This window comes from Muntiacus reevesi, chromosome 1, assembly GCF_963930625.1.
Source record: "Muntiacus reevesi chromosome 1, mMunRee1.1, whole genome shotgun sequence".
NCBI classification, from domain to species: domain Eukaryota; kingdom Metazoa; phylum Chordata; class Mammalia; order Artiodactyla; family Cervidae; genus Muntiacus; species Muntiacus reevesi.
The window spans coordinates 230051144-230195322 of NC_089249.1; the positions used below are offsets into that span (position 1 = coordinate 230051144).

General features: G+C 40.2%; 9 protein-coding genes and 2 pseudogenes across 9 annotated transcripts; 10 read left to right on the forward strand and 1 right to left on the reverse strand.

Annotated features, from left to right (window-relative positions):
• Nucleotides 1-5071: 5071 nt before the first annotated feature.
• On the forward strand, nt 5072-10767 carry LOC136158303 (protocadherin beta-5-like; annotated as a pseudogene).
• A 9015-nt stretch (nt 10768-19782) lies between these two features.
• LOC136156203 (protocadherin beta-6-like) lies at nt 19783-30553 on the forward strand. Its single transcript, XM_065918727.1, has 2 exons — nt 19783-21414; nt 29045-30553. Exons 1-2 carry the CDS (start codon nt 19960-19962, stop codon nt 29981-29983), a joined length of 2394 nt encoding a protein of 797 aa, XP_065774799.1. The 5' UTR covers nt 19783-19959; the 3' UTR covers nt 29984-30553.
• An 18797-nt stretch (nt 30554-49350) lies between these two features.
• On the forward strand, nt 49351-54234 carry PCDHB7 (protocadherin beta 7). Its single transcript, XM_065918728.1, has one exon. It carries the CDS (start codon nt 49546-49548, stop codon nt 51934-51936), a length of 2391 nt encoding a protein of 796 aa, XP_065774800.1. The 5' UTR covers nt 49351-49545; the 3' UTR covers nt 51937-54234.
• A 408-nt stretch (nt 54235-54642) lies between these two features.
• PCDHB8 (protocadherin beta 8) lies at nt 54643-61081 on the forward strand. The gene is made up of 2 exons (XM_065918732.1): nt 54643-57178; nt 60966-61081. Exon 1 carries the CDS (start codon nt 54812-54814, stop codon nt 57176-57178), a length of 2367 nt encoding a protein of 788 aa, XP_065774804.1. The 5' UTR covers nt 54643-54811; the 3' UTR covers nt 60966-61081.
• Nucleotides 61082-61107: 26 nt separating this feature from the next.
• On the forward strand, nt 61108-63763 carry PCDHB16 (protocadherin beta 16). Its single transcript, XM_065918731.1, has one exon. The coding sequence runs from the start codon at nt 61354-61356 to the stop codon at nt 63742-63744; it is 2391 nt and encodes a 796-aa protein (XP_065774803.1). The 5' UTR covers nt 61108-61353; the 3' UTR covers nt 63745-63763.
• A 2026-nt stretch (nt 63764-65789) lies between these two features.
• Nucleotides 65790-75276, forward strand: LOC136156205 (protocadherin beta-10-like). The gene has a single exon (XM_065918729.1). The coding sequence runs from the start codon at nt 65799-65801 to the stop codon at nt 68196-68198; it is 2400 nt and encodes a 799-aa protein (XP_065774801.1). The 5' UTR covers nt 65790-65798; the 3' UTR covers nt 68199-75276.
• Nucleotides 75277-75445: 169 nt separating this feature from the next.
• LOC136156208 (protocadherin beta-12-like) lies at nt 75446-78647 on the forward strand. Its single transcript, XM_065918733.1, has one exon. It carries the CDS (start codon nt 75488-75490, stop codon nt 78086-78088), a length of 2601 nt encoding a protein of 866 aa, XP_065774805.1. The 5' UTR covers nt 75446-75487; the 3' UTR covers nt 78089-78647.
• A 7966-nt stretch (nt 78648-86613) lies between these two features.
• On the forward strand, nt 86614-90215 carry LOC136156210 (protocadherin beta-14). Its single transcript, XM_065918734.1, has one exon. The coding sequence runs from the start codon at nt 86773-86775 to the stop codon at nt 89170-89172; it is 2400 nt and encodes a 799-aa protein (XP_065774806.1). The 5' UTR covers nt 86614-86772; the 3' UTR covers nt 89173-90215.
• A 5889-nt stretch (nt 90216-96104) lies between these two features.
• Nucleotides 96105-101276, forward strand: LOC136156211 (protocadherin beta-18-like). The gene has a single exon (XM_065918735.1). It carries the CDS (start codon nt 96677-96679, stop codon nt 99062-99064), a length of 2388 nt encoding a protein of 795 aa, XP_065774807.1. The 5' UTR covers nt 96105-96676; the 3' UTR covers nt 99065-101276.
• A 385-nt stretch (nt 101277-101661) lies between these two features.
• LOC136156212 (protocadherin beta-15-like) lies at nt 101662-108862 on the forward strand. Its single transcript, XM_065918736.1, has one exon. The coding sequence runs from the start codon at nt 101873-101875 to the stop codon at nt 104261-104263; it is 2391 nt and encodes a 796-aa protein (XP_065774808.1). The 5' UTR covers nt 101662-101872; the 3' UTR covers nt 104264-108862.
• A 17370-nt stretch (nt 108863-126232) lies between these two features.
• Nucleotides 126233-126774, reverse strand: LOC136158311 (small ribosomal subunit protein uS2B-like; annotated as a pseudogene).
• Nucleotides 126775-144179: the final 17405 nt, after the last annotated feature.

The window sequence follows — 144179 nt, forward strand, 5'->3', positions numbered from 1 at the left end:
GTGTATGCCAGGAAAGCCCAACTTGTATAATCACCCAAATGAGACTGGCCAAATAAACACTCAGAACCCACGTTTATGAATTTATATGAGTAAATTTATGAATTACTTTGTGTATTTTACCTTATAAATTGCTGTGTGTATTCATAAAACATAGATCATTCCTTACCAGTTGGGAATCACTATCAGACTCTAGTATAGAACAGGTTAACATTTTAAAATTCAGTGATTATAATTTAATAGTAAATATAATCCAGATAATTTCCACAAAATGAATACCTTATGAAAAATTGGACAATTCTTTTCTGCAAAAGAAAAACAGAGAATGGAGGCCAAATAACTGGATAATAATACCCATTTCAATCACAGTTTCTCAAGTACTTCTATTATATTTTGACATTTTTTACAATTCCTTTGTTGTTTTTATGCACAGTATATACTGAGTCTAGTACATGCTGTTTTGGAGGCAGACATTTTACTGAAGGCAATATAACCCACATCACTTTAAGACCTTGTATTTCTTACTGGATTTCTCTAGTGGCTCAGCAGTAAAGAACCCACCTGCCAATGCAGGAGATGAGGGTTTGATCCCTGGGTCCAGAAGATACCCTGGAAAAGGAAATGGCAACCCACTCCAGTATTGCCTGAGAAATCCCATAGACAGAGGAGCCTGGTGGGCTACAGTCCATGGTGTTGCAAAAGAGTGGGACACAGCAAATAACATTTCTTCCTATTAAAATTACAAAATATAGATTTTAAAGTTTTATTTGGTAGAATTCTGTTTCCAGATAAGATGGATTATTTAAACCTGCTTTAAATTCAGAAATTATCAGTTTGAAGCAACAGACTGCAGATGATATATAAAGAACTGAAGGGGCTAAGATTCCTGAAAAGGAAAATCCTTGGAGCTGTGAACTGACTCCAACAGTCAATTTGCCCTAAAGAAGTTTGCAAAGTTTAAGAAAAGGCCAGGGATAAAGTAACTTCAACAGTCTTTGGCAAACTGGATGATTCAAACTCATGGCCAGTTTCCCCCATCATGATATTTGTCAAATTATGGGACATTCCAGGAAAGAAGACCAAAATATTAAGTGGAAAATTACTGAAAAGCTGAGTGAAATTTTAATAGTCTTAATACATGAGATTGCGGTTTGTGATCTGCCATCTGAGAGACTCTAGAGAATACAGAGTTCCAAACTGAAAATTCTGGAGGGCCAGGTACTTACTAGGACTGGAAAGAATCTTGACTAAGCACAGTGCCTGTTTTGAATTAAGGCAATTTGATTAGACATGTTTCTATCAATCTAAAGGGGATTCCCAGTGGCACTAGTGGTAAAGAGCCCGCCTACCAGTGCAGGAGACTTAAAAGACTCTGGTTCAGTCCCTGGGTTGGGAAGATCCCCTGGAGGAGGGTTTAGCAACCCACTCCAGAATTCTTGCCTGGAGAATCCCATGGACAGAGGAGCCTACCGGGCTACAGTCCATAGAGTCTCAAAGAGTCAGATGTGACTGAAGCTACTCAGCACACACTGTCAAGCTAACAAAGGAAAAGATGGACTCTTTCTGGAAGAATATAATATCATCAGGACTCTGGAGGAGAGCTTTTTACATTAATAATCAACATTTGATAAAAATTATAAGGCATACATACAAAAAAATTGGTTGACATGAATAAAACCTAGAGGAAAAAACAGACATATGGATGATCTACAGATAAAATAGATACCAGAATTTACTGACAATGATGTTAAAATAAATATAACTAATATGTTAAAATAAGGAATGTAGAAAATAGGTAAAGAGAATTTCACCACAGAATGAAATAAAATAGAAAAATAATTCGGGGACTGAAAAATATAATACTGAAATTTTAGTAATATTAAATATTAGATTGTATAATGGCATAGTTGTCATAAAAAATTATAGGATTAGTGAATGCAAGACAGGTCAATATTAAATATCCAAATAGAAGCACTGAGGAATAAAATAATTTAAAATACAGGTAAGAACATTTAGTTACATGTAGACCATAATGAAAAACTCCAACACATACATGATTGTAATCCTGGAAGGACTAGGAATGGGGAATAAGGAATGTGTAAAGAAATGATGACCAATAATGGTGAAAAAATTTACCCCTCAAGATGTTCAGTGAACCTAATTAGAAGAATAAAAAACTGCACATCTAGAAATATCACAGGAAGACTGCTAAAATCAAAGAGAAAATCTTAAAAGCAATCACATGAAAATGACATTGCTTTTAAAGGAATAACAGTAAGATGGAGAGCTGACCATCAAGAAGCCAAAAGACAAAGGAATGATGTCTTTTGAGTCCTGAAAAAAATTAGCTACCAGACTAGAATTCTATCACCAGAAAACACATCTTGCAAAAATGAAGTTCTAAAACAAACGAAAACTGAAAGAATCAATCAGTCCCATCTGCACAAAAATAAATACTTTTGGTGGATTCAATAGGAAGAAGGAAAACAATCCTGGAGGAATCACAGATTTGTAGGAAGAAATGAACAAGAATAACGGTAACTATAAATTGTTATTTATTGATTAATAAAGGTAGAAATAATAGTTTCTTAAAGGATTTAAAGTATATAAAAATTTTAATTCATGATAATGATGTAAAAGGCAGGTGATATAAACAGAGTTAAGGATTTCTAAGGTTCTAAACATTATCATGAGAGTAGTAAACTGAAATAATTTGTATTAGATGCTTGTAAATTAAAGATGCATGTTGTAATCTTTAGAATAATCATAAGAGTAATTTTAAAATGAATTTAAGGAAAAATAAGAACTATCTAAATTATCCAAAAGAAGAAAACAACTTTAAGAGCAAATAGAAAAAAAATATAGATGGTAAATATAAATGGATAGATATCAAATATTACATTAATTGCTATTGGATTAAATAATGCAGTTAAAGAACCAAACTTGTCAGAATACATTTAAGAAAAATTCAGCTATATGCTGTCACATACCTTTGTGTGTGTATTATCACAGAAAGGTTCAAAGTTTTAAAAATAGAAAAAGATACAAACATTAACCAAACTAATCAAGTGTAGATGTACTCACATAAAGGAGCCTTTTTAAGGAAAGATGCATTATTACAGATAAGGATAGATATTTCATAATGATAAATGGGTAAAATATACCAAAAATATGTCAGTTATAAGACTAAATATATCCCCGTAAGAAAACTACAAAATATAAAAAGTTAAATTGAAAGAACATAAGAAACAGACAAATCCAGTCATAGGGGAGGATGTATTAACAATTAACTCAACCACTGATAGAAGACACACAAAAACAGAATATTAAAAATCTGAACACCACAATAATCATATTTGAATAAACTGACATACATAGTACATGGGAAAGTACATGTTCTTTTTATATGCATATGGCATATATCAAAATTATCCATATTCTAGGTCATAAAGCAATTCTCTAAAATTTTTTAAAGAAATGAAGTTAGAAACAAAAATTTATCCAGAAATCCCCAAATGCTTCAAGAGGAAATAATATAATCCATGAGTCCAAAGAAGAAATTGCAGAAGAAATTTCCATATATTTTGAACTGGGTGAAAATTAAGATATGATATATCAAAACAGAATTTACAGAGAAGTTTCAAAACTTTAAATGAACATGTTAGATATAAAAGGTTAAAAAACAATAAGTTTTCATCTGAAGAAGTTAGAAAAAGAACAAATAAAGAAGGAAAAAATAATGCATGTATTATATATATAAACATAAATACAATGCTGATAAATATACAACCAAGAAGGGCTTCCCTGGCAGCTCAGTGGTGAAGAATCCATTTGCCAATGCCAGAGACACCGGTTCAATCCCTGGTCCAGGAAGATCCCACATGCCATGGGGCAACTAAGCCCATGTGCCACAACTATTGAGTTTGTGCTCTAGAGCCCAGGGAGCCACAACTACTGAAGCCCACAGGTCCTAGAACCTATGCTCTTCAACAAGAGAAGCTGCCACAATGAGAAGCTTGTGTCTGCAACTAGAAAGTAGTCCCCACTTGTAGCAACTGGAGAAAAGCCCATGCAGCAACAAAGACCCAGTACAGCCAAAACTAAATAAATAAAATTATTTTTTAAAGTATATAACCAAGAAGATTAACAAAACTTAAAGTTGGTTCTATGTCATGATTAATGGAATTAAAGACTCTTACTAAGATGAATTTTGAAAAGAAAGAAAACATTGATCACAAATATCAGGGATGAAAAAAGGAACATCATTACCAATCCTACAGACATTAAAAAATAAAAAAGAATATTATGAACAACCATATGCCAATAAATGTGTCGATTTATGTAAAATGGAAAACATCTTTTAAATACACAATTTACTAAAACTGAAACAAGAAGAAATCTGATTAGTTCTATTAAGTAAATTAAACTTGTTATTAAAAACCTTGCCACTTCAGTTCACACTAGTGAATTCTCCTAAACACTCATGGAACAACTAATACGAACTTATACAAAATCTTTTGGAAGATAGAAAAAACAGGAAATACTTCCCAGATTATTTGGGTACCAGAATGACTTAAGTGAATTATGACATCCAAATCTGAATAGGACATCATAAGGAAGGAAAATTAGAGACCAATCTCTATTAAAAACACAGATGGAAAAATTCTAAACAAAATATCAACAAATAAAATTCAGAAATATATAAAAGAGAAATAATAAAGTATGAGAAAACTTATTCAGGGAATATAAATCAATTTAAAATCTATCAATATAATTCATCACATTAATAGATAAAGAAGAAAAATCATATGATTACCTCAGTGAATACAGAAAAAAATAACGATAAAATTCAGCACACATGATTGTTAGCAGACTGAAAACAGAAGGGAACTTTCAGAAAGTATTTAAAAATTTACAATAAACATTATACTTAATGGAAAATTATTTAAAACTTTTCTTCAGTGATCAAGAATAAGACAAAAATGCCCGCTTATACTATTTCATTTCAGTGTTTTTCTGCAGGTTCTAAGCAGTGGAATAAAGCAAAGAAAAAAATGCACAGTAATTGGAAGGGATGAAGTAAGAGGTCTTTGTAAAAAAATGACAATGGGGCTTCCCTGGTCGCTCAGAGGTAAAGAATCCACCTGCCAATGCAGGAGACACAGTTTTGACCCCTGATCTGGGAGGATCCCACATGCCTCAGAGCAACTAAGCCTGTGCGCCACAGCTACTGAGCCTGTGCTGTACAGCCGGGGAGTAGCTCACCTACCCAAGCCAGACTGCCCTGGAGCCCATGCTCTGCAAGGAGAGAAGCCATCACAATGAGAAGCCCACTCACGCAATTAGAAAGTAGCCCCTGACTGAGGCAACTAGGGAAAGACCTCGCAGCAATGAAGACCCAGAACCACCAACTAAATAAATAAATATGGTTATTTTTTTTTATGACATGATTGTATGCATTAAGAATAATAAAGATTCCAGACTGTTAGGATTAATAAATGAAGTTAGTAATGCCACTGGATATAAGGTCTACATGCAAATAATAATTGTATTCCTATATAGCAACAAAACCCAGAAAATGAAGAATTTCAAGTTATCATTTACAAGTTTCAGAAATAGCAAACATCTAGAAACAAATCTAACAATATCCATAAAACTTATACACTGAAAAATATAAAATATTATTGAGAAAAGTTAAGTATCTGAATAAACAGAGGGATATATAATGTTCCAATACTGGAAGACTCAATACTGGGAATATGTCAATTCTTCCCAATCTATAAATGCAGTTAAATCCTAAACAAAACTTTAGCATGTTTCTTTGTGAAAGGTAACAAGATGAATCTAAAGTTTATATGAAGACTTCCCTGGTGGTCCAGTGGTTAAGGTACCATGCTCCCAATGCAGGGGGCCTGAGTTCAATCCCTGGCCAGGGAACTATTAATAGATCCCACATGCTGCAACTAAAACTCCACATGCCACAACTAAGACCAGGCACAGCCAAATAAAAATACTAAAAAGATAATAAAAATAAAGTTTATAGGGAAATACAAAAGGACAATAATAACTAAAACAATTTTAAAGAATAAAACTTGAAGACTTACCAATCAGATAATAAAACCTATTATGAAGTATAGTAATTAAGAAGACAATATGGTACTGCAGGACTTCCCTGGGTGGTACAGTGGATAAGACTTCACATGCCAACTCAGGGGACATGGGTTCGATCCCTGGTCAGGGAAGATTCTGCATGCTGTGGAGTAACTCGACTGCCATAACTACTTACTCCATGCTCCAGAGCCCATGAGCCTCAACTACTGAGCCCACGTGCTGCAATTACTGAAGCCCATGCACCTAGAGCCTGTGCTCTGCAACAAGAGAAGCCACTGCAATGAGAAGCCCGTCCACGGCAACAAAGAGTAGCCACCACTCCCCCCAACTAGAGAAAAGCCTGCATGCAGCAACAGAGACCCAGTGCAACCAGAAATTAATTAAAAACTCATGTATCTGTATAATGAATTATTACTTAAAAAGCAATATGGTATTGCAGGATAAACAAAGAGAAAAATGGGGGGAAAAACTACAGAACTATGGACCCCTGATTTATGAAGAAATGATACATCAGAAAATAATTGGGAATGCAGCTTCTTTTCAATAGGTGGTGTGGTCATTTGGATATTTATATGAAAAAAAGCAATTTGACCCTAACCTCATTAACATGAAAAAATCAATTTCAGGAGGATTACAGCCCCATGGACTGAGGATCCTGGTAGGCTACAGTCCATGGGGTCACAAAGAGTCAGACAGGACTGAGCGACTTCACTTCACTTCACAGTTTAAATGGGAAAAGTAAAGTAACTTATTTTTCAGAAGCACCATACAACAATACTTTCATGACTTTGGTATGCAAAGATTTAAAGAAAATACAAAAACTTCAAACCATAAATAAAAAATATTGGAAAATTAGACTAAAAAGAAGTTTTGTTTTTCAAAGATATCTCAAGAAAGTTAAAATGCTAGCCATAGATTGGGAGAGAATATTTGTAATACCTACTTCTAAAAAAGTACTTATACCAAGAATATATAAGGAACTTCTAAAGATCAATAAGAAAAAGGGCAAATACCTTAAATAGAAAAACAGACAAAAGACTTATGCAGTTCACAAGGATATACCCTAATGAAAATAACCATGTGAAAAACGTGCTTTATTTAAGGAATCATCAGAGAACCACTAATTAAAATTACAATGACATAAAATAAAAACAAAAATACAATGTAACATCACACACTTCTATCAGAGTGTTTAAAATTAAAAGATAATATCAAATGTTGACAAGGATATGAAGCAACTGGAACTCTCTTTGCTAGTTTTCATAAAACCAGAGTTGAAAACTATTTTGCAATATCTATTAAAGCTGAAACAAAAAGATAAATAGACGTCTAACTCCTAGGAATATTAAATATAAATGAACACACAGACACCAAAAGACAAGAATGTTTGTAGCAGGACTACTCAATATATACACAAACTGTAAAACCCTAATGTCCATCAACTGCAGAATAAATAAAAAATGGTGGTACAATAGAATATCAAAGCAATGAGAATAAAACAATGTGTAACATGAATTTTACAAAGGCAAGATTGAGTGAAAAAAGGCAAACATACTCTGTAACTCCATTTGTGTAAGTTAAAAAAAAAAGAAACTATGATACGATGAGACACACAAGATACTATAAGTCAGGAGAGTGCTTACCTTTATCTATCAGGGGAAGATTAGTGACCAACAATAACAAGAGGGGGCTTTTATGGTTTTTGTTAACATTTCAGTTTTACTTTACATTTGCTTATGAATGTGTTCACTTCCTGAACTTTTTTGAGTTGTACACTCATGATTATGTCCTTCCCTGATATATTTTAAACTTTTATAATAGTGTAAGATTCTAAACATCTATTATTACTTATTTCTTAATCAATTAAGGATCCTATAAGGGAAAGTTTCTTCTTGTGCTCAAAAAGCACTTTCTGAGGAATACTAGGGTTTTAGTTTGTCCTTAAAAGTATTCTTTCACTGGAAGTTAACCTAGCACATGTTTTTTAAGAACGTCCAATAACTAAGAACTGGGTATACAATTGGGAACAATTCTGTGACTTCAAATATGTTGACTGTATATATATATGAAATGAAACAGCAAATACTATATGCAATAGTATATAATGACGCCTGGTGGCGCTGCAGGCTAGAAGTATAAATGGAGAGATTTGTGACTGCCCGGGAAGCCATTAAACTGGGAATCAGACTCCGATGCTTTCTAAAAGAAAGAAGCATTTTACATAAGATCTAGGCGTGGAGGACTCCAGAAAAGGGCATCGTCCTAGTGCAAGCCAGTCAGAGAGATTTAGGCGAGCTTATTTAACCAGATCACCTGGGTTGACTGTATATCGGGAGTTGAAGAAACTGCACCTTCTTGAACCGGGTTTGGACAATGGAGACCGCGCCAGCAAAACGCTACGGAAAAGGCAAGTTCTCTTTCTTGCTATATTGCTCCTCTTCTGGGAGGCTGGCTCTGAAAAAATTAGGTATTCCATGCCAGAAGAAACAAAAAGTGGTTCTTCTGTGGCCAACCTGGCAAAAGTCAGGGTGGGGGAACTAGCCACGTGGGGCGCGCGAATCCATTACAAAGGAAACAAACAGCTCTTGCAGCTGGATTTAACGACCGGCAATTTGCTGCTGCATAGAAAACTAGGAAGTGCGGGGCGACAGATCCTTGTATACTGCATTTCCAACTATTACTGGAAAACCCGGTGCAGATTATTCAAGCTGATCTGCATCGCACAGATATAAATGACCATTCCCCAGAGTTCCTAGAGAGAAATGCTCTTAAAAATCCCCGAGAGCGTCCAGACAGGGACTGTTTCCTTTGAAAATAGATCAGGACTTTGGCATAGGTAGCAACACGGTTCAAAACTACACAGTCAGCCCCAAATCCCATTTTATGTTGTCACTCATCATCGTGGAGATGGCAGAAAATACCCAGAGCTGGTGCTGACAAAGCACTGGACCAGGAGAAGGAGCCTGAGCTGTTAAACCCTCACCGCGCTGGATGGTGGGGCTCCGCCCAGGTCTGGGACCACTACTGTCCGCATCGAAGTCGTGGACATTAACGACAATGCCCCCAGAGTTTTTACGGTCCGTCTATGAGGTACAGATTCCAGAGAACAGCCCCCTAAACTCCTTAGTTGTCGCTGTCTCTGCCCGAGATGCAGATGCAGGAACACATGGGAAAGTAGCCTATGCTCTATTCCAAGGAGATGAAGTTACTCAACCATTTGTAATAGACGAAATAACAGGAGAAATTGGTCTGAAAAGGGCATTGGATTTCGAGGTAACTCGGTTTTATAACGTGGAGCTTGCAGACACAGACGGCAGGGGCCTTTCAGGAAAATGCACTGTAGCCAAAGAAGTGGTGAATGTGAACGACGACGCCCCCGAACTGACCATGTCGAGACTCATCAGCTCTATCCCAGAAAACTCCCCAGAGACTGTGGTGGCCGTTTTCAGTGTTTCTGATCCAGATTCCGGGGACAACGGTAAGATGGTTTCCTCCATTCAGAATGATCTACCCTTTCTCTTGAAACCTACGTTCAAAAACTTTTACACCCTGTTGACAAACCGCTAGACAGAGGAAAGAGCCGGGTACATCATCACCACCACGGTCACTGACATGGGAACTCCCAGACTGAAAGCCGAGCACAACATAACCGTGCTGGTGTCCGACGTCAACGACAACGCCCCCGCCTTCACCCAGACCTCCTACACCCTGTGGGTCCGCGAGAACAACAGCCCCGCCCTGCACATCGGCAGCGTCAGCGCCACAGACACAGACGCGGGCGCCAACGCCCAGGTCACCTACTCGCTGCTGCCGCCGCCCGACCCGCCCCTGCCCCTCGCCTCCCTCGTGTCCATCAACCCCGACAACGGCCACCTCTTCGCCCTCACGTCCCTGGACTACGAGGCCCTGCGGGCCTTCGAGTTCCGCGTGGGCGCCGCCGACCGCGGCTCGCCCGCGCTCAGCAGCCAGGCGCTGGTGCGCGTGCTCGTGGAGGACGCCAACGACAACGCGCCCTTCGTGCTCTACCCGCTGCAGAACGCCTCGGCGCCCTGCACCGAGCTGGTGCCCAGGGCGGCCGAGCCCGGCTACCTGGTGACCAAGGTGGTGGCGGTGGACGGCGACGCGGGCCAGAACGCCTGGCTGTCGTACCAGCTGCTCAAGGCCACGGAGCCCTGGCTGTTCGGCGTGTGGGCGCACAACGGCGAGGTGCGCACGGCGCGCCTGCTGAGCGAGCGCGACGCGCCCAAGCAGCGGCTGGTGGTGCTGGTCAAGGACAACGGCCAGCCGCCGCTGTCGGCCAGCGTCACGCTGCACGTGCTGCTGGTGGACGGCTTCTCGCAGCCCTACCTGCCGCTCCCGGAAGCGGAAGCGGCGGCCGCGGCGCCGGCCGACCCGCTCACCGTCTACCTGGTGGTGGCCTTGGCGTCGGTGTCGTCGCTCTTCCTCTTCTCGGTGCTGGTGTTCGTGGCGGCGCGGCTGTGCAGGAGGGGCGGGGCGGGCTCGGCGGGTCGCTGCCCGGTGCCCGAGGGCCACCTGGTGGACGTCAGCGGCACGGGGACCCTGTCCCAGAGCTACCAGTACGAGGTGTGCTTGACCGGATGCTCGGGATTCGGTTCAGTTCAGTCGCTCAGTCCTGTCCGACTCTTTGCGACCCCATGAATCGCAGCACGCCAGGCCTCCCTGTCCATCACCAACTCCCGGAGTTTACTCAAACTCATGTCCATCGAGTCGGTGATTCCATCCAGCCATCTCATCTTCTGTCGTCCCCTTCTCCTGCCCCCAATCCCTCCCAGCATCAGGGTCTTATCCTCGGGATTAAGTGAGTTGAAATTGTTAAAGCCGATTCTCCCCAACTTCCCGCCCCAGGATGCTGTTGAATAGAGGAAAATTTTCAGAATAGCTTTGGTTCCAATTAGGGATCTCATCAGGATTCGAGGTATTTGTCATTTATCTGTAATTCCCCAGATGCAAAATTTGAGAACTTCATGGAGAAAAATCGCACATTCAGGTATAGGATTGATTTCCCTTTTACAATGAATTGGTCCAATTTTGGAAAACTCAGTTCGAGTCTTAAGTGTTTTTGTTTTAGCCTGCCATTCCAAATCCTTGCATGCTGTTGATTTTCCTGAAATTTTTGCTTTCTTTTGGTAATTTTTGCAACAAAAAATATTGTTTTCTCTACATTCATTTTGCTTCATCACACTCAAAGTTTATTTGATGCTAAATAACAAAAATTTTAAATGTTTACATAACATTTATTTTCAAAGGAATATATGCATATAAATATGGAAGAAAGCATGATGAAAACCAACACTCTTCTGTTTACACTCCCTAGCTCTCATCCTACTGGAAAATAATTTTTAATGCATATTTCCATGGAATTATTACATACAGAAAAATGGACAAATCCTTAATACAGCTCACTGTATTTTCAGAAAATGAACATAACTTGATAACAGCATCTTGAAGAAATGAAACATTATTAGCATCCCAAGTGCTACACAAATTACCCCTTAAAATCACTGTCACTTCAAACGTAACAGATAACTCAATACCCAATGCTATAGCTGTTTTGCCTGTTTTGAATTTATATAAATGAAATAGTAGTGTGTGAACTGTTTTGCATCTGGTGTCTTTAACTCAGCACTATGTTTATGACATTTATCCATAATACTGTTTTTAATTTTAGTTCTTCATTCTTGTTACTGTATAGTATTCTACTGTGAATATTTCACAATTTATAACCCATCCTACTGTATGTGGATATTTGGGTTGGTGTAAGGTTTGGCTGTTTGAATAATACTGCTATAAACATTCTCATACATATCCTTCAGCAGACATGTATGTGCATTTCTGTTCTGTATATACCTAAGGTGGAGTTGCTGCTCATTCAGTAAGTGCATGTCCACTTTTAGTAGATATTTCCAAATAGTTTTTCAAAGTGGTTGTACTCGTTTACATTGACTGCTATCAGCAGCATATGGATGTACCAGTTCCTCAACATTCTTGCCAACATCTGGTATTATCTGTTTTTTATTTTATCCCTCTGGAAAGCACTTTTAAACCTTTATCTTCTAGCTTTTTAAATACTTTCTTCTCACTAAAGAATATGCTTGTAACTTTTTCATAAACTTAAATTTCACTCTATTGTTGTTGGTATCCTATACACTTTAAATTTCCCTCATCCATATAGTTATCTCATTATTTTCTCTGCTCAAACTGAAACCTCCACTTATTCCACTAACAACAGTTTATTATTTTCTTGTATGAAAGAAACTAATAGAATTATTATTTTTCCTTTTGTTTCTCCCTTACACTTTCAAACCTCTCAAAAATGAGTTTTTACTTCTATATAGTCAGGATTAATGGTACTTTTTACTCTTTGACAATAGTTAAAGAGTTTCTTGTTTTGTTTATAGATGTTTTAAAACCTGAAAAGCAGTATTACAAATTTATCTTTAATGACCACATAAATTATGAATGCTCTGCAGCTAAAGATCACCAGGAACACATTTATCAGAACAAAGTTGTGTTTACTGACTTATAATGAGGGAGACTGCACACCATGGAGAACCATTGATAATGCACGTAATAGCATCCTACCAAGGAGTTAGAGGATCTGGGCTTAGGTGATTTGGGGTAGGGCTCAAGGAAATCTCCTTTCCTTTTTTAAAAATTCCATCTCTTTGCTACAGTATACACCCTCAAGTGGCTTTTTAAAAGAAGGTACACAAATACAGACTTTCTGTATCTCTGCATGTCTGAAAATGCAGTTTTCACTTCTGCTTCATTGCATACATATACATTCAATATACATTCTAACAATTCATGTCTTGTCATATCTGAGATTATTTTATCTCTAGTATTATTTCCTTAATAGTTGTATTCCTAGCTTATTTTTTCTGAGGCTTGAGCTTGTTGGATATTGAACAATTTAAATCATTTCTCTATGTTTCTTATATTTCTCCTATATATCTTTGGTTTTCCTTCTATATCATCATTTAACATCTTTCAGTCACCTTGAGTATTTTTATGAAATTTTCAATTTTAATGGAGTATTTAAATCCCTAGCTATTTTCTTATTATCTGATTGTGTCTTTTCCATAGTAGCACTTGGAATTTTCAGTTTGTTTTATTTCCAAAATGATCTGTTTCCTGGAGTTCCCATTTCTTTTTTTGTGTGTTTCTGTGTAATTTTTGGTTTTCTTAAGTCTGGTGAGAGAGGTGTTCATATGTAAGAAAAAGAATTGAGTATCTGATGGGTACAATTGCTGTTTTGCTAGGTCTTATCAGCTTTTATGTGATAATGTAGTCTGCACCCAAGTTTCTGTCCTGAGTGGATTTTCTGACAAGGTGCTCCACGTGAGGCAGTGCAGAGCCAGGTTTATAAAATATCAGACTTTAAGAAGCATTGTGATGAATGGGCCAAGAACTCTTTTCAGGACGTGGCCCTGCAAGTGTTAGGATATAAAAATTTTATGCTGGGATTCCTAAAGTCTTCACTAAAATATTCTAGTGTTCTCCAAAAAAATTCCTTTTTATTTCTTAAGAAATGAGACTTAATGTTTTTGAAAGAAGGTCTGGAGGAAGACTGCTGCTGCTGCTGCTGCTAAGTCTCTTCAGTCATGTCTGACTCTCTGCAGAGGAAGGCTAATAATTATTAAAATTATATGTTACATTTTTCATATTACATACTTTCTATGTACTTTACTGTTTTCTAAATTCTGTACACATATCTCATTTACTCGTTTAAATAATGGTACAATTGGTAAACCAAGTTTAGAGATGAACAAACTGAACAGAGTTAAAGTAACTTGCCCAAGGCTACCTAGCTAATAAGTAGTGGAATCAGGATTTGACTCCAGGCAGCCTGACCCCAAAGACATTGCTTTTTTGTCTTTACTTTAAAAATTTTGAAATCTATTAAACATTCCCAAAAATGTACACAATGTATATGTGCAATTTAAAAATAATAAAATGTTCATCATCTACTTAAGAATTAGAACAATGCCAAGATGTTGGAAATCCTGTGTGCCTGCACCATAACATCTTCCACTTGCATTAAAATCAACCACTATCCTGCATTTTTATTAATTACTTGTTATTCTTTGTAGTTGTATCAGAAATGCATATATTGCTAAATAATACATTGTTTGATCTTGTCTGTCTTTGATGTGTCTTTGATTTGTGTTTGATCTTGTCTGTCTTTGCAATTTATGTAAATGGAATGATATAGTATGGACATCTGTGGGCTTGCTTTTCTCATTCATTAGGGTATTGAACTCATCAGTGTTAAATGCAATTCATTCATTTACACCGCTCTACAGTATCCCATTATATAAATACACCCTCACCTTTACATTTATTTTATTGTAGATTTTTGGGTTGCCCCAAGAATTTGGCTATCATAACAATACTGATATAAGCATTCTTGAATATATCTCCTCATGCACTTGGGCAAGAGTTCCTTTTGGGTACAGGCACATCTAGGAAGGTCCTACCCAGGTCACAGCAAGAACTGGAATGATATCAAACTAAGTAAAATAGACTATTAAAAGATGCCAACACTGAGATGAAAAAAATGTTGGAGATATCTGACAAAGATTTTTAAATGGATGATGAAAAACGCCTCAATAAGCAACATTAAACATGCTTGAAATAAAAGAAAAATATTCTCAGAAATGTAAGGTTGTAACAAGGAAATAAAAGATACATAAAGAGCTACCAATGAAAATTTTAGAGATTAAAAATACAATTATTGAAGAACTCAGTGGACAAGCTTAACAACAGGAAGACAAAGAATCAATGAACTTGAAGATACAACAATAGCATTTACCCAATTTGAGCAAAAGAGAGAAAACATACTAAAAAATTAACAGAGCCTCAGAGACCTATTGGACAATAACAAGAGACCTAACTTTTGTGTCATTGGAATCCCAGAAGGAGAGAAGACCTTCCACATTTGGCAAAAGATAGAGATCCACAGCTTTAGAAAGCCAAACAAATCCAAAACAAGATTAAAAAATACATCTGAGGAGATATAGTCAAATTTCTGAAAACTGAAGAGAAGGGAAAAGTCTGAAAAGCAGTGACAGATAAATGACACATTATACATAGAGCAATAACAATCTGAATGAGAGTAGATTTCTCATCAGAAACCAAGAAAGTCAGAAGAAAATGGTACAGTATTTTCCAAGTGATAAAAAGAACAATTAACCCAGAATTCTACATGCAGTGAAAATACCCTTCTGGAATAAAATTTGTTGCCATAAGGCCTACACTATTAAAAATGGCTAAAGTGAGCTCTCCAAACAGAAAGGAATCAATGATAAAAGGAATCTTGGGACATCAGGAAAGAAGAACACAGTAAACAAAAGTATGGGTAAACACCATAGACTTTCCTTCTCTTTAGAATTTAGTTTTCTAAATTGTGTTTGATGGTTGAATCCAAAATTATAACACTGTCTATGTTCAAAATTTCTATACAGGAAATATTTAAGACAATTATAAATGGGGAACAGTAAATGTACGTAATGGTACGTAAGTTTTCCACCCTTGCATATGTAAAATGACAACCAGTAAACCCTGAAGGAAATGGTAACCCACTCAAGTATTCTTGACTGGAAAATCCTATGGACAGAGGAGCCTGGTAGGCCACAGTCCATGGGGTTGCCAAGAGTCGGACACAACTGAGCCACTTCATTTCACTTCAAACCCTGACAAGTTACGTGTGGGCCAACTCCTATAAAAACTATGCAAAAGGACACACTAAAACCCACCATAGATAAAGTAGAACTCTAAAAACTGTTCTAATAAACCACAGGAAGGCAGGAAAACTAAAATGGAGACAGAAAAGACAGACAAATAGAAAACAACAAAAAAATAAAACTATAGACTTAAGCTTTACTATATCAGTAATTACATTAAATGTAAATGTTTTGAACACACCAATTAAAACAGATGACCAGAATGGGTTTTCAAAAATGGACCAACCATATGCTAGCTATAAGAAACTTCACTCCAGATATAAAGACACAGGCAGATTGAAAGTAAAAAGAAAAATATGCAAGGAAAATGACCAGAGGGAGAGTAGAACATTATATAATGATAAAGACAATCCTAAATATATATATACCAAACAACAGAGATGAATAACATGTTAAGCAAAAACTGACAGAACTGAAAGGAGAAACAGATCCATACTTAAAGCTAGAGATTTAAAACCCTCTCTGAACCCTATTTCAACTCATGGAACAACTAGACAGAAAATCACAAGAATACAGAAGAACTCAACCAACAACCAACATATTTATAGAACATCCAACAATTCCAGAATGCACATTTTTCTCAGATGCTCAGAGATCATATAGAACACAGACCACATAAATAAGCCTAATACAAACATCAACCAATTTTTAAAACTGAAATCATACAGCATGGGTTTTCCAACTACAATGGACTCAAACTAAAAATAACAGTAAAATAACAGGAAAATCTTCAAATACTTGGATACTAAACAATACACTTCTAATTAATCCATGGGTCGATGACAAAGTCACAAGGGAAATTTTTCAAATATATTAAAGTGAACTGGAAACATAAAAACAACATATCAAAATTTATAAGACATAGTTAAAGTGGTGCAGAGTTTATAGTACAAAATGCATATATTAGAAAAGAGGAAAAGTCTCAATCATCTAAGCTCCTACCTCAAGCATGTAGGAAAATAAGGGGAAAATAAACCCACAGCAAGCAGGAGGTAGGAATATATATTACATATATAATATATATATATTTGTTTATATATATATATATACAAATGAAATTCAACACAAAAAAATTAGTGAAATAAAGAGCTGGTTTTTTAATAAAATTGATAAAATTGGCAAATAAATAGCAATGCTGGCAAAGACTTTTTTCAATGATTTCAGTTTCAAATGTGTTTAGCATCAAATTGTTTATATTTTCAAACTTTCCTGCAGCATGTATCCCATCCCATCAGTTGAAAGGTTTCCCTAAGTTATTGGCTTATATATCATCTCTATCTTTTCCCTGAATATTGTGTTTTCCTTACATGTAACTAAATTTAGAAAGATTTCCAAGAGTTTTAATTCATCCTTGAAGTTTAGTCTTTATCTTCCATTTTTAATAAAGTTTAAAACTTTAAATTTTATAACAGAATGAAAGACAAATGTATGGCATATAAATGGAAATCAGCAATGAAATGGTTATAAGTTAACTAAATAAAATTAAGTTTAATATACATGCAATGTTTCATCAGTTAAATTATTATTTCAATTCACTGGTAATAATCCAGCTAAATTAATCTTGAAAGGTAACTTCCAGTTAGCATGCATGAGCAAAAAGAGCATGGTGCATGGTGATTTTTTATATTGTTTAGCCTTCCGTGTCCAGAGGAGACCAAGATTGTGCCATCTAGTTATTAAAATTAACCTGAAAAATACTGATATAATTAATACAATTCCCAGTGAATCACAGAAATGTTCTTTATCTTGAGAGAAATGTGGGTTACACAGATGGATCCATTTGTTAAAAATGCTACAGTTAAGATTGGTACATTTCAATTTGTGTAAACATGACATTAAGAAAAGAACTATGCAAAACTGAACATTGACTGGGAGGCGTAAAACGGAGGAAAAGGTAGAGATGAAACAAGACAGAACGTTGTGAAGTTGGGAGATGTGTACGTGAAAGTTTATGCTGTTTACTTTGCATATGTTGAACTTTGTCCATGATAAAAAATTTTTAAATGAATTAGTCCTTGTGAGACAGGTTTATAAAAGCAAAGTCAATTCAACTCTACTTTAGCAAATCCAAGCAACTGAGAAGCATTTTCCTGAAGGAGTCTAATGCAATCCACTTTCCAAAAAGGGAGTTTCTTCACATACCCAACTGACATCTCTTTGGGTTACATTAAGATATTACCTTCTTTCTATTATAGCAACCAGTGCTCTCACAGACACTTCAATGATCTAATTTGATTTTTATACATACTGTACTATTAATAAGTGAAATCTGTTTTAAAATGAAAATAATTTAATAAGCTGTATTTGAGGATGCCTGCAGGCAAAGAGAGTGAATAAAGAACTCTGTGGATGCCAGAGATGGCTTTAAGTTGGAATCAGAACTCAGAATGTCCACTGAAAGGAGAAAGCATTTAGGACTGAGCTACAAATAATTTTGTTTCAGAGAAGAAGCTAAACCCATCCAAGATGTTTCTGATTGTTATTTCATTATTCAAATGCTCAGGGGAGTTTGTTTTCAGCAACATTTACCAAGTGAACAATGGAGGCTGGTGACAGTGATCTTAATTTTATCTTTCTGGGTATATAGAGTTGCTTTTCAACTGTAAAATGATTTCATTTGTTCAGAATTTAGATTTTATTTAGCTTTATTTTAGCTAGAGTTGAAGTATTTTGAAAAATATCCTCATTTTTAACCTTCCATCATTCACTCCTTACCTGAAGTGAATTTTGCTTGAATTCAAATCATTTCACCTCTACATAAATACAAAATCATTCTGAAGCAAATTATGTTTGGTATTTTTGTATGCTTACATATGCACTGATCCATTTATTGCATTCTCAGGAAATATATATTTTCCAGTTCATCTGAGCAGAAATTGGTGAGATAGGAATGAACATAGTCATAATGAACTATCTCTGAATTTCAGGGTATCCACTCAAATATAATCCACCTTTCACACTACATTATTTGGTCTGTATTTATAGGACCAAGTGTTATCCTTGTTGTGAAAGAATGGTAGAGGTGATTCTTGAATGTTTGTTTTCTACATTGCATTATGCCCTTATAACAGGGTAAATACATTTGCACTTTGATTAATTAATACACACAGCAGGGAAATTTGACCAAAAAGTTACAATAAAATGAACAACCCTGATAAAATCATGGCCATGTCTACCAATACAAAAATGAAATGGATTCCTAAAATGCTTACTTATGATACATACCAGATTACTCCTGGTCCTTCTTTTAAATAATTAAATTTGATTTGATACTTTTATAATACCTATTTCTTGGCCTCAATTTTCCTAGCCTAAGTGTTCCCTTTATTGTGCAAGTGTGACCACAAAACAATGGTAAGTATGTTGTTCATTCCATTTTATTAGTCATATAGTTTAGAGAAATAAGTGTTTAAGATTGATCTTGCTAACCAACTTTTACATTTTGTATAGTGTGTCAGTGGGACAATAGTATACTTGTCAGATTCAGAAATTACACTGCTCCTCAGAGATAAACTGCACTACCAATGAATAAAAGTTGGTTATAGGAAGTTTACATTACCTGAGGGAATGACTCTGAAATGTGTTAGTATGTATCAGAATCCTTAAAGAGAAAGATTGACTTACAGATTTGTTAGTACAGCCAGAAGGCCAGAAAATTCTATTCAAGTTATGAAAAAGAAAAAAATTCCAAGACTCCCAGATAAGTCTTTATGCACGTGATTCACTGACTGCAGCCTGAGAAACTCAGCGTTTTCCTTAAAACCTTTATAAAGTATACATTTTGGATGTGGTGTTGACCTGCAGCACCCCCACGAAGTTACTCATTTGAACGCATGGTGGCAGTGCAGGCTAAGAGTGGATAAAAACTCTGCAGACTCGGTGGACTCCATTTCAGAGAAGCCGAAGAAAAAAATATAGAACTCATTTACAGGTAAAGCTAAGACAGAAGTGTTCGGGGTGCATTCGCTGCCAGACGAGTTATAGGAACGAATTTGAAATTCCGGAGCAGACATTTTGAAGGGTTAACAGTGGACATACTGATTGGGACTGGAAAAAGATTTTTCCTCTGGAACCAGACATAACAATGGAAATGGTGCAAACGAAACTACCTCAGAAGAAAAGGCAAGTGATGATCTTCATTACATTGATTCTTTCGTGGGAGGCAGGTTCAGAATCGATTCGGTATTCTGTACTGGAAGAGACAGAAAGTGGCACGTTTGTGGCCAACCTGGCAAAAGACCTGGGACTCAGGATGGGAGAGCTGGCTTCCCGGGGCGCCCGAGTTGTTTTTAAGGGGAATAGACAGCATTTGCGGCTTGATCTAGACACCGGTGATTTGCTGCTGAATGATAAACTGGACCGGGAGGAGCTGTGCGGCTCCACTGAGCCCTGCGTGCTACCCTTCCAAGTGTTATTGGAAAATCCCTTTCGGTTATTTCAGGCTGCCTTGGTAATTAGTGATATAAATGACCATGCCCCAGAGTTCCCTGCTAGAGAAATGCAACTAAAAATATCAGAAATTACTATACCAGGTAAAGTATTTCCTTTAAAAATGGCACAAGATTTAGACGCTGGTAGCAACAGCCTTCAGAGCTACATAATCAGCTCCAACCCTCACTTCCACATTCTCACTAGAAACCGTAAGGACGGGAGGAAGTCCCCGGAGCTGGTACTGGACAAAGCGTTGGATCGTGAGGAGCAGCCCGAACTCAGGCTAACCCTCACAGCGCTGGATGGCGGGTCTCCGCCTCGGTCTGGGACCACAGACATTCAGATCCTGGTCTTGGATATCAATGACAACGCCCCCGAGTTTGCTCAGGAGTTCTATGAGGCTCAAGTCCCTGAAAATAGCTCCCTGGGCTCTCTGGTTATCAGTGTCTCAGCGAGAGATTTAGATGCAGGATCATTTGGAGAGGTATCTTACGCCCTATTTCAAGTCGATGACGTTAACGAACCCTTCGAAATTAACGCAAATACAGGAGAAATTCGACTAAAAAAGAAATTGGATTTTGAAGAATTTCAATCGTATCAGGTGGATATCGAGGCTACAGACGGTGGGGGGCTATCAGGAAAATGCTCTGTAGTCATCAAGGTCCTGGATGTGAATGACAATGCTCCCCAATTGACTATGTCCTCACTGACAAGCCCCATCCCTGAAAACCTGCCAGAGATCCTAGTGGCAGTTTTCAGTGTATCAGATGCTGATTCTGGCCATAACCAACAGGTTATCTGTTCTATAGACGACAATCTCCCCTTTGTTTTAAGACCATCAGTTGAGAATTTCTACACCTTGGTAACAGAAGGCGCACTGGACAGAGAGGAAAGAGCCGAGTACAACATCACCATCACGGTCACTGACATGGGAACTCCCAGACTGAAAACCCAGCACAACATAACCGTGCTGGTGTCCGACGTCAACGACAACGCCCCTGCCTTCACCCAGACCTCCTACACCCTGTGGGTCCGCGAGAACAACAGCCCCGCCCTGCACATCGGCAGCGTCAGCGCCACAGACACAGACGCGGGCGCCAACGCCCAGGTCACCTACTCGCTGCTGCCTCCGCCCGACCCGCACCTGTCCCTCGCCTCCCTCGTGTCCATCAACCCCGACAACGGCCACCTCTTCGCACTCACGTCCCTGGACTACGAGGCCCTGCGAGCCTTCGAGTTCCGCGTGGGCGCCGCCGACCGCGGCTCGCCCGCGCTCAGCAGCCAGGCGCTGGTGCGCGTGCTCGTGGAGGACGCCAACGACAACGCGCCCTTCGTGCTCTACCCGCTGCAGAACGCCTCGGCGCCCTGCACCGAGCTGGTGCCCAGGGCGGCCGAGCCCGGCTACCTGGTGACCAAGGTGGTGGCGGTGGACGGCGACGCGGGCCAGAACGCCTGGCTGTCGTACCAGCTGCTCAAGGCCACGGAGCCCGGGCTGTTCGGCGTGTGGGCGCACAACGGCGAGGTGCGCACGGCGCGCCTGCTGAGCGAGCGCGACGCGCCCAAGCAGCGGCTGGTGGTGCTGGTCAAGGACAACGGCGAGCCGCCGCTGTCGGCCAGCGTCACGCTGCACGTGCTGCTGGTGGACGGCTTCTCGCAGCCCTACCTGCCGCCCCCGGAAGCGGAAGCGGCGGCCGCGGCGCCGGCCGACCCGCTCACCGTCTACCTGGTGGTGGCCTTGGCGTCGGTGTCGTCGCTCTTCCTCTTCTCGGTGCTGGTGTTCGTGGCGGCGCGGCTGTGCAGGAGGGGCGGGGCGGGCTCGGCGGGTCGCTGCCCGGTGCCCGAGGGCCACTTCCCGGGCCACCTGGTGGACGTCAGCGGCACGGGGACCCTGTCCCAGAGCTACCAGTACGAGGTGTGTCTGACGGGAGACCAGAGAACTGGTGAGTTCAAATTCCTGAAGCCAATATTCCCTAACCTCTTGGTTCAGGACACTGAGAGAGAAATCAAGGAAAGTCCCAACTGTAGAAACAGCTTTGTATTCAGTTAAATGTTGTATTTGGTTAAGTGAGCCTCTCCTTAATTTTGGCAAACCTAATTCCCATTGCAATACCTTTCTCTTAAGAAGTTGTACTGTTGTACAAATATATCTATCTATATAGATAGATAGATACATACATATATAGGGCTTCCCTGGTGACTCAGTGGTAAAGAATCTGCCCACAATGTTGGAGATCCAGGTTCGATCCCTGGGTCAGGAAGATCCCCTGGAGAGAGAAATGGCAACCCAATCCTGTATATTGGCCTGGAGAATTTCATGGACAGAGGAACCTGGCAGGCTACAGTTCATGGGATCACAGAGTCGGACAGGACTGAGTGATTAACACACACACACACACACACACACACACACACACACACACATATATATACATATGTATATATATATATTCCAAAGCTATGCATGTCTCTGTGCTAATTGGATTTAGCATTTTTCGTTGTACTGGATATTGAGTATGTATTTTCTCCATATTTGACCTTCTCTTGGTGATTAATCTTTCCATAACTATAAATTACTCAAGGAGTATAAGAAGAAATTCTATTTATATATAAATCAACTTCTTAGTTTATGTCTTTTCAATGAAACATTTTAAAGCTCCTGTGTAATCTTGCATTTCTGTATGTTTTTGGTGCTTTTCTTTATCATACAGCTTTCTATTTGCAAGCTAGTGTTTGAAATTCTTTGTAACTATCTAGACTGTTCTTATTGACTATTCTACAAAGCTATGGCCCCTGAATAGCCATGAGCATATCTTAGCATACTTGTTTTCCCAAAACTGTACATAAACATGCACTTTATTAAAGTAATCATACACTACAATTTTGGCCATATCCCATTGTGAGCACCAATATGCTAGAGATTTATCTCTCTTATTTGTCTGCTACTTACCTAGCACACTGCAATTGCTACATACTCACTAATATTAACATAAAATTATTCTAATAACAATTTTAAAAAATCTTATATAATTTGGCATTACTTCACTGAATAAAACTAAGTCACTGCTTTTTAAATTATTTTTTTAAAACACAGAACCTTTAATGCACTCTAAATCATTTCAAAGGACTCAAGAGGTAGAGAGCATCATATACTGCCTTGTCCTTTTGCCCTATAACTAGAAGCTCAGATGTAGTTTAGTGTATGTGCTTTTCTTGGTTTCCCTGAAGTTTCTCTGCACCTGCAAAAGGGTAAGAATTTCTTCTGAGGTTTGGTTATTCTGTTCTAGTCTGGTTATTGAGTGATAATAGATTTTCACTTTGTTATTCTGCAGACATAGACAATCTTTATCAACAAAACAGTGATCTATTTTTTATGTCCAAGTTATCTTCTTTTGTTCTTCTATGTAGCTTTCAGGCGTTTTGCAAAGTAGTTTTTTAAATTATGCTAAACTTTCATTAGTAAGAAATAAACTTTTTTTCCTTTAAGACAACAAGAATAGAAATATAAACTAAGATAAGAAATAAACTCATCTGGCATTGCAATTGCTTTATATTGTGTTCATTAAACCAAGGAAGCCATGTGATTTCCAACTAAAGTTATAGGGATATCACTATAAGGCCACTTATATCTATTAAAGAGCTTGCTTTATAAGTTTCAAGTATCACTCTACAGGAATTTAATTATTTGCATCTTTCCCTGAATTATATTTTTTCTAAGGATGTAATGAAAAAATGAAAATTACTCTGAAAGTTATCATTGAACATATCTTTTCACCTTCATCCAATCTAATACTTGAAATTAGAAAGTGATAAGTGAGAACAAAATTAAACAAATGACATAAATATTGTATTTAACTTTAATGATGCCTCCATTTACTGTTAGATATTTAAGTGAAATAGTTTAATGTATGATGACAAGAAATCTGATTAAAGTTCTCACCACTGTATCTATTTCACCACTATATCTCAACATTATGAAAAAAGTTCATGTTTTTGTTTATGCCAGGAAAGTCCAATTTGTATAATTACCTAAATAAGTCTGGGCAAATAAACACTGAGAACCCACCTTTATTAACTTATATATGTTTTTTTAAATTACTTTGTGTATTAACTGTGTATTCATAAAGTATGGATCATTGCTTACTAACTGGAGATCACTACCAGACTTTGGTGTAGACCTCATCAACACTTTATTTTTTTTCTCATCAACACTTTAAAATTCAATTAGAATTTAGTAGTAAATATGATCCAGCTAACTTCCACAAAATGAATATCTCATGAAAAACAGGCCAGTTCTATTGTTGCAAAATAAAAATAGAAAATGGGAGCCAAATATCTGGATAATAATACCCATTTCAATCACTTTCTCGAATGTATTATATATGCTCATTTTTAACAATTCCTCTTTCATTGTTTTTTAATGCAAAGTATATAATATGTTTAGGGCTTCCCAGGTGGCAATAGTGGTAAAGAATTCACCTGCCAATGCAGGAGATGCAAGTTCAATCCCTGGGTCACGAAGATCCCCTGGAGAAGGGAATGGTAACCCACTCCAGTATTCTTGCCTGGAGAATCCCATGGACAGAGGAGCCTGGTGGGCCACAGTGCACAGGGTCGCAAAAAGTCTGACACGACTGGTATCAGAAGTGACCTAGCACACACAGTGTGTTTAACATATGCTGTTTTGGGGATGGAAATTCTACTTAAGTCCACACGGCCCACATCACCTTTCAGAATTCCTCTTCCTTATGGCCAAAAGTTACAAAATACAGATTTTAAGTAGTCTCGGATTTTAAGTTTTGCACATATTTGATTGTATTCTGTTTCAAGTTAGAAGGATTATTTAACAGCAGAAGACAACTTTTTTTTCTTCTTTCACTTTCAAACAACTGTAAAACTTGGTTAAAATTCAGAAATTACTAGTTTGAAGAAACAGTAGATCATATACAAAGAACTGAAGGGGCTGAGTAAGCTTCCTGAAAAGGAAACTTCTTGAGACAGCTCTGAACTGACTCCTACAGCCAGTTTGCCCTGAGGAAATCTGCAAAAGCCTAAGAACAGTGCGGGAAACCCAGGTTCGATTTCTGGGTCGGGAAGATCCCTTGGAGAAGGAAATGGCAACCCCCTCCAGTATTCTTGCCTGGAAAATCCCATGGATGGAGGAGCCTGCAGGCTACATACAGTCCATGGGGTCACAATGAGACGGACCCTACAGAGTGACTTCATTTAAGAACAGACAAAAGTCTTCTGCTCCTGCCACGGATAGAGTAACTTCATATGCCTATGGCAAATTGGAGGCTAGTTCCCCTCTCAGAATACTTGTCAAATTCAGGGACATTCCAGTTGGAAGATTCAGTGTTGGCAATATGCCAGTTCTCCTCAATCTACTGATGCAATAAAATCCTAAAGAAAACTTCAGCAGATTTCTTTGTGAAACTGACAAGCTGAATCTAAAATTTATATGGAAATAGAGAATACTAACCAAAGCAATCTTGAAAAAAAAAAACTAAAGGACTTAATTATCAGATAATAAAACCTATTATAAAGTATAGAAATTAAGACAATTAGGTATTGCAGGATAAACAAGAAAAATTGAAAAGAAGAGCCTTGAACATAACTATGGTCATCTGATTTATGAAAAAAAATGACAGCTCAGAAATAGTGGAGAATGGAACTTTTTTCAGTAGATGGTGCAGAGGCATTTGGATATTTTTATGAAAAAAATAATCTGATCCTAACCTCATTCATATTAAAAAGTTTAATTTCACGAGAATTATAGCTATAAATGTAAAAAGTAATTGATTTTTTGAAAACACCACACAACAGTATTTTCATGACTTTGCTGTATGCAAAGAATTAAAGAGAATACAAAAAAATCAAACCATAAATGAAAAATATTGAAAATTAGACTAAATTAAAATTTGAAGGTTTTGTTCTTCAGAGATACCTTGAGAGTTAAAGTGCAAGCATTAGAATCAGAGAAGATACCTGCAATACATACTTCTGAAAAAGTACTTAAGTCCAGAATATATAAGGAACTTCTAAAGATCAGTAATGAAAAAAAGGCAAATGTCCTAACAAGAACAGTAGACAAGAGACTTATGTACTTCACAAGAATGTACTCTAATAAAAATAAACAAGTGAAAATGGACTCAATTAATCTTCAGGGGAATCCTAATTAAAGTTACAATATGACATCACCACACACTCACCAAAATGGTTAAAAGACAATATCAAATGATGACAAGGATTTGGAGCAACTGGAACTCTCACTCTTCATTGGTTTTGGTAAAACCACATTAGAAAACTATTTTGCAATATCTAATAAAGCTAAATACATGTGCACATCTTAACCCATAACTGTGTAACTCCTAGGAATTTATTGAACATAAATGCACACACAGACAGCAAAAATATTCATAGCAGCAGTACTCAAAATATCCCTAAACTGGAAAATACCAATGTCCAACAACTGGAGAATAGAAAAACAAATCATTGTACAATAGAGTAATACAAAGCAATGAGATAAGTTAGAACAGTATGGAAGGGGTGGACTTTACAAACATATGAATAATATTGTATAACTCCATTTGTGTGAAAGCTTAACAACAAGAACCAGAAAAAAAAAAAAAAACCCACACTATAATAATAGAAATCAGAAGAGTTTTACCTTTACAGGGTAATGACCAGAAATGACAGGAGGGGGTTTCTAGGGTTTTGGTACATTTTAGTTTCAATTTAGGTTCAGCTTACCAGTGTGTTCACTTCCTGAAACATTGAGTTGTACACATATGATTTGTGCCCTTTTCTGATGTATATTTATAGAAAACAATTTTGCAAAATTGTAAACTTACCATTATTATTAATTTCTTGAACATAATCAAATAAGAATCCCACAAGAGAAAGTTTGAGTACTCAAAAGGTGTTTTATGAGGAATACTGATACATCATTTTAGTTTGTTCTGAAAAGTATTATTTCACTGGAAATTAACTTAGTAAATGCTTATTCAGAACCTGCAGTAACTAAAAACTGGAAATACAGAATCAATCGGGAGCATTTCTACTTAAAAGGAAACTGGTATAAACCAAGTTAAAGCTTCGAATGAAATGGCCAATACTATATGCAATAGTAAATAATGACGCCTAGTGGCGCTACAAGTTAGGAGTATGAATGAAGGGATCTGTGACTGCCCCGAAGTCATTAAAGTGGGAATCAGAACCCCTCGTGCTTTCTAAAAGAAGGAAGCAATTTACATAGGATCTAGGGGCAGAGATCTCTGAGAAGGGCATCATCCTAGCGCAAGTCACTAGGTCAAATTCCATTTAACGAACTCATCTGGATTGATTGTATATCGAGTTGAAGAAACTACCTTCTTGCACCGGGTCTGGACAATGAAATTAGGTATTCCATGCCAGAAGAAACAAAAAGTGGGTCTTTTGTGGCCCACCTGGCAAAAGACCTGGGTCTCAGGGTAGGGGAACTAGCCAATCGGGGGCTCGCGAATCCATTACAAAGGAAACAAACAGCTCTTGCAGCTGGATATAAAGGCCGGGAATTTGCTTATATATGAAAAACTAGACCGGGAGTGTTGTGCCAGAAAACAGATCCCTGTATACTGCATTTCCAACTATTACTGGAAAACCCGGTGCAGATTATTCAAGCTGATCTGCATCGCACAGATATAAATGACCATTCCCCAGAGTTCCTAGAGAGAGAAATGCTCCTAAAAATCCCCCAGAGCGTCCAGACAGGGATTGTGTTTCCTTTGAAAATAGCTCAGGACTTTGACACAGGTAGCCACACGGTTCAAAACTACACAGTCAGCCCCAAATCCCATTTTCATGTTGTCACTCATCATCGTGGAGATGGCAGAAAATACCCAGAGCTGGTGCTGACAAAGCACTGGACCAGGAGAAGCAGTCTGAGCTGTTTAACCCTCACCGCGCTGGATGGTGGGGCTCCGCCCAGGTCTGGGACCACTACTGTCCGCATCGAAGTCGTGGACATTAACGACAATGCCCCCAGAGTTTTTACGGTCCGTCTATGAGGTACAGATTCCAGAGAACAGCCCCCTAAACTCCTTAGTTGTCGCTGTCTCTGCCCGAGATGCAGATGCAGGAACACATGGGAAAGTAGCCTATGCTCTATTCCAAGGAGATGAAGTTACTCAACCATTTGTAATAGACGAAATAACAGGAGAAATTGGTCTGAAAAGGGCATTGGATTTCGAGGCAACTCGGTTTTATAACGTGGAGCTTGCAGCCACAGACGGCAGGGGCCTTTCAGGAAAATGCACTGTAACCATAGAAGTGGTGAATGTGAACGACGACGCCCCCGAACTGACCATGTCGAGACTCACCAGCTCTATCCCAGAAAACTCCCCAGAGACTGTGGTGGCCGTTTTCAGTGTTTCTGATCCAGATTCCGGGGACAACGGTAAGATGGTTTCCTCCATTCAGAATGATCTCCCCTTTCTCTTGAAACCCACGTTCAAAAACTTTTACACCCTGGTGACAGAGAGAAAAGAGCCTGGTACATAACCACCACCACGGTCACTGACATGGGAACCCCCAGACTGAAAACCCAGCACAACATAACCGTGCTGGTGTCCGACGTCAACGACAACGCCCCCGCCTTCACCCAGACCTCCTACACCCTGTGGGTCCGCGAGAACAACAGCCCCGCCCTGCACATCGGCAGCGTCAGCGCCACAGACACAGACGCGGGCGCCAACGCCCAGGTCACCTACTCGCTGCTGCCGCCGCCCGACCCGCACCTGCCCCTCGCCTCCCTCGTGTCCATCAACCCCGACAACGGCCACCTCTTCGCCCTCACGTCCCTGGACTACGAGGCCCTGCGAGCCTTCGAGTTCCGCGTGGGCGCCGCCGACCGCGGCTCGCCCGCGCTCAGCAGCCAGGCGCTGGTGCGCGTGCTCGTGGAGGACGCCAACGACAACGCGCCCTTCGTGCTCTACCCGCTGCAGAACGCCTCGGCGCCCTGCACCGAGCTGGTGCCCAGGGCGGCCGAGCCCGGCTACCTGGTGACCAAGGTGGTGGCGGTGGACGGCGACGCGGGCCAGAACGCCTGGCTGTCGTACCAGCTGCTCAAGGCCACGGAGCCCGGGCTGTTCGGCGTGTGGGCGCACAACGGCGAGGTGCGCACGGCGCGCCTGCTGAGCGAGCGCGACGCGCCCAAGCAGCGGCTGGTGGTGCTGGTCAAGGACAACGGCGAGCCGCCGCTGTCGGCCAGCGTCACGCTGCACGTGCTGCTGGTGGACGGCTTCTCGCAGCCCTACCTGCCGCCCCCGGAAGCGGAAGCGGCGGCCGCGGCGCCGGCCGACCCGCTCACCGTCTACCTGGTGGTGGCCTTGGCGTCGGTGTCGTCGCTCTTCCTCTTCTCGGTGCTGGTGTTCGTGGCGGCGCGGCTGTGCAGGAGGGGCGGGGCGGGCTCGGCGGGTCGCTGCCCGGTGCCCGAGGGCCACTTCCCGGGCCACCTGGTGGACGTCAGCGGCACGGGGACCCTGTCCCAGAGCTACCAGTACGAGGTGTGTCTGACGGGAGGAACTGCGTCCGGCGAATTCAGGTTTCTCAAACCTATTGTCCCCAGCCTCATGAGTGAAGTAGCTGGTATGGACACCGCGGAAAACGCTAACTTGAGAAATCCTTTGGGATTCAATTAGGAATCTCACTTGACAATATGATCAATGATCATATTCACTATTAATTTCCAACCCTTTCATTAACATGAAGAGCTTACATATTCACACATTCGTTAAGTATTGTCCTATGTATAGTTTGAAGTGTTTTACATTCCGAATCTCTAGGTGGTTTTTATTGTTGCTCTTTTGTTGGCTTTTATAAGCTCTTAACATTTTGCATGGGAGATCAAACATTTAGCAGAGAAATGGTGTTTCTCAAGTTTTGGAGGGTCAGATTTTTCTAAGTCACAAGTGTTTTCAGGTTCCTGATTGTTGAGCTTGTTCGTTGATATCTTGCTATAATTAAGAGAATTGTGTTTTACGATTATTATCGCATGTCTATTATAAATGATGGCTTTTAGTTTTAAAAATTTTCACTTATGCGAAAAATTGTGTGACCTTGTAAATTTCTGGAGTTCTGTAGTGTTGTTTCAAAAACACCATTGTCTTTCCTCAAATGAACTAATATTTTATCTGAATGCTTTTTGAGTATTTTCTTTCAAAATTGGTATCATTTAATTAGACCATCTACTATAATTTTAAAGGATTTAATCCCAGTTAAGTAGAAAAAAGTTGGTAGAGTTATGATTTGTTTTTCATAATAAATGACTTTTAGTATGAAAATGATTTTTTTAAAATAATAATTTTAACATTTAATAAGAATAAAAAGGAAAGAAAATTAACATGATTCTCCCACTCAGAAATAATTTTCAACATCACCGTAAAACATTTCCACTATCAGATTTTACTTGAATAAAAACAAAATAATATGAAACTACAGAACTTGCTTATGCTTAAATAATCCCTACAAGGTTAACAAACACATGTGTGATGCACATTAAAATATTAGCATCACTTAACTGCCCTCTTATGAGTGAGAAAATAGGGACTTCCTTGGTGACCCACTGGCTAAGTCTCCAAGTTCCCAAAGCAGGCACCCTGGGTTCAGTCCCTGGCCAGGGAACTAGATCCCTAATCCTGGCATCCCATCATTCCACATGCTGCAACTAAGACACAGGTAAAGTCTGCATGTTAGTACTAAGACTCAACACAGCTAAATAAGTAAGTAAACTTAAGAACATAGCAAATATATAGAGTTATCAATGTTTATAACATTTACAATGTGTTTTTTTCTCCTTTGAGATTCTGATTTTGTTTCTTTTGGATATATACCCAGAAGTGGTATTGCTGGATCATATGGTTCTGTTTACTTTTAATTTTTAAAATTAGTGTTTTTTCCAAGTGCTGTGGACTCAGTTGTGTCTTCCCAAGATCATACATTGAAGCCCTAACCCTCAATGTAATGGAAATTGGAGCTGGGCCTTTGGGGGATAATTAGGTTTGGATACTGTCAGGAGGGCAGGGATCCTCTTCATGAGATTAATGCCCTCCGAAGAGACACCAGAGAACTTGCTCTTTTTCTCATGTGAGGGCACACTGAGGTGGCCATCTGCAAGCCAAGATGAAAGATCTCATCAGAATCTAACCTGCCAACACCTAGAGCTCAGACTTCCAGCCTCCAGAACTGTAAGAAATAAGTTTCTGTTGCTTAATCCACACAGTCTATGGTATTTTTTATGGCAGGTTGAAAGCTGCCCAAACCCTGGAAGGGACCTAAGTCAATGAATTTGTTGTTGTTTTAGTTGCTAAGTCATGTCACACTTTTTTGTGATCCCACTGGACTATATAGTCCACCAGGTTCCTTTGTCCATGGCATGTCCAACGCAAGAATACTGGAGTGAGTTGCCATTTCCTTCTCCATACAATGTGTTTTAAAAAGATGATGTTTATCATTGTTTAGGCATTTTATGTTTTAAATATTTAATTTGTCATACAACGCTTCAGTTTTTCCAAGTGTACTCATGTCTGACTGCCCAGAGATAATGACTTCTGAGATTTTTAACTGTTTTTTTTTCCCATATTTGTTCCATGTTTCTAAATAATATGCTGAAAAAATGCTTTTTCTCAATTTAAGTTTTAGATATTATCCATTTACTTCTAAGGAGCACACACACAAACTTGAACACTTCTACCCCATCCTCTCTGATAACAATGTCATAATCTGTTTAAGTAGTTACATAAATATCACTTAGACCTGAACCTCATGTTGCTGATATTTTTCTTTTCTTTACTCTTAAGTTTATAATTGTCTCACTTTCCACTTACTTTTCTAAGTCTATACTTTGAAGTTATGCCCATACTTTGTAAAGTCTAAAGCACCTCGTTATATTATTAAGTGCTTAAAAAACACTTCTCAGTTCCATTTTTTCCCACGGAGCCATCCTGGATCCACCTAGGCTTGTACTCAGTTGTACACTATTTGTTCTCTAGTCCTACTCCATGGCTGGCAGTTTGGGACTTGTGCTATACTTTTCATCCTAGGAAATTCTTTTCTCTCTCTCCTGAGTTTGATTTCATTTTCTGCATTTTTATGACTTCCTCTTTATTGGTTTATTTCTCTACATTCCTGAAAAATATTTGGTGATAAAGTTATTGAGAACTTGAACATCTGAAAATTTTCGATGCGGTAAAATCAAATGATTTACTGATTTCAGTGAATGTGGAATTACAGCTTAGGAATTATTTGCTGCTAGCATTTTGAAGGCATTCCTTTGTTTTCTAATCTCTTGTGTTGAGGAATTCATTTTCATTACCCGTTTTTTCCTAAGATCTGTTTTTTCTAGATCCCTGGTTCTCAGCTGGGGCAGTCTTGCCACCCAGCAACACTCGGTAATACATGGAAACATTTCTCATTGGCACCATTGGAGGAGATGGTGCTACTGGCATCTAGTTGGTAAGAGGCCAGGGATGTTGCTAAACATTCTACCATGCGTGGGACAGGCCCCTGCACATAAGGAATTATGTGGCCCCCAAGTGCCAATAGTACTGAGGCTAAGAAAGCTTGTTAAAGATGAAATTAGGTCATTATATATTACCTCCATTTTTATAGAATTTCTTAACTATGTAGTGTCATAGTGTAAGAATTTTGTCATTTATTGTGATAATTCTTCAGTGAGATTTGTCAATCTTGTGACATATATTCTTTAGACTAGGACTGGATTTGGGATGTGTGTGTGTGTGATTTTAAAAATTATTTCCTCTACTCAGTGTCCTTGTTTACTGGTTCTCTAACTACTTCTAGTTATATAGTGACATCCTTGGTTGATATTCAGTTTTTCTCAATGTTTCTCTATTTACTGCCTTTTGTCTTCATTTCCCTGGATTCTAACAATTTTCTCAACCTTCTTATTCAGTTTTTTTAATTTATTTATTTTAATTGGAGGCTAATTACTTTACAATATTGTGGTAGTTTTTACCATACATTGACATGAATCAGCCAAGGGTGTACATGTGTCCCCCATCCTGAACCCCCCTCCCACCTCCCTCCCCATCCCATCCCTCAGGGTTGTCCCGGTGCACTGGCTTTGAGTACCTTGTTTCATGCATCCAATGTGGACTGGTGATCTGCTTCACATATGGTAATATACATGTTTCAAAGCTATTCTCTCAGATCATCCCACCCTCGCCTTCTCCCACAGAGTCCAAAAGTCTGTTCTTTATATCTGTGTCTCTTTTGCTGTCTCGCATATAGGGTTATTGTTACCATATTTCTAAATTCCATATATATGTGTGTTAATATACTGTATTGGTGTTTTTCTTTCTGACTTACTTTATTCTGTTTAATAGGCTCCAGTTTCATCCACCTCATTAGAACTGATTCAAATGTGTTCTTTTTAATAGCTGAGTAATATTCCATTGTGTATATGTACCACGGCTTTCTTATCCATTCGTCTGCCAGTGGACATCTAGGTTGCTTCCATGTCCTAGCTATTGTAAACAGTGCTGCAATGAACACTGGGGTATACATGTCTCTTTCAATTCTGATTTCCTTGGTGTGTATGCCCAGCAGTGGGATTGCTGGGTCATATGGCAGTTCTATTTCCACTTTTTAAAGGAATCTCTACACTGTTTTCCATAGTGGCTGTACTAGTTTTCATTTCCACCAACAGTGTAAGAGGGTTCCCTTTTCTCTGCCCCCCTCCAGCATTTGTTGTTTGTAGACTTTTTGATAGCAGCCATTCTGAGCAGCATCTCAACCTATTTTTTAACCCTTCAGATTGAGTTTTGTTGTTTTTATTCAGTCACTCAGGACTGTCTGACTCTTTGCAACACCAAGGACTGCAGCATGCCAAGCTTCCCTGTCCTTCACCGTCTCCCAGAGCTTGCTCAAACTCATACCCATTGAGTTGGTAATGCCATCCAACGATCTCGTCCTCTGTCACCCCTTCTCTTCTTGCCTTCAATTTTTCGCAGCATCAGGATCTTTTCCAGTGAGTCAGCTCTTTGCATTAGGTAGCCAAAGTATTGGAACTTCAGCATTAGTCCTTCCAATGATCATTCAGAGTTGATTTCCTTTAGGATTGACAGGTTCGATCTCCTTGCAGTCCAAGGGACTCTCAAGAGGCTTCTCCGACACCACAGTTCAAAAGCATCAGTTCTTTGGTGATCAGCCTTCTTTATGGTACAACTCTCACACCAGTACAGGAGTACTGGAAAAACCATAGCTTTCACTAGACGGATCTTTGGTGGCAAAGTAATGTCTCTGCTTTTTAAATATGCTATCTAGGTTAGTTAGTCATAGTTCTTCTTCCAAGGAGCAAGCATCTTATAATTTCATGGCTGCAGTCACCATCTGAAGTGATTCTGGAGGCCAATAAAATAAAGTCTGTCATGGTTTTCATCATTTCCCCATCTATTTGCCATGAAATGATGGGACCAGATGCCATGATCTTAGTTTCCTGAATGTTGAGTTATAAGCCAGCTTTTTCACTCTCTTCTTTCACTTTCATCAAGAGGCTCTTTAGTTCCTCTTCACTTTCTGCCAAAGGGTGGTATCATCTGCTTGTCTGAGGTTATTGATATTTCTCCCAGCAATCTGAAATCCAGCTTGTGCTTCATCCAGTCCAGCATTTCACATGATGTACTCTGCATATGTTAAATAAGCAGGGTGACAATATACAGCCTTGACATACTCCTTTCCCAATTTGGAACCAGTCCATTGTTCCATGTCCTGTTCTAACTGTTGTTTCTTGACCTGCACACAGATTTCTCAGGAGGCAGGAAAGGGGATCTGGTTTTCCCATCTCTAAGAATTTCCCACAGTTTGCTATGATCCACACAGTCAAAGGCTTTAGCATAGTCAATAAAGCAGAAATAGATGTTTTTCTGAAATTCTCTTGCTTTTCCTATGATCCAACAGATGTTGGCAATTTGACCTCCGGTCCATCTGCCTTCTCTAAATCCAGCTTGAACATCTGGAAGTTCTCGGCTCACATACTGTTGAAGCCTTGTTTGGAGAATTTTGAGCATTACTTTGCTAGTGTGTGAGATGAGTGCAACTGTGCAATAGTTGGAACATTTTTGGCACTGCCTTTCTTTCAGACTGGAATGAAAACTGACCTCTTCAGTCCTGTAGCCACTGCTGAGTTTTCCAAATTTACTGGCATATTGAGTGCAGCACTTTCACAGCATCATCTTTCAGGATTTGAAATATCTCAACTGGAATTCCATCACCTCCACTAACTTTGTAGTGATGCTTCCTAAGACCCACTTGACTTCACACTCCAGGATGTCTGGCTCTAGGTGAGTGATCACACCATTGTGGTTATCTGGGTCATTAAGATCTTTTTTTATAGTTCTGTATATTCTTGCCACCTCTTCTTAATATCTTATGCTTCGGTTAGGTCCATACCGTTTCTGTCTTTTATTGTGCCCATCTTTGCATGAAATGTTTCCTTGGTATCTCTCATTTTCTTGAAGAGATCTCTAGCCTTTCCCATTCTATTATTTTCCTCTATTTCTTTGCATCAATCACTTAGGAAGGCTGTCTTATCTCTCTTTGCTATTCTTTGGAACTCTGCATTCAGATGGGTATATCTTTCCATTTCTCCTTTGCCTTTAGCTTCTCTTCTTTTCTCAGCTATTTGTAAGCCCTCCTCAGACAACCATTTTGCCTTTTTGCATTTCTTTTTCTTGGGGAGGTCTTGATCACTGCCTCCTGTGCTGTGTCACGAACCTCCGTCCATAGTTCTTCAGGTACTCTGTCTATGAGAGCTAATCCCTTGAAGCTATTTGTCACTTTCACTGTATAATCATAAGGGATTTGATTTAGGTCATACCTGAATGGTCTAGTGGTTTTCCCTACTGTATTCAATTTAAGTCTGAATTTGGCAGTAAGGAGTTTATGATCTGAGCCACAGTCAGCTCTCGGTCCTGTTTTTGCTTACTATATTTTAATGAATCCAAATTTATTTATGATTCCTTTGGTTGCTTATGTTTTTGGTATCATGCCTAAGAAATCATTGCCTAATCGAAGGCCATGAAGATTTACACCTATGTTTTCTTGTATGAGTATTATAGTTTTAGCCCTTACATTTAGGCCTTTATCCATCAGTGGCAGCCTTTTATTGTATCACACAGACTTGGTCTTTTCTTATATCTCTGAAGATATTAATTTTAGGTTTTAAAATTTTATCTTCTGATCCTAGCATTTCATTTTTCCTTAGAATTATTAATACTTTTGTCTTCTTTGTCTTTGGTCTCTACCCTCATTTTAGAGACTCTCCTTTATATGTATTATGCTGCTCGACTGTTTTTTTTCATGAGACACTAAAAAGCTGATTAAGCATGGTATGTTTGGGTGGGACTAATTGAGTGGTTGATCTCATCTTAGGATAATGAAATAGAAAATGACATTTGGCTTGGGGAACAAAAGTTAATATTTGTAAATCTCTTTTCTTGGGCCTATGTTATTTTCCACAGAAAAATTCAACAAAAAGGGTGGTAGTGGTGGAAGATGTTATAAAGATAGCACTCAGCACTAAGAGCTCCTTGGTTGGAACTGGGGTCCTAATCAGTATGTAGAATTTCTTTAATTCTCTTCTCAATAAGGTCTCAGCCCTACCCTTGGTGTGCTAGCATCCCTCGGTCCAGCCAAGTCTATAAAACATCTACAAATAGTGTACCTCCCATTTTCTGCCACTGAGAGAAAAGGGAAGGCACCTTTCTTCAGTGATTGGGGAAGGAATTCTCACATACAAGTAGTCTTTATACAGATTTTCAGCCACTGTTGTTTTCAGCGTTTCCTTGGACCCTCAATATGAATCATTACTTTGGCTGGATTTGATTTTTTTCTTACAAATCCTACCCACCTGCAGCTGTACCCCCACTTTCTACTCTTACTTGGCAACAGAAAAAAACTGAAATCTGTCCATAACGAATTGTCTGTATACTTGGCATCTTCCAAAATTTTTAGTGACTTTTCTCCCCTGCTCTTTACTCTTCTCCTATTCTTTTTGTCTTCATAGGTTCATTTATGTTAAACCTTTGCTCTCTATTGCTTAAATGAAGTTTCAAGGGTGAATTGAGATAAACTGGTATGTTCAAACTGGAATGAAATGCAGTGCTTACGGTCAGTTATTTTATCCAGCTTCCTCAGTCCTGAATTATTTATGTTGCATCAGTTCTTGATTTGCTGGATTTCATCAGGTATAATCCTTTAAAGAAGAGTTTACAGGTGCTGTATTTCTTGAATTATCATATGCTTGAGAAGTATTATTTAGCTGGGTATAGAGTTAAATCCCAAAGAAAGGCAATGCCAAAAATGTTCAAGGTCCTGTACAATTGCACTCATATCACACACTAGCAAAGTAATGCTCAAAATTCTCCAAGTGAGGCTTCAACGGTATGTGAACCAAGAACTTCCAGATGTTCAAGCTGGATTTAGAGATGGCAGAGGAACCAGAGATCAAATTGCCAACATCCATGGGATCATAAGAAAAGCAAGAGACTTTCAGGAAAACATTTATTTCTGCTTTATTGACTATGCCAAAGCTTTTGTGTGGATCATAGCAAACTGTGGAAAATTCTTAAAGAGATGGGAAAACCAGATCCCCTTTTCTGCCTCCTGAGAAATCTGTGTGCAGGTCAAGAAACAACAGTTAGAACAGGACATGGAACAATGGACTGGTTCCAAATTGAGAAAGGTGTATGTCAAGGCTATATATTATCACCCTGCTTATTTAATTTATATGCAGAGTACATCATGTGAAATGCCAGGTTGGATGAAGCACAAGCTGGATTCCAGATTGCTGGGAGAAATATCAATAACCTCAAACATGCAGATGATACCACCCTTATGGCAGAAAGTGAAGAGGAACTAAGGAGCCTCCTGATGAAAGTCAAAGAGGAGAGTGAAAAAGTTGGCCTAAAACTCAACATTCAGAAAACTAAGATCATGGCATCCAGTCCCATCATTTCATGGCAAATAGATGGGAAACAATGGAAACAGTGAGAAACTTTATTTTCTTGGTTTCCAAAATCACTGCAGATGGTGACTGCAGCCATGAAATTAAAAGACACTTGCTCCTTGGAAGAAAAGCTATGATGACAGTGAACCTAGACAGCATATTAAAAAGCAGAGACATTACTTTGCTGACAAAGGTCCATGTAATCAATGCCAAGGTTTTTCCAGTAGTCATGTATGGATGTCCATAAAGAAATTTGGGTGCTGAAGAATTGATGCTTTTGAACTGTAGTGTTGTAGAAGACTCTTGGGAGTCCCTTGGATTGCAAGGAGATCAAACCAGTCAATCCTAAAGGAAATCAGTCCTGAATATTCATTTGAAAAGACCCTGATGATGGGTAAGATTAAAGGCAGGAGGAGACGGGGATGACAGAGGATGGGATGGTTGGATGGCATCACCAACTCGATGGACATGAGTTTGAGCAAGCTCTGGAAGTTGGTGATGGACAGGAATGCCTGGCGTACTGCAGTATATGGGCTTGCAAAGAGTCAGATATGACTGAGCGAGTAAACTGAATATTCTTCAGTCAACTTTCTTTTCTTCAGAGATTTCTCGATACCAAATATTACATTAACCCTATCATCAAAGTTTCTCAGTTTATCTAGAAATTAACTGAACACATCTTTAAGTAGTTTTTTTTTTGTAAGCACTTGTGAGTGTTAGTGCAGTCTTTTAGAAATTCTTTCCTGTTTTCCACATTGTTATCTTTGTACTAGAACAGCTTGGCTAGGTATAATATTATTGAGCCATAATTTGTTTCTCTCAGAAGCCTCCAGAATTTCCATCGTGTTCTGGTATAAATGCTGATGAGGAGTCTGAAGGCTCTTTTCTTCACCTTTAGATAACTTGCTTTCTATCCTTGAAATTAACTATCTTTATCAGATTATGTCCTAATTTGGATAATTTTTGTACTACCTTCGCTGAAACTTGGGGACCCTTTCAATCTGTTTCAACCCGTTCCATGCAGATACTTTCAAGTATGTCACTTATTTGTATATGGTAAGTATAAATGGTTTTAAAATCAGATGGTTCCTACATCTGAAGTTTGTATGGGTCTTTTTCTGCTGTATTGTTTCTGATTCTTCTTATTCATTTTGTCTTTGTTTCTTTGTGTGAATTATATGGTTGGCTGCCACTAAAAATTTATTTATAGGGTATTCCTCATAGCCTTGTTTGCACGTTCCATCTTTCAAAATTAATTTTCATTTGTTCCAGCCAGGACAGAAACACTATAAATAAGGGACTGTCACAAACCAAGTTATGCCTTAACATTTCTTACAACTCAACCTATAGATTTGAAATACAAACACATGAGGCCCAATTTGTAGCTACAATTTCCAGGCATGTTTTCTTTTTTCTTCTGCTCTACTTAACACCAGAGAGCCTATAGAAGAAGCAAGTTTAGATTTTTTTGGCATTTACACTGTAGTTATATTGTGGACCTGGTGGGGTCACTTGAAATAGGAAATATCTTCAAATAACACTGCTGCCTATTTGGCTTGCCCTGAGACTTGATTTATATTTCTTTGATTTTACATTGCTTCAAATCAAAGCCCAAAGGAAAATGTTTTCAAATGCCCTGAGAGAATAATAAGTTTTGTTGTTTTGATATACTGTTTACAGGTGCCTTTATTACATGCATCCATCAAAAATGACTGTTTTCACCTCTTTAATATTTTTAATGAATTTTTTTCTTTTTTTTTTTTTTCTTTTGGCCAGACTGTGTGGTTTGCAGGATCTTAGTTCCCTGACCAGGGATTCAACCTTGGGCCCTCAGCAGTGGATGCAGAGGGTCCTAACTACTGGACCAGCAGGGAATTTCCTAAAGTAATTTTTTAAAAGCCTTGTCCATCACTTCTTATTGTTTTCCATAGGAGGGTCATCTGAATCATCTATACCATCAGTTTCAGGAATAAAAAGCTCTGCCTAATGTCTTTTCAATTTGAAGATTCAATTTTTCCATCATTTCAATGACATATTAGGCTAATTTTTATTCCATTGTATCCAGTATTCCATTCATTGCATATTCTGCCCAGTCAAATCAATGATCTCCCTTCCCCACTAAATTATCTCCTCATGAAGAGAGCTCTTTTTTTCTATTGTGTTTAGAAAAATACCTACTGAAGTAAATATGGATGAATAAGTATTGAGTAAATTAATGAATGTCAATCTATCATACCATCTAACTTTATAAACTTAAAAACTATAATAAAATATTATAGTTCTTTTTATAAAATACTTATATACTATTTATACTACTTGATGCTTGCGTCATTCACCTAACTATATATCATTTAGAATATGTGAGCCAGGGACTTCCCTGGCGGCCTAGTATTTAAGGCTTTGTCCTTCCACTAGAGAGGGCATGGGTTCCATCTGTGGTCAGGGAACTAAGATCCTATATGCCGTGCAGAGCAGTCAAAAAAATGTAAGCCAATTATCTTTTAAAATATATGTGATGTTGAGCCTTATTTATACACAGATAATGAAACTTTAAAACTAATTTTTATCTATTGTGTTGCACGTGAGGGAAGAAAGTGTTTTATGATTCACTTTTAGACCATGCTCTGTTTTGTAGAAATATAGACATGAAATTTATTAAACATTTTCATTCCTAGTCTCTCAAGAGTGCACTCATAATTTTTTATTCTTCCCTACTCTTTTTTTCCCTTTATTTTTATTATTCTTCCCTATTCTTAAACCAAGATGTGTTAGCTTTAGAAATAGTTCCATAACTGATTAATGACTTTATATTTTGCATCTTTTCCTTTACAAACTAATTAAGAAGCTCCTATCCATTATAATTTGAGTGAAGGTATAAAAGTGAATTATTCCAAGTTCAAAACAAAAACAAAACAAAAAACCAGAAACCACTCTATGTACATCTAACTAAAGTAAAAAAAGATATTTGATAGATGGAATTACTTGCTTACAAAATCAGAACTGGACAAGCAGAAGTGCAAGTCAGCAATGAATTCCTGGTTTTGAAGGCATGCTACCATTACTGCCTAACTTCTGCTATTGCTTCTATCCAAACTGTTACTCCCACAAAGGCCTCTCCTCTCCCACCTCTAAAACTGACTACACAGCTGAACTGTAGATTTGCTGACTACACAGCAGAACATGTCTGGCTGCCACAGTGGCCTCCAGTTCCCCATGAAACTGATGACTGGGCAAAGAAACACTGACTTGGCTGCAAGCACTCATATCTTTCTGATCTATTGGCTAACAGCAGTGACTGTGGGAAGATGACCTTTGCCTGTCTTCAAAGCTCATGTGAAGGCATTTCACTGGTAAATCCTAGTATACATCCAGAATAATAATTCAAAGGAGTCTGTGAAATGGAGTTTTAAGCTTTGCAGACCCTAAATGTTTTTTTAAGTTAATAAAAGGAAGTAGGAATGGATGAGATGCCAATAACACACTAGGGGAATATTATTGGTTCAAAGGATCTTCTCCCAGAAATTGAATTTATTACTTCATTGCTACAGGGGCTAAGCTTTCAGCGGAACAAGAATTTTTTTTGGCTACAAAAACACACCACCAATATGGAGGATTACAATCAAATGCTCCTCTAAAAACCAAGCCAATCAGGCAATTTATTTGACCCTATCTCCTCCTAGTGGGTAGTGAGGGCTACAGGTGTTGTCTGAGTGGGTGTGACAGACTACTAATTTCACCCAAATGTGTGTTCTCCTATTATCAATAGATGTCTCATTTTTAGCTGCCCATGAGGACATGTGGGCTACACATTATACTTGTTAACTTCTGTTGTGACTGGGGATGGTCTTGTAACTAAGTTATGGCCAGTGAGACATGAGCACAAGTGCCATGGAATACTTCATAGAAGTAGTCTTTAAAAAAAAAAAAAAGGCACAGCTTTCCCTTTCTCCTGTTGGCAAGTCTGCATGGCAGTGTAATAGCTGGATATTAGATAGCTATCTTGGACTGTGAGTTAAAGGTCATGTCCTGAAGATGACAAAGCAACAAATGGAATGGGACGGGGTCCCAGATATCATGGAATGCATTTAAGCCACTAGCCTTATTTCCTGAGAGAAAAATAAAATTCTGTTTTGTGTAAGAATTGTTATTATGGGTTTTTCTATTTTTTCAGGCAAAAATTATATAGAACACCTATATATAGAAATTATTTAGCACATAATTCTAGTTGATACAGTAAGCTTTTAAAATAAAATGAATAGAGAAAACTGTGAGTGAGGTATGCATTTCTTAGAAATCAAGGTTTATTGGAAAGAAATAGGCAAAGCAAACAACTCAGGATTCAAGAAAAACAATTAAAAAATAAAATAAATGGAATTTATGAATATAAAAACAAATTAAGTAGAATAAAAACCGTATAAGATTTAATCAGTTAAACACAAGTCTATGTCTCTGAAAAATTCAAGGGATTTTGAGATAAATTGGTAGATTGGATATGTACCTTTAATTTGGCTTTCTCTAAGAATCCAGCTGAGCTACTTAAAATCCTATGATGCTTTCAAACTGTGGTGCTGGAAATGACTCTTGAGAGTCCCTTAGACAGCAAGGAGATCAAACCAATTAATCTAAAAGAAATCAACCCTGAATATTCATTGGAAGGACTGATGCTAAACCTCCAATACTTTGGCCACCTGACGCAAGGAGCCGGCTTACTGGAAAAGACCCCAAGGCTGGGGAAGATTGAGGGCAGGAGGAGAAGGGGGCGACAGAGGATGAGATGACTCAATAGACATGAGTTTGAGGATACTCCAGATCATGAAGGACCAGCAAGCCTGGCATGGTACAATCCATGGGGTTGCAAAGAATCAGACATGACTTAGTGAACAACAATAAAAATGCACTTACACAAAAGTGAAGAGATATTTTTAAAAATATAAACCTACAGGTATGGAGAGAATAAGACAGAAGACAGCAGAAAAAAAATCTTAGTAGCTGGAAAGCAGATGGATAACTTAGTAGAAGTGATAAACCAACTACCAGTCCTGAAGTGGGAAAAGCTGAGAACCAATTGTGCTTATACTACAGGATTTTCAGAAGTATCAAAACTGTCAGTCCTAGATACTCTGGAAATGATGACAGGGTTCCAAATAAGGAGAACTGTGTTAAAATTACCTCAGAATTATTTAAATCTCTAGTGGTCAGATCACTTTTTTCTACTCCAGTCACTCAGTAACCTGCTTTCCTGTCCCTACCATAAGTCTGGAGTCTTGTTTTCTAATGAGTCAAGGAAAAGAGCGTCACTATATTAGAGGGTCCATGGTCAAAGCTGAGAGCAGGGGTAATATGGACAGTGAAAATAGGGGACCAGCTAAACAGTGAATGCTGGTTGATAAAATGCTATTCTAGTCACTGGGACCACTTATAAATATTTCAGTTCTCCTCTCAGACACATGGTAGAATTGCACTTCTATTTTACATAGACATACATGTGTCTATGTAATTTCATTTGGCCAATAAATTGGGAGAAGTGACATGTATTACTTTTGGGTTGGAGCTTTAGGAGACAGTGCATGATCTAATGCATTTATTTTGCCCACTATAGTGATTATGAAACCTTTGTAAAGAAAGGAGTCTCCAGAAGCCTGGGTTCCTTACTGACAGCTGTGAGGAGGATCCCATGCTGAACTGTATGGGATGTGCAGTGTGAGAAAGAAATCAACCTTAATTGTGTTAAACCATTGAGATTTTCAGTAATCGTTTAGTACTGAAGTATAACTAACCTATCCTGAATAATATAGACTTATACTCCTCTTTCCCATCCAATCTTTTACTTTTCCAATCTATACCTTTTTCTCCTGAGTAGATTTTTAAAGATTTGGGGAATCTGACTAGTCCAAGTGAAAAGACCTAATTACACTGACTAAAGACCTAAAAACACTGTTGTGGATTTCTCCAACAACTCCTCGTTCACCTTAGAGTAATAATCAAAATGGACAAGCCCTGGTAACATGTGCTCTAAGCTATCATTGAGCTCTTTAATCTCCCAGACTAAATCAAGAACAGACACCTGAAGGAGACTCCCAAAGAAAGTTTCCTAAAAGGAATACAAAAGTAAAAGCAGTATGGCATAAGGAATAGATCTTAATTTTATCTATTTCCAAATAGTTGTATAATTGATTTTTTTTTAAAAAAGACCTAAAAAAACTAAAAAAAAAAAACCTACCATATGTGAAACAGATGTACCTGTCCAAGTTCGATGCATGAAACAGGGTACTCAAAGCCAGGGCACTGGGACAACCCAGAGGGATGGGATAGGGAGGGGGTGGGAGGGGGGTTCGGGATGGGGTGGAGGGGTGTTGCGGGGTTGGGGGGGCAATGATGACACATGTACACCTGTGGCTGATTCATGTCAGTGTATGGCAAAAACCATCATAATATTGTAAAGTAATTAGTCTCCAATTAAAATAAATAGACTAATTTTTAAAGAAACCTTTATTAAAACTATTTTTCTCAGTGGGAAACCAAGGCAAAGCAAAAAAAAGATAAACTGGAGAAAATAGGAAGTTTCTAAAAGCTGGAGGAAATTAGTTTCATCAACTGTCCTGTATAATGGATAAAAATAAGCTCAAGCCAAGATACATCAGCATTTAATTTAAAAAGCTTGGGACAATGATAAAATGCTACAGTAAGAACTAAAAATATAGGTATCATATAGAAAATATAAAATAAAATTCACTTTAGACTTCTTAACAAAGACAGTGGGTTAGGGAGCTCATGGGCATAATATTTCAAATTTCTGAAGAAAAATTATTTTCAACCTAAAACTCTATAATCAGTCAATTTTACACTGAAGTTTGAGAGTAAAATAAAGATAATTTAATACACTCAAGGTCACAATAAAATTTAACTTTCATATACCCTTCTCTGGAAACTACTGGAAGGTAAATATCAAAATGAGAGTAATCTAAGAGAGAGGAAGTCAGGAGAAAGAGAAAAGATATGATCCAAAGCAGAACAAGTGAAATGAGTCTCCATATAATGTTGAAGGATGATCCCAGGATGACTCTCATCTCCAGTACAGTGAACAACCAGTCCAGTTTATAGCTCTATGACTCAAGAGGCAGACATTTCACAGGATATCATCAGCAAGTCCCCTGACATATCTTCAATCATATGAAACAATTGGAGGATATGATCTCTTAAAGCTACAGAATAAACCAAAAAAGAGGAAGAATAAAATCCTTGAAATAGGAAACCCAATCAGAAAAAAAGGAAAAGAGAATGACAGCAAAGGAAAGTTCCAGGATGAGAGCTGCGAAGCAAATGTAGAGAAAAACCACTCAATTTGAAGGAGAATTGATAGCTCAGGAGATAAGGCAATGACCACATGGAAAGTTGTACTGAGAGGCAACTGGAAGTGTAAGAAGAATAGATGACATATCTAAAGAAAACCAAGTAAATGAAAACACAGGTAATCTTTAACTTCAAGGAATAAAAAGTAAAATAAAAAGATATGGGTACACAATGCTCCCAATGATGCTGCAAATGAAAGAAGGCATGAAAGGGCCTCAGAGATGTACAAGAGATAAAATCTAATCCAACCTAAAAAGGAGTCAACTGATAATGTCTAAAGCCAATTAATCAAAGTATAGTAGAATATAAATTAAAGGAAGAAGAGACAAAGAGTTGAAAATGGTTGCTTATTGCTATAGTAATCAAAACAGTATGGTATTGGCAGAAAAACAGACACACAGATCAATGGAACAAAATTGAGAGCCCAGAAATAAACCCACACATATATTAACAATTAATCAGACAAAAGGGCAAAGAACAGAAAATGGAGAAAGGATAGTCTTGTCAGTAAGTGGTGTTGGTAAAACTGAATAGCCAAATGCAAAATGATGAAACTAGGCCACTATCTTACACCATATATAAATATCAAGTCAAAATGAATTAAAGGCTTAAGTATAAGACCTGAAGCCATAAAAACTCTCACTAGAAAATATAGGTGATATGCTTTTCAATACTGTCTTACTAATTTCTTTCTGAATATGTCTCTTAAGACAAGTGAAACAAAGCAAAAATAAGCAAATGATACTACATCAAACTAAAATGCTTCTGCACAGCAAAGGAAACCATCAACAAAAGGATAATCTATAGAATGGGAGAAGATATTTGCAAATCATATATCCAGTAACGGGTTAACATCCAATATATATAAAGAACTCATACAACTCAACAAAAGCAAAGCAACCTAATTTAAAAATGAATGGAGGGGACCTACTGTATAGCATGTGGAACTCTGCTCAGTATTATGCAGCAGTGTAGATGGGAGGGGAGTTTGGAGGAGAATGGATACGTGTATATGTATGGCTGAGTCCCTTCGCTATTCACGGGGAACTATCACAGCATTGTTAATCGGCTATACCGCAATACAAAATTTAAAAATTTAAAGACATGAACAGAGGGGGATTCCCTGGTGGTGTAGTGGCTAAGACTCTGAACTCCCAATGTAGGGAATCCAGGTTTGATCCCTGGTCAGGGAACTAGATCCCACATGCTATAACTGGGAGTTCACATGCCATATAGTTAAGAGTCTGTATGCCACCGCTGAAAGACTCCACATGCCACAACTAAAGATTCTGCATGCTACAACTAAGAGCTGACGCAGCCAAATAAATAAATAATAAAAGTAAAATGAACATAGGATCTGAACATTTTCCCAAAGAAGACAAAGAGATGGCCAACAGCCACATGAAAAGATATTCAAGCATCACTAATTTTTAGAAAATGCAAATCAAAACCACGATGAGATATGACCTCACACCCATTAGAATGGCTATTATCAAAAAAGTCAAGAAATAACAAATTTTGGAGAGGATGTGGACAAAAGGGAATCATACACTGTTCATGGGAATGTAAATTTTGGAGCCACTATAGAAAATAACATGAAGATTCCTCAAAAAAACTAAGAATAGAACTACCATATGATCCAGCTATTTCATTTCTGGATATTTACTTGAAGAAAATGAAAACACCAATTTATAAAGATATATGTACCCTATATTCATTGCAGCATTACTCAAAATAGCAAAGATACAGAAATGACCTAAGTGCCCATTGACAAATAAATGGACAAAGAAGATAACACACACACACACACACACACACACACACCCCGGAATACTACGCAGCATAAAAAAGATGAAATCTTTCTCTGTGCTACAACAGACCTTGAGGATATTATCCTAAGTGAAATAAGTCAGGGGGAGAAAGACAAATACTGTATGATTTCACTCATATGTAAAATATATTAAAAAAAAAGACAAAGAAACAAAAACATATAGCTTTAGAGAACAGAGTAATGGTCATCAGAGGAAAAGAAGTGTAGGGGCAGGGCATAATGTGTAAGAGGGGTCACCTGTGTAAGAGAAAACTAAACTTGTGGTGAGCACACCATAGTGTACACAGAAGTCAAAATATAATGAACACATGAAACTTAATAAGGTTATAAACAAATATTACTTCAAAAAAGTCTCCTTATTGCAAAATGAACTAGGAAAATGAGGAGACAAAGTACAGAAAACGACTGTATTTTCTTATAAACCTTTTAGTACTATTGATTTTGAATCAAGGTCATAGATTATTTTTAAAAGAGTGGATTTTAAAAGATCAGTAAAATAGAGTTCTTGCAAGTATCCTAAATAATAAAAAAGGAAATAAAATACTAAATATAATAACACATATATAACTAAACATAAATTATGCAATGAAAATATAATACCAAAATGTTTGCAAATCCAGATAAAATAAATGGTTTTTTAAAATAAAATACAAATTACTTTAAACAGAAACAAAACTCACAGATTAATAACCCAAAGTAAAATGGAAAGAGTCATAAATTTACTACCCAAACCCAAACCATTTAAAAGGCAAGTCGTAATAAAGCATGTATAAACAGATGATAATATGATTATAAAAACAATTCTGTTGCATAAAAATAGAAAGCTTCCTAATCCATACTACAAGGCCAGAACAGTTTACTATCAAAGCCACATAAGCTAAACACACACATACATGCACATACACAGAACAGCATGAGCCAGGAAAAATCCTAAAACAATGTTGGCTCATCAAATCTACCTGTGCTTTAAAACAATATGTAATGGTTAAATGTCATTTATATCAAGAATTCAATAATTAAAAAGCTAAAGAATAAAAGCACAATTTCACAGATGTCAAAAGTACTCTAAAATATGAAAGAATTAAAAAAAATAAAACTTTTTTCATCCAAAAAATGGAGCATTTACCCCAAGTTGACATCAACCATCATAGTTAAAGATGAAATATTAGGAGCACTTCCACAGACAAGAGTGATACCTGCATGCTATTATTAATTTTAACAGTATTCATTGCATACTCTTAGAATGTCTGTTATGTGAACACATACTTAAATCAGGTGAAGGGTAGAGGATGGGAGTGGTAGAAAGTGTTCCAAAAAATATTGTGGGAAAAGAGCAAAGACCTTGAAACTGGAAGGGTTATTTAATTCACAAGAAACTGAAAAAAGGCCAGTTACTCTGCAGGGTGGACAGCATTATTGTCAAGCAGTTTGCAAATAAACAACAGGTCCTCAACCGATATTTGTTGACTTTGGGATGGAGACTTCATTGTCTTATATATTCTTTACTATAAATCTTAAAAACAAGAGATTTTCTTAGGATTAACTCCTGTATGGGAACCGGAGTTTAATTTTGTGTACATAAATTATAAGAAAACAGCTGATTTATTTTTCTGCGAGTGCAGACTCACAGAGAGGGAAACGATGTAAGGAGTTACTAGGTGTACTGTGGCTAGTTGAGGGGAAAAAGTGAAATAAAACAGCAAAGAAACTTGGGGAAAAAAAATCCCTCCTACTTCAGTTCCTTTAATCCGCCATCTTTTTGTTTTATTCTTAAAATCGGGAATAACACCCACAAAACGCAAGGTGGCGCTGCAGGCTAAAAAGAGGAAAGAAAAAACTTGCATAAAGGATGTTGCGATGCCAGCGTTTAGAGGAAAGCTGGCCAGACTAGAACAGTAGAGAAAAGGAAACCGTGGTAAGAGGAGTTGAGTAAAATGGGAATTCCTCCCTACAAACATTGCTGTTATCCAGTTCATTTCTAAGGATTCGATTGATGCCATTTCTGAGTTGCTTAAGAACGGGACAAAGTGTTTTTGAAAGTGGTTAAACGAAGAATGGACGCCAGAGTGGAATGTGCTGTGCAGCAAAGGCAAGTCCTCTTTCTTTGTGTATTTCTGGGAATGTCCTGGGCTGCTGAGGAACCGCTAGAGTATTTTGTGGAGGAGGAAGCTGAGAGAGGCACCTTTCTGGCCAATCTAGCACATGACCTGGGGTTGGGGATGGAGGAACTATCAGCCCGGGAGCCTAGAATCATCTCAGACCAGAAAATAGGATTTTTACTACTCGATCCGCTTACTGGTGATTTATCTCTAAATGAGAAATTAGACCGAGAGGAATTGTGCGGCCCCAAAGAGCCTTGTGTGCTGCCGTTCCAGCTGTTAATGGAAAAGCCTTTTGAGATTTTCCGTGCTAAATTATGGGTTAGAGATATCAATGATCATTCTCCAGTATTTCTGGATAGAGAGATTCCCTTGAAAATATTAGAAAGTACCACCCTAGGGGCGGCATTTCTTCTACAAAGTGCACAAGATTCAGATGTTGGAACCAATAACGTGAGAAACTACACCATCAGCCCAAATGCCTATTTCCACATTAATGTTCATAATGGTGCAGAGGGGATTATCTATCCTGAATTGGTCCTGGATAGGTCGCTAGATCGAGAAGAGGTGCCTGAGCTCAGTTTAATCCTCACCGCCTTGGATGGTGGCTCTCCGCCCAGATCCGGGACTACCATGGTGCACATCCTGGTTTTGGACACAAATGACAACGCGCCTGAATTTGTACAGCCTCTCTACAAGGTGCAGCTGTGTGAGGATAGCCCTGTGGGCTCTCTGGTTGTCACTGTCTCAGCTAGAGATTTAGATACGGGAAGTAATGGGGAAATAGTTTATGAATTTTTTTATGCTACTGAAAGAATGCTCAAAACATTTCAAATCAATCCAAGATCCGGCAGTGTTTATCTCAAAGCGGAATTGAACTATGAGGTAATGCAAACTTACACATTAACTATTCAGGCCAAAGATGGCGGAGGACTTTCTGGAAAATGTACCGTGGTGGTCCAGGTAACAGATATAAACGACAATCCACCAGAACTACTCATGTCATCACTTACTAGCCCAATTAAAGAAAATTCACTTGAAACAGTCGTCGCTGTTTTTAGGATTCGAGACAGAGATTCGGGCAACAATGCAAAGATGGTGTGTTATATCCAAGAAGATCTCCCCTTCGTCCTGAAGCCATCTGTAGAGAATTACTACACCTTGGTAACGGACAGTCCACTGGACAGAGAGGAAAGAGCCGAGTACAACATCACCATCACGGTCACTGACATGGGAACTCCCAGACTGAAAACCGAGCACAACATAACCGTGCTGGTGTCCGACGTCAACGACAACGCCCCCGCCTTCACCCAGACCTCCTACACCCTGTGGGTCCGCGAGAACAACAGCCCCGCCCTGCACATCGGCAGCGTCAGCGCCACAGACACAGACGCGGGCGCCAACGCCCAGGTCACCTACTCGCTGCTGCCTCCGCCCGACCCGCACCTGCCCCTCGCCTCCCTCGTGTCCATCAACCCCGACAACGGCCACCTCTTCGCCCTCACGTCCCTGGACTACGAGGCCCTGCGGGCCTTCGAGTTCCGTGTGGCCGCCGCCGACCGCGGCTCGCCCGCGCTCAGCAGCCAGGCGCTGGTGCGCGTGCTCGTGGAGGACGCCAACGACAACGCGCCCTTCGTGCTCTACCCGCTGCAGAACGCCTCGGCGCCCTGCACCGAGCTGGTGCCCAGGGCGGCCGAGCCCGGCTACCTGGTGACCAAGGTGGTGGCGGTGGACGGCGACGCGGGCCAGAACGCCTGGCTGTCGTACCAGCTGCTCAAGGCCACGGAGCCCGGGCTGTTCGGCGTGTGGGCGCACAACGGCGAGGTGCGCACGGCGCGGCTGCTGAGCGAGCGCGACGCGCCCAAGCAGCGGCTGGTGGTGCTGGTCAAGGACAACGGCGAGCCGCCGCTGTCGGCCAGCGTCACGCTGCACGTGCTGCTGGTGGACGGCTTCTCGCAGCCCTACCTGCCGCCCCCGGAAGCGGAAGCGGCGGCCGCGGCGCCGGCCGACCCGCTCACCGTCTACCTGGTGGTGGCCTTGGCGTCCGTGTCGTCGCTCTTCCTCTTCTCGGTGCTGGTGTTCGTGGCGGCGCGGCTGTGCAGGAGGGGCGGGGCGGGCTCGGCGGGTCGCTGCCCGGTGCCCGAGGGCCACTTCCCGGGCCACCTGGTGGACGTCAGCGGCACGGGGACCCTGTCCCAGAGCTACCAGTACGAGGTGTGTCTGATGGGAGGCTCTGGGATTGGCGAGTTCAAATTCCTGAAGCCGATTCTCCCCAATCTCGCACCCCAGAGCATAGGCAGGGAAGTGGAAGACTATCTCTCATATCGGAATGATTTGGGTTTGTGATAAAAATGAAAAATACCGTTATTGTATCTGTGAATATATTACTGTTAAGAAATTTATCTCAATTTTACCTGTAGAGGAGTACTTTCACATCATTGCAGGTATTCCTAAGGTCAAAGAATGAATTTCTTCACACAGGAAAGGATTCACCTTTAGCCCTAAAAACACAAAGCATGGATTGGGTATTGTCATTTTTTGCCTCAATTATGCTTTGTGTGCAGTCTGTTACATGACAAATCTTGTTTGACACGTTTTAAATTGGAATTCACTGTCTTCAAATATTATTGCTACTTTTATTTTCTGAGTTGATTAGAGTGCTGTGCAAGTACCTAAATTAAAAAAAATACCATGCAATATATACTTATTTTGACATTTTCAATTTTAGAAATAAACCTATGATGGGAGGTATTTTAGAAATGAGCAAACGTATGTTCATAGAGGTTCTGTGAGTTCACAAAGGTCACCAACTAATAAATGGCAGAGCTAAGCATCTCTTATAAATCTGATTCTGGGGCCTTATTGTGATGCTATACTGTTTTCTCTTGTTAGGTATCACCTGGCAAGTTTCTGCCTAATTAAAGAGAAATCTTTTTCTCATATCTCCGTACAGTCTTTTCTGTATTTGTAAAGAATAAGATGTGTACTGTGGTTTTATTTTCTTATAAACTAACAATACAGTTTTTGTGGATAATAATTCAGAAATAACTCAAGTATTATTTTTAAAGCTCTGACCTAACCAAATCTCAAAAACAATTGAAAGATCTGTGTCTTCTTTTTGTTATCTGAACTCATGACCTGCATTTCATAGAAAAGATTAATGACCATGAATAGAAATACAATTATTAATTTTAATCACTTATTTCCCTCCCATTGCAGTAATTTTCCTACATTAGCCCCTATTTGCTCTTTTTAACACATTTTCCCTTTAAATTGAAAGTTTATTTTTAAAGTTATATTCAATATACTTAAATGCTGAATCAGGAAAAGGGGAGGAACAGAATTTTACACAATGAGAGAAAGTAAGACATACCATCCAAATGTAATGGATGGTGGATCTTTGAATTTTGATTCAATGAGTACAACTTAGAAATAATTAGAAAAGTCTGACTATAAACTGGTATTAAACAATATTAATTTCTTAGGTGTGATAAGGTCACTGTAGTGTTTCTTAAAAACTGAAACTTAGAGATATATAATAAAATTTTTACAAGTGAAAATTTAGTTTGTCTGGGACGTAAAAATGTTGGGGATATACGGTAAACAATTATGGCAAAATATTAATACCTGTTCTAACTAGCTACGAGTACCTGGGAGTTCGTCATACTACTCTCCTTCATTATGGGGTTTGAAATTTTTCAAAAATAGATTTTTTTAAATGGACAGTGTAACGATTTTTGGACACAGTAGGTGAAGTAAAGAGTGGGATGATTTGAGAGAAGAGCATTGAAATATATATATTATCATATGTAAAATAGATAGCCAATGGGAAATTCTCGATGTATGGCTTAGAGAACAAGTCAGTGCTCTGTGACAACCTAGAGTGTTGCGAAGGAGAGGGATGTAGGGACATTCAAGAAAAAGGGGACATGTGTATACCTAATGTTAATTCATGTTGATGGCAAAAAAAATCACAATATTGTAATTATCTCCTAACTTAAAAAAAAAATGGAAAAAACTGACACTGTAAGAAGTGGAATGAAAACTAGAACACTTGTGAGATACACACTCATCAATATGATCACAGATTATACATCTACAAAACAAACTCTCCAGCCTTTTTGTTTCATCATATGATATGATAACATCTATCTGAAATAATGCTGCTCATGAATTTTTCTGCCATGTGAATCTTGTTTTTCTACTCATGGCAATGGACTAATGCAAACTGAGCTACCTGATGTCATCAAATTACATGCCTGGTGTATGTGTGTATAAGGTTAATTTTTTTCTGCCTCAGTTTCCTCATCTGTAAAGTGGGGAACTCACAGCAGCCCAAGGGGTAAGTACCTTTAATATCATCACATTAGACAGATGAGGAAACTGAGGCACTGGTTAAATAATGTGTCCAAGGTTTATAGCTACTAATTATCCCCATAGTTCATGGCAATAAAAGTGTACAATTCTCAAAGTTTTCTGTGTTACTATACACATTTAAATTTCTGCATAGTCTTTCTTATCAGACTGTCACATATATTCTTTTGCTCCAAACTGAATTAGCATTATTGAAAGTAGCATTATTGAAAGTAGTCAATCTACTATCATTTCTCCTGTATGGCCCTCAGACAGTTGTCTGAACCTTAGGATGTGGGAAATAGTAAAAATAGTATTCTAAGGGAGGCCTGGCGTGCTGCAGTCCATTGGGTCGAAAAGAGTAGGACGTTACTGAGTGACTGAACTGAACTGAACCTTAGATATATCGGTGATACGTACTGTCAAGAGTTGGGAACACTGGGGAGTTCCCTGGTGGTCTAGTAGTTACGGTTCCTTGCTTTCACTTAAGTGACATGGGTTCAGTCCCTGGTCAGGGAACGCAGATCCCAGAAGCAACGCAGCGCGGCCAAAATTTAAAAAAACAAAACAAAACAAATCTGGGAACACTGCATCCATTTCAACCCAGAAAATACAAGTTCCTCTGAGGACGCGTGGTGGCGCTGCAGGATAAGAAGGTACGAACCTAAACAGCAAATGCGGTTTTATTAAAAGCAGAACTCGTAAGCAGAGCCTGAAAGCCAACGGGAAGCTTGGATGTCACAGTAGGAGGACTAGGTCTTCCGTAAAGGGCTACTCACGGAAATATTTCTGAGGTAAACCACAAGACATTGAGGCCTTTACAGCTCAGCGGAACCATCCTCGCCAGTGGCTACTCCGGGCAAGAACAATGGAGGCCAGCAGGAAGCTCGTTTGCAGACAAAGGCAAGTCCTTTTCTTCTTTCTCTTTTTACACTTAGCTCTGGCGGGCTTTGAATTTAGGCGTTATTCTGTGGTGGAGGAAGCTGAAGGGAGCTCTTTTGTAACCAATTTAGCAAAAGACTTGGGTCTGGGGCAGGGGGAACTCTCTAGGCGAGGAACAAGGGTCATTTCCAAAGGAAATAAACTGTATTTGCAGCTGGATCAGGAGTCTGGGGATTTACTGCTAAATGAGAAACTGGACCGCGAGGAACTGTGTGGTCAGAGCGAGCCATGTGTGCTGCGTTTCCAGGTTTTGCTAGAGAATCCCTTAGAGTTTTTTCAAGCTGAGCTACAGGTAATAGACATAAATGACCATACTCCAGTGTTCATGGACGGAGATATGTTGTTAAAAATATCAGAGAACAGTCTTCCTGGCACTACATTTCCTCTGAAGAATGCTCAGGACATGGATGTAGGCCAAAATAATATTGAAAATTATATAATCAGTCCCAACTCCTATTTTCGGGTCCTCACTCGCAAACGCAGCGATGGGAGAAAATATCCGGAACTTGTGCTGGACAAAGAGCTGGATCGCGAGGAGGAAGCTGAATTCAAGTTAACCCTCACTGCTCAGGATGGTGGTTCTCCACCGCGGTCTGGCACCGCTCACGTCTACATAGAAGTCATAGACATCAATGATAACGCCCCTGAATTTGAGCAGCCTTTCTACAGAATAAAGATCCCTGAGGACAGTCCCAAAGGCTTCCTTGTTGTCAAAGTCTCTGCTACCGATGTAGACATAGGAGTCAATGGAGAGATTTCCTATTCACTTTCCCAGGCTTCAGAAGACATCAGCAAAACCTTTGAGATCAATGCCATGACTGGAGAAATTCTACTGAAAAAACAACTTGATTTCGAAACAACTCAGTCCTATGAGGTCAATATCGAGGCCAGAGATACTGGAAGCCTTTCTGGAAAATGTACCGTTCTGATTCAAGTCGTGGATGTGAATGACAATGCCCCAGAAGTCACCATGTCTGCACTTACCGGACAGATCCCTGAGAACTCGCCTGAGACTGTGGTTGCAGTTTTCAGTGTTTCAGATTTTGACTCTGAAGAGAATGGTAAAGTAAGTTGCTCCATTCAGTACGATCTACCGTTTTTGCTGAAATCGTCCATGGAAAATTTTTACACTCTAGTAACAGAGCGACCGCTAGACAGAGAGACCAGAGCCGAATACAACATAACCATCGCTGTCACGGACTTGGGGACACCCAAACTGAAAACCGAGCACAACATAACCGTGCTGGTGTCCGACGTCAACGACAACGCCCCCGCCTTCACCCAGACCTCCTACACCCTGTGGGTCCGCGAGAACAACAGCCCCGCCCTGCACATCGGCAGCGTCAGCGCCACAGACACAGACGCGGGCGCCAACGCCCAGGTCACCTACTCGCTGCTGCCGCCGCCCGACCCGCACCTGCCCCTCGCCTCCCTCGTGTCCATCAACCCCGACAACGGCCACCTCTTCGCCCTCACGTCCCTGGACTACGAGGCCCTGCGGGCCTTCGAGTTCCGCGTGGGCGCCGCCGACCGCGGCTCGCCCGCGCTCAGCAGCCAGGCGCTGGTGCGCGTGCTCGTGGAGGACGCCAACGACAACGCGCCCTTCGTGCTCTACCCGCTGCAGAACGCCTCGGCGCCCTGCACCGAGCTGGTGCCCAGGGCGGCCGAGCCCGGCTACCTGGTGACCAAGGTGGTGGCGGTGGACGGCGACGCGGGCCAGAACGCCTGGCTGTCGTACCAGCTGCTCAAGGCCACGGAGCCCGGGCTGTTCGGCGTGTGGGCGCACAACGGCGAGGTGCGCACGGCGCGCCTGCTGAGCGAGCGCGACGCGCCCAAGCAGCGGCTGGTGGTGCTGGTCAAGGACAACGGCGAGCCGCCGCTGTCGGCCAGCGTCACGCTGCACGTGCTGCTGGTGGACGGCTTCTCGCAGCCCTACCTGCCGCCCCCGGAAGCGGAAGCGGCGGCCGCGGCGCCGGCCGACCCGCTCACCGTCTACCTGGTGGTGGCCTTGGCGTCGGTGTCGTCGCTCTTCCTCTTCTCGGTGCTGGTGTTCGTGGCGGCGCGGCTGTGCAGGAGGGGCGGGGCGGGCTCGGCGGGTCGCTGCCCGGTGCCCGAGGGCCACTTCCCGGGCCACCTGGTGGATGTCAGCGGCACGGGGACCCTGTCCCAGAGCTACCAGTACGAGGTGTGTCTGATGGGAGGCTCTGGTACTGGCGAGTTCAAATTCCTGAAGCCAATTGTACCCAACTTTCAGAGCCACTTCCCGGGGCCAGAAATAAATCCCCAATTTTAGGTAAGTATTCAGTGACAATAGTTGTTTTTAATATTCCAAATATTTTAAATTGATGGTTAAAGGTTTTTCTGGCAACTTACCATGAACCTTTAAAACATTAAACTTACTTGCAAAATTTGTTTTTAAAAATGGCATCTTTTTTTCATTACTATAACAAAATTAATGGTCCTAAATGTTGCCTGAAAACAGTGATGAAGTCAATAGCTGTACAAACCCTTGTTATGTCATAGCTTAGAACTAATGAGGAAAAAACAATGGGAAATTATTGTCAGTTGTATTCGCTTGACTTTTTCTGTATAGTTTAAGCAGTAAGTATGTAAGAGCAGTACTGTAGTAACACAGTGAGCCATGAATAATATGAAAGGAGAGAGAACTGGTACAGTGAGAATCTGGTTCTTGCTTTATTCTGCTGTCATAGCACTTTGATCTTATTTTCTCTTAAAATGTTATACTAATTGTATTTCATTAATATACCAATGTTAGTTTTAATATAATTGTTTTATTTGCTTTTTATTTAGTTTCATTGGTGTTAAAAGGGGAGAAAAAGCTACACTGTTTATCCAGTGAGATTAAAGGGCATAGTAGGAAACTGGCTTTTCCCACTTGAGAAACACTGATCATCTATGACAGAGTATGCAGTAGCCACTTAAACTCCATTCATTTTCTCTTCTTTGGTAACAGATCCCCAAATTTCATTTAGAACATTAGTGTACTTAGTTAAAAGAAAACATTTTCCCAACTTTCTTCGCAGCTATAATAAAGCATTTGACTAGGTTACTGTCAAAGAAATGTGTATGAGAATGTCCTAAGAGAGTTTCAAAAAGGTCTTTAAAAGCAAGGTGATTCATCTAGGAAGTGACTGGGGGAGTCCCCTTTTGTCTTTCTCTAACTGCCTTTGCCTCTTGAAATGTGTGAGTAATATTTGGAATATAATGTCCTATTGAGCCATAAAGCAAAACTAAAGATGAAAATAATGGTTCAAGACAGTCAATGTAGCATAAACTCTAAAGATTTGAGGATCCCTGATAATCAGAGTCATCATGTCATCCCTGAATTGCTTACTTCTGAACTTTTTTTACTTGGGAAATAAAGGGATTTCTATCTCATTTAAGTCACTATTGTTTTAATTTTGTGCTACCTCCAGAAGAATGCAATCCTAATGCTCTCACAGTAAGATAGTGTGTTAAAATATTATATAATACAGTAGAATGCACAAATCTTAAGTGTAAGAGAATTCGATGTAACTGATTTTTGTCATTTTTTCTTGAATACTAATTTAGAGTGAGGAGTGCTTTACATTCATTATCTTTATAATCCTCTGCCAAACCCTAAGGATGGAGAAGGCAATGGCACCCCACTCCAGTACTCTTGCCTAGAAAATCCCATGGATGGAGGAGCCTCGTAGGCTGCGGTCCACAGGGTCGCTGAGAGACAGGACTGAGCAACTTCACTTTCACTTTTCACTTTCATGCATTGGAGAAGGAAATGGCAACCCACTCCAGTGTTCTTGCCTGGAGAATCTCAGGGGCGGGGGAGCCTGATGGGCTTCCGTCTATGGGGTCGCACAGCACTAATGAAGAGACTTAGCAGCAGCAAACCCTAAGGAAGTTGACATATTATCTCCCCTTTTACTTGCACACAATTTGGGAGTAATAAATGAAAAAAATGTGAAATATATTCTAAGGCTACTTGAATTGAGTACCCCAGTTCTTAACCCGATACTATTCCGACAAGCATTAACTGGTAGCACTGTCTTTGAAACTGAGAAAGTGAAATTATTCTTTTTCATGAACTGAACTCACAATAGAAATGTAACTTTTAGTCTATTCCTTGATTTTGGTTCTGTACCAAAGATCACACTGCTCTGAACCAATGAACCCAAAGTTCTTATGGAAGTATTGACCTAAGTAAACTGGGTCAGATACCACAATTGACTTTCATCATGATCCAATCAGTCTGATTATATTTCTGTACCTTCTCAACATACCACATTCATAACTGCAGAAATGAATGCTCCGAATAGAAGGTAGAATTAACCCTGTGGTTGTAGTTTTGCACTATTTCTTTAGTCTTTTTCTGTCAATGCTAGTATACATATTCCTTTTTTGAAACTTTATCATGCACAATTTGTAAGTTCCTTACTCAGATTAGCATACTGTATTCACATTATTAGCTGACTATTTGTTTCAAAGCAGTAGCTATTCTAGTATTACTTCTGAATGAAATAACTAATTTCAGAAAAGTATGAGCAATTATGTGGCAGAATTTTTATCACTAAACAATTTAGAGATTCTGGAATGTTAACAGAGCCAATAGGCTCTAGTAATTTTCTGTTAAAATTAACCATATGGCTTTGATGACATCTCTTAAAAAATTATACTGAAAAAAGATTTAGAGGGTCATAAATAACTATTTTGAAAAAACGGATCATAAGAGCTGAATCAGACATTCTTCAGCATTTGCTCCGATAATGCTGTTCTTGCAGAGTGATGAATTTTTGCTGACTTGGATGCTGGGTGCATGAAAATTCATGTTTATGTGTATTAGTTTTGTATTGCTACTATTAAAAATTACCACAAACATAGTTGCTCAAAACAATAAAAATGTACTACTATATAGTTCTTTAGGTGTGACGTCTGACATGAGTCTGACTGGGCTAAATACAGAGTGTTAGCAGGGATGCATTTCTTTCTGGTGGCTCTAGAGAAGAGTTAATTTGTTGGTCTTTTCCAGCTTTTAGATGCTGCCTGTATTACTTGACTCATGGTCTCTTTCATCTACATGCAAAGCCAGCAACACTCTGTCCCTTAGTTCAGTTCTTCTGTTATCTTATCTCCCTTGATCATAGCCAGGAAAGGTTCTGTCTGTCCCTCCAAGATAATCCAAGATAACCTCTCCTTCACAGGGTCCTCAATTTAATTACACCTATGAATTCTCTTTTGATGTATAAAGTAACATTATTACAGATGTTGGGAATTAGGGCATGGATATCTTTGGGTAGGTGCCCATTATTCTGCTTACCCTTGGCTGTTCGAAAGAAAACAGTCTGGCAGTACCACCTATGGCCAAAGAAAGGCGTACAAAGACGTTTGTGACAGGAGTTTAGACCTTACTGATTAGTGCTTTAGCCCTAAACAAAATATTAGACAAACTTCTAAAGATAGTTAAACAAAAACACTGAGTTTATAAATGTATTATGAATCTTTACCAAAATTCAATTTTAATTATAAAGCTGGAAAATCTGATCTAAAGGGTATGGGTTTGAGGTAGAAAATGTTCTAAAATTGTGGTTGTGGATGTGAATATACTAAAAGCCATTGAATTATACATTTTTGAATGTATAATTTTATGGCATGTGAATTATATCTCATTAAAGCAGTTTTTAAAAAGGAATAAAACATCATTCTCATCATGACTTTTTTTAATCCAAAAACATGGCAGGCCTAATAACTATTCGACTCCCTTTTTGGGAAGTTTTGGAACATGAAACTTTTGGTATCTCATGAAACATGAAAGTTGTGGAAACTCACAGTCCTCAGGCTTAGGTGTTGGAAAGAAGTAATATTCTTTAATAAGGCATTGGTAAAATACTCTTTAGAACCATAATTGATTGCAATTTTGTAGCGTCTACTCATTTATAATTCTATAATATTTACCATGAAAATGATGTACTAAAGTGTATATTCTTCTTAGCTTAAATGGTAATTAAATTATTTTATTTAATCATTAACTCTGAACATTAGCATAAATGAAAGTTTGCTCTTTGTACTTCTGTGCAACAACACAGCTCTTCCTGAACTCATAAAAGCCGTATGGAAATATAACTCAGTGTTTTAAATTGAAGAACACAGTTGACAACCTATTTGGTACGTTTAGGAGAATTTTGCATTCAGTTTTGCATTCAGTGTTAAACCAGTAAAGATGAGACAGAACGCATGGTGGCGCTGCATGTTAAGGTGATAAAAAAGAGACTTGCCTTAAAAACAGTAGCTCCAGTATCCAGCTAGTTTCACACTGCCTAGAAGCTGCCTGAAGAATAGCTTTCTCAGCCAGAGCGAAAGTGAGTGTGAAGCGTCTCTAAAACTATATTTAGTGACAAAACTCTGACCTGCGAGGGCTACCAGGATCTTGGGCATATATGAAGCTCCTGTGAACCCAGTTGTCAGGAAAGAGCAATGGAGACTGGACGGATGCACAATCGCAGACAAAGGCAAGTCCTAGTTTTCTTTGTTTGCCTGAGCATGTCTTGGGGGAGCGCTGATTTGGGGCCTTATTCAGTAGTGGAAGAAACAGAGAGAGGCTCCTTTGTGGCAAATTTAGCAAAAGACCTGGAGTTGGGGTTGACAGAGATGGCTACTCGAGCGGTCCGGATCATTTCCCAGGGGAACAAAGAGCATTTGCAGCTTAACGTTCAGACGGGGGATTTGCTCCTAAATGAAAAGCTAGATCGAGAGGAGCTATGCGGTCCAACTGAGCCTTGCATACTACATTTCCAAGTATTAATGGAAAAACCTTTAGAGATATTCCAGGCAGAACTGAGGGTGAAGGACATCAATGACCATTACCCCGTGTTCAATGAAAGAGAAATTATTCTAAAAATACCAGAAAACAGTCCTACAGGAACTGCATTCCCTCTGAGTAATGCTCTGGACTTGGATGTAGGCAGCAACAATATTCAGAACTATACAATCAACCCAAACTTCCATTTCCGGGTTATAACCCACAATCGCAGCGATGGCAGAAAATACCCTGAGCTGGTGTTAGACAAAGAGCTGGATCGGGAGGAGGAGCCCGAAATCTCATTAAAGCTGACAGCGCTGGATGGCGGCTCTCCACCAAGGTATGGGACCACCCAGGTTCGCATTGAAGTGATGGACAGCAACGATAATGCCCCTCAGTTTCAGCAGTTGCTCTACAAGGTGAATATTCCCGAAAACAGCCCCGTAGGCTCCCTGGTTGTCACTGTTTCTGCGAACGATGTAGACAGTGGACTCTATGGGAAAATATCATACACATTCTTTCAGCCTTCTGAAGATATTAGTAAAACTTTGGAGGTAAATCCAAAGACAGGCGAAATTCGACTAAGAAAACAAGTAGATTTTGAAACAGTTCGCTCTTATGAAGTGGACGTCATGGCCACTGATGGAGGCGGCCTCTCAGGAAAATGCACTCTTCTCCTGCAGGTAGTGGATGTGAATGACAATCCTCCGAAAGTGACAGTATCCGCACTTACTAGCCCCATCCCAGAGAACACCCCTGAAATTGTAGTTGCTGTTTTCAGTGTTTCAGATCCTGACTCTGGGAACAACGGGAAAACAACTTCCTCCATACAAGATGACCTTCCTTTTCTTCTAAAACCTTCAGTCAAGAACTTCTACACCTTAGTAACGGAGAGAACACTGGACAGAGAGGAAAGAGCCGAGTACAACATCACGATCATGGTCACTGACATGGGAACCCCCAGACTGAAAACCGAGCACAACATAACCGTGCTGGTGTCCGACATCAACGACAACGCCCCCGCCTTCACCCAGACCTCCTACACCCTGTGGGTCCGCGAGAACAACAGCCCCGCCCTGCACATCGGCAGCGTCAGCGCCACAGACACAGACGCGGGCGCCAACGCCCAGGTCACCTACTCGCTGCTGCCTCCGCCCGACCCGCACCTGCCCCTCGCCTCCCTCGTGTCCATCAACCCCGACAACGGCCACCTCTTCGCCCTCACGTCCCTGGACTACGAGGCCCTGCGGGCCTTCGAGTTCCGCGTGGGCGCCGCCGACCGCGGCTCGCCCGCGCTCAGCAGCCAGGCGCTGGTGCGCGTGCTCGTGGAGGACGCCAACGACAACGCGCCCTTCGTGCTCTACCCGCTGCAGAACGCCTCGGCGCCCTGCACCGAGCTGGTGCCCAGGGCGGCCGAGCCCGGCTACCTGGTGACCAAGGTGGTGGCGGTGGACGGCGACGCGGGCCAGAACGCCTGGCTGTCGTACCAGCTGCTCAAGGCCACGGAGCCCGGGCTGTTCGGCGTGTGGGCGCACAACGGCGAGGTGCGCACGGCGCGCCTGCTGAGCGAGCGCGACGCGCCCAAGCAGCGGCTGGTGGTGCTGGTCAAGGACAACGGCCAGCCGCCGCTGTCGGCCAGCGTCACGCTGCACGTGCTGCTGGTGGACGGCTTCTCGCAGCCCTACCTGCCGCCCCCGGAAGCGGAAGCGGCGGCCGCGGCGCCGGCCGACCCGCTCACCGTCTACCTGGTGGTGGCCTTGGCGTCGGTGTCGTCGCTCTTCCTCTTCTCGGTGCTGGTGTTCGTGGCGGCGCGGCTGTGCAGGAGGGGCGGGGCGGGCTCGGCGGGTCGCTGCCCGGTGCCCGAGGGCCACTTCCCGGGCCACCTGGTGGACGTCAGCGGCACGGGGACCCTGTCCCAGAGCTACCAGTACGAGGTGTGTCTGACGGGAGGAACTGGGACGAATGAGTTCAAGGTCCTAAAGCATATTCTCCCCAATCTCTCATCCAAGAGCATAGGTAGCGAAGTGGAAGAAAACCCCTCGTTTGAGGGTAGCGTTGGAATTTAATAATTCATAGGAACTTATTTAATAAAGACATTTTCTTCCTCTATTTTTTGTTTAAAATATTACCACCACCAATAAGGTAGTATTTAATTTTGTTTTGTTTATCCTCAATTTCCACCTTTGTTCAACTTCACAAGTTTCCTTTGATTCTTGTTTCAGTTCAGTGAAGCATTTCTCACCAGAATCCCAACGAGTGAAATAGATTTTATAGTCAAAGTTGGTTTTACCACATTTTCTCCACTTTATACATCTTTATTGACTTTGTGTTTACATTTTAAATGTCAGCTCTTAATACTTAAGTTACTAAAATAATCTGCTGCATGTTATCTGTATGTTTACTATTTGATATTTTTTTTTCAAAACTGGTATTTTGGGTGATTTGTCAATCTAGATTTTCATTACAGCAATTTTCTTAAACTATGCTACTTTTAAAAACATTCTCTGTATTGCCATTTACTTATTTAAAATATAGTATTTCTATTGGGTGATGTCTCTTATCTGAAAATAAGAAACATGATTTTAGGATACTGATATGTTTGCAGACAAAAAAGCAAAAATATCATTATTCTATAGTATCACATAGAAATGTTTAATAGTTTGTTGCTTTTAATTTTGTATGAAAAAAATCAGAGATTCCTGTCAAATTTTTAGGGACTAATAATGCAGTCCCATTCAGGCGAAAAACAGAAGTCATCAAGCAGCAGTTTATACCCCATGTATTTTATATTAAAAAAATTCGAGTGTTTTGGACAGTATCAATCCTGTTCCTTGTACAATATTTCTGTTTAATCTGTATATCTTGCTTATTGTTTAGGAAAAGAGATTTCCCCCTAGATGTTAGGGCCTTGGACAAAATTCTCTGTGAGGCAGAGTTTATAATGCTGTTCTTATTTTCAGTAGTTAGGACAGACATTAGTGTGGTCTACTTTTTATTTTGTGCATGAAATTAGATCCCACTTGAATTAAGAAGGACCTTAAAAAAGAGGTCAGTCCCTTCTTTAATTCTGCATATATTTTAAAACTGATGTAAGAAAAACAAAAACATGTGAAAGGGAACAAATTGCAAAGAATGAGTGAAAGAATACAATTTTTCAAATGGTAAGGTGCTAAAATATTTCCTGTCCTACTCACTAGAGTTTATTTATGCATCCCTTAATACAGTAAGCATTTAGTGATTGTCTGATTTGGCAATCAATGATGATTAAGACATAGTTTCCATATTGAAGTTTCATTCCTTAATCAAGTCACATATTGAAGAAGGGACAGATTATTGTAAACTATTTACAGGGCAATTATACAGGTTTTGATGGGAGCACAGAGAAGGTACAGCTTTAAATGCTTCTTTCTAGATTATACAATAATGATTATACTTACGTAATGTAATTAAGTTTGGAAGAAATGTGTTAAAGAAGGTGTGAAAAGTTTCTTTTCTCAATTTTTGGTGTTCCTATGCTCAAGTTTTGGAAATGTAAAACCTGTTCCTTTGGTGATGTTGGAGGTCACTAGTTTTAGTTTGGATTCCTTGTATTGCTTGGGAGAAGTGTCAGCAATGAAAGATTCAGAACTAAAATCTAGCACAATGGACAGATTTAACTGCTAGACACATTATTTTTTCAACTGATGAATTTTTAACTTTCCCCATAAGTAGTGAAAAATTTCAACAAAGTGAACAATTCCCTATCTTAACATTATTTTAAATGATACAAACAAAAGAAAAATGAAATATTTAAATAAGAACAAATAAAGACATAGAAGCGCACAAATTGGGAACAGCAATTTGAGTCTGTTGGAGGCCACGCGGTGGCGCTGCAGGCTAAAGAGCCGGGGGTAAAAATCAACTGAGTGCTGCGGTGAGTCACTGACATAAAAAGGAAGATAGCCGCAGGTAGACCAGGGAGAAAAGCTGTAGCAACCCAAGATTCGAAACGGGGGTTATAAAACATAACCCAGACCTTTGCTACTACACGGCGTAGGTCTGCGGTTTGCGACTGCTGTTTTTTTACACTGGGATCTGTGATTGTTACCAATATTAATGAAAGCCGTGTTCAGAAGCAGCTATGGAGGCTAGACGATTTCCCTGCTCAAGACAAAGGCAAGTCCTGTTTCTTTTTCTGTTTGGGGGAGTATCGTTGGCAGGCTCTGGGTTTGGACGTTACTCGGTGACAGAGGAAACAGAGAGAGGATCCTTTGTAGTCAATATAGCTAAGGATCTAGGGCTAGGGGACAAGGAGTTGCTTGCAAGGGGAGCGCGGATGGTCTCTGATGACAACAAACAACACTTGCTCCTGGACTCTCAAACTGGGGATTTGCTTACAAATGAAAAACTGGACCGGGAGAAGCTGTGTGGCTCCAGAGAACCGTGTATGCTGTATTTTCAAATTTTAATGGATAACCCCTTTCAGATTTATCGGATTGAGCTGAGGGTGAGGGACATAAATGATCATTCACCAGTTTTTCGGGACAAAGAAACAGTCTTAAAAATATTAGAAAATACAGCTGAAGGGACCTCATTTCAACTAGAAAGAGCACAAGATTCAGATGGAGGACTTAATGGTATCCAAAACTATACTATCAACCTCAACTCTTTTTTCCATATTAAAATTACTGGCAGTGATGAAGGCATAATATATCCAGAGCTAGTACTGGACAGGGCGCTGGATCGGGAGAAACAGCAAGAGTTCAGCTTAACACTCACAGCGCTGGATGGAGGATTGCCACCCAGGTCTGGAGCCACCAATATACGCATTGTGATCCTGGATGTCAATGACAATGCCCCTCAGTTTTCTCAGGCAATCTATGAGACACAGGCTCCGGAGAACAGCCCAGTAGGGTCCTTTATTGCTAAAGTCTCTGCAGGAGATGCAGACTCTGGAATCAATGCAGACATATCCTATTCATTTTTTGATGCTTCTGAAGATATTCTAACAACCTTTCATATCAATCCTTTTTCTGGAGAAATCATACTCAGACTGTTGCTTGATTATGAGCTAGTAAAGTCTTACAAAATAAATATACAGGCAATCGACGGTGGGGGCCTTTCTTCAAAATGCGCAGTTTTGGTCGAGGTATTAGACACCAATGACAATGCCCCTGAACTGATCATATCATCACTTTCCAACCATGTTGCGGAGAACTCTCCTGAGACATTATTGGCTGTTTTTAGGATTAAAGACAGAGACTCTGGAGAAAATGGAAAGACGGTTTGCTTCATTCCAGACCATCTGCCGTTTCTTCTGAAACCGTCTGTGGAGAATTTTTACATCCTAATGACAGAAGGAGCACTGGACAGAGAAAGGCAAGCGGAGTACATCATCACCATCACCGTCACTGACATGGGAACCCCCAGACTGAAAACCGAGCACAACATAACCGTGCTGGTGTCCGACGTCAACGACAACGCCCCCGCCTTCACCCAGACCTCCTACACCCTGTGGGTCCGCGAGAACAACAGCCCCGCCCTGCACATCGGCAGCGTCAGCGCCACAGACACAGACGCGGGCGCCAACGCCCAGGTCACCTACTCGCTGCTGCCTCCGCCCGACCCGCACCTGCCCCTCGCCTCCCTCGTGTCCATCAACCCCGACAACGGCCACCTCTTCGCCCTCACGTCCCTGGACTACGAGGCCCTGCGGGCCTTCGAGTTCCGCGTGGGCGCCGCCGACCGCGGCTCGCCCGCGCTCAGCAGCCAGGCGCTGGTGCGCGTGCTCGTGGAGGACGCCAACGACAACGCGCCCTTCGTGCTCTACCCGCTGCAGAACGCCTCGGCGCCCTGCACCGAGCTGGTGCCCAGGGCGGCCGAGCCCGGCTACCTGGTGACCAAGGTGGTGGCGGTGGACGGCGACGCGGGCCAGAACGCCTGGCTGTCGTACCAGCTGCTCAAGGCCACGGAGCCCGGGCTGTTCGGCGTGTGGGCGCACAACGGCGAGGTGCGCACGGCGCGCCTGCTGAGCGAGCGCGACGCGCCCAAGCAGCGGCTGGTGGTGCTGGTCAAGGACAACGGCCAGCCGCCGCTGTCGGCCAGCGTCACGCTGCACGTGCTGCTGGTGGACGGCTTCTCGCAGCCCTACCTGCCGCCCCCGGAAGCGGAAGCGGCGGCCGCGGCGCCGGCCGACCCGCTCACCGTCTACCTGGTGGTGGCCTTGGCGTCGGTGTCGTCGCTCTTCCTCTTCTCGGTGCTGGTGTTCGTGGCGGCGCGGCTGTGCAGGAGGGGCGGGGCGGGCTCGGCGGGTCGCTGCCCGGTGCCCGAGGGCCACTTCCCGGGCCACCTGGTGGACGTCAGCGGCACGGGGACCCTGTCCCAGAGCTACCAGTACGAGGTGTGTCTGACGGGAGGAACTGGGACGAATGAGTTCAAATTCTTGAAGCCGATTCTCCCCACTGTTCAGGCACAAGATCCTAGGAGAAATAGTGATGAAAATCCCACATTTCGAAATAGCCTTGGATTTAATTTTCAGTAAAATTCTTTCTATATGCTCAGGTATTTTTGAAGTGTTATGCAACTATATCAATATTAGTTTAGTTTTATTACTCCAAGTTAAATTATTTTGCAACTTAAAAGCTTTATTTTAAAGTACTATATGATTTTACAATGTTATTTCATCCTTTTTCCCCCCATTAAACAGGTTAGGTGTAATCAGTACCCCATCTAAATAATAGTTTGTACGTTTGGTTCCTTCAAAACGTACCAAGAGTTTAGTACTATTTTCATTCTAGAAAACTGGTTGATTTTTTCCCTAGTACATTTCATAGATTGCATCTCATTATCCTATACACCTACAGTACCTTCTTTACCTAAGAAGACAAACCTGCATGTCTTGACCTTACTAAATCATTTCTTTAATCATGATAATAAACTATCATCTAGCTCTAAATGATATTGTAAAAGAAATATTTCTCTATTATTCTGCTCATGATAAAATGAAACATCATTGGTGGGATTCCCTGGTGGTCCAGTGGTAAGGACCTAGAGCTTTCATTTTCTGCACCTGGGTTCTTCACTGGTCAGGAAATTAAGATCTGCCAAACTGCCTGTGTAGCCAAAAACATCCCAACCAACTTAAACAAACAAACCAAAACCATGAAGCATCATTTTGTGAGCAACATTATAATATCCTTGTGTTCATATTAGAAGATTTAGCTTAGGGACCAGGGACTCCCTGGTGGCTTAGACGGTAAAAAGTCTGCCTACAATGCGGGAGCCCCGGGTAGGGAAGATCTCCTGGAAAAGGAAATGGCAACCCACTCCAGTATTCTTCCCTGGAAAATCCATGTACGGAGGAGCGTAGTAGGCTACAGTCCATGGGGACGCAAAGAGTCGGACATGACTGAGCAACTTCACTTACTCACTGTGTTCATATTATTTCATTTTCTTTAAATACGCTACTCTTTGTTAATATTTTCTAATGTTCACTTTTGCTGATATATAAACAGACTGTCTTATAATTCCAACAAAATAAAATAACCTGCATGAAAATGAATATAAATAAAAACATTCTGAGAGTCTGTATAAAGTTATTAGTGGACTGTTACAAAGCTCTTCACTTTTCATTTTATTTTGTAAATATATTTTAATTATCTCAAATTAATTAAGATGAACTAAAAATCATAAGGAATGACAACAGATTCATCTCCAGCCCTCTCCTGTTTTCTGTAGCATTTATCTACATTTTCTGTTATGTGTTTATACTGCTTTGACATTCAATTTTATACTTTAATAACTTCTTCCTGTAATAAATGACTTAACTTTCTTACCTTTTTATTTCTTAATTACTTGACCGCCTTTCTTTCTTTTCTTGTTGAAATATAGTTGATTGCAATATTATGTTAGTTTCAGGTGTACCACGTAGTGATTTGATATTTGCATATATTATGAAATGATTACCACAAATCTAGTAACAAACTATACCCATACAAGTTATTATAATATATTCCTTATGCCCTATATTACATTTCCATGTTTTTTGAAATTTTATAATTGTAGGTCTGTGCCTTTTAATCCCCATCACCTATTTCATGCCTCCTTGCCTTCCAATTAACAAACACACAAACACTGCACATTCCCTTTCTTCTGTTGTCACTGTCTTAGGTTTTCTTCTTCTCCTGCTTCTGCTTCCTCTTTTCCCTCTCCTCCTCCTTTTGGTTAAACTAATAGGTTTGGTTTATTTGCTAAGATTACTTCAAAGTACACATTACCATAGTATGATTACCTTCCCTTTCTTGAAAGTATCTTTCCTAGAGTTGATAATTATTTTTATTTGCACAATTTTCTATTTAATTCTATTGATTTTTCACATTATTTCTCCCTGAATATCATTATTTCCCCTTAAATTTTAAAAAATCTCAGAAGTCTATCAGTTATACTTGTTTTCTGGAGATCTTTCACCCAAATTCCCTCCTATCTCTCGCTTTCATTTATACTATTTGCTCTATAGTTAGGACTTTAACATTTTCCTGTGTTGGTCCCCTTTGATAAGAAACAGTATATAGTGGATCCTTGAGCAACAGGGTTTTGAACTTTGTGTTCACATATATGAGGATTTTTCTAATACATATACGGTTGAGTCTCTGTATGCACGGACTGCACATCTGATGAGTCAACCCATTGCAGAATGCAAACTTAATACACAATCTTACCTTGGCTGAATCCTTGGATGTGCAACCCCCGGATGGGGAGGGCCAACTATGGGATTTGAGCATCTGGGGAATTTGATATCTGTGGGTCTTAGAACCAACCAACCCCTCACAAATTCTAAGAGGTGACTTACTTAGCTGACACAGATCTCTCAATATCTTCATAAAAATAGATGCAGAGGACATAAAATTTTTGAGAACTTGCCTTGTGACAGTATCTTTGTTTTCATTTGATTGATAGTTTGGATATAAAATTTTAGGCTGAAAATAATTTTCCCTCAGATCTTGAAAGCAGTATTCCTTTTAGTGATTGCATAGAGAGGTGCTATTCAGAGGACTTTCCATTCTGATTCTTATCTCTTAACGTCACCACATTTTTGCACAGTGGAAACACTGGAAACTTTTCTCCTATTCTGAAGATAGATACATCAGTGTTGGCTATTTATCTAGTCACATGGGTGTACTCTGTTAGCATTTAAACTCTCACTTTTAGCTCTGAGAAATTTCCTTGTTCTATTTTCATCATAATTTCTCCTTTGAATTTTGTATCATCTCACCATAATCTCATTAGTTAAATACTGGATATCCTGAATTGATTGATTGTCTCCCTCTAATTTTTTTCCATTTCTTATTTTCTTTTTGCCTCTTGTTCTACTTTTTGGACAAAATATTTTATCATCCAAGCTTTGTACTTTTAATTTTTGACTGACAAATGTTTATTTTTTAAGAGCTCTTTTTAGTTCTCTTGAAAGTTTTTCATAGCATCTGTTTTAGATTTATAAATGTGGTATCTTTTGTCATTTAGATGACCAGCAGGCACATGAAAAGATGCTCAACATCACTAATTATTCAGTTCAGTTCAGTCAGTTGTGTCCGACTCTTTGCGACCCCATGAATCACAGCACGCCAGGCCTCCCTGTCCATTACCAACTCCCAGAGTTTACTCAAACTCATGTCCACTGAGTCAGTGATGCCATCCAGCCATCTCATCTTCTGTTGTCCCCTTCTCCTCCTGCCCCCAATCCCTCCCAGCATCAGGGTCTTTTCCAATGAGTCAACTCTTTGCATCAGGTGGCCAAAGTTTTGGAGTTTCAGCTTCAGCATCAGTCCTTCCAATGAATACCCAGGATGATCTCCTTTAGGATGGACTGGTTGGATCTCCTTGCAGTCCAAGGGACTCTCAAGAGTCTTCTCCAACACCACAGTTCAAAAGCGTCAATTCTTCAGCGCTCAGCTTTCTTCACAGTCCAACTCTCAGATCCATACATGACCACTGGAAAAACCATAGCCTTGACTAGATGGGCCTTTGTTGGCAAAGTAATGTCTCTGCTTTTTAATATGCTATCTAGGTTGGTCATAACTTTCCTTCCAAGGAGTAAGCATCTTTTAATTTCATGATTTCACTAATTGTTAGAGAACTGCAAATCAAAACTGAGGTACTACCTAACACTGGTCAAAACGGCCATCATTAAAAAGTCTACAAAAAACAAGTGCTGGAGAAGGTATGGATAAAAGGGAACTCTCTTACACTGTTGGTGGGAAGGTAAGTGGGTACAAACAGTATGGAAGTTCCTCAGAAAACTAAAAATAGAATTACCACTTGATCCAGCAATCCCACTCCTGGGAATATACCCAGACAAAATTAAAATTCAGAAAGATACATGCACCCCCATGTACACAGCAGCACTATTCACAACAGCCAAAGCATGGAAGCAACCTAAGTGTCCATCAGCATGTGAATGAATAAATAAGAACTTAGTACATATCCACAAGGGAGTACCACTCTGCCATAAAAATGAACAAAATGATGCCATGTGCAGCAACATGGATGGAACTAGAGATTATCATACTAAGTGAAGTAAGTCAGAAAGAAAGTGCAAATACCATATGAAATCACTTATATGTGGAATCTAAAATATGGCACAAATGAACCTACCAACAAAACAGAAACAGACTCATAAGACATAGAGGACAGACTTCTGGTTGCCAACAGGGAGAAGGGGAGAGGGAAGGACTGGGAATTTGGGGTTGGTAGATGCAAAGTATTACCTTTAGAATGAATAAGCAACAAGCTCCTAATGTATGTAGAGGGAACTACATTCAATATCCTGTGATAGACCATAATGGAAAAGAACATTTAAAAAGTATATATATATGTGTGTGTGTGTGTGTGTGTGTGTGTGTATAACTGAATTACTTTGCTGTACACGACTGGCAAAACATTGTAAATCAACTATAATAAAGATTATTCTGTCATCTACAATCCATCTTTTAAAATTATTAAATTCATTGTGCAGTAAAAACTATTTTTAAAATGAGAGTCATAGAGAAATTAAGAACTTGCCCAAGATTATATAGCTAGGAAGTAGCACTAAGCCCAAATCCACTCTTTATCTTACAAAAGAATACATACTTCATATGATTACTATTGAGATTAAATGTGTAAACACATATGTGGCACCAGAATAATAGGCAGCACAGAATAAATACTCAATAAATATTAGCTATTATTAGATTTTACTCTGAGGATATTAATCAGATTTTTTAATATTGAAATATAGTTGATTTACATTGCTCTGTTAATTTCTGCTATCCAACAGGTTAATCAAACATTTTAAAACACTTTCTTTAAAAAAAAAATTTTCTTCTGTCTTCTCTATTTCTGTATCTGTTTCCTCCTGCGACCCCCTTTTTTGGTGGTGGTGGTGGTTTTGGCATTAATACTTCGTTGGTATTACTACTGCCTCATGTCTTGTGGTCCATGGCTATCTTCTCATATTTAAGAATGATCAAGGTGCTGACAGTTAGCTCTTTGTGTATATGATAATGCAGTTATTGATGGCAGGACCTCACTCTAATGTAATCATTGTAAGATAACAGTTATTAGCTTAGGAGATCCTCAAATACCAGTATGTTAAAGTTTTTGTTTGAACCTTTCATATGCTCCAGGTTAGGATTCTGCAATATCGTCTGTGCAAGAGAGAGTTAGAGATGCGCACCCTGCGTACTCCAACCGGAGACTACTGCGTGGAAAGGGACTAGAAATCTCATCACTCAGGGTGCAAAGTTTTGCTTGATTTCCCTATTTTTGGCTTCACCCCTCACATTTGCACTTCACTCTGCCCAGGGTCTCCAAAGTTAGAGATGGTGTTTGGTGGCTAAGTTGTGTCTGACTCCTTTCCAACCCCATGGACTGTAAACCCACCAGGATCCTCTGTCCATGGGACTTCCAGGCAAGAATACTGGAGTGGGTTGCCATTTCCTTTTTGGTCCTCAATGAACTTCAGTCTTATACACTTGGTTCCTCTAAATCTTGTATCCAAATGGGATTATGTTGGACAAACAAGAACTTTTCTTTAGACATTTCTTGGAACTGATAACTGCTCTTTCATCTGATTTCTGTCATCAAATTTATGTATATACATTCTCGGTCTCTGTAAGTTCATATCATTTTTATTAACTATCATTTATTGGGCATTTTAAAAGGAGTGAGCTGTGTAAAATCAAAGAATTACATGAAAGTACTGTAATATTGTTTTTGGAAATTTGGAAGGAATCAAACATGAGGGTATTCTGTCTTCTCTGAGCATAATAAATCTCACTCTAAATTCAAAAATAAAAAATAAAAGGAGTGAGGATAACTGTATGTAGTAAATCCATCTACTTTTCAATTTCTGCCCTTTTGCAGTGATTTATTTTTCAACCATGTGTCTAGCTTACATTTTTAAGAATATAATTTAACTTAACATTTTTAAAATGAAAACTTCTTAGATCCCTCCTCCATAAATTTTTGAGCACACTCTTGAGACCTTGTATACTGGACATCACAGGCGAATTCTGTTCCAAACAATCTCCCTCACCATGTAGCAACCATGTACTTTGGCTAAAACTGAAATCACCAAAAGCTTTAGAGGTGACCCCAGAGAGGATTAAAGCAAAACAGAGGACAAAGATGAGTTCAGATTCTGAAACTAAAACCTCCACCTACAATTCTATTGTGGGCTTCCCTGGTGGATCAGCTGGCAAAGAATCTGCCTGCAATGCAGGAGACCTGCCTGGCTTAGATCCCTGGGTTGGGAAGATCCCCTGGAGAATGGAATGGCTAGCCGCTCCAATTCTATTCTGGCCTGTAAAGAATTCCATGGACTATATAGTCCATGGCGTCACAGAGAGTTAAATACAACTGAGTGACTCACTTTCACTTTCATAATTCTATACCCCTGAAACAATGATGCCTCAGTAGCAGGTACATAATCTTGGTTAGTCTGGTCAGAGTAAAACTAAGCTTTTGTCCTACAACTGGGAAAGAAAATCTCTCTCTCTCTCTTCCTGTGCTGAAAGAGACAGCAGATGACCATAACTGTAGCTGGAATAAATCTTGGGAAACTGAGGGAAGTCAGTTTTAGGAGTAAGCCTATGTTAAATGAAACTAACATGTTTGTGTATTTGTTAATTTTTTTGGTAAATTATGAGAAACTAAAAATAAATTATGGATTTCCACTATGTTCCACCCCAGTATCTTACTTCATTTTTCTCTTAGTTCACAGTTCACTGCTGTCAAGGAAATCTACAGAAGGCCTTCTAGTGCTATCAGAACTATCTATACATAGTTCTCTTTGTTCTACCTCATGGTTAATTCAGTTTCATATCCTTTGAGAGGTCTTCTGAAATGACTTGTGTACACTTTCCCTTTCCCTTACCACCTAAGGAAGGCCAAGAAGTGCTGGAATTTTGTTCAGTTAAACAGTCACTTATACTCTCCTTGTTTCTGGTGATCAGTTTTCTCAGAAAGATTACAAGCTCCTGGGGGCCAGGAATCACATCTTATATTTCTGTATTCACCGTAACTGAACATTTTCAATTGTGGGGAAGGATATTTAAAAGCTTTTTAAAATGCTAATAACATCAAACACTATAAACAGTACAAAACAGCTCTTATGCATGATAGACTACATCTGTAATCACTTAAATACAATACATAAAAGAATATTTGTTTCTGGAGGATATTTATGTGAATGGAATTTAGGTAGCTTTCATCAAACTCTGAAAATCTGTGGAGACGCATGGTGGCGCTGCAGGATAACATCGCTGGGGGAGAAAAACCATTCTATGCTGGATGATGTTCTGGACATTGTTACCCAGTGCAAAAAGAGCACTAGGAAGACAAAAAGAACAAGGCTTCAAGTGGCAAACTAGAAGTTATTTAACAAGGTTAAAATCCTTAAGCCTCCGAAGATTCGGTGGACATATCAGAGGCACCTTACCCAGAAGTGGGAAGGGTGAAGCGATTCTGCAGGAAGACTTTGGGAAAGGAGCTATGGAGATTGGAGGGGCCGGCGTTCTGCAGATAAGGCAAGTCCTGCTTTTCTTTGTTTTGCTGGGGATGTCTCAAGCGGGGTCTGACTCTGGGCGCTTCTCAGTGGCAGAGGAAATGCAGAGTGGGAGCTTTGTAGGCAATCTGGCAAAAGACCTGGGGCTGGAAGTGGGTGAACTATTCTCCAGAGGGGCTCGGGTGGTATCTAATGATAACAAACAGCGATTGCAGCTGGACATAAATACAGGGGATTTGCTCTTAAGTGAAGCACTAGACCGGGAGGAGCTCTGTGGCTCCACCGAGCCCTGTGTGCTGCATTTCCAGATATTAATGAAAAGCCCCTTGCAGTTTTTACGGATTGAGCTCCAGGTCAAGGATATAAATGATCACTCTCCTGTCTTCTTAGAAAAAGAAATGCTCTTAGAAATCCCAGAGAATAGTCCTGTCGGTGCTGTCTTCTTACTAGAAAGCGCAAAGGATTTGGATGTAGGAATCAACGCTCTAAAAAACTACACAATAAGCCCCAACTCTCATTTCCACATTAAAATGAGAGTCAATCCGGATAATAGGAAATACCCAGAGTTAGTTCTGGATAAAGCGCTGGATTATGAAGAACAGTCTGAACTCAATTTCATCCTCACCGCTCTGGATGGCGGGTCTCCGCCTAAGTCTGGGAGTGCCTTGGTCCGGGTGGTGGTCGTGGACATTAATGACAACCCCCCTGAGTTTGAGCAGCCATTTTATGAGGTGAAGATTTCAGAAGATAGCATACTCGGCTCACCGGTTGTCACGGTCTCAGCTTGGGACTTAGATTCGGGGAAAAACGGGGAAATATCATATATGTTTTCCCATGCCTCAGAAGATATTCGCAAGACATTTGAAATTAACCAAAAGTCTGGAGAAGTGAGTTTAACTTCACCCTTGGATTTTGAAACAACTGAAGCATATTCTATAATCATTCAAGCCACAGATGGGGGAGGTCTTTTTGGAAAATCAACACTCAGAATTCAGGTGATGGATGTAAATGACAATGCTCCTGAAGTGACTGTGTCATCAATTACCAGTCCAATCCCAGAAAATTCTCCGGAGATTGTGGTTATGGTTTTTAGTATCCGAGACAGAGACTCTGGGGAGAATGGGAGGATGATTTGTTCTGTTTCAGAAAACCTCCCGTTTGTACTAAAATCTTCAGTTGAGAATTACTACACGTTGGAAACGGAAAGAATGCTAGACAGGGAAAGCCAAGCGGAGTACAACATCACGATCACGGTCACTGACATGGGAACCCCCAGACTGAAAACCGAGCACAACATAACCGTGCTGGTGTCCGACGTCAACGACAACGCCCCCGCCTTCACCCAGACCTCCTACACCCTGTGGGTCCGCGAGAACAACAGCCCCGCCCTGCACATCGGCAGCGTCAGCGCCACAGACACAGACGCGGGCGCCAACGCCCAGGTCACCTACTCGCTGCTGCCTCCGCCCGACCCGCACCTGCCCCTCGCCTCCCTCGTGTCCATCAACCCCGACAACGGCCACCTCTTCGCCCTCACGTCCCTGGACTACGAGGCCCTGCGGGCCTTCGAGTTCCGCGTGGGCGCCGCCGACCGCGGCTCGCCCGCGCTCAGCAGCCAGGCGCTGGTGCGCGTGCTCGTGGAGGACGCCAACGACAACGCGCCCTTCGTGCTCTACCCGCTGCAGAACGCCTCGGCGCCCTGCACCGAGCTGGTGCCCAGGGCGGCCGAGCCCGGCTACCTGGTGACCAAGGTGGTGGCGGTGGACGGCGACGCGGGCCAGAACGCCTGGCTGTCGTACCAGCTGCTCAAGGCCACGGAGCCCGGGCTGTTCGGCGTGTGGGCGCACAACGGCGAGGTGCGCACGGCGCGCCTGCTGAGCGAGCGCGACGCGCCCAAGCAGCGGCTGGTGGTGCTGGTCAAGGACAACGGCGAGCCGCCGCTGTCGGCCAGCGTCACGCTGCACGTGCTGCTGGTGGACGGCTTCTCGCAGCCCTACCTGCCGCCCCCGGAAGCGGAAGCGGCGGCCGCGGCGCCGGCCGACCCGCTCACCGTCTACCTGGTGGTGGCCTTGGCGTCGGTGTCGTCGCTCTTCCTCTTCTCGGTGCTGGTGTTCGTGGCGGCGCGGCTGTGCAGGAGGGGCGGGGCGGGCTCGGCGGGTCGCTGCCCGGTGCCCGAGGGCCACTTCCCGGGCCACCTGGTGGACGTCAGCGGCACGGGGACCCTGTCCCAGAGCTACCAGTACGAGGTGTGTCTGACGGGAGGAACTGGGACGAATGAGTTCAAATTCTTGAAGCCGATTCTCCCCAATCTCTCGACCCAACGCCCTGGGAAAGAAATAGAGGAAAATCATACTTCCTACAATAGCTTTGGGTTCAATATTCAGTGACCATAATTAACTTTTATATCTAATATGTATGTTGTTTTGTGCCGCTTCCACACCATCGTTATTTTCCCCCAAATATGTGCTTGAAATTGCACTGTTACTTTCATATCTTCGCATGTTGTACCCATCTTCTAAGTGAATGCTTATTTTTGTGGTTGTAATTATTACAAATAATTTATTCTCTAACGAAGGAGGTCTTAATTCATAATTAATTCGTAATTAATTAACTTGCCTTACACCAAGTAACTTTTTTCTCATGGCTCCCTCTTCACTTGAACTTTCACTCAGAATTAAGCTTTTGATAAAATAAAGCAGACCACTTTCAAAGTATTTCAAGTGTTCAACCATTTCATTTTTTTGCGGTTTTTCTTGTGATTTAATAATAGTTGCTATTCAGAAATGTCATTTTTCTTTCTTTAAATTCACCACTCTTTTTAATTAGGTTTTTAAAATGTTTATTACTGCTGAAAATATACCTGAAAATAGTGTCCTTTGATAAACATAATCATCTTGTTAGGGCCAGAAGGCAATTTTCCTAGTGTCTTCTTCCTTATTGATCCTGGAGGGTTACTGTGAAGACATATTAATATTGTGGCCACCCACATAATCTTGGAATATAAAGTTTTTATTTTCCAGATGTCTCACTAATGTTACAAAGGTATAATGCAATCTAGTAGAATGCAGGCTCCTGAACCATAATTTGTTTATTGTAGAGTGGACTTGTGTGCTAAAGTGTATAATCTTTTGCCTCCTGTGCTCTCCCAGAATACATACACACTGGGCAATAATTTTCAAATTTTGAAATAGCCAGTAGAAAAATTATGTAACATACAAACACAATAGAAATGTTTTGTAAACACTACTTAGCTTTTTTGTGATGCAATTTGAAATTGCCTATATTAATCCATTCAGTTTAATTTTCAAATGTCATGATCCACTAAATTGATTTCATGACTTACTAATGGGTAGCAATCCAAAGTTTCAAAACCACTTTTCTCAGATATTTGTAGAGCACTGAAAAGTATGAAAAGATAGTCCTTTAACATTCTAGTTTTAAACCTTTCTTCAAGCCATTGTAGGAGAGTTTTGTTTCATGCTGTACAAGCTCTAACCAACCACTTTTGCTTTGAGTGACCTGACTATATCATAGAAGAGAAAGCCTTCATTGTTGGGGGAGGATATTTCCAAGAATTTCATCAAAAAGTCTTAAAGTCTGTATGTTGTGGAAGGAAAGAGAGTAGGTATGAGAAAGAGGACATGCATGAGGGTAAAATGATTGCTTTTATTCCTGTGGGGCCACAGACTAGAGTCAATGCCAGGAACTGCCTCTTGAAGATATTCTAATCTTAACATTGTAGATGGGCTGGGTATTAGTTAATAATGCCTGGAAGTACATTCTCTTGCTCTAGCATATCCAAAATAACTTAATGTTTACACTTCTTGAATGCTAAAATTTCACTGCCAGTTCTTTTGAACTGTATGAACTGATTAATTACTCTTTGAATTTAAGAAAAATTGAGGGAACAAAAGTTCCTCCATGCAGGCTGACTAAATTCTAATTTTCTGTTTTCAGAAGTGGAACTAGGAATAAATGAAAGCTTCTTTACATAGAGAACAAAACATATTAATTAATCAAAATATTAAGGTTACCTCCTATATTTACTGTACTTAGTGGGGAAAAGATGGATGACCACTAGCATAAAGAGATCTATGATGGTATAGCTGTCAAAAATAAAGGTGGGAGTGTTCTAGTAGCTTGTTTCCCCAGGCCCAGCCTGGCCTCTCACATTTATAATAGGGGAAGGGAAAGAGCAATTTAAACAACTCAGGCAGAAAATTTAACAGGTGCAACAGCAGAGAAAAGCCTGTTGCTTTGGGTTTTTCCACCTACCTGAATAGGAAGACTTGTCTATTTATGGAAAGAACTGTTTCCTGACTCTAGTGGAGAATGGTGAGGCCTTCGGAGCTCAGATACAAGTAAATCAACCAGTTATCTTCAAATGTATTATTAAAAACAAATTTTGCTCTTATGCTTCAAATAATTTACAGTTAAATTTAAACCAGTGCATAGGAATTCAACTATATCAGCCAATTTTATATTAAAGGACTATAAGTTGTCAATGGGAAGAGGTCACTTACAAAATGGAGATGTAAGGAACTGCTCAGCTTCCCAGAGTTAATTTTCTTGAAAACCCTTGCCAATAAGAACAAAACAACAGTTTAGGTTGGAATTTGCCAAGAGTATGGGAAAGAAAGGGGCTTCCCAGGTGGCTCAGTGGTGAAGAATCCACCTGCCAATGCAGGAGCTGCAGGAGCCCCAAGAGGGTCCATCTCTGGGTCAGGAATATCCCCTGGAGAAGGTAATGGCAACCCACTCCATATTCTTGCTGGAATAATCCCATGGACAGAGGAGCCTGGTGGGCTACAGTCCATGGACTTGAAAAGAGTTGGACGTGACTGAGCACACATCCACTGGTTAATCTATCGTGGCTTCTCAGTACCTTGGCCACATGCTGTACTTTCTCACTACTCAGGATTATTCTACGAAATATGATTTCAGATCTCTCCCTCTAAGAACACCTTCTATGAGAACCTTCCATGGCTTTAGCCCTCTGATCCAGTTACTCCTATCACATCTTGTCTTTGACCTTGTCAAGACCTCCATCCCATGATGCTGCTACTACCTATCAACCCCCTCCTGTTTTAATTTCCTTCCCATCAGCTGACTCCCATTTCACCACTCCCAACCACTCTCATGCTCATATTCTCAATTCTTTTTCAATTTTCCTTCACTCTAGGATTTCCTTTGCCTCCTGATGAAACACATTAGATAAATATTTTTATCTAGTTAAATTATTCAATAAAAATTCTCTTTTCTCTTACACCTGGGATGCTGCACTCTATAAAACAAAGCTTAGAAAATAATCAGTACTATCACCACTAAGGTTATCACATTCAAAATTAATTGGGCTTTCAAGATCAAGAAATCTTTTTATATTTTCCTAGGTAGCATTCTCTTTTACTCTTCATAACAACTTCACACCTACTTAATTTTTTTATCTTACTTTAAACTTCTTACCCTACTACTTACATACTGCTTGTTAGCAGATGAACTTGCTTAATATCTTAAAGAGAAAACAGAACCATCAGATGGGAATTATCTTAATGTCCTATTCCCAAACCTATACTCTTGATAGCCTATGTACTTGTAATTTCTTCTGCTAAGTTCCCTTCCACTTAAGTCCAACTCCTTCATATTTGCTGAATCCTGTCTTTGACAGCCTTCTAGGGGCTTAACACTGATAATATCCTTTCTTGTATATTTTAATTTTCTCCTTCTTTACTCAGTACTGCAAATCAGCATTTTAAAAACATTTCTCTAGGCTTAAAAAACCCTCCTGAGTCCAAATTCCCCTCCAGATACAAATCTACTTTTTTCTTTTGCAGCTAAATTTCTCAAAAGGATTTCCATTTTTACCTCCTCATCCTTCTTGCTTTTCAACCCAGTGCAGTCCGTATTGAAAACTGATATTGTTAAGCTGGTCAAAGATTTCTGTGTAAGTTTTTAAGATTACACTGAGAAATAAGAGTAGTAAAATTACTCAATGGCTTGTAAAACATGTGTCTCTTTCTTGTAACAGCCACAGTGGATAAATGATTGCATAGACAGGGCAGCTTTGCTCCTCATGGTCCTTCTGGAACCAAAATTTGTTCCAAGTAATTCCTCTTGCATTCCCTATTGCAATGTCATAATCTACATGACTGTAGCTGGGTCACTGCCGCATCTGGGTTCTAGTTGACTAGGAGGGAAAAGATAATGCAGATGTGGCAGACCCAGGAGTGGCAAATGAAAGTTCTATTCACAATGTGTGAGAACTTAGCCACACCTAACTACAAGCGAGGTGGAGTTACCATAACCTTGGATACAGTTTTATTACTATAAAGAAAAAGGGAACAGACTTTGGGAGACATCTAACAGAATCCTTCACAATGACCATCTCCTTAAATCCAATGGGCCATTTTAATATTTATTTTTCTTGAGTTTTCTGAAGCATTTGCTACTGTCAATCTTCCTCCTAGTTTTGAAATGCTATTTGCTTTTGGTTTCATAATTCTAAACTCTGGGCCTTCCTTGTTTTTTTAAAAAAATACTTCCTTACCTCATCTCTAAATGAAGATATTTATCAAAATTCTGTGCTAAACCTCTTCTATTCTTCTTTGACACATTTTTGCTTGATTTACACGGAGATCTCATGGTTTCAAACACAGGCATACTTCATTTTATTGCACTTCACAGAGATTGTGTATTTTTACAAATATAAAGTTTGTGGCAACCCTGCAACAAGCATATCCATTGACACCATTTTTTCCAATAGCATTTGCTCACTTTATGTCTCTCTGTAACATTTTGGTAATTCAGTATTTCAAACTTTTCATTTTAACTATATTTGTTATAATAAAACAAAATATAATGGTCATCTGTGATCTGTGGTTTTTTTTTTTTTTTTTTTTTTTTGATCAGTGACCTTTGATGTTACTGTTGCAATCATTTGGGGGAGCACCATGAACTGTACCTGTATAACACAGTGAACTTAACAGATAAATGTTCTGACTGCTCTACCAACTGGCTGTTCCCATCTTTCTAACTCTCCTTGGACCTCCCTATTCCCTGAGACACAACAATATTGAAAATAGGCCAATAATCCTACAATTTGCCTTAAGTGTTCAAGTGAAGGGAAGAGTCACATGTGTCATTTTAAATCAAAAGTTAGAAATTATTAAACTTGGTGAAGAAGGCATGCTGAAAGACAAGACAGGCTAAACGGCCTCTTGCACCAAAGACCCAGGTGTAAATGCGAAGGCCAAGTTCTCTCTTTTTCTTTCTCTTTTTTAAAATTATTAATTTATTTGGCTGCTCCGGGTCTTATTTGCAGCATGAGGGATCTTCGATCTGTTGCAGCAAGTGAACTCAGTTGTGGCATGTGGGATCTAGTTCCCTGACCAAGGATCAAACCCATGACCCCTGCATTGGAAGTGCAGAGTCTTAGCCACCGGACCACCAGAGAAATCCTCCAAGGATAAGTTCTTCAAGGAAATTAAAAGTGCTAATCCAGAGAATACACAAATGATAAGAAAGTGATACAGTCTCATTGCTGACGTGGAGAGTTTTAGTGACCTGCACAGAAGATCAAACCAGATATATAATACTGATTTAAGCCAAAGTTTAATACAGAAAAAGGCTTCAACTCTTCAATTCTATGAAAGCTGAGAGAAATGAGTAAGTAGTAGAAGAAAATTTTGAAGCTAGCAGAGGTTGGTTCATGAGATTTAAGGAAAAAAGCTGTCTCTAGGACATGAAAGTGCAAAGTGAAGTAGAAAGTTCTGATGCAGAAGTTGCAGCAAGTTATCCAGAAGATCTAGCTAAGATAATTCATGAAGCTGACTACACCATCACAGCTTTTCAGTGTCGATGAGAAAGAAGTCATATAAGATTTTCGTAGCTAGAGAGAAGTCAATGTCTCCCCTCAAAGTTTTAAAGGACAGGCTGATTCTTTTGTTATGGTCTAACGCAGCTGGTAACTTTGAAACCAATGTTTATTGACCTTCCAAAGACCCTAGGACCCTTAAGAATTATGCAAAACCTATTCTGCCTGTGCTCTTTAAATGGAACAACAAACCCTGGATAACAGCACACCTGTTTACACATGGATTACTGAGTATTTTAAACCCACTGGTGAGACCTAGTGCTGGAGATGTACAACCAGAATAGTGCTGTTTTCATGCCTGCACACAACATCCATTCTGCACCCCATGAATCAAGGAGTCATTTTGATTTTCAAGTCTTAATTATTTAAGAAATACATTTCATGGAGTAGGAAATGGCAACCCACTCCAGTATTCTTGCCTGGGAAACCCCATGGACAGAGGAGCCTGGCAGGTTACAGTCTATGGGGTCGCAAAGAGTCAGGTACTACTGAGGGACTGAGGACACAGACATATATAAAATAGATAAATAATAAAAAACCTACTGTATAGCACAAGAAACTCTATACAATACTCTATAATGGCCTATGTGGGAAAATAATCTAAAAAAGAGTGGATATATGTATATTCATAGCTGATCTACTTTGCTATACATTGGAAACTAAAACTATATTGTAAATCAACTATACTCCAATAAAATTTTTTTAAAAAGAAAAAAAAAAGAAATACATTTCATAAATGTTTGGCTGCCACAGACGGTGATTTCTCTAATGGATCTGGGCAAAGGAAATTGAAAACCTTTCGAAACAGATTCACCATTCTGGATGCCATCAGAAATACATGATTCATGGGGAGCAATCAAAATATCAATATTAACAGGAGTTTAGAAGAAGTTTATTTCAACCCTGTGACTCAGGGGTTCAAACCTCAGTGGAGGAAGAAACTTCAGATGTGGTGGAAATAGCAAAAGAACTAGAATTAGAAATGGACCCTGAAGATGTGACTGAACTGCTGAAATCTCATGATGAAACTTTCTCATGGATGAGGAGTTGCTTCTTATGGATGAACAAAGAAAGTGGTTTCTTGAGATGGAATCTACAAGTGAAAATGCTGTGAAGGTTACTGAAATGACAACAAAGGATTTAGAATATGACATAAACTTAGTTGATAAAGTAGCAGCAGGGTTTAAAAGAATCAACTCCAATTTTGAAAGAAGTTCCACTATGGGTAAAATGCTCTCAAACAGCATTATGGGCGACAGAGAAACTGTTCATGAAACAAAGACTCCACTGATGCAGCAAACTTCATTGTTGCCTTAAGAAATTTCCACAGCTACTCCAACATGTAGCAATCATTCTGATTAGTCAGCAGCCATATAATTGGAGTGTAACTGCTTTACGATGTTGTATTAATTTTGCATGAATCAGCTATATGTACACACATATCCCCTCCCTCTTGAGCATCCCTCCTACCTTTCCTGCTCTCCTCTCTAGGTCATTACAGAGCACTGAGCTTCCTGTGCTATACAGCACCTTCCCACTAGCTATGTATTTCACACGTGGTAGCATATATATGCTATCATAATTTCAGCCATGAAATTAAAAGATGCTTGCTCCTTGGAAGAAAAGTTATTACCAACCTAGACAGCATATTAAAAAGCAGAGACATTACTTTGCTGACAAAAATCCATCTAGTCAAAGCTATGGTTTTTCCAGTAGTCATGTATGGATGTGAGAGTGGACCATAAAGAAAGATAAGCACCAAAGAATTTATACTTTTGAACTGTGGTGCTGGAAAAGACTCTTGAGAGTCCCCTTGGGCTGCAAGGAGATCAAACCAGTCAATCCTAAAGGAAATCAGTCCTGAATATTCATTGGAAGGATTGATGCTGAAGCTGAAGCTCCAATACTTTGGCCACCTGATGTGAAGAACTGACTCACTGGAAAAGATTCTGATGCTGGGAAAGATTGAAGGCAGGAGAAGGGGATGACAGAGGATGAGGTGGTTGGATGGCATCACTGATTCGATAGACATGAGTTTGAGCAAGCTCTGGGAGTTGGTGATGGACAGGGAAGCCTGGCATGCTGCAGTCCATGGGGTTGCGAAGAGTCAGACATGACTGAGCAACTGAACTGAACTGAACAAGCACTTACCAGCCACTTCGTAATGTTAAACCGTTAGATTCCTACAATAATCATCCTAGAAGGTAAACATTAATATTACCCCTATTTTATAGGTAAGGAAGCAGAGGTACATAATTTGCCCATGACTGTAGACAGTGAGTAGCAGAACTAGGATTCTAATGTAGAGATTGTGATTCCAGAATCCCTGTTCATAACCACTATGCAGTGCTATCTCCTGGGTATAAGATGTCCCTTCTAGATATTTACATATTACTATTTACCTAAGCATACATTTGGCATATTTTGATTACTTGGTATATTTGATTACTTTGGCATATTTTGATTACCAAATTTTTTAGCATTTAAGCACCATAAAGACAATGTCATGTCCTTAATATGTAGTTTTTAAAAATATACAAGTGAAAAAGTAATGACAATACTAACCATAACTGACTGAAATCTATTAAGTGTTTACAAGATTGGAGAGGAGAATACATTTGCAATAACTCAAGAAATGGCCTGAATAAGACATAATTTTTTCAGTTCAGGATATTTTAACGGTTCTTCTTGTCAAGCATTCAAAAGTCATAATTCAATGCATTTCATGAACCTTGTTTAAATACTGATTTAAAAGAAAATGGGGAAATGCAAACACAGATCAAATATAAAATGTACTAAGGTTCTATCACTAAATTTGTAGTCCTTATCTGTTAGAGATACTTAATGAAGTATTTAGAGGTAAAAATACATGATGTTTGGTATTTGCTTTAAAATATTCCAGATGAATATATGAATTACTTGTTTAAAGAGAAAAAATTTTTTACTGAAAAAAATTCACAGAGACACATGGTGGCGCTGCAGTATAAGGCAAAAACGGTGCTTCTACAACACAGGGCTCCATTATTCATGAGAACAGAGAACATCCAACCCACTGAAAAGAAAGGTATTAACGCGCTTCACCTACAGACTTGGAGGTTTATATAGACTTCAGAAGTTTCCGACTTAAAAAAAAAGGACCCTCGGTTTGAAAATTAGGGCTGAACTAAAAAATTTCCACAAAAGAGGTTTCTTGAAAGAACCATGGAGATCAGAGGGGCACTCCTTCTGCGGAAAAGGCAAGTCCTGATTCTCTTTGTTTTACTGGGATTGTCTCAAGCGCGTCCTGAGTCTGTGACCTATTCTGTGGCAGAGGAAACAGAAATCGGTTCTTTGGTGGCTAATCTGGCAAGGGATCTGGGGCTTGGAGTGGAGGAGCTCTCTTCACGGGAAGCTCGGGTAGTATTTGATGATAATGAAAAGCATTTGCACCTCGATTTGCTGACTGGGGATTTGCTGATAAATGATAAACTGGACCGGGAAGAGTTGTGTGACTCCACGGAGCCCTGTGTGATGCATTTTCAGATGGTATTGGAGAACCCTTTACAGTTTTTTCAGGCTGAGCTGCACATCAAAGATATAAATGATCACTCCCCTACATTTCTTGACAATGAAATAGTTATTAAAATATCAGAAAGTACCACTATTGGAACTACATTCCTAATGGAGAGTGCCCAAGATTTGGATGTAGGAAGCAACAGTCTTCAAAACTACACAGTTAGCCCCAATTCTCACTTCTACATTAAAATTCAAGACAGCGACGATGGAAAGATATACCCAGAACTGGTCCTGCACAGAGCATTAGATCATGAGGAGGAGCCTGAGCTCATATTAACACTTGTAGCACTGGATGGTGGAAACCCCCCCAGGTCTGGGACAACTTTGGTCCTCATCAAGGTCTTAGACATCAACGACAATGCCCCAGAGTTTCCTCAGAGGCTCTATGAGGTGCAGATCCTGGAAAACGCACCGGTTGGCTCTTGGATTATCACCGTCTCTGCTAAGGATCTGGATGCAGGAAATTATGGGAAAATACTTTATACGTTTTTTCATGCATCAGAAGATATTCGTAAAACGTTTGAAATCAATCCAGTATCTGGGGAAGTTCATTTGAGATCCCAACTGGATTTTGAAGTAGTACAATCCTACACTATAAATATTCAGGCAACAGACGGTGGGGGTCTTTCCGAAGAATGCACTCTTTTGGTGAAAGTAATAGATACAAATGACAATCCGCCAGAAGTGATCATCTCATCAATTACAAAGATAATTCCAGAGAACGCCGCAGAGACCCTTGTGGCTCTTTTTAGTGTCCGAGACCAAGACGCTGGAGAAAATGGAAGGATTATTTGCTCTATCCAAGATGACCTCCCATTTTTTCTGAAACCGACCTTCAAGAACTTTTTCACCCTAGTTTCAGATAAAGCACTGGACAGAGAGGAAAGAGCCGAGTACAACATCACCATCACCGTCACTGACATGGGAACCCCCAGACTGAAAACCGAGCACAACATAACCGTGCTGGTGTCCGACGTCAACGACAACGCCCCCGCCTTCACCCAGACCTCCTACACCCTGTGGGTCCGCGAGAACAACAGCCCCGCCCTGCACATCGGCAGCGTCAGCGCCACAGACACAGACGCGGGCGCCAACGCCCAGGTCACCTACTCGCTGCTGCCGCCGCCCGACCCGCACCTGCCCCTCGCCTCCCTCGTGTCCATCAACCCCGACAACGGCCACCTCTTCGCCCTCACGTCCCTGGACTACGAGGCCCTGCGGGCCTTCGAGTTCCGCGTGGGCGCCGCCGACCGCGGCTCGCCCGCGCTCAGCAGCCAGGCGCTGGTGCGCGTGCTCGTGGAGGACGCCAACGACAACGCGCCCTTCGTGCTCTACCCGCTGCAGAACGCCTCGGCACCCTGCACCGAGCTGGTGCCCAGGGCGGCCGAGCCCGGCTACCTGGTGACCAAGGTGGTGGCGGTGGACGGCGACGCGGGCCAGAACGCCTGGCTGTCGTACCAGCTGCTCAAGGCCACGGAGCCCGGGCTGTTCGGCGTGTGGGCGCACAACGGCGAGGTGCGCACGGCGCGGCTGCTCAGCGAGCGCGACGCGCCCAAGCAGCGGCTGGTGGTGCTGGTCAAGGACAACGGCGAGCCGCCGCTGTCGGCCAGCGTCACGCTGCACGTGCTGCTGGTGGACGGCTTCTCGCAGCCCTACCTGCCGCCCCCGGAAGCGGAAGCGGCGGCCGCGGCGCCGGCCGACCCGCTCACCGTCTACCTGGTGGTGGCCTTGGCGTCCGTGTCGTCGCTCTTCCTCTTCTCGGTGCTGGTGTTCGTGGCGGCGCGGCTGTGCAGGAGGGGCGGGGCGGGCTCGGCGGGTCGCTGCCCGGTGCCCGAGGGCCACTTCCCGGGCCACCTGGTGGACGTCAGCGGCACGGGGACCCTGTCCCAGAGCTACCAGTACGAGGTGTGTCTGATGGGAGGAACTGGGACGAATGAATTTAAATTTCTGAAGCCGATTATCCCTAATCTTCCAGTCCAAGACACCGGTAGGCATATAGGGGAACATGAAAACTTTAGAAATAGCTTTGGACTCAACCTTCAGTAAAATAATTTAAACTTCTGATATTTTGTTATTCTTGGCAAAGTGTAGACCCCTCCTTTTTTTGGTAGGCCTCTTTTTGCCAATCTGTAATATAGTTCATGTTGGATGGTAGTTGCATGTATTATCATTTCTCATGATCCCCTCGCAGTTGCTTTAAAAATCTTTAGTGGCTTTAAAAATTAGTGGTTATAATGTCATGAAAATAGTTTTCTGATTTTTATGTACATTTGATCTAAATGTCATAGTAATGGAGTTATTGCTAATTTTTTGTTGTGACAATGGTGTGATTATTATTTGGAGGTGCAAATTCTAAAGTATTAGGGAATGCCACTATATATGTAATTTACTTCTAGATATTTCATCAAAGCATAGATAGATACATCAAAGATTAAAAGTTCTGTTGACTGGGTGCAACGTATATTGGATCTTATTGCACTCTTCCTTTTGAAATTTTTTATCATAAAGGGTAAAAGTGCTACCAGTCCATCTTCAGTAGTAGGGTACCTTATTTGTTTCGGTTATTGTTATATCGTGTTTTTCATGAATTCAATTTATGACAAAAGTGACCAAATTGAAAATTAGTGATTTCTTAAGTAATTTTCCTTTTTTCTCAGTGTTGATGGTGTTTTGAGGGGAGGAGTTCTGCTATTTTACATTGCTGCTTTGTTTTCTCTCAATATGCCACACTTGCCAGTTTAAATTTGTATTATTTTATAGTGTTCATTACATAGCTTGATTGTTTATGGTGTCATCTTAAGTAAAATATTCTTCCATTAGAATAATATAGATAAAAACTTCTTAATAATTAAGATGAAAATTCAGACTGTTAAAGAAATGAACTCGGTTCACTTTTCTCTTAATTTTTAAAAGTAAATATCAAAAATCCTTAATATTTGTGCTCTTTCTCAGATGTTCACAAAGGATGGGTCTATATTAATGGCTTATAGATGCCTCATGGTGTTCCAAATCATAATATCTCCAATCTATAAGTGTACAGTTCAGTGCAGATTTTGGTAACTAGAATGTAGTGTGGATAATAAAGCTACTGTGCATATACACTTCTGTGATTTCTCTTACAAAATTAAATATTGTAGACTAGATGATGTAGTAAAATGCAGCTTTGCTGACATTGTGAAATGGGTAAAACAAATTCCAATTTTCTCAGGAAATTTTTCTTTGCTTCATGAAGCTTTTACTGGTCTTATTTTGCATTGCAACAGATACTAGTTGTGAGAATTTTATTAACTAGACATTTAAGCAGTACTGCTGCTGCTGCTGCTAAGTCGCTTCAGTCGTATCCGACTCTGTGTGACCCCATAGACAGCAGTCCACCAGGCTCCCCCGTCCCTGAGATTCTCCAGGCAAGAACACTGGAGTTGTTTGCCATTTCCTTCTCCAATGCATGAAAGTGAAAAGTGAAAGTGAAGCCGCTCAGTCTGTCCGACTCTTAGCAACCCCATGGACCGCACGCAGCATACCAGGCTCCTCCGTCCATGGAGTTTTCCAGGCAAGAGTACTAGAGTGGGGTGCCATTGCCTTCTCCGTAAGGCAGTACAGTCCCGAAAAAAAAAAATGTTTGGACCCTCTTTATCTCTCAGAGGCATAAGAAACAAATCTTATTTTTCTTATGCATAAGAGTAAGAATAGACAAGAACAAAATACTCTACTTGAATAATTCAGAAACAAGCTTGTACACTGCCAGATAGAATGAAATTCAAGATCAGATCCTTTTATATAGGAAAATTTAGTCATGATTGAAGAGGTGTCAAAATTACTGGGGGGAGGGAGAGATTGATTACTTTTCCAGTAAAATTGGCTGGAAAATTCACTATATAAAGAAAATATCTAAGTAAAAATACCTTTACAACCTTACTATTGGTTTCACTTTCTTAAACAAGGTTTTAAAAGTGCAAACAGGAGGTGGAAGGGAGGTTCAGGAGGAAAAATGTGTATACCTGTGGCTGATTCATGCTGATGCATGGCAGAAACTAACACAATATTGTAAAGCAATTATCCTTCAATTAAAAAAAATAAATTTTGAAAAGTGCAAACAATAAAGATAAAAACTGACAAACATTACTACCTTAAAACTAGAGGATAGCTCAGATAAACTAGCAGATGGGATGCAGGGAGAAGCTACTTGCAACATTTTAACTCAGAAGGATTGATATTTAGATTATTCAGATAACTCCTCAGATCAGCAAAAGTCAGAAAATCAAGGGAGCCAACAGAATGTTTTTTAAAGGACAAAAGAGAAAAGTAATTCAAAAGAGGGGAAAACAAAGTCTGAAAAGAACACGAAGTTCTTTTCCCACAACCTCATTAGTTGATGATATACATGATCAAATAATTTTACACCCATAGATGAGAAATTTGGGTAACATCATATGGAACCATAGATGTATATGCATAGAAAATTGCATATACCCCCATTTTGAGGGAATTTCAATAGTATTTAATGAAACTTAGTATGTATGTAAATTTAGTTTTACTAAAAATATACACAGTTTATGATCTAGCATTTCTACTTTGGGGCGTATAGCCAGAAAAATTCTAACACAGCTTTTCAAAGTGATGTGCATAAGAATGTTTATCTTGGGAAAGCAAAGAATAGGAGTTTGTCTACATATTCATCAGTAAAGCAATTGATAAATGTGAAACATATTTGTGAAGGAGTACTATGCGTTATTCAAAAGGAGTGAACGTCCTCTGCCTACAGTCCTACAACCTGCAGGAAACCTGGGTTGGATCCCTGGGTCAGGAAGATCCCCTGGAGAAGGGAATGGCAACCCACTCCAGTATGCTTGCCTGAAGAATTCCATGGACAGAGGAGCCTGGTGAGCTATACTCCACCAGGTGACAAAGAGTCGGACATGACTGAGCAGCTAACACTTCACTTCACTTTACTGTATAGTGTTGAAAAGTAGTGAACTTGGTGTACAATCACATGGATAAATTCCAAATGTTTTAAAAGGAAGAAAAAAGGAAAAAAGAGACTGAGATTTATAGTACAGTACCAATATATCCATATAATACATAATATCTTACACTTGTAAAAATATACAAATATATAAACATATTGGAAGAAAGGAAGAAGGAACAGATGTAGGAAAGAAGATGTGTGTTTTACATAGGGGTGTGGACAGAAGTATGAGCTATACCAATATCAATGACAAAAAAAAAAAACTATTCAAAGACACTGCTTAAATTGATTGCAGCATCATAGTTGATTTAGTATTGATCAGATCAAGTTGGTTAAAATATATATATTATTTCTGTATCCTCTCAATAAGATCAATTCCCCACACTCCATGAGACCAAAGTATTTGCTTCTCATTTTGAGACATAACAATATCCTTGAGATTTTATATTTTTAGTAAGGGTGGTATAGATTATGTACACCAACACTCCTACTGGAAAAAATAGCTTAATAACATACTAATACATTGTCAGGTCACAGTTAATGTTAAAAGGTAATTCAGAAAGATAAAACAACACCCAATCCATTTTTTTCCCTGGGATTTGGAATTCTGGAAAATGTGAACCTCTATTTCGATGGTGTATATGGGGGAGAAAATCAAAGCCTAACATACTGAGAAGCTGATAGAAGACCTTCACTTCAATAAGTCTGGATTCCTAAGAACTACCACATTTATGATAATAAACTGGAAATTGATGAGCCCCTGTGTGCAATTTTAGCCTTTAACTTGATTTTTAACGTTGAACTTAATTTAAGGTGGTAGTTGACAAGCAGTCGTCCCAGATCTTGATAGAATCAAATGGAGACCTTCTATGAAAGAAGGTTTATTCATCTTATGCCTAGAATTATTTATATAATTTTTATGTTAACTTGAATATAAAGAAAACTACATGCACAAAGAAATATGACACCATGAGTGAAACCCAGCAAAACACGGAACAAAAAAATAAACAAACAAACTTGCAAATGGGCTTCCCTGGTGGCTCAGACAGTAAAGAATCTGCCTGCAATGCAGGAGACCGGGGATCCCCTAAAGGAAAAAATGGCTACCTACTCCAGTTTTCTTGCTTGGAGAATTCCATGGACAGAGGAAGTCTGGTGGGCTATGGTGCATGGGGCCGCAAAGAGCTGAACGCCTAACAATTTCACTTTTCAAACTTGCAAACACTTGAGATGTTTCAATTATCAGACACACTCTATAATAAGCTAACAACTTCAACTGAAATAAAATATATACTTTAAAATGTACAGGGAACAAGAAACAATAAAATATGAAAGATTAGAAAATAATCAAGTAGAACTCCTAAAACTGAAAAATGTGATACAATTTTAAGCTGCATAAAAGGTTTAATAGAAAACTAAATGCAACAAAATAATTTGTGGAGCAAAAGATAGGGCAGAAAATAACTTATCCCACATGCAACTCATAGGGTTAGTAAGATAGAAAATATGGGGGAGATGGTTAGAAAAGAATAACAGAGTAAACAAGTTTAACATATTTATCCAGAGTTCTAGGAGAGATGAGAAAGACTGGATCGGAGGCAATATTTGAAAAACTAATTACTGTGGGACTTCCCTGGTGGTCCAGTGTTTAAGAATCCACCTTGCAATGCAGGAGACATAGGTTGGATCCCTGATCTAAGAACTAGGATCCCACATGCTGCTAGAGGGAACTACTGAAGCCCTGAGCCCCAGAGCTGGTGCTCCTCAACAGGAGAAGCCACCAAAATGGGAAGTCTGAGCACCACAACTAGAGAGTAGCCCCTGCTTGCTGCAATTAGAGAAAGCGTGCATGCAGCAATGAAGACCCTGGTGCAGCCAATAAATAAATCTAAAAAAAAATAATGGCTGGGAATTCTTCAGAATTAATGAAAACATAAGTGCACAGATTCAAGAGACTCAAATAAGCCTAACAGGATAAACAAAAGATAACCATACCTGGAAACATCGTTGTGAAATTTGAAAAAAGCAGAATTTTTTTAAAGAAAAGTCATAGAAAAAAGACTTTTCGTCTTTAAACACATGACAGACTGAAAGCTATGTTCCATGTTGACAACTTCTCAACAGTAGCAATGGAAATTTTTAAAAAGTAAACTACCTTCAAAGTGCTGAAAGAAATAGCAAACCTTCCTGCCTAAATAGTCTTTGCTTGTCATCAAGTGAGGGAATCAAGTCAACTGGATGTCAGTTGATTTTAAATTAATCAAGATCATGGGAGAGAAGTGGGGTAAAGCTAGTTTTCAAATACAACTTCTTATAGTTTTCCTCTGTCCGTCCCTTACTACAGTCTTAAGTCCAGGAATTTGACTTACTCTCTAACCTTCTTCATCTCTAGTGACATCCAATTCTTCCCTAGTCTAGCAGATCTATATAATCATGACCACTTCTAAAGAGAGTAGTCTTAAGAAAAAAAAAAGAGTAGTCTTTTAGAGCTGCATCTCTAAAATCATAAATTCAAACATACTTCTCTTAATTTACAACTTACATTATTTCTCTAAGGGCTTCAGTCACCATTCAGATCAATAAGTCCCAAATTTTCTCTGCAGCCCAAACCTCCTTCCTCACTTTATACAATGTAAGATCATTTATGTAATAATTTATATGGATGCTCTATGGACACTTTAAACTCAACATGTTTTACATCAAAATTTTCCCTGCATCAAAACTAAATGTTTTCTCTAGCTCTGTACATATGCCTTCTGGTCTTCCTGTGTTCACTCTATCAGTTAACAGAACTAACACTCACCCAGTTCCCTAAGCCTGAAAAAAAATCATACATTTACTTTTACTCATTCTTATTCTACTCTGTTTAATCACCACATACTGCATATTTTATCTTTATTATCCTAATACAACTCTATAACAGCATTTGTAGATGAGAGCAATATCACCTCTTAACTGTATTAATGCAACAACTTCTAATCTGTCCCTTGCCTTTAGTCTTACTCCTCTGTGATTTATCATCAACTCTGAAACAAGATCATCTTTTAAAAAATAAAACTGGTTCATGTCACTTTTCTATTTACAACCTTTCAATAATCTCACATTTCTATTTATGTAGAGTCCAAATACCTTGGCATGTGTTACAAAATTATTTGTTGATCTTTCTAATCTCACCATTTCTGTCTTCTTGCTCTATGACTCAGCCATACTGATCCTATTTCAGTTCTTCCAAAACACTTCTTTCATTTTGGATCTGTACAACCATGTTTTTAGTTTGTTGGAAATTTTAGCCCATGTCCAGTTTTTATTTGGATTACTCATACTCATTTTTCATGTATCAAACCAGAATTTACTTCTTCCAGAAAAGTCTTTCCTGTACTTCCAAATTCTGGTTAAGTGACCCTATGCTCTTATACAAGCATGAACTTTTGCTTATCATGGCATTCATTATACTCTATTTTAAATGTGTGATCACTTTTCTGCCTCCATCTTTCAGGACAGAAACTGTCTGTTTCCCATTCTACCCCTAACACTAATCACCATGCCTAGCACAAAGTATATGTTCAATAAATATTTGCCAAACAAATTAATGAATGGAGGACTAAAATATGTAGAATTATATCTCTGAAAGGCTTGGGTGTACAAAACAGAATTCAGTTCCACAACTAAACTGGGCTCCAGTTCGTTCAACTTTAAAAATGTTGACAGAAACTGGACATATCTTACATTATTCAATACTGATGAGCATTTACTTTTTACTGCTGCCAGGAAGGTCACTTATGTAGTATTCCTAAGTAAACAGTACCATTTACCCAGCCAGTATTGTCCAGCCTCCCCTGAAAAACTGTTTTCATATACCAGGTTCAGTTTCCAGTGCATGCCTTTATCCTTATCATTTTTTTGAAGTGTATCTGCCGATACCTAGAGAAGACTAAGATCTCTGGTCCCATTTCCAATTTTCCTTGGAAACTCTTGCTCACTAAGTCAATTACATAAAAGAGTCCTCTTAACTATTTTTAGTTGTTTTATATACTGTCTTCAGAGGGAGCATAACTTATCTGAGCTTGGGATGATATCTTAAATACACTTTTTATATCCACCACAGCTCTAGAGATGGTAGTATATTGTGTAAAAAGACATAAAAGTAACAGCATCACATAGGACAAAAAAAAAAACTCAGAAAAGAAATATAGGAGGAAAAAAAAGATATAGGAGAAATATAGGAATACAGGAGAAAATACCTTTTGCACCATCAACAAACACAAGATAAATTAATATTTTGTCTCAAACTTACTTAACTATATTTAAAACCTGAGAATCTGCAGAGTCGCGTGGTGGCGCTGCAGGATAACATTGGGAAATATTTGTACCATCAGACGCTCTGGTTTCCGTGAACCTTTGGAACTGGGAGTGCCGGAGAACCAGTGGTGATTAAAAGAGGCTTTCAAGAGAAAGCCAGGGAGCCAAAAACTCCTTTGCCACAGAACTGCAAGTCTACAGGCTCCCAAAGGTTCATGCTGATAAGAGAAGCTGTTTGAGATTGCACTGAAATATTTCCGCAGAAAGGCATTTGACTAGGGAGTCATGGAGCTAAGAAAAGGAAACCCTCAGCAGATAAGGCAAGTGCTGCTTTTCTTTGTTTTCCTGGGAGGGTCTTTGGTGTGTTCAGAGACCTGGCGCTATTCTGTAGCGGAGGAAACAGAGATGGGCTCCTTTATAGGCAACGTGGTGAAAGACATAGGTTTGGGTGTGGAAGACCTGTCTGCACGGGGCGCCAGAGTCATCTTTGACGATTATAAACCACACTTGAGGTTGGATCTGCAGACTGGCAACTTGCTCTTAAATGAGCAACCGGACCGAGAGGCACTTTGCGATCTTACCGAGCCATGTATATTGCATTTCCAGGTATTACTTGAAAATCCTTTGCAATTTTTTCGAGCTGAGCTTTGGGTTGAAGACATAAATGATCACACTCCCACGTTCACAGACAAACATATATTTCTGAAAATCTCAGAAAGCACTGCTCCAGGAACCTCATTCCAAATGGACAGCGCTCAGGATTTGGATGTAGGAAAGAATGGTATCCAAAACTACACGTTAAATCCCAATCCTCATTTCCACCTTAAACTGCAAGACAGTGAGGAAGGTACAAAATACCCAGAGCTGTTACTGGACCAACCTCTGGATCGAGAAAAGGAGCCTGAGCTTAGATTAACGCTAACAGCCCTGGATGGCGGGTCTCCACCGAGGTCTGGAACTGCACTGGTGCATGTGTTGGTCTTAGATATCAATGACAATGCCCCACAGTTTGAGAGATCCGTCTATGAGGTTCCGATACCAGAAAACAGCCCTCTGGACTTCTTGGTCGTCAAGGTATCTGCTACAGATTTAGACGCAGGAATAAATGGAGAACTATCTTACTCATTTTCCCACGTTTCCAGAGACATACAGAAGACATTTGAAATCCATCCAATTTCTGGTGAAGTCCGTTTAAAAGCGTTTCTGGATTTCGAATTAGTTCAGTCTTACACAATAAATATCCAGGCCATTGACGGTGGGAGCCTTTCAGGAAAATCAGTAATTTTAGTTAGTGTTGTAGATGTGAATGACAACCCACCAGAAGTAGTCGTAACATCTCTTACCAGCCCCATACCAGAAAATTCATCGCCTGAAATGGTGGTCGCGGTTTTTAGCCTCCGAGACCCAGACTCTGGCGACAACGGGAGGATGGTTTGCTCAATTCAGGACAACCTTCCGTTTCTCTTGAAGCCTAATTTCAAAAATTTCTACACCTTGGAAACAGAGAGCCCACTGGACAGAGAGAGCAAAGCCGAGTACAACATCACGATCACGGTCACTGACATGGGAACCCCCAGACTGAAAACCGAGCACAACATAACCGTGCTGGTGTCCGACGTCAACGACAACGCCCCCGCCTTCACCCAGACCTCCTACACCCTGTGGGTCCGCGAGAACAACAGCCCCGCCCTGCACATCGGCAGCGTCAGCGCCACAGACACAGACGCGGGCGCCAACGCCCAGGTCACCTACTCGCTGCTGCCTCCGCCAGACCCGCACCTGCCCCTCGCCTCCCTCGTGTCCATCAACCCCGACAACGGCCACCTCTTCGCCCTCACGTCCCTGGACTACGAGGCCCTGCGGGCCTTCGAGTTCCGCGTGGGCGCCGCCGACCGCGGCTCGCCAGCGCTCAGCAGCCAGGCGCTGGTGCGCGTGCTCGTGGAGGACGCCAACGACAACGCGCCCTTCGTGCTCTACCCGCTGCAGAACGCCTCGGCGCCCTGCACCGAGCTGGTGCCCAGGGCGGCCGAGCCCGGCTACCTGGTGACCAAGGTGGTGGCGGTGGACGGCGACGCGGGCCAGAACGCCTGGCTGTCGTACCAGCTGCTCAAGGCCACGGAGCCCGGGCTGTTCGGCGTGTGGGCGCACAACGGCGAGGTGCGCACGGCGCGCCTGCTGAGCGAGCGCGACGCGCCCAAGCAGCGGCTGGTGGTGCTGGTCAAGGACAACGGCGAGCCGCCGCTGTCGGCCAGCGTCACGCTGCACGTGCTGCTGGTGGACGGCTTCTCGCAGCCCTACCTGCCGCCCCCGGAAGCGGAAGCGGCGGCCGCGGCGCCGGCCGACCCGCTCACCGTCTACCTGGTGGTGGCCTTGGCGTCCGTGTCGTCGCTCTTCCTCTTCTCGGTGCTGGTGTTCGTGGCGGCGCGGCTGTGCAGGAGGGGCGGGGCGGGCTCGGCGGGTCGCTGCCCGGTGCCCGAGGGCCACTTCCCGGGCCACCTGGTGGACGTCAGCGGCACGGGGACCCTGTCCCAGAGCTACCAGTACGAGGTGTGTCTGACGGGAGGAACTGGGACCAGAGAGTTCAAGGTTCTGAAGTCTGTTGCCTCTAATCGGGGGTCCGTGATTAATGTAGAAGAAAACTCAGACTTTCTAAATGGTTTTGGATTCAATTAGGAATTTATCAGTTTATTGGAGTTGAAAGTTTTTTCAAAATATACTCTTCCCATTAGCTTTTAGATCCATATAGAATTTTTTTTGCTGATTTCATTTTCCTAGTTAAGAAGGTTAGCAATTTTTCTTAAGTGTATAGTCATATGTATGCTCTTTATTCTATTTTGATGGAAAGATCTTTCAACTTCATTACTGCAAAGTCACAAACATTTGTTCAATATTTCAACTTTTTGTCACCAAACACTATTGATTTGAAGATGACCCCAGACGCATTCTGTTTGTTGTTCAAAAACTGCTTCCTAAAAAAAAGCTTCCTAATTTTTTGATACTGTGGTTATGTAGGAGATGGGCATCATAAAATATAATGAATTATTAGTATATCTTCTATTGAATCATATTATGCCTACCTGTCTTAAATTTTTTAATGGAGAAATGTCTGCAAAATGCATGTTTTTGTTTCACAATTGTATTAAATGGAAAAGACTACAATTTCTCCTATACTTAGACTTTTGCTCTCTTTACATCAACCTTCTGTATATAACATATGTTACTGAAATACTAGATTATTTAAAAATATTTAAATAATAGATCCCTTTTGTGTCTTTCTATCCCACCCTACCTTTTTCAGAAAACAACTCTCTTCAATAGTATATTGTTGCAGTCATGTTTATTTTGTATGACTTATCTCCCTCTCTGATTTCAAATAATCAGACAAGGTGGTAGACATTGCTGATACAAGCTTGACCAATCTCATTTTCTCTGCTTTAAAAAATGGCTTTATAAACTAGTATAAAATAGCCCATTAGATACCTAACAAGAAAATTATATGATGAAATTATATCATGAAATTATATCATGAAAAAAGCACCAAAAGTCAATCTACTTAGATAAGAAGGAAGGAGATGCCTAAAGAGTAACCTTGTTGTGGATTTTCTGATCTCTTTCAAGTAAGATTTCTGTATTGAGTTTTTGGAAACAAATATGCAATATTTTAATAAATTTCCCTCTAAATGACATAGCCAAATTGTTTTTTCCCCTTGTCAAAAGCACTTTTAAGTAGTCTTGCATGGATTGGACCTTACTATTGGTTTGAGATGTTAAAAATAGTGGTTTTCATATTAATGTACTATTTAGGATCAAAGATTGTGGAATATTAGTAGTCTCTGAGGATCTATAAAGAACTGAATGGTCTTTGGAGTGTTTAACAGAAGTTAGAAATTCCTAGAAAAACACTTTCTTACCTAGTAGAATAATAGGTCCCACAGTAGAATTTTCTGCAACCCTATGGACTATAGCCCGCCAGGTTCCTCTATCCATGGGATTCTCCACACAAGGATACTGGAGTGGGTTGCCATGTCCTTCTCCAAGGGATCTTCCCAATCCAGGAATTGAACCTGCATCTCTTCTGTCTCTTGTATTGGCAAGCAGGTTCTTCACCACTAGTGCTACCTGGGAAGAAGCCCATTATGACATTAATGATATTAAAAAACACTGACAATGTAAAATGTGTTCTTAAAAGATGTACAACTTATTTGTAGATTCACTAGTGCTTTGTTATTATATTCTTTATTATAATATATTCCTTTGCTTATAGGAACCAGGGCATTTTGCCATTTAATGAAAAAAACATTTTATGCCATTCTGAATTATTTCAAGTTTCTATTCATAAGAGCATAGAAAAAAAACCATTTGAGAACATGCTGCCTTGTTTATCCAGCTCATATAATGAAGTAGGATATCAACAAAACTGGCGGCTTCTATATTAGGAGGAGAATCCATCCACCAGAATTTTAAAATTAATTGTGACTTATTCGTTGATCTAGTCAACAAATACTTGTTGAGTATCTACAGGAATGCTCTGCCAGGAACTGTTCTTGCTGTTAGTGGGTGTAAAGGTGAACAAAACAAAGTTCTCAAACTCAATGATGACACAAAAAAGAAACAAATATGTAAATATGTACATACAAGCTTTATAAGACAATGATCAATGCTAGGGAAAAAGAGAAGGGTAAGAGAGATGGGAAGTGCCCTCATATGCATTTTCGCATAGTTTGAAAGTTTCATAAAATCTTAATTCTCTGACCTTATGTATAATAGGTATTATAAACTGGACTTAAATGGTAGCTTTTTCCTTTATGTGATTCAAACAATGGAAACCACAATTCTGGCACATGGGGTACATATAATTTAAAAGCATATGTAGAGGAATTCCTTCTGTTTCGTGGAAAGACTTTTAATAAATCACATGGGCTTGTATTGTTATTTTTACAAGATGAAGATGACTGATCATCATTAAGTGTCCTTTGACTTCTAAGTTCTCCTCAAAGCACCTCACCTAGACAGCAGGTTCTAGAAGGTAGGGACAATGTCTGGATTGTTTATTGATGTATTTCAGAACCTAGTACATAGATATCAATCATACTTCCTTGAATGACATGAATAATTATGATTGCCTGGTTTTATGATTATATAATCTTCCTCAAAACATTTTCAAGCTTCTAATAGCCTTTTAGATTATTATAAAGAGGGAATACAATTGTAGCAATTATTTTCGAAGACAACGCATGGTGGCGCTGCAGGCTAAGGCGTCAAAAAAATATGCCCGGGAACTGCTCCCAATTTTACATCAGCTCTCCAGCGCAAGCGAAAAGACTGTAATGTAAGCAAAGCTCACAACAAGTCTTCAGAAAATGCTACTCACCGACATTTCCGGACAGGTTACCAACTGGGAGAACCATCACATTCTCGCTCTCATCGCTCCCTAAAATAGAGCTGACCCTTGATCCTGGAAAGGCATTTGTGGAAGTCAAGATGGAGGCCGGAGGGGAGCGTTTTCATCAACAAAGGCAAGTCCTGATTCTCTTTCTTTTGCTGGGAGTGACTTTTGCAGGCTGGGAATCCCGTCGCTATTCCGTGATGGAGGAAATAGAGAGCGGCTCGTTTGTGGCCAACCTTGTCAAGGACTTGGGGCTCGGAGTGGGGGAACTAGCTGCGCGGGAAGCCCGGGTGGTCTCTGAGGATAACGAACCCCGGTTGCAGCTCGATCTGCAGACTGGGAAGTTGACATTAAATGAGAAACTGGACCGGGAGGAGATGTGCGGCGCTACAGATCCATGTGTAATGCATTTTCAAGTGTTACTGAAAAAACCATTGGGAGTATTTCGAGCTGAGCTACTGGTGAGAGACATAAACGATCATGCTCCTGAGTTTCCTGAAAGAGAAATGACTTTGAAAATCCTAGAGAACAGCCCTCCTGGGTCAGTGTTTCCTCTGAAAAATGCTCAGGATTTGGACGTGGGCAACAACAACATCCAAAACTACAGTATCAGTCCCAATTCTTATTTTCATGTGTCCACCCGCAATCGGGGGGATGGTAGGAAATACCCAGAGCTGGTGCTGGACAAAGAGCTTGATCGGGAGAAGCAGGCCTTGCTCAGATTAACCCTCACAGCGCTGGATGGCGGCTCTCCGCCTCGATCTGGTACCACCCAGGTCAGAATCTTGATCTTGGATATCAATGACAACGCCCCTGAGTTTGCGCAGGCCCACTACCAGGTGCAGGTCCCGGAGAACAGCCCCGTAGGCGCCCTAGTTGTCAAAGTTTCTGCCAGAGATTTAGACACTGGGACAAATGGAGAGGTATCATATTCCCTGTTTTATAGTTCTCAGGAGATGAGCCCAACTTTTGAGCTAAACAGCCTTTCGGGAGAAGTTCGACTAATTAAAAAACTCGATTTTGAGACCGTATCCTCATATGATCTGGATATAGATGCATTTGATGGCGGGGGACTTTCTGGAAAATGCTCTGTCTTCATTGAGGTGGTGGATGTTAACGATAACGCCCCAGAACTAACTATTTCATCACTTACCAGCCCCATTCCTGAAAATTCCCCCGAAACAGAAGTGGCCCTGTTTAGGATTAGAGACCGAGACTCAGGGGACAATGGAAAGATGACTTGCTCCATCCAGGATGATCTCCCCTTTATTCTGAAACCATCTGAAGAGAATTTCTACACGCTGGTAACAAATGGGGCGCTAGACAGAGAAAGCAAAGCTGAGTATAATATCACCATTACTGTCACCGACTTGGGGACACCGAGGCTGAAAACCGAGCACAACATAACCGTGCTGGTGTCCGACGTCAACGACAACGCCCCCGCCTTCACCCAGACCTCCTACACCCTGTGGGTCCGCGAGAACAACAGCCCCGCCCTGCACATCGGCAGCGTCAGCGCCGCAGACACAGACGCGGGCGCCAACGCCCAGGTCACCTACTCGCTGCTGCCTCCGCCAGACCCGCACCTGCCCCTCGCCTCCCTCGTGTCCATCAACCCCGACAACGGCCACCTCTTCGCCCTCACGTCCCTGGACTACGAGGCCCTGCGGGCCTTCGAGTTCCGCGTGGGCGCCGCCGACCGCGGCTCGCCCGCGCTCAGCAGCCAGGCGCTGGTGCGCGTGCTCGTGGAGGACGCCAACGACAACGCGCCCTTCGTGCTCTACCCGCTGCAGAACGCCTCGGCGCCCTGCACCGAGCTGGTGCCCAGGGCGGCCGAGCCCGGCTACCTGGTGACCAAGGTGGTGGCGGTGGACGGCGACGCGGGCCAGAACGCCTGGCTGTCGTACCAGCTGCTCAAGGCCACGGAGCCCGGGCTGTTCGGCGTGTGGGCGCACAACGGCGAGGTGCGCACGGCGCGCCTGCTGAGCGAGCGCGACGCGCCCAAGCAGCGGCTGGTGGTGCTGGTCAAGGACAACGGCGAGCCGCCGCTGTCGGCCAGCGTCACGCTGCACGTGCTGCTGGTGGACGGCTTCTCGCAGCCCTACCTGCCGCCCCCGGAAGCGGAAGCGGCGGCCGCGGCGCCGGCCGACCCGCTCACCGTCTACCTGGTGGTGGCCTTGACGTCCGTGTCGTCGCTCTTCCTCTTCTCGGTGCTGGTGTTCGTGGCGGCGCGGCTGTGCAGGAGGGGCGGGGCGGGCTCGGCGGGTCGCTGCCCGGTGCCCGAGGGCCACTTCCCGGGCCACCTGGTGGACGTCAGCGGCACGGGGACCCTGTCCCAGAGCTACCAGTACGAGGTGTGTCTGATGGGAGGAACTGGGACGAATGAGTTCAAATTCTTGAAGCCTGTCTTACCCAGTAGTCTAGAATCAAACTTCGAAAGGAAATCAGAAGGAAGTCCAACCTTCCAGAATCGTTTAGGCATCTGAAACTTCTCCAACTGCGTACATTAGTTTTATCTCTTACACCTTTCCCTTTTTTAACCTGGTAGTAGTAATTCTACTCGTCTTTCTTCTTTTCAAAGTTTTTCATAGTAATGCTAATCTTCGTTTTGTTGGTCTGTTTGCCCTATTAATTTTACAATTATTGTCAGTAAAATTTTATATCAGGAAAGTTCATACTACTGGTTAAATTTTTAGTATTTATTTCTAAATGAAAATATGAAAGCCTCTCAGAATAATAGTAATTCTAACTTTTAAAAGTTCTTTTCTCACTGTATATAACAGGATGTAAAAATGTCTGACTCATTTTATCATGTTTCATTTTTTTTGTTACTGGAAGCTTTTTAAGTTTTTGTTTTTTACACAGCTATGACTTTTCTATAACGCCTCTTCTGTTTGGAATGGAATCAGTTTATGTTTGTGTGCGTGCTAAGCTTTTTAAGCTTTTGTTATTTACACAACTATGCCATTTCTGTAACGCCTCTTCTGTTTGGAATGGAATCGGTTTATATTTGTGTGCTGTACTAAGTCGCTTCAGTCATGTCCCACTCTTCGCGACCCTATGGACTATACCTGCTAGGTTTTTCTGTTACTTATGTCCAATTTTTTCCAAGCTCTGTTTGGATTTTTGTTTTATCAGTAGATAGCAACATGTATAATTTCCTATTTATTTCAAAATCACTCTTGTAATCATTGGACTTTCACTTTAAAATACATGTTATCTCATGAAAGTATATCTTTTTCATCTATTCTTTCTGTTCTAATTTAATGTTGAAGACTTGTAAGTTCTTCCTATTATCTAACTGAAGTTATGATCCTGTTAAGAGTTTAATGATACCCACAATGACTAATGAGTTCTCTTTTTAAAAAAATATTTTTAATTGGAGGATAATTATAATATTGTGTTGATTTCTGCCATACATCAACATGACTCATCAGTAGGTATACATATGTACCCTCCATCATGAAGCTCCCTTCTATCTCCCACCCCCTAGGTTGTCACAGAGCACCGGATTTGGGTTCCCTGCCATCATACAGCAAATTCCCACTGGCTATCTGTTTAACATATGGTAATATATATGTTTCAATGCTACTCTCTCAAATCATGCCACCTTCTTCTTCCCCCACTGTGTCCAAAAGTCTGTTCTTTATGTCTGCATCTCCTTTGCTGTCCTGCCAATAAGTTTATCAATACCATCTTTCCAGATTCTATTTATGTGTGTTAATATATGTTATTTGTTTTTCTGAATTACTTCATTGTATATAATTGTCTCTAGATTTATCCACCTTATTAGACTGACTCAGATGTGTTCCTTTTTGTAGTTGAGTAATATTCCATTGTGTGTATGTACCACGTGTTCTTTATCCATTCATCTGTTGATGGACATCTAGGTTGCTCACATGTCCTGGCTATTGTAATTAGTGCTGCTTTGAACACTGGGATACACGTGTACCTTGAATAAATGTGTCCTTTTCAACTAGGAGTTCTTGTGAATCTGCCTGCAGTGCAGGCAGTGCAGGAGATGCATGTTCAATCCCTGGGTCAGGAAGACCCCCTGGAGGAGGAAATGGCAACCCACTCCAGTATTCTTGCCTGGAAAATTCCATGAGGAGGAGCCTGGCAAGCTACAGACCACAGGATCATAAGGAATCAGACACAACTGAGCACACATGCATACACCATATATTCTTAATGTCAATAGACATGACCAAGCAACACATTGCCTGCCTGCAACTGTCCCTTGCTATTACAAATTCTCAAGTGAGCTCTAAATTCTGCCCCTAGAGGAGCTATTGATGACACAGCATTCCAGTATCTGTTTGTCTTTGGATGATGACATTGTTCTGATTAATAGGTAATTTGAAAGGAAATACACTGTAGAATTAACATTACTTAAGCAAAGAAAACTTAGTAAAGATATGTTGTTGAGGGAGTTGAATGATTTGAAGAAATAATCAACTCTGTTGTCAGGACTCCTCTATCTCCAGGAACCTGGTGTGGTTGGCGGTTAATGGCCCCTTAAAGACACCCACATCCTAATCCCTAGAACCCGTAAATATACTGCTGTATTGCAATAGGAAATTAAGGTTCAGAGGTATTAAGGTTGGTAATCAGTCTTAAAATATGGAGAATATCCTAGATGATTTGGGTGAGCCTGATTTAATCAGTTGAAAGGCCTTAAAAGCAGCTTTGAGTCTTCTTGAGATGAAGAAATTCTGACTGTGGGCAGCAGCTTCAGTTGATGCCCCAGATTTCCAGCCTTTCCTTTTTAATTGCCTCCTCTACAGATTTTGAATTTGCCTAGCCAGCTCACCCAACCAAATAAGTCACTTCCTTGCAATAAATCTCTTAACATGTATCTCCTGCTGCTTGTTTCTCTGAGTGAACCCTGACTGATATGAATTTTGGTTCCTGGAAGTGGAGTCCTGCTGTAACAAATAACTAAAAACATGCAAACTGGTTTGGAATTGAGTAACAAGCATAGGCTGGAAGAATTTTGAAGAGCATGATGGAAAAGTCTTAGATTGCTTTGGACAGACTGGTGGTTGAAATACAAATGTTAATAACTCTGCTAGCAAAGATTCAGAAGGAAGTAAGTTGAGGAAGTATGGTTGAGAAAACATATACTGCCAGGTAGAATACCTAAATCAAAACCTTAGGAGACTTGGTAGTAATATGGATGTTACAGTCACTAATGATGCAAGTCCTCACTAATGATGAGGACTCAGAAAGAAATGAGGAAAATGTTACTGGAAACTGGAGGAAAGGGAATCCTTGCTACATAGTGAATTGTGTCCTGCCTTGGAAATGTGAGAGAAAAAGGACTTGTAATCAATGAACTTGGATATTTAGCTGAAATTTCCAGGCATAGGTTGAAAGTGCAGCCTGATTTCTTCTTGCTGCTTATAGTAAAATGTGAGAAGGATAAAATAGATTGAGGAAAGGACTGTTAAGCAAAAAGGAACCAGAATTTGATGATTTGAGAAATTCTCAGCCTATTCAGATTGTAAAAGATGCTAAAATTAGGAAAGAAAGCCAAGGATGTCATAGGTGTACACTATTTGTATTGGGCATACACACTGAGACAATACTATAATGAGATGAGATCTTTGAGGACCTTACATGTATTTCTTATATGGGGGTGTCTGTAAATCTTTGGGGACCAGAGAGTGGACTATGATAGGGAGAATAATGATCTCACAAACTATCTATGTCCTAATCTCTGGAACCTGTGAATATCTTGTTATGTGGCAAAGGGGAATTTAAATTGCAGATGGATTTAAGGTTGATAATCAGCCGACCTTATAATAAGATTACTCTAAATTATCCAGGTGGGCTTAGAACCACAAGAACCTTTAATAAGTGCAAGTGGGAAGCAGAAAAGTATCAGAGTAGTAGTATGTGAAAAACTCTGAACCAGCTATTACTGAATTTGAAGACAGAAAGGAGCCACCAGTGAGAGAATGCAGATAGCCTCTAGAATCTAGAAAGACAAGAAAATGTATTCTCCCTTGCTTCCAGAAAGGAATATAATTCTACCTTAACTTTAGCCCAGTTTAACTTCAGACCTCCAGAACAGTAAGATAGTAAATTTGTGTCATAATTTGTTAATAGTAGCTATAGAGCTATACAAATGGCTATCAACAGAGCTATTTCCAAGCCTATTTTTCTTTGCCTTCCACTACTACAGGCCAAAATATTCATATTCCCATAATCTCTTGCAGATAGGAATGTCATATCACTCCATTATTGCTAATGATATAAAAGTGTAATTGGGAATTGGACTTAAGGGAAATATTTTTGCAAAGGATAATCTGCTGTGGCATGTTCCTTGGGATTTTTCCCGTTTTCCTTTTTTCTTAATTGGCATTGGTTTTGAGGAGTAAACTTTGAGTTGAAGCAACCAACCTGCAACCATGAGATGAATACCGTAGATCAAAGGTTATATATACCAAGTATGGTAATATGGAAAGCCCCTGAATTTCTTACAGCATTGTCAAGTTACCACAACATCTCTATGCTGCTCCTCCAAGGCTTTATGTTGCACTTTATAAATAAACTCTTCTGTTATTAAACAATTGTAGTCAGGTTTTCTGTTAATTATAGACAAATGCATTCCAAGCTGACACATCTCTTCTCTCCTTCTTGCGAGTAAGGTTGATTCACACAGTTGTCTGATTAGGTCCTAGGTTGTCTGTTTAAGATATATGACATGTTGTCAAAAAAGAAAAAAATACTTTTACCTTCCCTTAAGTGTTATCAAGGGACAGTACTCTAGAGTTTCCATGGCTGACTTTATATCTTCATTTGGTCATCTCTCAATCTGACTAGTAAAAACATACACAAATAATTGAACTTCCTAAGGAATTTTCCTGGCTGGTAGCAACCCTAAAAATTGAGTTTTGGAAAACAGAATGAGAAAGGGACCTGATAAATGCCAGCTATACTTTTAAACCTGCATCAGTGGTGCCTTCTAGATGACTAGAAGTTTATTTATGAAATAAACCAGAACATTTGTTTCCCTCTCAGGCATGGAAGTGGCACAGCCAAAAATTTTATTTAGTAAAATAAATTGACTACATATGTATGAGTCCTGAAAATCTTCATAAGCATATCAGCAATCTATATGTCTTGGTAGAATATGCTTGATGAAAGGATCAGAAATTCCTGAAAACCTTTTCAATATACAGAGATGTGTGTTTTGAGGCTTCAAGGTGTCAGTAGCCACTACTCTTTTCCTGTCTTACTTTACAAGTACTTTATTGGTAAAGTGTATAATTTAAAGGCATCTCCAAAGGCTTCCTACTTACATCTTTATTGACTGATCTGGAATACCTTGAAAAGAGTGTTACTTCCAGTTTATCAGCATAATCATGAAAAATCAATAAAAATATATCATTATACATGATGGAATTACCTCAAAAAGTTTTAGAATTCCTTAGCTTAACCCAGTGTTTGTATATTTGTGTATGTTTGTATATGTGTGCATTTGTGTGTGTGTAATGTATGTGTGTGGCAGGGGTGAGGGGGAGTGGCTTTAGCAGATGGTAGAGATGCTCTGCATGCAGAGATAATATACCAGAGTAACAATCTTTTCCATAGCTTTTTGATAGCTTTTCCACACTGTAAAGATGTTTTTTTCCTTTAATGCATAAATGTATGTAATAGAATTACCATTGAGGAGGGAAGTGTAAACCAGACTTGGTCATTTTTTTCTCCAGTGAGCTCAGGAAACAGTAAAGTTGATATCAAGATGTAATTATATCTTGTAAATGATATCAAGATGGAATTAGGGTGAGGTCAAATTGTTCATGTGTAGGGTTGGATCCTGTCTTTATTTAAAATAGTGATATTTTGTTTCATCATGAATTATTTCATTAAATTTGACTTTTTTGAATATTGAATTAAGTAGTATCTATCTTTACTTCCTAAGTTTTTTGTTGACCCATTAATTTTGCTTCTGAGATGCTTACCTTCCCCTAGCCCTGGTCCTGTTGGTAGTTTCTATCTTGCAAGTTCAAATATCATCACAGCAGTAGTGATGGTGGTCATAGCTGAAATCTGAGTGGTGAGATCTGAATCAAGTCTGTCTCCATTCTGAACTTGAGATAGCAGCAGCAACAGTAGAAGAATGCAAAGATCCTAGGAGATCCGACAAACTGAAGTCCTGCAGACTGGGAACGGAAGAGCACCTGTATGGCTGTGATTCATCAGGCAAATTGTTTATGTTTTTCTTCCAGGTGGCATGCAGTGGTGTGAAAATGGTATCTATTGGCTGATTTCAATTCGCACTGTTGAGAATTTCTGCATCTGTGTTCATAAGGGATATTTGTTTCTCTATATATTTTTTCACAATATCCTCTTTTCAGTTTTAGTTTCAGAGTTATTCCGATCTCATAAAATGAGCTGATAATTCTTATTCCACCTCTCTTGTATGAAAGAGATATTTATTGTTTCTTCTTTATGTATTTGACAGAATTTACCACAGAAGCCATGTGTGGCTAGCATTCTCTTTGTGGGGAAATTCTGAATTGCAAATTCAACTTCTTAAATAAATATGCTGCAATTCCAGTTTTCTATTTCCGCTTGTGTCAGTTGGTAACTCGTGTTTTTTAAACAATTCGTCCATTTTATCTAAGATGGTAATAAATGAAGTTATTGATAATATTCTGTTATTATATTTTCAATATATTTAGGATCTGTAGTGGTGCCCCTCTTTCATTTTTGGATATTGGTAAATATGTTTTCTCTCCTTTTGCCTTTATCAGTATTGCAGTTAGTATAATGATTTTATTAATTGTTTTTTGAAACCAACCTTGTCTTTGTTATTTTCCTATTTCTGTTTCACTGATTTCTACTCATGTGTTTTTCTTTTCTTATACCTACTTTGGGTTTAATTTTCTATTCTTTTTGTAGTTTCTCTGAAAGCTCAGATCATTGACTCTTTCCTAATACATATTAAAATGTAAAAAAATAAAAATTAAAGCTATAAATTTATTGCTATGCATTAAGCTGCATTTCATGAATTTTGATACATTGTGATTTTATTACCATTAAGTTTGAATTTATCATTCCCCTGTTGATTTCTTCTTTGATCTATTGCTTAACTAGAAGTATGACTTAATTTCCAAATATCTGGGCATATTATTTTGGATATCCCAAATAGGTCTGTTTTAGTCTGAGAACTTACTCTGTACAATTTCACTCCTTTAAAATTAATTGAGTTTTGCTGTTTTGTTGTTGTTATCTAACATATGGGTTATCTTGATATGTTTTATATGTATGCTTGAAAGAAATGTGTACTCTATAATTGTGGTGTTTAGTATTTTGTAAATATCAAACCAAATTGCTTTCATAATGTTTAAATATTCTTTATTCTTACCACATTTTCCTACACGTTCTATCAGTTACTAGGAGAAAAATGTTAATTCTTCAATTGTTAATTGTGAATTTGTCTATTCTTTCAGTTCTAGCATTTTTTTAACCTTATGTATTGTGAAGCTTTGTTGTTGGATGTGCACATCATTAGAATTATTTTACCTTCATGATAAATTGACACTAATCATTATGAAATATCTTTTAGTTTCTAGTAATACTTTAAATCTGATATTAGTAGAGTTACCCATATTTCTTATGCTTGGGGTTTGTATAATATATCTATTTTCATCCTTTTGCTTTTATCCTCTCTTTATATTTTAAGTTCATCTTTGGTAAACTATTATGCATAGAGTTGGAACTTGCTTTTTTATCCAGTCTTATCATTTCTGCCTTTTAATAAGATAGTGCATTCTATTTACATCTAATATAATTATTTATATAATTGTGTCTATTCTCCTTTTTTTGTTTGTTTTCTTTTGGCTCAATTTTGTAATTTTTGGTATTCTATTTTATATCCTAAATTGACTTTTTACTTACAATATTTTGGGATAGTATCTCCTCTAAGAATAGGAATGCACAACCTTTACCTATCACAGCCTACCTTGACTTACTGTACGACTTCATCTGTAATGTGAAAAGCTGCCTGGCATGTAATTATCATCATTTTTGCCATAGCACAGATCAGTGCAAGACACAGGAGAGAGATTCAGGAATGCATTTAGTGGAGGATCTCTGTAAATATGGTCAAATTGGAAAATACTTCAGCTAGACCTTGAAATCTACTGTGTGGAAGGTATTTCAGACTGGAGAGATATATAATGAGAGTAATCAATATAGAAAAGTCTTCAGCCTGATTCCAAATTTAAATGTGTACAACAGAACTCATACTAAAGATAAATCCTGTGAATTCACTAGATCTGTGACAGCCTTCATTAATCATTCACTTGTTAAGACACACTGGACACAGTCCTAACAATATAAGGAATGTAGAAAACTTTTCAGCTTTTCTTTGTATTTTAGGACTCATGTGAAAATTCACATTGGAGAAGAGTACTGTGAATATACAAAATGTAGGAAAGCGCTCATTCATTGCACTGCTATATGTAAGAACTCACAGTGGAGACAGGCTTTATATTTACAGAATGTGAAAATGCCTTCCATTTCTTTCATCTCTAAGAAAATGTGAAAACTCTCACTAGAGAAAAATTCTGTGAAGGCAAAAAATGGGGAAAAATCTTCAACTGTCCCTCATTTTTTAGTGGCACATGTGAGAATTCATATTGAAAATATACCCAATGAATGTAAAAGAATATGAGAAAGTTTTATTTCTTCTCCATCCCTTAAAGTACCTATAAGAACTCAAATTGGAAAGAAGTATTATGAATATAAGGAATGTGGGAAAACCTTCACTTATTCTTTTTTTTTTAAATAGCTTAGACAAAGGCACTTTAGTTGACATATACAAATTTCAAAACTACATTTTTTGTAAGAAAAGAACAATAATTAAGTATAGTCTTCACAAACAAGTTTCCCAGTAAATTCCAGGGAACTTTAGATCCCTGTTTACTAAGACACATTGTCTATCATTCTCCTGGGCAAATTGTTTAACATTCACTAATTTTTAAAAAGACCCAGAGCAGATAGTAATCCCCTCCTTTCACTCCATGTTGGATTTTCACTAAACCTGAGTGAATCACCTAATGAAAATGATAAAAGACACTGCTTTACTCTCATACCCTCTGCCTTCCCATCTTGTTCCCTTTTATCTTTAGTCCTACTAATAGAAGATCTATATGTAAAAGCTCATTCAAAATTATTTATTGGCAGAAAAGAATTATTTAAGTCATAAACCTAAATAACTCAGAAGATGTAAAGAAGACCAGTACAGCTTGTATTTTTGTCTTCATGCTTTCCCTAGCCTTGCTGCAATTTGAGAAGGGAATTCTGTCCTTTGTGTCATTCTGGTGCCTGCCCTTAATTAGATATCCTTCATTTGTTGATTCTTCCTGAGGCATACAGCACGGGACAGTTTTCCAACTCAGACCTTCACTTATTCTTCAAAGATTATTTGACAAGTGAGAAAACACTAGAAATGAGTTCTATACATGTAAGGAATGCACAACTCCCTTCCTCTTTTAATTAACTATATGAGGACCAATATTGAGGAGAGGCCCTATAATTGTAGACACTGTGATGTTCTTTTATTCTTCACATTTTACTGTACATGGGATAACATAAATTGGAGTGAAACTGTGAATATATGAAATGCAGGAGTGCCTTCATCTGTTCTCATCATTTAGGAAATTTGTGAGAACTCATACTGAAGAGAACTCTAAATAGTATTTGAAGTGCAGGAAAATCTTAATTTGTATCTAATTCTTGCAAAACAATGTGAATCCTAACACTTTAGTGCATACATAAGAACACATAAGAGAAACCATGCCAGTGTGAAGAGTGTGGGAAAACCTTCAGGTTTTTCTCATCCTTTAGTCATCAAGTGAGAACTCATACTGGGAGACAGGAATTTGAAGAATATGGAAAATTCTTTCATTTTCCCTAATACTCCAAAAATATGTGAAAACTCTCACTGGAGAGAAAACCCTATGAATGTGGGAAAACCTTCAGGTGCAGCTCTTCTTTGTTATGCATAAAGAAATTAATACCTGAAGAGAAATCTTTAATATGCTGCAAATAGGGAAATGCTTGTGTCTCTCTCATCTTTGAAGTGGTACCCTAGCTTGTAATTTATAGTTTTTATTTGCTAATATAAACCACTATGTTAATAATGCTCCTAGTACCCTTTCAGTTATTTCATATAACTTTCAATGTGTATTACTTTCATTGTGATTCGCATATGTGTACTGTGTCATTTCCACTGTGCCATCTCAGACTGAAGTTAAATGTATGTTTTAATATGCAAGTAAGTGTATTTGGAATTAGTTTTGTTATTGTTTCTAATTACTTTCCACTATATGCAATGCATGTGGTCCTTATGATACTGACTTTGGTACTTACTGGAATTTTCTTTCTGCCCTACTATGACAGATCCTGGTATTTGCCTACTGATATATATTCTACCCTTCTTCCTTACTATGCAAACAGAAAATTTCAGGTTATTGACCTTTAATGTAGAGAGATGTATCTTTAGCATTTTTGTGGCTAGTATAGTAGGTAGCATTTGTTTTGGTTAATAAGTAGTTGATGTAAATAAAAAATGTTCAAAGTTATCAAAAAAGGATGGTTTCATCAGACTTGGTAATTTAACCTTTTGTACTTTGCTCCTCTTTTAAATTGGACACAACAATTCACGATGAAAAGAGAGAACTTGGAACCATGAGAATAAAAGCTAGGGGATTTGATTGTGCTGGATTATGTTATATGAGGCTTAGAACTACCTTTTCTAGAATACCCTTTGCTGAATGGTTAGTATTGGATAAGAGAGGAACCTCCTGAGATTTGAAATGCAAAAATGAAGAAGCCATTAATCTCAGAATGATGTGGATGTAACAGATTGACAGATCCAAAACTGTTCAGAAGTTCCAAACTTCAAGCTTATCTTTCTGACTACTGTCTTTGTTGAATGATGTCAACCCTGAGCCAATCACAAGCACTTCAGTCCCCTCAGAGGTAGTGGTGTCCACAAGCATCTCCATGAGTCACCTTTTATGGTCCTACTTTGGTAGATAGACATGCACAGCTGTTTGAATTTCCTTGCAAACTCAAATCTGTCCTTTCATACCACTATTTAAAGATATTGTGTTTAAAGATTCTCCAATCCTCTGATTACTTTTTCTCCACATTTGTGAAAGGTCTAATTTCTCTCTAATGAGCATATAGTTATAATACTTCCAGTGGGTCTGTTTTCCTGAGTCATAAAATGTTACAGCAAAAGCAAGCAAATAAACAAATGAGTAACTTCTATTATTATTGCAACTGGTGAGTGGCTATCCTTGTTACCTATTTCTGGACTCTTCCAGGAAAGAAATAAGCACCTTGCTGATTCGTGAAGCATGTTGTAGGAATTTTGTCTTAGTCAAAACTAAATGAAAGAGCTTCCCCAGTGGCTCAGTGGTAAAGAATATGCCTGCCAATGCAGGAGACACAGGTTTGATCCCTGGTCCGGGAGGATCCCACATGCTGCAGAGCATCTAAGCCTATGTGCCAAAACTATTGAATCTGTGCTCTAGAGTCTGGGAGCCACTACTACTGAGCCCATGTGCCAGAGCTACTGAAGTCTGAGCACTTGAGAGCCTGTAGTCCACAACAAGAGAAGCCATCTCAATGAGAAGCCTGCACACGACAATGAAGAGTAGCCCCTTTCTTACCACAACCAGGGAAAAGTCTGTGCAGCAACAAAGACCCTGCACAGCCATAAATAAATCTTTAAAAAAAAAACTTCAAAACTGAATGAAATTCCTGAATGACACAGTATCATTAAATTAAAATTATTAATCAACATAATTCACCATATTAACAAAATGAAGAACATATATATGATTATCTCAATAAATGCATAGAAAGTCCTTGAAGAATACAAAATATATTTTATGAAACTTTCAAGACACTAGAGGATGGGAACACCCTTACTATTATTAAAAAATAAAACTACAAAAATCGTAAAACTAACATCATACTTACTGGTAAGATATTGAATGCTTCCTCATAATATTAAGAGACAAAGCCAGAAAGTTCTCACTCTTTCTGTTCAACATTATTTTGTTTAAATATTTATTTACTTATTTGTCTGTACTAGGTCTTAGTTTTGGCTCTCCAGATCTTTGATCTTCATTGTAGCATGTGGGATCTTTAGTTGTGGCATGCAAACTCTTACTTATGACATGTGGGATCTAACTCCCTGACCAGGGATCCAACCTGGACCCCTTGCATTGGGAGTGCAGAGTCTTAGCCACAGGACCACCAGGGAAATACCCTGTGGGACGTCTATACAAGAAACAACAGATAGATAATTTTATGGCAGGAGCAGAGAGGAGCTAAACTGTGTTAGGACATCAAGAGGTCATACATTTCCCATCCTTGGGGCAAGGGAGACACTACACATACACAAAAGGCTTCACAGGGTCAAAAAGGCAGGGAATGTAGACCATCGTAAGTCTTCCTATCCCCATCCCATATGCCTTTGCCATGAAATCCATCTTGACTGAGGGATGTGTGTGTACCTAGAGGAAGGTCCTGAGACAGATTAACCAGAGGGTTCAAAACAAGACGACTGGCCAAGAAGGGGACAAAGCCCCAGAAGATTGCCCCCTAATAAAGGATTTAAACTTTCCAAAGGCACTACTCTAGCACTTTCTCGCAGGGCTTGCCCGTGTGTCTTTATGCATCTATTCTGCTTTTCTAGTAAATACTTTACTTTCCTCTATATCTTCTGTCTCCTTGTCTGATTCTTCCTTTCAAGACAAGGGCTGGGGACTTATATTCTATCCGCTGGCCCCTGTGGTCTAGCAGTGAAGATTCCTGGTTTCCACCCAGGTGACCAGGGTTCAATTCTGGCTGGAAATTAAGTTCTCTCTCTTCCAACTGCTGCTTACTGCAACCTAATGCTCACTGCTGTGTGTGTGTGTCCAAAATCATTCTGAGTATTTGCATCTACCACCAGGTAAGTGAAGTCCAAGCCAGAACCAGTGTCTACTCCTGTCAGGATCCATTTGTATCACCACAGGGATATCAGTATCAGTCAGCTGTGTCCAAGAGTCTTCCCACCAGTAAGTTGGCCACACAGCTATCTGCAGTGTCAGTGTATTTTGTTGGCAGATAGAACACTTCTTGCAGCTTCCCAGGTGGCACTAGTGGTAAAGAACCCGCCTGCCAATGAAGGAGACACAAGAGACTCGGGTTCAATCCCTGGGTCAGGAAGATCCCCTGGAGAAGGGAATGTCAACCGACTCCAGTATTCTTGCCTGGAGAATTCCATGAACAGAGGAGCCAGGTGGGCTACAGTCCATGGGGTCACAAAGAGTTGGACACAACTGAGTGACTTTCACTTTCACTTGTTTGCCAATACTAGGTAGGGGAAATGTTCCCCAGTCAGATTCAGTATCCATCTCCCACAAGCTGGTTAAAAAAAAAAAAAAAAAAAAGCCTATTCATATAAAGCCTATTCAAGCATACTGAGTCTCCTACAAGTTTTACAGTAATTCCAACAACTCATATGTTCCTAACTGTAACCTCGATTAGGACTTCATCCACAGGTTTTGATTTTACAGTACTAGGTAGGGGAAGTGTTCACTCTGCCAAACATAATATGCACTCCCATAAAACATTCAGGTAAAACTGACACACTCTTTACATAATTCTAACTTTCATAATCCTATCAATGATTATTAGGTCATCTTTTAAAAAGCAGAGACATTACTTTGCCAACAAAGGTCCATCTAGTCAAGGCTATGGTTTTTCCAGTGGTCATGTATGGATGTGAGGGTTGGACTGTGAAGAAAGCTGAGCGCCAAAAAATTGATGCTTTTGAACTGTGATGTTGGAGAAGACTCTTGAGAGTCTCTTGGACTGCAAGGAGATTCAACCAGTCCATCCTAAAGGAGATCAGTCCTGGGTATTCATTGGAAGGACTGATGCTGAAGCTGAAACTCCAATACTTTGGGCAGCTGATGTGAAGAGTTGACTCATTGGAAAACACCCTGATGCTGGGAGAGATTGAAGGCAGGAGGAGAAGGGGATGACAGAGGATGAGATGGCTGGATGGCATCACCGACTTGATGGACATGTGTCTGAGTAAACTCCGGGAGTTGATGATGGACAGGAAGGCCTGGCGTGCTGTGATTCATGGGGTCGCAGAGTCGGACACAACTGAGCGACTGAACTGAACTGAACTGAATCTAATTGTAGCCTGGGTTAGGGCTTCACCAATGAGCTTTGGTACCACAGTTGAGTCCTGGGAAACCTCTCTTTTCTGGCCCCTGACCATTTTACCCTCTCCAGTGCAAAGTCTTTGGGTCCCCAGTGAGGGGTTCAGACAAGGGACCCTGGCCCTTTGTAAATCTGCCTGCCCACTGCTCGGGTTTTTCATTGTAATTTATACTTTTTGACTTTTAAGTTTTTTCCAAATGGGTAGAGTGGACTCGTTTGGGGCCCTTTAATGTTGGGAGGGTATCCAACATTAAAAGAGATCCAAATGGTGTATCCCTTTGGCCCACCCACCCCTAGGTTGTGCCATATTAAAGCTTTTGTTTTAACCCCATCAATGTTGATTTTATTCACTCATTTTTAAATAATCAACTAAGGATTCCTATTCTACTATAATGAGTCCTGTGACTCTCCTCTGTTTCTTCTTTGTTTTGCTACTGTCAATATTCACTTTACTCATCTTACTACTCCAGTTCAGTTCAGTTCAGTTGCTCAGTCATGTCCGACTCTGCGACCCCACGAACCACAGCACGCCAGGCCTCCCTGTCCATCACCAACTCCCGGAGTTCACCCAAACCCATGTCCATTGAGTCAGTGATGCCATCCAGCCATCTCATCCTCTGTTATCCCCTTCTCCTCCTGCCCTTAATCTTTCCCAGGATCAGTGTCTTTTCCAGTGAGTCAGCTCTTCACATCAGATGCCCAAAGTACTGGAGTTTCAGCTTCAACATCAGTCCTACCAATGAACACCCAGGACTGATCTCCTTTAGGATGGACTGGTTGGATCTCCTTGCAGTCCAAGAGACTCTCAAGAGTCTTCTCCAACACCACAGTTCAAAAGCATCAATTCTTTGGCACTCAGTTTTCTTTATAGTTCAAATCTCACATCCATACATGACACTGGAAAAACCACAGCCTTGACTAGATGGACCTTTGTTGGCAAAGTAATGTCTCTGCTTTTCAATATGCTGTCTAGGTTGGTCATAACTTTCCTTACTACTTAGTAACTATTTAAAATGTCCTACCTTGTTGGGAACAGTCATGTGACTCCCCACCTTGGCCTCATACATTCTCTTGTTAATTAACTTAATTTCTTATTAGCATCTGTAAGATTCAGTGAGGGGACGATGAAATAGCAAATTTTATAAGGTTTCCTGAACTGTTTTTTGCAACGACAGGATTGTTGGACCCTAAAGAAGGCTGGGCCTCAAAGAATTGATGTTTTCAAACTATGGTGCTAGAGAAGCCTCTTGAGAGTCCCTTATAGACAGCAAGGAGATCAAACCAGTCAATCCTAAAGGAAATAAACTCTGAATATTCATTGGAAGGACAGATGCTGAAGCTCCAATACTTTGGCCACCTGATACCAGGTGCCAACTCATTGGCAAAGACCCTGAGGCTGGGAAAGATTGAGGGCAGGAGAAGAAGAGGGCAACAGAGGATGAGATGGTTGGATGGCATCACCGATTCAATGGACAAGATTGTGGGCAAACTCCAGGTGATGATGAGCGACAGGGAGGCCTGGCGTGCTGCAGTTCATGGGGTGGCAAACAGTTGGACATGACTTGGTGACAGAACCACCACCACCACCACCACCATAAAGACATAATAACTCTAAATGTGTAATGCACTTATTGACTGAACAACAATAGGATTACAGGGGATGCCCATGTGAAGGGGTCCCTTTAACCAGAGAGTTTACCATGACCTGGGTAATGGGCATATTCAGCGGGTGTATAGCCTACTCATTAAAAGGCTAGTCCCACACAGCTTGCATATGAAGCATATCAGCTGCCTCACCTGAAGTTTTCCACTCGGCATTCACAGGGGGAGACAAACCATCCCCCATCTCAGGATAAACAGACCTTAGAGTGGCTTTTATCCAGTCCATCAGGCTGGCTGTTCCCCCAGGAATAACCTCCTGTGTATCTGGATCACATATAATCATCTGTGATAGTTCCGTAGTGATGTGTGGGCCCTGTATCAATACAAACATGCTTTCCTATTTTGCAGCACTCAAAACCAAAGACACAGCCCCCAAACTAGTTACTCCCGCAATTTATTTCAGTGAATATTCTTCAGGAACTTGATGGTCTACAGAATCAAACAATTCCTTCACACTATAATCCTGGTGTCAGAAGCGTCTTGGTTTTGTGCTTTCCACATGTTTACTGGGGGACTCATCTTTCAGTGTCATATCTTTTTTTTCTTTGATACAGTTCATGAGGGTATCATGGCAAGTATACTGGGGTGGTTTGCCATTCCCTCCTCCAGTGAATCATGTTTTGTCAGAATTCTCCATTATAACTCGTCCGTCTTGGGTGGCCCTACACAGCATGGCTCGTAGCTTCATTGAGTTTCACAAGCCCCTTTGCCACAACAATGCAGTTCTGCCATGAAGGCAGAACGCCAAAGAATTGATGGCTTCAAACTGTGGTGCTGGAGAAGACTCCTGAAAGTTCCTTGGACAGCAAGGCGATCAAACCAGTCAATCTTAAGGGAAATCAACCCTGAATACTCGTTGGAAGGACTGATGCTGAAACTGAAACTCCAGTATTTTGGTCATCTGATGAGAACAGCCAACTCATTGGAAAAGTTTCTGAAGCTGGGGAAGATTGAGGTCAGAAGAAGAAGAGGACATCAGAGGATGAGATGGCTGGATGGCATGACCAATGCAAAGGACATGCACTTGGGCAAACCTTGGAAATGGTGAGGGACAGGGAAGCCTGGTGTGCTGCAGTCCATGGAGTTGCAAAGAGTTGGACACAACTGGGCGGCTAAAAAAGAACATGTTTACTACCTTCTTGGTAACTAGAGGTCTTAGGGGACTTTCTGTTGTCCCTGCACAATTTTTTACCTTGGGGGCAGCTTTGAGGCTAGCGGCCCAAGTTCAAACTTGCTGAAATCTGAGTTTGGACCAGCATCAAGGTCTAAGCCAGCATTATCTTTTACTTTTAGTTTAGCTATTACAGATAACAATAACCAAGGAATTATATGTTTAGTATGCCTCTTGTTATTATGCACTTCCTTATATACCCAGTGATTCCACTCCTCAGGATTTGGATCCATCTCTAAATACCTTTGGTAACTTTTACCTTTCTGACTGACTACAGCAAACTGCTGCTCATACCATGGGTGACCATGTGACTCGGGAATCAAAGGGTCTTCATTCTCTGCCCTTCATGCTTTCTCTTCCCAAACCACATGTTTCCATGAGCCAGGGCTAACCTAGCAAATCCCACTTCATTGACACCAACTCTTTTGTGTTCTGAGCACCCAGTTTCAATGTGGGAAGAGGGGGGTTTTCTCCACACCTCAAACAAGCAATGTTCCAACACCAGCTGTCAAGTCATTTCTGACACTATCTCCCCTGATAGAGCATTATATTCCACAGGTTGAGAGTTCTTACCCTCTAATCACATGGTTGGTTTACCTGGCAACCAGTGCCTACCCATAGGTGCTGGTTAAAAGTTTTGCCGAAAGAACACAGTGGTCATCGGAAAACCCTCTTCCAACAGTACGAGAGATGACTCTACACATGGACATCACCAGATGGTCAACACCAAAATAAGATTTATTATATTCTCTGCAGCTGAAGATGGAGAAGCTGTATACAGTCAGCAAAAACAAGACTGGGAGCTGATTGTGGTTCAGATCATGAACTCCTTATTGCAAAATTCAGACTTAAATTGAAGAACACAGGGAAAACCACTGGGCTTCCCTGGTAGCTCAGCTGGTAAAAAATCTGCCTACAATGCAGGAGATTCTGGTTCAATTCCTGGGTTAGGAAGATCCCCTGGAGAAGGAATAGGCTACCCACTCCAGTGTTCATGAGCTTCCCTGGGGCTCAGACAGTAAAGAATCAACCTGCAAAAAAAAAAAAAAAAAAAAGAATCCACCTGCAATACAGGAGTCCTGGGTCTGATCCTTAGGTTGGGAAGATTCCCTGGAGGAGGGCATGGCAAACGATTCCAGTATTCTTGCCTGGAGACTTCCCATGGACAGAGGAGCTTGGCAGGCTACAATCCATGAGGTCATAAAGTCAGACACGACTGAGCAACTAAGCACAGCACAGACAGGGAAAACCACTAGGCCATTCAGGTATGACCTAGTCAAATCCCTTATGATTATACAATAGAAGTGAAAAATAGATGCAAGGGATTAGATCTCATAGACAGAGTGCCTGAAGAACTATGGACAGAGGTTCATAACATTGTACAAGAGGCAGTGATCAAAACCATCCCCAAGAAAAAAATGCAAAAAGGCAAAATGGTTGTTTGAGGAGACCTTATAAATAGCTGAGAAAAGATGAGAAACGAAAGGCAAAGGAGAAAAGGAAACATATTCCCATCTGAATGCAGAGCGCCAGGGAAGAGCAAGGAGAGATAACAAAGCCTTTTTGAGTGAATAATGCAAAGAAATAGAGGAAAACGATAGAATGGGAAGGACTAGAGATCTCGTCAAGAAAATTAGAGATACCAAGGGAACATTTCATGCAAAGATGGGTACAATAAAGGACAGAAATGGTATGGACCTAACAGAAGCAGAAGATATTAAGAAGAGGTGGCAAGAATACACAGAAGAACTATACAAAAAATATCCTTATGATCCAGATAACCACAATGGTATGATCACTCACCTAGAGCCAGACATCCTGTAGTGTGAAGTGGGCCTTAGAAAACATCACTACAAAGTTAGTGGAAGTGACAGAATTCCGGCTTGAACTATTTCAAATCCTAAAAGATGATGCTGTTAAAGTGCAGCACTCAGTATGCCAGCAAATTTGGAAAACTCAGCAGTGGCCACAGGACTGGAAAAGGTCAGTTTTCATTCCAATCCCAAAGAAGGGCAATGTCAAAGAATGTTCAAACTACCGCACAACTGCAGTCATTTCACACACTAGCAAAGTAATGCTCAAAATCCTTCAAGCTAGACTTCAACAGTATGTGAACCAAGAACTTCCAGATGTACAAGCTGGATTTAGAAAAGGCAGAGGTATCAGAGATAAAATTGCCAACATCCGCTGGATCATCAAAAAAGCTAGAGAATTCCAGAAAAACATCTGCTTCATTGACTATGCCAAAGCCTTTGACTGTGTGGATCACAACAAACTCTGGAAAACTCTTAAAGAGATGGGAATACCAGACCACCTGACCTGCCTCCTGCGAAACCTGTATGCAGGTCAAGAAGCAACAGTTAGAACCAGACATGGAAAAACAGACTGGTTCCAAATTGGAAAAGGAGTGCATCCAGGCTGTATTTTGTCACCCAGTTTGCCTGTCAACTTATTTGCAGAGTACATCATGCGAAATGCTGGGCTGAATGAAGCACAAGCTGGAATCAAAATTTCTGGAAGAAATATTAACAACCTCAGACATGCAGATGACATCACCCTTATGGGAGAAAGCAAAGAGGAATTAAACAGCCTCTTGATAAAGGTGAAAGAGGAAAGTGAAAAAAGCTAGCTTAAAACTCAACATTCAAAAAATCAAGATCATGGCATCCAGTCCCATCATTTCATAGCAAACAGATGGGGAAACAATGGAAACAGTGACAGACTTTATTTTCTTGGGCTCCAAAATCACTGCAGATGGTGACTGCAGCCATGAAAGTAAAAGACACTTGAAACAGATCACCAGCCCAGGTGGGATGCATGAGGCAAGCGCTCGGGCCTGGTGCACTGGGAAGACCCAGAGGAATTGGGTGGAGAGGGAGGTGGGAGGGGGGATCAGGATGGGAAATACGTGTAGCTCTATGGCTGATTCATGTCAATGTATGACAAAACCCACTGAAAAAAAAAAAAAAAGACACTTGCTCTTTGGAAGAAAAGCTATGACAAACCTAGACAGCATATTAAAAAGCAGAGACATTACTTTGCCAACAAAGGTCCATCTAGTTAAAGCTATGGTTTTCCCAGTAATCATGTGTGGATGTGAGAGCTGGACAGTAAAAAAGGCTGAGCACTGAAGAACTGATGCCTTTGAACTGTAGTGCTGGAGAAGACTTTTGAGAGTCCCTTGGACAGCAAGGAAATCAAACCAGTCAATCCTAAAAGAAATGAACCCTGAATATTCATTGGAAGGACTGATGCTGAAGCTGAAGCTCCAGTAATTTGGCCACCTGATCCAAAGAGCTGACTCACTGGAAAAGACCCTGATGCTGAGAAAGACTGAAGGTAGGAGGAGAAGTGGGTGACAGAGGATGAGACAGTTAGATGGCATCACCAACTCAATGGACATGAGCAAACTCCTGGAGATGGTGAAGGACAGGGAGGCTTGGCATGCTGCAGTTCATAGGGTCGCAAAGAGTCAGACAAGGGACATGACTCAGTGACCGAACAGCAACAAAAAGACACCTCACTGACACAACAAAAGACACCTTTATTGCTCTCTTAGGAAATTCCAAGGGTGTAAGGGGCCGTATCAGAAACCAAGAAGAAAGACCAAATATGTATTTCCTATTATCAATCACAATGTCCAGCTTTCCTGATGGTTCACTGGTAAAGAATCTGCCTGCCAATGCAAGTTACTTGGGTTCGATCCCTGGTCCCAGAATATCCGTGTTCTGGTGGAGCAACTAAGCCCATGCACCACAACTACTGAGCCCAAGTGCTGCAACTACTGAAGCCTGAGTGCCTAGAACTGCGCTCCACAGCAAGAGAAGCGACCACATTGAGAAGCCTGTGTGCTGCAAGGAAAGGCAGCCCCTGCTCGCCACAATTAGAGAAAAGCCCTTGTAGCAACAAAGATCTAGTGCAACCAAAAATAGAATAAGTAAATGAAAATTATTTTTAAAAAATCACAATGTCACACTGGATGAGAGACATGTTTATGGAACTCTCTCAGAATGGGACACAGAATATGTAGATATGTGTGCCTCAAATGAATGCTCACTAATGTTCAACGGTGCAGTTGTGAATTTTAGTACTGAAATTGAAAAGAAGGTCAATTATGTGGCTTTTTACTCAAAAAAAACACATATGCCTACTGTATGCCAGGCATAGGTCTATCCATAAGATATCAAATAGCCCTTTCTCCAACTATACCAATATTTGGTGGTAAATGAACCTGAAATCTTAAAGCCCTTGACTCTTCTGAATCCTCCAGCCAACACAAGGAGACTTTTAAACTACTTGCCAGAGGAAAGCAGTATCCCCTTTCCTGGAAATCATACAACAAATTTATGAGGCAGGTGCTTTGCAAAATGACACTTGTTCTTAACATCTCTCCTTTTTTTTTTTAAAGAAACTGTTTCTTTTCTGTCAGCCTATTTCCATTTTAAGAGTTTGTGGGGGCTTCCCCAGTGGCTCAGTGGTAAAGAATCCACCTGCCCAATGCAGGAGATGCGGGTTCCATCCCTGGTCTGGGAAGATCCGACATGTTATGGAGCAACTAAGCCCATGAGCCACAACTATTGAGCTTGTGATCTAGAGCCCAGGAACCACAACTACTGAGGCCCAAATGCCCTAGAGCCTGTGCTCCACAAGTGAAGTCACTGCAATGAGAAGCCCAAGTATCACAACTAGAGATTAGTGCCTGCTCCCTGCAACTAAAGAAAAAGCCCACACAGCAATAAAGACCAAGAACAGCCAAAATTAATAAATGAATAAATAAAATTACTTTTTAAAAAAGTTTGTGGAAGAACAACTTAAGACCACTCATGGTTGTTCCTACCCATTCAGCAACTTGACTGGTGGGAGCTACAGACCAGTGTGCAGTGGCAGGCTGAGCACTCCAGTCTTCAGTAGGGAACTGCTGAACCGAGTTCCTGCATGCCTTTGGACCAGCTCACCCCTCAGTTTGAATAGCAGTGAACTCAGTGAGCAAATGAACTGGTAAATGAACTGAGCAGTCCATTCACCTTGAAATTCTTCCTTGGTTACAGCCTTCTCAGCTGCCACCTATTCTTCCTTTTCAAACTCTTCAGGATCTCTGTAGAAGCAGAGATCAGGTATGACCTCCCATGAGTGTTCCCAGGAGATGATGCCACACATGCACAGAACTTCCCAGGTCTGCAACCAGCACCACATCAGGCCCACTGAGCAAACTCCCTTGTTGTTGTTGTTGTTCAGTCATTCAGTCATGTCCAACGCTTTGCAACCCCATGGATGACAGCACACCAGGCTTCCATGTCCCTCCGTATCTTCCGGAGTTTGCTCAAACTCATGTCCATTGAGTCGATGATGCCATCCAACCATTTCATCCTCTGCTGCCCCATTCTCCTCTTGCAGGATGGCAATGTCCACATAACACAGAGGAGAGTCTGTGTTACACAGAGCAACAGTAGGCAGGTTAATGTAGGAGGCACTGTGAGAAGCTGGTGATCAGCCTTGGGATCAGTAACTAACGGAAGACTTGGCTCCCAGAAGGCTGCCTGGATCTGGTTAGTGAAAGTTCTAGGACTGAAGTGGCCTATAATAGGAATAGCTCCAGTGGCAGCAACAAACTTCAGCACAACTCACTGGCTAGTATTCCTGGAGAATGTGACACTGACATCAGCTGGGTTTTCAAAGGCAACAATGGCACAAACTGCCAACAGAAGCTTCTCCCAAGTTCTCTTCAGATTTATGATGTAGACTCCATAACTTTTCCTTATATAGATGTACTGTTCCATTTGGAAGTCAAGGTTGGTGCCTCCTAAGTGGGTTCCCACTGCAAGGAATTTGAGGACACCACCCTCCTCCATTTGCAGGACATCAAGGACAGCAGACATTGTGAAAGTTTCCCTTTACATTACAGTGGGAATCCAAAATGCCATATGGGGAATTCCCTGGTGGTCCAGTGGCTAAGACTCTGTGCTCCTGATACGGGGGACTGGGTTTGATCCCTGGTCAGGGAACTAGATCACACATGCCACAACTAAGACTCTATGTAGCCAGATAAACAAAAATAAATGTAAAAAAAAAATGCCATATGGATCCCTGTCTTAGTAGTGTGAAAAAGTCAACATCTCTCCTTCTAATCCACATTCCTTAGGCTATAACCTATGGAAAAGTACACTTTCCATTCTAAAGGAGATCACTTTCACAGAAGCAATTGCAAGACTAGACCAATATGTATAAGAGGATCCAGGGAAACATGAGAGAGTGGATTTTGAGAGTACTAGACTAGTGCATATAATACAAAGCTGGATATGACAGAATTAAATGACAGGGAGAACTACTTGTCCATGACTTGGGATTTAAGCTTCTGGCAAGGATACTTGAACCAGATCCTAATACTTTGGCCAGAAAGGTCAATGGTTCTTTGAAGATTAGACAGAATGCCTAATAAATGTAGTAAAGATATGAAATATCCTCAGACATAGTATGGAAGAGTATATAAGAAGGCTCAAAGAGGCGAGAATGTTAGAATAGATTGACTATATAAAACCTGAGAACCCCAAAATTATGTTCTCTAAGATGGTCCAGAAGTGAGGCTTCTAATGAGAAAAATACTGACATCTTTGTGAAGCTCAGTGGGTAGCTATCCCTTATAGACAAGGGTTTGTGGTACTGATGCTAGCAAAGAACTGAGCTCTCTGGCATGAGTAAGGATAATGAGATTTCAGAATAACAGAGGCCAAATAGCTCCACATAACTGTTAGTGGCAAAGCAGATTTAACTATTGTGGTATCACAATGAGGTACCATTACACGCCAGTCAGGATGGCTGCTATCCAAAAGTCTACAAGCAATAAATGCTGGAGAGGGTGTGGAGAAAAGGGAACCCTCTTACACTGTTGGTGGGAATGCAAACTAATACAGCCACTATGGAAAACAGTGTGGAGATTTCTTAAAAAACTGGAAATAGAACTACCATATGACCCAGCAATACCACTTCTGGGCATACACACTGAGGAATCCAGATCTGAAAGAGACACGTGCACCCCAATGTTCATCACAGCACTGTTTATAATAGCCAGGACATGGAAACAACCTAGATGCCCATCAGCAGATGAATGGATAAGGAAGCTGTGGTACATATACACCATGGAATATTACTCAGCCGTTAAAAAGAATTCATTTGAATCAGTTCTAATGAGATGGATGAAACTGGAGCCCATTATACAGAGTGAGGTGAGCCAGAAAGATAAAGAACATTACAGTATACTAACACATATATACGGAATTTAGAAAGATGGTAACAATGGCCCTATATGCAGGGCAGAAGAAGAGACGCAGAAGTACAGAACAGACTTTTGAACTCTGTGGGAGAAGGGGAGGGTGGGATGTTTCGAAAGAACAGCATGTATATTATCTGTGGTGAAACAGACCACCAGCCCAGGTGGGAGGCATGAGTCAAGTGCTCGGGCCTGTTGGGCTGGGAAGATCCAGAGGAATCGGGTGGAGAGGGAGGTGGGATGGGAGACCGGGATGGGGAATTCGTGTAACTCTATGGCTGATTCACATCAATGTATGACAAAACCCACTGAAAAATAAAAAAAAATAAAAAAAAACAAAGTAGCTGCAACCACAGATGACTTCACATGAAGCAGAAAGAACCACTCAACTGAACCCAATCAGTCCACAGAATTAGGGGATTAATGGCAGTTGTTTTAAGCCACCAAGTTTTGGGGAAGCAGAGAGTTATGAAGCAATAAAGAATTAAAGAATTCTTTGGCTCAAAGAAAAAAAAAAAACTATTGTGGTATCAGCAAGACCACCATGGCAATCAAGGTGTTTTTACACATAGGGATTGTGGCTATGCCTAATAAATCAATGTGTTCCTGGGAGTAAGAAAGATAGACAAGAAAATAAAATGTAGCTTGTCTTGTTTTATAAATATATTTGAGAGTTTGTGTACAGCTACTGCAGCTTTCCAAGTGGCACTAGTGGTAAAGAACCTGCCTGCCAATGCAGGAGACTTAAGAGACAAGAGTTGGATCCCTGGGTTGGGAAGATCCCCTGGAGGACAGCATGGCAACCCACTCCAGTATTCTTGCCTGGAGAATCTCATGGACAGAGGATCCCGACAGGGTATGGTCCATGGGATCGCAGAGTCGGACACAACTGAATCGACTTAGCAGGCATGCATGTACAGCTATTACAATGGAACACTGTAGTTCCTCACCCTGTTTTTAGATATATCAGGTCACATACCAGAGCCTGTTAGAAGGAGATGATAACACTCTTTAAGGAAGGGCAATGCCACTGCAACTAAAGACTCTTAAGTGTTCCTTCTGTTGTTGTTTGGTTGCTAAGTCGTGTCTGACTCTTTGGCAACCCCAATGAACTGAAGACCACCAGGCTCCTCTGTCCATGGGATTTCCCAGGCAAGAATACTGGAATGGGTTGCCATTTCCTTCTCCAGAGCATCTTTCTGACCCAGAGATTGAACCTGAGTCTCCTGCCTTGGCAGGTTGATTCTTTACCAATGAGCTACCAGGGAAGCTCAAGTGTTCCTTCTATCCTTTCCTACAAAGATCTGCAGCTATTTGCCTAGGTAACTGCACTTGGGAAAGTGGATTATTCAGAATTCTCAGAGGAGGTGAAATACAGTTCCTGAGCAGCCTCTGAAAGAGGTGACCTAAAACATTATAATGGTCCTTCAGCCATAAGGAAGGCTTATAGAGATCAAAAGATGAATGAAATGTAGGCTCAAATCCATCTCAAAGTGGAGCCAAAGCACCCACAGACCACGTGATTATCATTACCATTTGATTATTTCCCAGGTCCCTGAGTGTATAACTGGGACGATATACTTATCAGCTGGAAGAACCCTGTGCAGAAAAGAGCTAATGCAGCAAATCCTTAGAAAGCCCTGCTTGCAAGGCTGGCCTTTGGCTGTTATCTGGGAACTTGGATTTGGGGAGCATTTCCACTGTCCCTCACCACTGGCTTTCTTGGAATTATGAATTCACAGATCCAAATCACCTAGATCTGACTCTAAGTGAAAATCTGATACTACCTTCTAAGGGTTATTTCAGTTAGAGCATGAGCTATGCCAAATTGAAAGCAGCCATAGGCTCAGAAAAGGGAACACAGAGACTTCCCTGGTGGTCCAGTGGCTAAGACTCTGAGCTCCCAATGCAGGGAGCCCTGGTTTGATCCCTGGTCAGGAAACTAGATCCTACATGTCACAACTAAGAGTTTACATACTGCAACTAAAGATCCGGCATGCCACAACAAAGACTGAAGATTCCCCATGCTACAACTAAGGCCTGGCACAGCCAAATAAATAAAATTTTTTAATAAATAAAGGGAACATAAACTCTGTGATTGTGCAGGTTTAGGAAACCCCTTTGTGGGGCCCTAAACAGTGGAAACATGAATGCTGGCTGGACTATCTGGGCCACTTACAGATGCCCACAGGAAAGGGCTTATTTTCTGATAGGGCTATTTGCAATTGAGGTGCTGATTGCCTCTATATTTCTGATAGAGAGATATATACAGAGACTAGTTGCATTTCTAATTTGTGAGTACTGTGGAAAACTGCCAGGTTGGGAGAAGGCACATTACAGTGACTATGACCCCGCCACCCACTCCAGACAGATCAGACTCTGGAACCTCATGTGATATGTTGCACTGCTATTGACTTGCTGTATTCAGATTTCTAGTTTGGTTGCAATCTGAATCAATGAACTAATAGTGTGACTCTATTTCCCTCACCTTTTCCTAGTAGACACACCTTATTAAGGCAATTTGACTGTTAAATGCAACTATCCCCAGAAATAGACTGATCTATATAAATCATTTTGAAAACCTTTGAAAATTCAGAATATCATCATGACCAACTCCTTAACATGATATGAGTTTGTGGTTAAATTACATAAAAAATCTTTTCTGTGAAACTGCTTTTGTCTCTTGCACACAACCTTTCCAAACAAGAGCTCTGGGTTGGAGTACGGGATAACTAAAAAATAAAAAGCTATAGTCACTAAAGGGGATACACTTGATTTTTTGACAATGAAGAAAACACATTCTGGAGAGGCACAGAGAATGGGGAGGACATTAATCATCTTTGTTTTTCAGAACTGTTCCTGGAAGCTTCCCTCTCTTCTTGAAGGAAAACTCCCCATGCTGCCTACCAAGCTGCTCTGAACACATATAATTCAGCTGGACTGCTGAGCCCTTAATCACACCTGACACTGCTGACTATGAAGCAGCAGAGAATGGCTCCAGCTCTTGCACTTTCGATGCAGAACACTTCCAGATGCTGTCTACACACATGAAGTGGATAAACTGATATAGTGCACAAGCAAATCTGTTTGGAAATGACTGCCTTGAGAAGCCCCTTTGAAACCAAAAACTGAACTGAATTATTTGGACTGAACTGAGATCCCAGAGCTGGAGGTACCATGGTTGGAGGCCATCTTGGAAGCTGGTAACCAGTACTGCCTAGCTGATATATGTTCTGCTTGGGGTGCCCTAACGATGTAAACTCTGTCTCCAGAGGTACTACATGTACCCTCTGGAATTGTAATTTTGACCTGTGTACCTTGACACTGCCTCAGCCCTAAAAGGCACTGGGTCAACTTCAACTTACTAGTCAGAGTTGTGCTGTGCCTGACTTGAAGCCTTGGGCTAGGTAAAAAGATCATAACAAAAACTTAAGCAGGAAGATCCCTGGCTTTCTTAGGAAGGCCTTTATGGTTAGTGGGATTTGTTTAACTGGCCAAAGCTAGGACTCATAAAGGGCATGTGTATATGTGTTAGTCGCTCAGTTGTGTCCGACTCTTTGGGGCCCCATGGACTATAATCCATCAGGCTCCTTTGTCCATGGAATTCTCCAGGAAAGAATACTAGAATGGGTTGCCATTCCCTTCTCCAAGGGATCTTCCCGATCCAGGGGTCAAACCCGAGTCTCCTGCATTGCAGGCAGATTCTTTACCAACTGAGCCACCAGGGAAGCCCATGAAGGGCATAACTGAGGCCAATATTGCATGTGGTGAGAGAATAAATTCCTAGGCAGGTTGATTTTAAAAAAAGTCCAGGGTCCCTGAGGAGAAGAAAAAGGGTCTGGGGCTCTTGAGAAGGAGAAAGGGGTCCAAGGCTCTCAAGGAGGAGAAAAGGATGAGGCAAAAAGGACAAACTTTGTCTACATTGCTTTGTCTTAGTCAATATAACAATGCTCAATATAACATGCTCAAGGACACGTTTCTCCTTAACAAGAAGTGAAGTGAAGTGAAAGTCACTCAGTCATGTCCGACTCTGCAACCACGTTGACTATACAGTTCACGGAATTCTCTAGGCCAGAATACTGGAGTGGGTAGCCATTCCCTTCTCCAGGGGATCTTCCCAACCCAGGGATTGAACCCAGGTCTCCCGCATTGCAGGCAGATTCTTTACCAATTGAGCTATCAGGGAAGCCCCCCTTAATAAGAAACTTCTGACTAATCTTTTATCTAAAGATGTATGTTGTAGGAGTGGGTCTGGTGAGATATTTCTACTGTTAGTTCTAATCCTGTTAATCGTATATTGTGGGAGTGGGTCTGGTAAGACCCTTTATTGTAATGAGGTATATAACTCCCTTGCTAAAACTAATGAGGGGGGCACTCTCTGCCCCCCTTCTGATGTCTATGTCAGAAGCTTTCTCTGTCCCTTTTTCACATTAATAAAACTCTGCTACACAAAAGCTCTTGAGTGATCAAGCCTGGTCCCTTTTAGATTTAGAAAGGTTTAGATTTAGAAAGATTTAGAAAGATTTAGATTTAGAAAAATTTAGAAAGCTAAATCTTAGGAGATCACAAATCCGACATCGTTCACCGTAAGCTGTCACTGGGGAGATCACGAATCTGACATAGTCACCATAAGCTATCAGTGGGTCTCATCCTGTTACATGGAGTTCCACTGATAAAAATCTTGTCGTAAAGACACCTTGGCCAAGGGCCAAGGGGATGGACTGTGCAGGAAAGAGTTACCAGAGCAGGCCTGAGACTGCTATCCTTAGAAAGGCCTGCTTGCAAGGCTGCCCTTTGGCGGCATCTGGGACTTGAATTTTGGGAGTGTCCCCAACATTTAATAACTGATAAAAGTGGTTTACTGTACCTAACTGTATACACAATGTAGTTTATGCTAGGCTCATGTGTGTCCAGCACCCAATAAAACCCCTGGATTTCAGGTAAGCTTCCCTGGTAGATAACACTTCATACATGTTGTTTCAGTTTGATCTACAAGAATTAAGCACATTCTGTGTGAACCCAAGGGAAAAGGACTCTTAGAAATTTCTACATACTTTCCTGCAGATTTTGTCTAATGTACCTTTTCCCTTTGCATTTTTTTACTATATAATTTTACATACTCATCCATGAGTATGACTATATACTGAGTCTGATGAGTCTTTCTAGCAAATCACAGAACCTGGGGATGGCCTTAGAAACTTTCAGTGTCCAAAGTGCTCACCATTACACCATGGAACCTCTTGGTCTTAGAAACCTTCAATGTCAAACCCTTTCATTTGTTCCTTGACAGGCAGGGTAAGAAACACTAGAGTGGAAAACCTGAAATTTCCCTTTCCCTAAGCAAGACAGTAAATCTTAGTAACTCTGCACCCTAATTTCAGAGATAGCACTACATTCTAAAACTCAGTTTGCAGAGGTGATAGTTTCCACCATATCCTCATTTACTTCACTTGTTCACCCCCTGCAAAAACTGGATGGATCATAGTGCATAGTCCACTGATGACAATGGACTGCAAATTTACTTAACCAACTGGCAGCTCCAATTATAACTGCCATACCAGTGGTTATCTTTACTAGAGTAGATCAGTATAGTCTTCAGCACTTGGGAGGTGGCTATTTTTCTTCTGAGTACATTCATTTTAAACTCCATCACTGAATAAAATCAAAAGTAGGTCATCTTCTCACAATAGGGCAGCAGAATACATTCACTGTTTTGCCCTAGAGCTACGTTAACCCTTTCCTTTGTAACATACTCCACAAAAACCTCAACATAGAACATTCTGCAGAACATAATGTTAGACTGCCATACTGATGACATCGTGCTAACTGGGCCTAATGGGCAGCAAATGAAAAGGACTCTAGATGGCCTAGCAGGACACATGCATGTTAAAGAGTAAAGGATTAGCCCCATGAAGATTTACGGGCCTGCCCCATGAAGATTTACGGGCCTGCCCCATCAATAAGGATTCTAGCGGTCTGGGGCATGCCAGAAAATTCCCCCTGAGGTAAAATACAAATTATCTCTTGAATCTCTTGCCACTGAAAAAGAGGCACTGTCTTTAGGAACCTCTTTGGATATTAGAGGCAGCCTGTATCATTTTGGAACTCAAAATGCTACCAGGTTTGAGCAGGGTGGGAGTAAGAAAAAGACACATATTAGGCTGAAACTATAATACTAGCCAATCTGATGTGATACAGTCAATCTGATGTTGCATATGCCAATGCCAATAGTGCATACGGATGCCAATAGTGAAATGCCAATAGTGCATAAGGATGCTGTGTAGAGCTTCCAGCAACCCACAGCAGGAGGATTATAGTATAAATCTTATAGTGCAGATCCATGCCTTCTATTCATATAATAGATAGCTTCTGTGTGTTTATAAATAGATGGTGCCATGCTCCTGAGCCCTAGTAGACACTGAGTGGCTGACTAGGTGACAGCAAATGATCATCATGCCATGAGAGCTGCTCATTATGGGCTAGATACCATCAGAGCCACTAAATCGTAAGATTAGAGAGGTATAGGAGCTGAGCTTTGGCAAATGAATTTGCTGGTTGGCTCAGCACCTAGAAGGAATGCAATTATATTAGAGATAAGAAAACTGACTTACTGGACATATATAAAGTATGGAGTTCAGCAAGTAGAGAATGCATATTATTTTCTTCATAATTTATAAAAATTGACTATGTTGTATATAAAAAATTTTCAATAAGTAGCTAAAGATGAAATTTATATGAGCATATTATCTGACCACAAGGAAAATTAAGCTAGAAATCAATAACAGAAAGATGTTTAGAATATCCCATGTGTTGGAAAATTTTAAAATTCAGTTTGAAATAACCTGTGGGTCAAAGTAAGCATCACACTAGAATTAGAAGCTATTTTGAACTGCATTATTTTGATACATCATAACAAAACATGATGATGCAATTAAGGAGTATTTAGAGAAAAGCCAAGAGCCTTGAATAAATATAATAGAAAAAAGAAAAGGGTAAAGATTAATGAATTAACTATCTTGAGAATGAGAAAAACAAAAGAAAATAAATCCCAAAGAAGACAAGAAAATAATTAAGAAGAAACTAATAAGATAGTAAACAAATATCTAAGAGAGAGAATCAAAATACCTAAAAGTTGATTCTTTGAAATAGTAATAAAATTGTCAAGCCTATGGCAATACACAAGAAAACAAGAGGGAAGGCACCAAAAGCCAATATCAGGGGTTTAAACAGGAATAGCAACTCAAATTTTGTAGACATAAACAATAAAAAAGTCATAAAGAAATATTATGCACAAAGCTATGTCAACAAGCTAAAATTTTAGTTGGAATAAACAAATTCCTAGAAATAATAGATTAACCAAGCTGATTCATTAAGATTAGAAAAAACAGAAGAGTAAGATAATTCTTTAGGTTTAAATTCAGGACCAGTTGACTGTACTACCAAAAATTCAAGGAAGAAATAACTCCAATCTTAAACAAACACTACCATAGAAAAGAAAAAAAAAGGGGGGGAGAACATTTCCTTAAAATGTTCAGCATAACCCTGAGACTAGGAAAGGAAAATTAAAAGCCAATATCACTCATTGACATAAAGTAAAAGAGAAAAAAAATCCCACAAAAAAATTTTACAGACTCAGAAAAAGGATTTGATAAAATTCTGCTTACAATGGAGGGAGGGGGAGAATCTCAAACTAGAAATAGAAGAAGCCTTCCTTACTCTTTAAATGATATGAAAACACTTACAGCAAAACACATTAATTGTGAAATGTTAAAAGCTTTCTTCTAAGATCAGAAACAAGACACAAATGTCCACTGTTACATCTATTTGATACTGTACAGAGGTTTGGTGAGCATAAGGCAAAGAAATACAAGTTACGAAGAAAGCAGAGGAAGAAGAAAAGTTATTATCATTTGTAGATTATATTAAGGAATACAAAGAAAATCCAAAAGTTCCTACAGATAAAATATTATCATTAAAAGGAGTTTATTAAGATTGCTGAATTTGAAAAATCAATAACATCAATTTGTTTTATAAAATATCAAATAGAAATTGACATTTAAATAAAAATAGAATTTATAACCAAAAAAAAAAAAATCGAGTAGCTAGGAATAAGCCTAACAAAGTATAAGACTTCTACGTAATAATCATATGACTTTGTGAAGAGACACTAAGATGACTTATATAAATCGAGAAATATTGAGTTGGCCATAAAGTATGTTCTGGTTTTCCCAGAAGATGCACCAGAGAAATCCAAACAAATTTTTTGGCCAACCCAATATACAGTGTTCCTAAATTGGAAGAATCAGTGTTTTAAATTGAGACGTAATTCAGACTTAAATTGAAGAAAGTAGGGAAAACCATGAGTCATTCATTCAGGTATTATCTAAATCAAATCCCTTATGAATATACAGTGGAAGTGAGAAACAGATTTAAGGGACTAGATCTGACAGAGTGCCTGATGAATTATGGATGGAGAGGAGGTTCGTGACGTTGTACAGGAGACAGGGATCAAGACCATCCCCAAGAAAAAGAAATGCAAAAAAGCAAAATAGCTGCCTGAGGAAGCCTTACAAATAGCTATGAAAAGAAGAGAAGTGAAAAGGAAAGATATACCTATTTGAATGCAGAGTTCCAAAGAATAGCAAGGAGAGATAAGAAAGCTTTCCTCAGTGATCAGTGCAAAGAAATAGAGAAAAACAACAGAATGGGAAAGACTAGAGATCTCTTCAAGAAAATTAGAGATAGCAAGGGAACATTTCATGCAAAGATGGGCTCAATAAAGGGCAGAAATGGTATGGACCTAACAGAAGATATTAAGAAGAGGTGGTAAGAATACACAGAAGAACTGTACAAAAAAGATCTTCAAGACCCAGATAATCACGATGGTGTCATTACTCACCTAGAGCCAGACATCCTGGAATGTGAAGTCAAGTGGGCCTTAGGAAGCATCACTACGAACAAAGCTAGTGGATGTGATGGAATTCCAGTTGAGCTTTTTCAAATCCTGAAAGATGATGCTGTGAAAGTGCTGCACTCAATATGCCAGCAAATTTGGAAAACTCAGCAGTGGCCACAGGACTGGAAAAGGTCAGTTTTCATTCCAATCCCAAAGAAAGGCAATCCCAAAGAATGCTCAAACTACCACACAATTGCACTCATCTCACACGCTAGTAAAGTAAGGCTCAAAATTCTCCAAGCCACACTTCAGCAATACGTGAACCATGAACTTCCAGATGTTCAAGGTGGTTTTAGAAAAGGCAGAGGAACCAGAGATCAAATTGCCAACATCCACTGGATCATCAAAAAAGCAAGAGAGTTCCAGAAAAACATCTATTTCTGCTTTATTGACTATGCCAAAGCCTTTGACTGTGTGGATCACAATAAACTACGGAAAATTCTGAAAGAAATGGGAATACCAGACCACCTGACCTGCCTCTTGAGAAATCTGTATGCAGGTCAGGAAGCAACAGTTAGAGCTGGACATGGAACAACAGACTGGTTCCAAACAGGAAAAGGAGTACATCAAGGCTGCATATTGTCACCCTGCTTATTTAACTTATATGCAGAGTACATCATGAGAAACGCTGGACTGGAGGAAGCACAAGCTGGAATCAAGATTGCCGGGAGAAATATCAATAACCTCAGATATGCAGATGACACCACCCTTATGGCAGAAAGTGAGGAGGAACTAAAAAGCCTCTTGATGAAAGTGAAAAGAGGAGAGTGAAAAAGTTGGCTTAAAGCTCAACATTCAGAAAATTAAGATCATGGCATCTGGTCCCTTCACTTCATGGCAAATAGATGGGGAAACAGTGGAAACAGGGGCTGACTTTATTTTGGGGGGCTCCAAAATCACTGCAGATGGTGATTGAAGCCATGAAATTAAAAGACACTTACTCCTTGGAAGGAAAGTTATGACCAACCTAGACAGCATACTAAAAAGGAGAGACGTTACTTTGCCAATAAAGGTCCGTCTAGTCAAGGCTACAGTTTTTCCAGTAGTCATGTGTGGATGTGAGTATTGGACTATAAAGAAAGCTGAGCGCTGAAGAATTGATGATTTTGAACTGTGGTGTTGGAGAAGACTCTTGAGAGTCCCTTGGACTGCAAGGAGATCCAACCAGTCCATCCCAAGGATCAGTCCTGAGTGTTCATTGGAAGGACTAATGTTGAAGCTGAAACTCCAATACTTTGGTCACCTGATGTGAAGAACTGACTCATTGGAAAAGATCCTGATGCTGGGCAAAGAGTCGGACACGACTGAGTGACTCAACTGAACTGAACTGAACGTCTTAAAGTTATCAATTCTCTTCTCTCCCAGGACATTACTTTAAACATTACAACATTACTTTAAAATTCATATGAAAGAATAAAATAAGAGCTAGGAAGCTTCTTAAGAAAAACAGTAGGATAAAAAATTTGACTTCCTTATTCTTGACTTGTTATAAAGCTGTCTTAATCAAGATAGTCTGCTATTGGTGCACAGGCAGAAATTTTGACAAGTGTAATAGATTAGGGAGCTCAAAAACAGACTTAAATATATATATATATATGAACGTTTAAATATTACAGAGATGGCAACCCAGAATGTCTTAGTCTACTCAGTCGCTAAATACCATAGACTGGTGGCTTAAACAACAGGTATCTATTTCTCATCATTCTGGAGGCTGGTAAGTCAAAGATCAAGGTGCTATCAGTTGGTTTCTTGATGATGGTCTTCTTTCTGGCTTGCAGGCTACAGCCTTCTCTCTTTATGTACATATGGTAGAAAGCAGCAGCTCTGGTGTTTCTTCCTCTTCTTATAAAGGCACTAATCCCCTGCTTCCCTAATGGCTGTGGATAAGAATCTGCCTGCCAGTGCAAGGGACAGGGGTTCCATCCCTGGTCAGGGAAGATTCCACATACCTCAGATCAACTAAGCCCATGTGCCACAACTACTGAGCCTCCACTCTAGAGCCCTGGAGCCACAACTATTGAGTCCACTGCAACTACTGAAGCCCACAAGCCTAGAGCCTGTGCTCTACAATATGAGAAGCCACCGCAATGAGAGGCAACAGCACCAAAACAAAGAACAGCAGTTAGAGAAAGCAGCAATGAAGACCCATAGAAACCATAAACAAACAAACAAACAAAACATGAGGTAGCTCTAAATTACTTGTAAAGACATCCACAGTAAAAAAAAAAAAAAAGAAAGAAAGAAAGAAAGAAAAGAAACAAAAAAGCACTAATCACATCAAGGACTCCACCCTCATGACTTTACATAAATCTAATTACTTCCCAAAGACCTCATCTCCTAATACCATCACAGTGGGGGCTAGGGCTCAATATATGAACTGGGAAGGTGGGGCACAAACATTCAGTCTATAATACAGATCTATGGGAAAGATGAAATGTTCAATTAAAAGTGATTATCCATACAAAGATTAAATTGAGTCTTAATTAATTAATTAATTTATTTATTTTTAATTTTTTTTTTCAGTGGGTTTTGTCATACATTGATATGAATCAGCCATAGAGTTACACGTATTCCCCATCCCGATCCCCCCTCCCACCTCCCTCTCCACCCGATTCCTCTGGGTCTTCCCAGTGCACCAGGCCCGAGCACTTGACTCATGCATCCCATCTGGGCTGGTGATCTGTTTCACCATAGATAATATACATGCTGTTCTTTTGAAATATCCCACCCTCACCTTCTCCCACAGAGTTCAAAAGTCTGTTCTGTACTTCTGTGTCTCTTTTTCTGTTTTGCATATAGGGTTATCGTTACTATCTTTCTAAATTCCATATATATGCACTAGTATACTGTATTGGTCTTTATCTTTCTGGCTTACTTCACTCTGTATAATGGGCTAAATTGAGTCTTAATTTAAAAATCAACTTCAAATGGATCAAAGACTCAAATGCCAAAACAAAGACAAAACCCAAAACAACTTTCAAGCTCTTAGTGGAAAATACATGTATTTTAGACCTTGAAGTAGAAATAATTTCTTTAAAAAGACACTGACAATAGAATAAAAGATTTGTTGTTGTTCAATTGCTAAGTCGTGTCCAACTTTGTGAACCATGGACTGTAGCATGCTAGGCTCCTCCATCTTCCACTATCTCCTGGAGTTTACTCAAATTCATGCCCATTTAGTCAGTGATGCTATCTAACCATCTCTACTTGTAATAAAATCAAGAAATTTTATTCATCAATAGACATCTTTAAAGGTGTGAAAAGGTACAAACCAGGAGAGGATAATCACCATATACACACTGACAATTAATATCAAGAATATATCAATATAAAGAAATCTACAAACCAACATAAATAAAAATAACAACAGAAAAATGGTAAAAGACATGAACAGACATTTCACAGAAGAAACATATAACCGTCAGATACACAAAGAGATGTTCTTTCACTGTAATCAGAAAAATACAGCTCAAAACCAAGATTAGGTAGATTTATTTTTTTCTTTTACTCACAGTTGTTTGACAAAAATTTAAAAGCATAACAATGCCAAATGTTGGAAAGCATGTGGACATAAGAGATTCAGGCCTATATATTGCAAGTGCATGTAAAAACCAGTACAACTACTTTGAGTTGAGTATTATCTATTAAATGCAACAATTACTCCTAGATAAATACTTGCTCCTGGGCAACGGAGCAAAGATCAGAAGGCAATCTGTATGTCTATCAGCTGAATAAATAAATCATGGCATATTCACAAAATGAAATGTTTCACAGTAGTCTAAATAAATGAATTACAGTAACACAAGATTATTGGATTTTAACAATATTAAGAGAAAAACAGTACCAAAATATCACATACAGCATTTCACCCTTATTATAAAACAACTTATTTTTTAAAAACCCTTATTTAAAAAACTGGAAAACTATGTTTGTGGGAGTAACATAATACAAAAAAAAAATCAAAGGAATGAAGAATGATGCACCTAAAATTCAGGATGATAATCATCTTCATTTGGTGGGGACCAGGTAGGTCCTCTCGGTAGGAAGGGCTATTTGTATGATTAGATGCATAAAACTACCAAGGTCCTGGCATTTAGTGGGGAGGTGCTGTGTTCACAAATTCTTAGTATTATTTTGATAGATAACCACATATATGGATATACAGCTAAATGATATTGGATAGGTAAGTAAATAAACAATGCCCTTCAGGTATGGACTACTGATGACAGTTTATCATAATCCAATTTTGTGAATTTGAGGTCCAACTGGATAAAAATAGAAAAAACATAGCACATGTGATAGAATATAAAGCACATACAATCACCACCTAAGTTTTCTTGCCAAAAATGTTTAAGCCCAACCAAGCCTTTAGACCAACCTCTCAAGGAGACACAGTCTTGAAACCCAGGGGCCTTCCTGCCTAGCTCTTCGCAGTAACAGAACAGAATCAATCTAGGGGGAAAACACTTGGAAATAGTGCAAGGCTCTGATCGACACAGATCAGCTTTGACTCCAGATGGCAAAAACAGTGGAAAGGCAAGCATAAAAACAGAATAAGAGAGTAGAAAAATAAACAGCAGTGTGTATTAAAATCCTTGAGCCATTACAAAAGACAGTAATGGCATCGCGGCAGCCTCCAAACTCAAAACCGAAGACAAACCATGCTTCAGGGTCTCTCCATGACCAAGTGGGCACCTGAGTCTGAGAAGATTCCCATGTCTGGGTGCTAAAGACACAGAGAAGGCTTTTTGTGGGCCACACCTCCAAGAACCTAAATCAGAGCCCAGAGCACAGGTTGATGAGTCTGCCATTAACCGAAAGGCAAAAAGAACTCTTTGTTCCAAATGCACAAAAAAACATTTGTAAATCAATCATCAAAGAAGTCAAGTGGAAGTATGCTTCAATTAAAGTCTGCTGAGAGTCCAGGTTGCTGGGGAGGGCCCAGTGAAACAACTTTAGGCTGGAATAGAAACTAACTATATAGACAATTATCTGGCTTCCCTGTAACTGAAAAAACACTCTGAGGACAATTTTTTCCCCACGGAATGTGCATAATTATTAACAGACATCAATTTTCTACAAAACTACTTACCTAACTGTGAAACTTTTTGTCTCAAGGTTCAGACTAAAGCCAGTAATACCAAATTTTCTGAAGGGGTTTCGAAAAAAGCCTTTATTACCTGTTGCCATACACAGAGCATCTGAATAGAGGACCTCAATGAACCTTGAAGAGATAGGGACACAAAAGGGCCTAAGTCAGCCTTTTAAACATTATTTACATCATTCACAAGGAGCATGTATTTAAAAGCGCTGGCACTAGGATGGTGCTGAAAACACAGTGGAAAATGGAGCTCAAAAGGCAGATAGCAGACATGAATGATAAATTTCACACTGAAATAATTTACTTTCTAAAAGGACTCTCAGAGAAGCTTTCTGGGCCATGACACATGAAGCTGGAGAGAGCAGAGAGACCACAGAGTCACAGACTTTGAAAATAGGGATTTCAGAGTTCAGAGGGTACTTGAGTTGGAAATGCAAGCTCTGAACAGAGGGTACTTTCTGACTTGAGCAAAAAAAAACCTGTGACTGTTTTATGTAACAACTTCCTGATAATAATTATCACTCCTTCTTAGAGATCTGGGCCTGGAGAAAAAGAACCTACATTTCTTCCAAATTGAACAACTTGGGGACATTTTCTTGTTTAATTCAAGAAAATGCTGAAGTTTGATCCACGTGGAGTACAGGGAACTGAACTCCAAGGCCAGATATGATCCTTCTGATACCTAACTGCAATAGCTTGGTATTTGGTATCCCATGAAAGTTGGAACAGAGAATGAATTTCTAGATAGAGTATCACTGTAGCATTGCAAGATGCAGACCATCTGGCCCTGACAGTAGACCAAAGGGTATAATAAATATACCAAAGGGATAAGATATTTCAAAGTTGAGGAGTACAGCTAATTCCCTGGCCCATGCCCAGAGGTTAGGACTCAGCATTTTCACTTCTGTGGCCCAGGTTCAATCCCTGGTAGGGAACTAAGAGCCTGCAAGCCAGAAAATATGGCTAAAATAAAATTTGAGGGATACCAGAGAAAACTCTAATTTGAAATGATATATATGCACCCCAGTATTTATAGCAACACTATTTACAATAGCCAAGACATGAAAACAATCTAAATGCTCCTTAAAAAAAATGAAATAATGCCTTTTGCAGCAACATGGAGAGGTTTAGAGTTTATCACATTTAGTGAAGTAAGTCAGACAGAGAAAGACAAATATCACATGATATCATATTTGTGGAATCTAAAAACATGATACAAGTGAACTTATTTACAAAACAAAGAGATTCACACAGACTTATGGCTATCAGAAAGCAATGGCAGAGGGATAAATTAGAAATTTTGGATTAACATATACACATTACTATATATAAAACAACAAGGACCTACTGCATAGCACAGAAGACTATACTCAGTACTTGAAATAACCTATAAAAGAATCTGAAAAAGTACATATATGTACACACACATATATGCATAACTAAATCACTTTGCCATACACTTGAAACTAACACAACATTGCAAGTTAACTATACTTCAATGAAAAAAAAATTTTAAGTTGAGGGATAAATTTATATCTTGTGAAAGCAACATTTAAAATAAAGCTAGGCGTCAGACATATGGATTTGACCAATTTAAATCTTAGAAATAAACACCATCTCGGGGCTTTCCTGGTAGCACAGTGGATAAGAATCCACCTGCCAAGGCAGGGGCCACAGGTTTCGATCCCTGGTCTGGAAAGATTCCACATGCCAAGGAGCAACTGCACCACATGCACCACATGCACCACAACTACTGAAGCTCTCTAGAGCCCTCGAGCTGCAACTACTGAAGCCTGAATGCTGTAAGGCCAGTATTCATAACTAATAAGCCCCTGTGCCACAACTAGTGAAGCCCGTGTGCCTAGAGCCTGTGCTCTGCAACAAGAGAAGCCACTGCACTGAGAAGCCCACACACCACAGCTAGAGAGTAGCGCCTGTTCTTCGAAACTAGAGAAAGCTGAGTATAGCAATGAAGACCCAGTGCAGCC

What these genes read in the sequence shown, in the direction of transcription:
- LOC136156208 (XM_065918733.1), top strand. Translation starts at nt 75,488, where the DNA reads ATGATGTTCTGGACATTGTTACCCAGTGCAAAAAGAGCACTAGGAAGA.
- PCDHB7 (XM_065918728.1), top strand. Translation starts at nt 49,546, where the DNA reads ATGGACGCCAGAGTGGAATGTGCTGTGCAGCAAAGGCAAGTCCTCTTT.
- LOC136156203 (XM_065918727.1), top strand. Translation starts at nt 19,960, where the DNA reads ATGGAAATGGTGCAAACGAAACTACCTCAGAAGAAAAGGCAAGTGATG. An exon ending in ACGCGGGCGCCAACGCCCAG is followed by an intron (nt 21,415 to 29,044) that starts GTCACCTACTCG and finishes GCCAACGCCCAG; the next exon opens with GTCACCTACTCGCTGCTGCC.
- LOC136156210 (XM_065918734.1), top strand. Translation starts at nt 86,773, where the DNA reads ATGGAGATCAGAGGGGCACTCCTTCTGCGGAAAAGGCAAGTCCTGATT.
- LOC136156211 (XM_065918735.1), top strand. Translation starts at nt 96,677, where the DNA reads ATGGAGCTAAGAAAAGGAAACCCTCAGCAGATAAGGCAAGTGCTGCTT.
- LOC136156205 (XM_065918729.1), top strand. Translation starts at nt 65,799, where the DNA reads ATGGAGGCTAGACGATTTCCCTGCTCAAGACAAAGGCAAGTCCTGTTT.
- PCDHB8 (XM_065918732.1), top strand. Translation starts at nt 54,812, where the DNA reads ATGGAGGCCAGCAGGAAGCTCGTTTGCAGACAAAGGCAAGTCCTTTTC.
- LOC136156212 (XM_065918736.1), top strand. Translation starts at nt 101,873, where the DNA reads ATGGAGGCCGGAGGGGAGCGTTTTCATCAACAAAGGCAAGTCCTGATT.
- PCDHB16 (XM_065918731.1), top strand. Translation starts at nt 61,354, where the DNA reads ATGGAGACTGGACGGATGCACAATCGCAGACAAAGGCAAGTCCTAGTT.